Raw genomic sequence first — 112079 nt, 5'->3', positions numbered from 1 at the left:
AGCAAAGAGATTTAAAAGACGACCAATCAAAATATAGCATTCAAAATGTCATTATATTTATTTAAAAAAGAAATCTATACATGTATCCAATATCAACAGGCTTTAATTTAGAAAATATTAGGTCAATATCACTACTAGGTTGTCATTTTTGGTTGTTACATTTTGAATGGTGAACCTTATCCAGCCTTAGGTGTGCAATTCAATTGTGTTATTAACATTAAACAAATTAACATAATCTATATAATGAGAGGTTTTAATGTTAATAAAACATTTAGCAAACAACAAATATGAATTGCACACTCAAGGCTGAAATGACAGCACAATATAGACTGTGTGAAGGCTGAATTGTTTGCCGATATTGAATACTTAAGGTTAAGGAATTTAAAACAAACCCTCAATTTACAGAATTGACTAATGGCCAGTGTAACGTTCACCTTTAAAGACATGTTGGATTCGTTGGACATTGTAACCGTACAATGTTTGAAGTGCTGATAGAGTTGTGAATTCGTGAATATGCTTGCATTCATAACCCCACTACAGATGTATATATCACTCAGTACAAGCAGACATATTAAATATGATAAATATCCACAGTACACCTCTCTAAATGACTTATGCGTGCTTTGCTCGTCACCCGTTCCTGGAAACTTCTCTCTTCCAAACGCATTGAGTGACGTGTCAACTGATATGTAGCTAAATGTGGTGAAGGTAAATTCCATCATGTGCTCAGGGCTCGGCTGTAGAGGGCTCTATAGTTGTCATCGTGTGATTCTCAGCGTGTTTGAGGTCACGGTGCACTTTAGATCCATGTGCAGCACTACAGCCGGTTTCCCAGACTCTCAGGAGAGTGCCATTCATCATAAATAACTGTCTCTTTAAATCACATGAATTTGCCTGCTTTCGCTCTCTTGCGTTCTTCAGCTCGAAAGTGTTCTCCTACGTCCACTTAAAGACACGAGGGAGTCGCTCTGTGTGTTGCTAGCATGTTAAAATGCAGTATAGCTATATTCAAAGCTATTTCCTGCCTGTTTGCTCTGAGACAAATGACAGGAAGTTGTCCAGTGAGGGCAGTTTGGGTATTAGCAGCTATAGCTGACGGTTAGCCTTTAGCCTCTCATTTTCGTTGACGGCAGTAACCGCTTGAGTTTTTGGTCTTCAAATAGTCATTACAAAGCAAGGAAATGTTGTGAAAATGGGCTAGAGTTGAGGAAACCTCCTGTAATATTTCTGCATAAAATAAATGCTTAGATCTGAGAAAATGAGGAGTGGCTTTGACCAGATGCCGTCTGGAGTGAGATTGTGCCATTTCACAACACTGCGTCATTTGTTTTCCTTCTACAAGTGTGGGTAACATGCCCATGTTGATCAGAACTGTTTTTTGGCCTGTGGAGGCCACGTTTTTTTTGTCCGCTTGCTCCAGAGTCGGGCTGTTATTTCATTGAAATGATTACTGGAGTATTTTGATGAATACCGCATGGCAGAATTGGATTTGCCAGTCATCGAACAGTCTTCCTGTCGTCTTCTCTCTTCTTGTCTGACTGTGCTCAAAGTGACACAAAGATTTCGGAGACTTTTCCTCCTCCCCCAGCAGCAGTGAAAACACACATGTGTGCACTCAACACAAACACAGTGAGTGCACGTAGAATAGTGTGCTAATGATAGATCTGAGGCTCTGACAGATGTTTCTGCCTGTGAAAGAAAACATGATTTTTTTTTTCTATATCTGAGACATTAAGCAGATACTCACACACATGCATAATATTATCCAGAAGAGTTAAAGGGATAGTTCACCCAAAAATTTAAGAAAAATTTGTTCATCATTTACTCACTCTCATGTTGTTCCAAACCCATAAGACCTTTGTACATCTTTGAAAGAAAAATTAAGATGTTTTGTGAGAGATTTCTGTCCCTCCCAACCTATTCACCCAAAACTCTGATGCCTTAAAAATGTTCATGAAGAGATTTGTAAAAAAGTCCATATGACTCCAAGTCTACTGAAGAGAAATGATCACTTTACACTAGGCATGTGATGGTATCAAATTTTCATGTTGCGATAATTGCTGAAGCTTTTATCACGGTGTACGGTATTATCACGGTATAGCAATAAGTTGCAACAAAAATTAAACCTTTTTCTTATAATAAAAAGATCTGGACATTTAAATACAATAAAATTTCAAAACAGATTAAAGTGCAAAAGAACAGCTTGATGTAAGGGTGTTGAAATTAATAGTTTCTTCGATGCATCGCGATGCAGACGAGGACGATTCGGTATCGGTTCAGTAATAGACCATAACCGATTATAAAGTGATTCTTTTCTGACGTCATTTGTCGTGTATGTGCTTTGTCGCGGTAGCATACAATGGCAGAGGGAGGCGAGATGCGAGTGTGAGTAATTAAAATGTTAAAACTACTTTAAAAGCCGACATCTGGACACATTTCGACTTTTATGAACAACCTGGTAAGCATGACCTGGAGAACACATGCGCTGTGTGTAAATCAAAGCTATCTGATTTATCAAAACGATTTCATTTACACATAAATGTATCTCCGAAAAACGGAAATAAATCCGATCTTCAATTCCCGCACTATATGCAGATTTATTGGAGTTCACGTCACTGAAAACAACAGATATGAGCTGCATTTTATTGATCATCAGCTCATTTCAAAATCAAAGACCGCAATAGGAGAGCGCGTGGCAACAGCACTGGTAAGATCATTCAGTTTCTTTACTTTTAATGAATTTGATTGTATGTTGAGCACCTATGACTTTACTTTCAGTAGTTTGTGCGCTGGTTTGATGAAGAGATACGCAGCTGCTCGTTTTCGGCGATGTGTGCTTCAGTAGCGCTGTCATATTGGGCTATAACATGTCTTATAGCCCATAACATGGCTCACGCGTTAATGTTTTTTTTAGCATTGTTGCGAGTAGTAAAATTGACATATGTGGTTTCAACAACCAGATGCATTTAGACTTTAGTTTTGACTGTAATGCGGCCCAGACCACCTCCTGAAGTGGCTTTTAGTATTTTGTGTATTTGTTCTAAATGCTCCTGTTGTCTTCTGTGCCCAGACTTGAGTTTTGTTTGATACATTCAAGAAGCTTGTTTTTTTTGAGCAGGTAAAATTAAGGTTCAGTCCAAATAACTGACTGACAAAATATTAAGTTATACATGAGGATGCAGTGCATCGTCAATGCATTGTGATGCATCGTGATATCGAATTGAACCGAATCGAACCGTGAGACCAGTGTGGGTTCACACCCTTAGCTTGATGACGCCTTGATTTTGCGGAATCATGGGTGTCTTCACCTCTACAGCCGGTGGAATAGAATCCAACGGGACTCAGGCAAAAATCATAATCTTGGATGAGCTAATGTATTAAATATTTATTAACATTACTGTAGTATAAAGAAGGGTGGGGCTGAAAGCCGGTGGAGCAGAACGAGGCCGCTGGATCGATTGCTAATGGGAGACAAGCGTGGTGGTAACAGTGCTGTTTTATCATATTAGATACATTTGAGTGCTGAAAATTATGTTATAATGCTACTCTGTGCGTTCGCTCGGCGGCTACTTTGAGACACTTGTTGCACACTGCAGTGAGCTAGATCGATATTAGGCGCGGTAAATCAAGAAAACGAGATTGTGTTGAGCTTTACTGTATAACAATGATTCGTTTTCTGTTGATGAATGTATCCAAACAGTTGCTAACCTGGTAACAAAACACATAATATATTAAAGCGTCTTTGGTGTTTCCATGGTTTCTAAAAAATAAAACCGGAAATCTATGGTAACACGGGTATTACGTCATTGATAGGTGATGCACGAATACAGTCCGTGTCCTGGTTAAAATGGCTTATTTCTCTGGATGCATGAATTATGGAAAACATTATCTAGATTTTTTTAAGATTCTTTTTATTACTTTAATATGAAAGCTAAAATTGAAACCATTTACATTTTTACAAATTATTTAAAAATTATTTAACTGTCCACGTATGTGGACACCATGCAACAAAGGCGTAAAATGGGACAAAAAGCCACAGATGACAATATGGAATATTGTGCTTTTATTATGTCATTTTATGCTAGGCATAACAACTCAGATATTTAAAACATTAATATTTCAATATAACAACGATAAAACACATAGTGTAGGAACTATAATGCTAGTTACATATATGTGGAAACCTAATAGCAATATGGGCTGGGCTTTGCTGGCACACACTCCTCATCAGTGCGGTCACTGTCACACACACTGTCCTCTGGGATATTCTCTGTTATTCTGAACTGAGTGCTTGACCTGTGCTGTCCCTGTTTGGTAGGCAAAATGCAAATTTGTCTCGGCATGAATGTGTAAAGTTGCCATTTAATGCCATAATATGTCATTTTTAATGGTTATTTATGTTGATATATTTGTTAAATGTCTGTTTTATTACAATATAAGACAATTCAAAACATATTTGCAAAAACAGAACAGATATACTAGCAGGGTACAGAAATCAGACATACGTGGACAGTTAGTTTTTGGTGTATAAAAACGACATTTTACTCTAAATTTTAGTTTGTAAAATACTAACATATTCATCATACTTTACTGTACATACTAATGTTTTTTTTTTTTAAAGTTTTTCACAGATATGCCTGGGGCATTTGGCACATGGCCATCGCTGTCAGCCATCTTGGATTAATGATGCCATCAAGCAATTAATATTTGGGATACAAGACAGTAGCCACTGTTAAAATATTGCTGTCAATCTACTGACACTGCCCTCAAGTGGTTTGGAGAGAATTACCAAGATTAATGAACCCTAAATGGAGTTAAATTAACTGTGCCCAAATGTGGACACCATGCATGAAAGGGTTTTTTTGGAAATATTTGGGATAATGAAAGTACAAAATATAACATTGTTCTAGTGTTTTTTGGATATTTGAATGCGTTTAAAAGCAGAATATCTAAAGATCATAAAAAAGTAATGCTAATGAGCTTTTATTAACATAAAAATGCATAGCATACAGCATAATCTGTTTAATTGCTATAAACTAAAATGTTGTCACTATAATACAAATAAAACAAAATAAGGCAGCTTATTATTATGAAGCAGTTTTTTTTACCACCATAGAGAGAGAAAGAGAGACGTTGGCAAACGTGACGTGAACATTTACAATCTTAGTGTGTGGCATGAGTGAACAGAACTGTAAATAAATGAGACACTAATACGCATAACAGACTCTTCAGAATGTTTCCACGTTGCCCATTACTCAAGGCCTTGCTCTTCTAAACGACCATAAAACAACAACTGAACTGGAAAAATAAAATGTGCCACAACAGAAGGTTATGAAGACAGAGTGGACTCTAGATACATCTCGTAAATGTAACAAGGATCTGTCAGACTCAAGACGGCGCTATATATTGCTGTTCAACTTGCCAAATTAAGTGATAAACTAGCCTTCAAATGAATTTAATTTGCAAGTAGAAACAGATAATAGCAGAATATTTACAATTTTCAAAATGATGAAAATAAACTGTGACCAAATGTTAAGAGAAAGCAGATGTTTACAATGCTAGGAAGGGGCTGAAATTCCCTACTGGGTACACAAACGCAATCTAATAATGATGTTAGCGTCAAAAGTATCTGATGTGTTTAAAATGGAGTTTCAGATGAATGCCTAATGAATTACACTTTTTGAAAATATATGGTCCAGCGTGGATAATATATTTGCAAGCAAACAGTGTTATTGAAATGAATGAAGATGGTTTTTGTAGGTAGCTCGCAGAAGTGATGCTAATGGTTTTGTCAATCTGTTGATCTTTGTAATACAGTTGCCACGTTACTTTTGGAAGCATAAGGTGATCCCCAACATGGCTGGAGAATATAATTTTATTCAAAGTCTGTTTTCTGATATATGAGGTGGGCCAGGAGATTGTGTCGCATTTTTGTTTTGGAGATACTATTTGTACAAATTCTGAGCCAGGAGTTTGTGGGATTTGGAAGGGCCACGTTTTACACTTTTGCATCAGTTCCCTTTAGTATCAAAATCTAGGAAATGAAAGATGACATGATACATTCATCTACATCTCTTTAGTGGTTTTACCAAGTCACACATATTGGAGTTATTTGCCTGGCCTTACCATGCAACACAAAATACCAAATAATAATCCAAGATAATCCCAGCAAAGGAGTTCCCTTTCTTGCGATTGTCATAAAGCCATACGCTTTCAGTCTTTGAAGTTTCCTTTTCATTTGATTCATTCATTTGATAATGAGTCATTGTGCATGAGAACCGACTGCACTGCAGCAGCTGCAGGTAGTTTTATACCACCCCTTCATAAACAAATATTAAACAGCTACGATTCCCAAAGACATCTGTGTTCTTACCACATACGTTTCAAGTGCTGACATGACTAAAACCTTTATTAAGAATCAATAAAGAATGTAATTGCGTGAAATGCTTTAACGAAATCACCGTAGCAATCGCAAAATCTCAATGGGCTTCATTCGTGAAACGCGAGCAGAGCAAATATCTGTGCAAATCGTTTGCAAAACCATTGCAACGCAAATTACCACATTTAATTCAATTGGATTCGTGAATGTTTTACAAAGAGATTCGTTCTGCTTGTGTTTCATGGCCGAGGCCTAAAGGATTTCCTACCTCACACTAAAATGCAGAGATTTATACATTTTTTGATGTCAAGTTCCAAATTGCCATAACACATCTTGATTTCAACCTTGAAAATTATACACATCCGGAACTTATAACTTGAGCTAATATAATCAAACAATAAATAAATCTCTGTAAGCACAAAATAAGTGTGTTATAGTGTGCACTTATTGAAGTCTTGTGTTTGCCTTCGTTCGTCTTCAATTCCTTGTTCAAAACATACATCCTTCATTACTTACAGACTTGTAGCATTTGCCTAATTAAGCTGTCAGTCGATATTCACAGGCTCGCCCCAGAGCACGATTATATTCACTGTTTTTTAAGGAATTAGCACTGTTGGACATTTTGTTAATAGCCGACATCACAGAGACTGAAGGAAGTGATTGTTGTGGCAGCTTGGCGTTATGCGAGGTGAAGTCTGGTTATATATTGCCGTAGTGATTTCACCTGGCAGCTTCAGTACTCTCGGCCTGGTTGGACGTTGATTTAACTAGTTTTAATGGTCCAAGGACCATCTGGCTTCACCACAAGTTCACCCTGCATGTTGAAATTGGGTTGTGTGCCATTTAGAATTGAGACGTGCTACTTCAGTTCCTGAATTTGAATTGAGACAGAAAACAGGATGAAGAATTGTAATATGAATTTAAGAAAAATTACACTACACCATTTGACACTTTTTCGTCTGGTCAAACATCTGTAATATTACTAAATATTTAAAGGTGCACTATGTAACATTTTTTCAGTAAAATATCCAAAAACCACAAGGCCAGTGTTATATATTTTGTTCAGTTGAGTACTTGCAATATCCCAAATGTTCCCAACTATTTGTGAATCGTGAGAAATTGCTATTTTAACCAAGGAACTGGGACATGTGAGTCGCCTATCAATGGCGTCATATCTGCGTTACCCTCGGTTTCTGGTTTTATTTTGCAGAAACGCTTTACTCTCACTGCAGTGTGCTACAAGTGTCATAGCAGCCGCCGAGCGAAAGCACAGAGTAACGTCATAACATCATTAGCCACGTTTACATGCACTCTTTTTTGTCATTCCGATTAAAATACAACATTACTCTTGCTTGTACTGCTTAGTTATAAAGAAATCTGAAAGCAAATTGTGACACTGTTTCATTGAACAGTTTTGAACTTAATTAAAACACATATTTATAATCAAAGTCCATTCTATGTCAAATAATATAAGTAATTATTGACATTTATTGCATAAAGTCAAAATTAATTATATTTATTAAGTGTAATTGTTTTGAGTTGTTGTTTCAAAACACTATAAATGCATTAGAAAAACTGACTAATTAATATTTTGATTTTAATTTCTTTGAACCGCAATTAAAATTCTGGTTCAACATCCAGAGTGACATCAATTTCCAGAATAGAAAGAGAGACCATTTGTAAACTCTGTTCTTCCCAACCCTGATTGAAATGTAGAGGTTGTTTGGCTCATTAAAAGGCCTATTTCAATGAGAAAATATAATTGAAAATAATTAATTAAATTTTATCAAGTTGGTTATACTTTATTTTGATGGTCCACTTTAGACATTCTACTAACTGTAAATAACTTTGCAATTACATGCATCTCAGAGTATTAGTAGACAACTAATTACTAGTTAGGGTTAGGTGTTAGTGTTCAGGTTAGTAGAAGTTGACATGTACTTAGATTGTCAGTAGAATGATGGGGGAGCATTAAAATAGTGTGTTAGCAGATATTAAGCAGACAGTCTACTAATACTCTAATGAGAGTTAGTTGACATGTAGTTGCAAGGTTATTTATAGTTAGTGGAATGTCAGTTGGGGAGCATCACAATAAAGTGTTTGCAGATATTGAAGGGTTAATTCACCCAATCAGAGTTTATATCTAGAAAGATATCCTGGCTCTTCGAAGCCTTATAATGGGACCTTAGATTTTGAAGCCCAAAAAAGCGAATCCATCCTTCATAAAAGTAATCCATACGGCTCAAGGGTGTTAATATAGACCTTCGGAAGCAATGCGTTTTAAGAAAAATATCCATATTTATAACTTTATAAACGAATCATATCACTGGCATCCGGTAACAGCCATAAGAGAGTCTAGTTCCGGCGGAAGAGTGACCTTTGACCTGACGTATGATGTATTGACGATTTTTTTAAGAAAAATGCCCGATATAAGAGAAGAGGAGCTTGAGTTTTTTGCCGAGCCCTATTTGTTTGAAATGCGAGAGGCGTTTACTCTAACCTAAGCTTACGCTATTCCTACATCCTACGTTATGAGTCGGGTCAGAGGTCACTCTACTGCCGGAATTTAATTTGCGTATGGCCAATCAAGCCAGTGATTATAGATGATAAAGTTATAAATACAAAAACGCATTGCTTCGCTTCCGAAGACCTTTATTAACACCCTGGAGCCGTGTGGATTACTTTTATGATGGATAGATGCACTTTTTTGGGTTTCAAAATCTAAAGTACCATTCACTCTTATTATACTTCGAAGAGCCAGGATATTTTTTTTTTATATAACTCTGATTTTGTTTGGCTGAAAAAAGAAAGTCATATACAACTAGGATGGCTTGAGGGTAAGTAAATGATGGGATAATATTTGTATTTTTGGGTGAACTAACCCTTTAAGCAGACAGTCTACTACTATACAGTCAACTGGTTGCAATATTAATGCTGCATTCCGGGCAGGTTTTTGAGCCCGTAAATTATGACATCAAACAACGACTCACGACTTTGTAGCGTTCCAGGCAAAGTCACGCCAAACTGCCTGAGCGCAAGGAATTGTGGTAGCTAATGTTAGATGTAATTGTTTAGCATGGTGGACCGTACGGGGCTTATACTCATTTACACTCATTTCTATGGCCAAAGGTGCTTACTCCTTGCTTATTTGAGGGAAACAGAATCATGTGTGTATTATTTATCATTATTATATTATTATTCATTTGATTCCAACTTTATATTGTCCTAAAGTCTATTTCTCAACGTGCACGACTTTCATAAACACTGCATCCGTAGAGACTGCCATTGTTGTTTTGCGGGCTATGTGATGTCAGGCCGCGTAACGGAGTACATCGATCTAGTATGAGTTCACGGGTGGGAAGTCCCGGGTTTAACTGCCGTTCCAGTGCACTTTCACGGATAGAAGGTTGGAAAAATACGGGTTACGGGTTGCCTGGAATGCGGCATTAGTTCTAAAAAATGGACCATCGAAATAAACTGTTACCCACTAATTGTCAAATAATTTATTCATTTTGTTGCATTCCTTTAATTTTGATATTGCATTTCAGAACATGACGGTGTGTATTGTATTCTGCTTGGAGATCTGATCCAATACAGGTCATTGTGCAGGAAAGTAAGTGTATGTCAGTTTGCTATTTTCATATTCTGGCTGATCACAGGCTGCTGGCTCTGTCCTCCACGCCGTCATGCGCGGTTCTGTGATGTTTCAGACGCAGGAGAGATTTGTGGCTCATGAACGTCTCATCTGATTTGTGCTCTCACTCCAACGTGTATCAGGTTACTCTTTTCTTCTGGAGTATTTTTTTTAATAGCACAGCTGCTGAACTCTTCTCTGGACTGTTCAGACTGAACAGAGACCCCAAGCTCAGTGGGTCTGCTGCAGAAATTTATTAAAACTGCCCAAAGTTATGAGAATTATGTGAGGAGCTGGCTAGATCTAGATGTTACCACCTGTGAAGAGGGCTTTACTCATTTTTATTTTCTTTGTCAGTAGTTGTTCTGCTCCTGCAACACCTGTCAGGGATCATTAATCATTCAGATGCTTCCCACTGAGGTCATTTTTGATTATAATTCTCATGTGTGATCTTTTGTCCCAAGACCAACACTGAGGCCAGAAACACAACCATGATTTGGCAGCCGGGACATCACACATGAGCAAAATCATTACCTGGACGCAAGACCAAATACTTGTTAGTGTAATCTAGGGCTGCAACAACTAACCGATAAAATCGGTTATTATCGATAATAAAAATAATCAACAACAAAATTGATTATGGATTTGTCGCGTCTGCCAGTCACGTTGCTTTACAGTAGTAAACCCATTTCTATGGACAAAACGCATATGGAAATAGCGGAGGACACAGAATGAACTGCTCTGGGAAAGTTTCTTGGTCCAAACAAAAGCATAAGAGCATCTTGCCCTCTTGTGCTTTGACATGCATGCCTTTTTTAATGCCTTTGACACATCCTCAGCACATAACTTACATTTTATGGTTATATCCTTATAATGTTAGAAAGTCCCGCAAGTATTTCCATTTTGGATATTCTGACAACAAGCGTCTTACTAAACTTCACAGACATCAATGAATGTGCGCCAGTGGGCGCATGCGCATCAATCAGACGGAGCGCAGTAGAATAAGAGCGCAATAAAGCTGACTAAAATACACATTTGGCTATAAAACATGTGTAACACAACTTACAGTAGGAAAAGGAAAGGTACTATTGTTGGTATAGCCCAATAATGTAATATAATTAGCTACTATCAAAGTCCCTTTTGTATATTAATATATAAAGTCTTTGTTACTATGTGTGTGTTCACAACCCGTTCTCACTCCCAAGGAGTCAAAATCTGAAGCATGGTCAAGTGCCTTCCGCGTCACAATGAAGACGCTAAAGGTACCCCTAGGCGTCACTATATCGATGCGCTGGGTGCTCCATTGATTTCAATGAGAAACCTTTGGCAACATACACAGACGCGTTGGGCATGGGAACATTATCGTCATGATGAAATTATATATTGGGTTATGATTTTGCCATTTTGACATGTTGGAGTGTGATTCTCAATTTAATCAGCCAGCATAATTTCATTTACATTTATTTTATTTATGCTATTTAGACACGTTTGAACATGTAACCCAACCCCATCCCATCCCTAAACCTAGCTATTTGTGCATTATATGATACAAAACACAGGATATAACAGGCAGATACGACTACATGCACAATTTATTCAAAAAGAACAAATATTCCAAGTGTCCCGAGGCCAAACGAGTGATTTGTGTGAAGAAAATCCCCAAATTTCTAAAATTACCAGCCAAAGAAACGATACATCAAATTTCATAGTGAAATTGCATTGGCTCTCGTGTGTCTTGTGAGCGGCGGGATCATTTCAGCGATTAAAACATTAAGATCAACTCTGTTCTTTACATGAGGATATCGTATAACTTCAGAAGACTTGGAATGCAACATGAGTTAATACTTTTATACTTTTTTTGGTCAGTTTTTGCAATAAATACCTGTGACTGTTCTTTTATTTGCCTGTTACGTGTTTTATATTGTTTAAAAGTGGGTAGGTTTAGGGTAGGAGTTGGGTTAGTTGCTCCAAAATATAAAAGTAGCCTATAAATATTCATAAAATCATGTCTGCTTTTACAAATGCAAATAATTAAATGCATCTTGATCTGATGCATTGGGCAAACAACTGAAATCAATAGAGTACCCTGCGTCAATACAGCATCTTCATTGTGACGCGGAAGGCACTTGATCATGCTTCAGATTTTGACGCCTTGGGAGTGAGAACGGGTTGGTGTTCCTCATACCTTGTAGTTAATATTTTGTGCATTTGTTTTTGTTTATTATCATTTGGTAATTTTAATTTGAGCTTTAAAATAGTAAGCAATCAGTAGTTTTTTGGTTTAGAATAATAATGTTTGTATTTTAACCCTTTTTTTGATAATAATGTACAGCATAGCCTAGATGCATTCACTATATTTGTTTTCATAGGCTTTTTATTACACATTGTTTGGAGGACAGCATTGGGCAGGATGTGGACATTGACATTGTTTAAAAAATTTATTAAAATAAATGTTTAATATTTTTTCTAAATGCATGATAATTCTTAATTTGTCGTCCGATTAATCAAAAAAATATCAATAGATTATAGGTACTCTAACACAGTAATAGATTGGCATAAAAAAAAAAGCTAGAAATTACAATTGGTTGCTTGTTACAGAAATCACAGAATTGTGTAATGAGATTTTCTCTGTCCAAAAGTAGATCATCTCAAATACATAATAAAGGGAAATATGCAGTTCTGCTTGCAGATATAGTTTACTTGTCATTAATTGCCTTAGATCTGAGTTGTTTTTGTGTCTCCAACCTGGAAACTTTTGCAAAACCAGTGATTAATTCTGCCTCTAAGTAAAGCTTTATGTATGTAGTACCTTAGTAAAAGTAGTGTTTACAAAGTGTTTACAGGAAAAAAGTGCAAAATGATGCTGTGCAGCTTCCGAAAGTTGTGTAAAGTCAGCCAAGCTCTTGCAATATTTCTTGTTTGCAGTATGGATTATTGAGTGGACTGTGGGTGTGGCGTCTGAGATCATGCTTAAACACTCATGTGCTAAGGCCAAATGAGGTCATTGCACAATTCCTAGATATGACCATTGATAAGAACGACAGGAAGGTGTCCCTCCAAAAAACATTTCCAAAATGTTGCTCTTTGACACTGTTTTTAGTTTCTCAGAGAGTGTGATGCCAAGCGTATGTTTGGAAATCTAGGATCTACTGTGTGGAACAGCCAAAAATGCTTTCATTTCTATTGTTTTCCATGAAAAGTATCGTTTGTTAGATGACAAACAATCTTGTATACATTTTATGCAGCATTAGAAAAGTGGATTCTATTTTTAGTTGAAAGAACAAGAAATTAAATTAATTTGCTGTCTGTAATTTCTCCCATTCCTGCCCAGCTATTTGTTTATTTGTAAATCGAGAGAATTTGCCAGAAGCCTGAATATTGACATGTGGAATGCAGAACTATTGCTGCTCAGACTAACCATACAAACAGAACTGTGTGTGTTAAAGAGAGAGTGTTTGTTAGGGTAGAGGGTGTTCTCAAAATCTCAAAAGATTTGGAATAAAATTTGTTCCTGAACAGTACAATATTGTATGTCATATTATGATTAAAGCATAAATTAAAAACAAAGTGTGTTCTACAGGATAAAGAAAGTCATATAGGGTTGGAGCGACACAAAGGTGAATAAGTTACAAAACAGAATTTTCTAAGTTGACCAAATGTTCTGTTTTCCCAGGACATGTCCTGTTTTCAAGTCCTGTCCTGGCCCTAATATAACAATTTTCTATCCATTCAGAGGGGGCATACTTTAAAAGTATTGAAAATAATAAGGAATCTTTAAGTAAACTTCGAGTATCATTTGAGTATCTCATTGTCCTGGTTTTCGGTAATCAAAATATGGTCACCCTAGAATTTTCACTTTTGGGTGACCCATCACTTGGAGCACATGAAGCCCTTCCACCAAACTTTGGGTTGGCAGCCCAGATCTTTCACCGCATTTGTGATGATTGTTCAGTTATCGGTTTCCTCTCAGGGAGCACTATTAGAAAGCTGAAATCTATCAGGCCTTGAATTGAACTAAAACGAACTGGGTGAAACAAAAATATGTGGATAAATGTCAACACTGCAACAACGGTCCTTGCACCTCAGATTCAGTAAGTTTTGAAAACCGCATGTGAAGAAAGCTGTATTCTGCAAGGAATTTTATAAGTCCATAAACATGTAATGAAATTTGCTCTGGTCTAGGGAACATGGGCAGGAAAAGCAAAATTGAGTATTCTGTGGCAGACTGGAGTGCTTTAAAACAGCCCTGTTAGGAGGGGCTAACCAAAACCCCTCTGCTTTATTTTGTTCACTTTAAATTTGAGTGACAAGAAGTGACGGCTCTAAGCAAAGGCAGATGGAGACTGCCGTTGACTGGGCATGGCAAGGCCAACAGAGCACTGTGCTAGTGCCCCATTATGCTGATGTTATTAGCACAATTAGCAGCAGCTATAGTGCTAAACATTTTAATAATGGTAATATCAATGTCACCAATGTGATCTCATTGCTGTTTGGAGGTATTCGTACATAAAGTGTGATTCTAGCACTTGTGAAAAATGCTTGGATAGACACTTTAACATGCAATATTGGTCTATTCCTAAAATGGAAATGCTTTTGCATATGTTTAGAGATGTACATTTTTTTTATAAATCATTTCAGGTTTTAAGTTATTGAATGCACAGGAAGATTTTATTGTATTTATACAAAAATTTACAATCTTATTTATTCGGTGTATATTAAATCATAGCACAGTCTGAGTATTATACTTGGTCCAACACATTCTCATGGCAATTCGTAACTGTTTTACACTTTTGCCAATTGAATTCGTGCAATCTCATTTGTACGGTTTCATACAATCTGATTATGCCTTACTAATGGTCAGGTTTAGAGATGAGGTTGATCACACTTAATTGACACCTTGCAAAACAGTTCTGTTTTCTCATGAGATCTGGTTAGGGGTGAACCTTCATGCATTGTTTAGGTAAGAATCTCATATTGAGATTATTTACTTAAAAGGGTTTGTGTTTAAGATAGGCTACGCTCAAATGTAGATATTGTACATTTCAGTATCTGTCTAAATGTACAAAAATGTATGCGTACACTGTGAGTGTGTATACCTACAAATATGAATGAGATCACCTTTATATTGCATATTAGATAGATGTAGATAAATAGAGTTGTTGAGGTATGTGAGAACAAATTGCTGTGAAACTGCTTCTAGGTTGTTTTTGAAGCTTCAACAGGCTTTTTTAACAGACTCAGATGAGCTGATGTCTGTTTCAGGCAGCTGACATGTTTGACTAGGGTAAGCGTGATCTGTCTACTTGAGAATTTACAATGGGAACCCAAGACTAATGTTTTGATGGCTTGTATCTTTGAAAAGAACAGAGCATTTTTCCAAGCATTTTACCTCAATAAATACCTTCCAGAGATCATCTGGTGGAAACATGCAATGCAGTACTGAAGTCTATTCCAGCGCTGTCAGACACGGTTACTACAGGGACCTAACTGCTCTTTACGTCTGCACCTCTGATGTGGAGCGGAGGCCAGCGACTGAACTATATACTGAGGGGCCTTATCTCATGAGATGAGTCATTATGGTAACTCATCTTTTTAATGTGTCCCACGTACATGGAGGAATAATTCCGTAAAACAAGTTCCATTGATGGTGCAGGTGGTTTGTCTGTTTTGCTCAGTGGTGAATTTGGGGTTTTGACTCGTACACTGTGTAAACTTGTCACAGTCTTATTTAGTTATTGTCTCGTTTAGTTTTAGTCATAGTCTTATTGTCTGTTTTGTCTGAGTTCTAGTTCATTCATTAGCTGCCATAGTCCCTGGTTAGTGACACACCTGTTACCTGTTCTGTTGATTATCTTTCCTCTGTGTATTTAAGCCCTCAGTTCTCATCTGTTCATTGTCTTGTGATAAGGTTTCTAGATTGTGTTTGTAGATTTCTCGCCGTGTTTATTAAAGTCTTGTTTTATTGTTCATTCTGTGTCATGCATCACCTTTTGGATTACGCTACAGCCAACCCGCAAAAGAACACAAGACCACAGAAAGGATTATTTTTGGCGAACATTTTAAAAATGGATATATACCAGCAGTCTGAATGCTCTGTTTGGAGCAGCAGCATCGATCTCTCAAGGACCATACAGTTAACTTGTTGGATCTGACATGCCTAAAGCATTTTTCCAATGTAGTAAGCTGGGTTGCTGAGGATTTATTATATTATCAGCTGGGTGAGGAAGTTGGTCTTCAATCACTGCGTGTCTCATCCATTTCAAAGTGCTCAAAATCATCCCTGGATAAGCCTATTTCCAAGTTGGCCAGTCGTTGCTGGTTAAGCCCATCTCAAAGCTGTTGCTGGTTAAGCCCAGCGCAAGTCGTTGCTGGTTAAGCCCAGCGCAAGTCGTTGCTGGTTAAGCCCAACGCCAAGTTATTACTGGTTAAGCCCAGTGCCAAGTCGTTGCTGGTTAATCCCAGCACAAGTCGTTGCTGGTTAAGCCCAGTGGTAAGTAGTTGCTGGTTAAGCCCAGAGCAAGTCGTTGCTGGTTAAGCCAAGTGCCAAGTCGTTGCTGGTTAAGCCCAGAGCAAGTCGTTGCTGGTTAAGCCCAGAGCAAGTCGTTGCTGGTTAAGCCCAGCGCAAGTCGTTGCTGGTTAAGCCCAACGCCAAGTTATTACTGGTTAAGCCCAGTGCCAAGTCGTTGCTGGTTAAGCCCAGCACAAGTCGTTGCTGGTTAAGCCCAGTGGCAAGTAGTTGCTGGTTAAGCCCAGAGCAAGTCGTTGCTGGTTAAGCCCAGTGCCAAGTCGTTGCTGGTTAAGCCCAGAGCAAGTCGTTGCTGGTTAAGCCCAGAGCAAGTCGTTGCTGGTTAAGCCCAGCGCAAGTCGTTGCTGGTTAAGCCCAACGCCAAGTTATTACTGGTTAAGCCCATCTCCAAGTCGTTGCCGGTTAGACCCATCTCCAAGTCGTTGCTGGTTAAGCCCAGCGCCAAACCGTTGCTGGTTAAGCCCATCTCCAAGTCGTTGCTGGATAAGCCCATCTCCAAGTCGTTGCTGGATAAGCCCATCTCCAAGTCGTTGCTGGTTAAGCCCAGCGCCAAACCGTTGCTGGTTAAGCCCATCTCCAAGTCGTTGCTGGATAAGCCCATCTCCAAGTCGTTGCTGGATAAGCCCATCTCCAAGTCGTTGCTGGATAAGCCCATCTCCAAGTCGTTGCTGGATAAGCCCATCTCCAAGTCGTTGCTGGTTAAGCCCAGTGGCAAGTAGTTGCTGGTTAAGCCCAGAGCAAGTCGTTGCTGGCTAAGCCCAGTGCCAAGTCGTTGCTGGTTAAGCCCAGAGCAAGTCGTTGCTGGTTAAGCCCAGCGCAAGTCGTTGCTGGTTAAGCCCAGCGCAAGTCGTTGCTGGTTAAGCCCAACACCAAGTTATTACTGGTTAAGCCCAGTGCCAAGTCGTTGCTGGTTAAGCCCAGTGGCAAGTAGTTGCTGGATAAGCCCATCTCCAAGTTGTTGCTGGTTAAGCCCATCTCCAAGTCATTGCTGGATAAGCCCATCTCCAAGTTGTTGCTGGTTAAGCCCATCTCCAAGTCATTGCTGGATAAGCCCATCTCCAAGTTGTTGCTGGTTAAACCCAACGCCAAGTCGTTGCTGGTTTAGCCCTTTGTAGCTTCCGGTTATGCCGTCACATGTTACGTCATGATGCAACACCAATCAGGATTGGAATAGTTTAATTCATACTTCAGACGCGCTACGCTAAAGGAGCGTACCTAAAAAGCGTTCCAACGCACCCTTCTCAGTGAACAAGGGTTACATACGTAACCCGAGACGTTTTTGTTCTCATCCAATAGTGTCAGTGCAATCAAAGTAATAATGCAGTATTACTGAATATTAAGTATTTTAAAGCCCAACTAAGCAAGAAAAAGATGACAGTGGCAAGGAACCCAAACTCCATCAGGTGACAGAAATTGATAAATTAGAAATGGAGAAATTATAGCAAAGCTGATTTTTCAGCATCATTACCCCAGTCTTCAGTGTCACATGAACCTTCAGAATTCATTCTAATATGCTGATTTTCTGTTCAAGAAACATCTCTTTCATTATAAACACAGTTGATAATACTTGTGCTGCTTTAATATTTACACTATAGTTGTTGTGCATCTTAATACAAGTACAAAAAAAAAAAAAAAAATATTCGAAATGGATTTTTCTTTGTAATAAAATTATTTACTGTCAATTTTATCAATTCAATGCATCCTTGCTGAATGAAAGTTAATTTATTTAAACAAAAAAACATTTGAACTATAGTGCATAAATCAGTATTTATTTGCTCTGAAATGTCTTACCAAACAGCCCTTGTAACCAAGTAGATCCCAAATGATAAATGATAACAAAATAACATGTAGTCCCGGTTTCACAGATAGGTCTTAGACTAAGCCAGGATTAGGTCTTAGTTCAATTAGGGCATTTAAGTAGCTTTTATAAACGTACCCTGTTGTAAAAAACAAATACTGGTGTGCATATTGAGACAAAACAATGTCACTGACATATTTTAAGATATATCAGTGCAAGCTGCTTTCAGTTAAACTCTGGGACTAGCCTAAGCCTTGTCTGTGAAACCGGGGGGTAATTTACTAGAGGTTCTTTTCACCTTTTTTGGCACTGAAATTTTTATAAATATTTCTTGAACGGTGTCATATTATTCACAAAGAGCATTTATTCTGAGAACAGAGCGCTGTTTTGAATTATTTCTTGCCATCTAGAGAATGTTGCGTAGTACGTTGTATCCTTCACGCTTCATGTCTCGGTTCAGCTCCGTCTGCTCGTCTTCTTTCAGCATCAGATGGTTTTATTTGGAGAGGACCAGTCAGGCTAACTGGACAGATGTTGCCCCCCTCCCCCCTCAAATCTATACACTTCACATTATTACAAGCACTTACGTTCCCAGACGATGATTTACTGGCAAAAGACGATTCATGAAACATCCTGTCACTTAGAGCTGAAAAACACAAACAAACATGTCACCAGGGTTCCTTTTGTGTGAGAGTGGCTTGCGTGTAAATGAAACCGTTCCTGTAGTTCCGACAGAGCTGAAAGACGAAAGCTGGTGTGTATTTTGTGATCTGTACGTTTTCTGTGAAGGATGGGCCGCATTGATTCTGTTGTCTGAGGAAGGAAATCCTTTGAAGAGGTGCTGTAAAACCGCTCAAGGGCTTTTCAGTGCCTCACCCTTCTTATCTGTGCTGTCTCTTTAAAGAGATCATGGTGCAATTATGGCATTAGTAGGTAATTAGGATCATTTTGGCAGGTATGTGAAAGGAGCTGCTCAGTCCTCTAATGAAATGAGAGTGGCCAATGGAAATGTTTTAGCTCACGGTTGGCCAGATACATATATTGTGCCGCTCCTGTGAACTGGATTAAATAACACATTTTTCCTTTTGGTGTGATGGTATTAGAGTTGCTACTGTATTTGGTATAGATATATTTGGACTCCGATTGGATAAGCTGCATTTGAAGCTACACATTTAGAATTACGTTTATACATTTTGGCAGACATTTTTATCCAAAGGAAGTTAGTTCCCTGGGAATCAAACCCACGACTTTGGTGTTGTTTCTAGTGCCATTTCTGTTTTCATTTTAAAATGAAACACTATATTTATGCTTGCCAACCATAAACATTCTGCAGGTATAGGTTAATGAACTACATTACTTGGAGGAAGGATTGTTCATTATAATTATTACAATCATTTAAATTAATTGTGTATTGAACATTAAAGTGAACCGTATTGTTATTTCTATCATTACATAAAAGCAGTAAGACACTCAAAACCATGCATTAGTAATTCTACCATGGTTAAAAATGTGAGATATGGAAAAATGTACGAAGCAAAGGGTTAGGCTTAAAGGGTTAGTTCACCCAAAAATGAAAATTCTGTCATTAATTACTTACCCTCATGTCGTTCGACACCCGTAAGACCTCTGTTCATCTTCGGAACACAAATGAAGATATTTTAGTTGAAATCCGATCGCTCAGAAAGGCCTCCATTGGCACAATGCACGGTACACTCTCAAGACCCATAAAAGGTACTAAAGACGTCGTTACAAAGTCCATCTCACTACAGTGGTTCTACAAGAACTTTATAAAGCGACGAGAATAGTTTTTGTGCGCAAAAAAAAACAAAATAACGACTTATATAGTGATGACGATTTCAAAACAATGCATCATGAAGCTTCAAAGCGTTATGAATCAGCGAGTCGAATCATGATTCGGATCGCGTGTCAAACTGCTGAAATCAGTTGACTTTGTCGATTCAAACCGCTGAATCGACTCACTGATTCATAACGTTTCGAAGCTTCATGATGCCTTGTTTTGAAATCGGTCATCATGATATAAGTCGTTATTTAGGGTTTTTTTGCGCACAAAAACTATTCTCGTCACTTTATAAAGTTATTGTAGAACCACTGTAATGAGATGGACTTTGTAACAACGTCTTTAGTACCTTTTATGGGTCTTGAGAGTGTAAAGTGCATTGTGCCAATGGAGGCCTTTCTGAGCGATCGGATTTCAACTAAAATATCTTCATTTGTGTTCCGAAGATGAACGGAGGTCTTATGGGTGTCGAACGACATGAGGGTAAGTAATTAATGACATAATTTTCATTTTTGGGTGAACTAACCCTTTAACTGTTTCCTTTTAAGGGGTAATGACATGGATTTTTTGTATTATTTGAATATGCTCCTTGAGGTTCAATGTCAATAAAGCTTTTTTGCACACAGAAAAACAAATGTATATGTGAAAAAAAAAAAAGATTCTGATCCTCTGTCTGAAATGATCCGTTTAAAGGGATGGCTCCTTTAAGGCTTTTCAGTAAATGGCCACTGTTATCATTGGTTAAAGTCATTGCATAGAAAACAGTATCAACGCCCATTCACTATTGCACATGAGTAAGGGCCAGATTTACTAACAGCTTGCGCCAGCGCAAACCCTCTTTTGGCATTAAAAAATTACTGTCAGGATTTACTAAACACACGCAGTGAAAAATTCGTGCTGAAAAGGCGTGGACAGGGTTATTTTTGCGGCTGACCTTTTGCATTTGTAGGAGTTTCCCTTTCAGGCTCAAAATTCATGGGAGGAGAGTATTTAAATGAATCATGCAAGGTGATTTACAAAGGTTTGTGCTTGTCAGTTTACTGGTGTTTGCGCCATTATTTACCGCCCCAAAAAAACGCATCTTAAAACAGATGCTACCTGGTAGACAGCACTGGTCATTATGGAAATGATCTGGCTGCGTCTGTGTTCATTAATTTGCATATGGTCAGTAGATCACGCGCACTGCGCTTATATGGAATTGCGTTTTTCACTCTTATTTGCCCAGTTTAATAAATCTATCCCTAAGTGTTTTGAAAACATTATCCATAAAACCATCATTTACAGAAAAAGCATTATAAAATCATTTACTTACAGTTTTTGATGTAGCTGCTGTCAGATCCAATACAGCTGGCTGCTTCATTTGTCAACAAAAGTTTCTTTGTCAACTCTCCATCATACTGTTGATACAAAACAATCTTAAAGTCAAATTCTCTGAACAAACATATAGGGCCCTATCATATAGGGTGCAAACGCAACTGGCTTTTAAAGGGAATGGGAGATGAGACTCTGGCTGGTTCATTGCACGTAACGCCCAAAACACACCCATGACTCATTAAAGGCGGCATGAAATCAAATTTTACAATTCGTATTTTTATATTAATATTGTAGTGTTTACTATAACTGATTTATCTGTGTACTTCATTATTTTTTAAAAATTGATTTACCCTTATAATCTTTAATCAAATATGTTAACTTTCCCTCCCCCATCGAAATGACCTCTCTTCTCTCCCGGTCATGTGCTATGGCGCGAGGGCGGGGTTATCGCCCCGTCTCGTTTCGGCACCTCCTCTCAGAAACATGTCACTGATCGTGGTTAGGCGCATTTTTCTCGGTATACCCAATACCTTCTTCAAGAAGGACTTGAGGCAAAAAGAGAGAAATACATGAGAAATAAAAGCTTTTTTTTAATGTAAAAATTACTCAATATAGTCGGACGAACAGCTTATCGTGACGACTCGCACTGAGGAATGCAGCGTGTGAACGCGCTTACGGCGCGCCCCTTTATAAGGGAGAGCTGAGAAAAAAGCTTTACAGAAATAAAGCCATAAAAGGCTTAAAATAAGTCAAATCTGTAGCATAAACCAGCGAAAAGTGAGGAAATATGCTCAGTAACATTATGTAGAAAAGATTTAGAGAGAAAATACATTTATTTAAAAGATAGATCGATTTTTTTTCCCACAACTGCATGCAAACTTCAAATCTGCCTCCATTTTGTTAGCAACGCCCCACTTCCAACGATCCAATCAATTCCCGAAGGACGAAATCAAGCCTCGCCCTACATTTTTTCTAATTTCAGAAGCCGTTTCACTCGGATATACGTCACAATAAGGAGAAAAAGACGATCTCAACTTCCGTTTCATGCCGACTTTAAAGGAACTGCGTAATATTATTGCGCTGCTACACCCATGGTACATCAGCAAAGTTCCTTGATTATTACGCAGGAATGAGAGTATAGTTCCTAGCCATATCGTTCTAGAAAATCGCAACTTTTCCTTTTCCGTCGGTCTTAGTACACAATGTAACTACAGAAGACTTAAAAAGAAAAAATATCGAAAGTCTTCGGTCATTTTTGAGCGAGATGCTAACGGTCTAATTAGATTCAATGATCTATGCTAAGCTATTTTAAAAGTTCTACCGCCAGGTCCGGAGATCGACTGAATTGATTCGAAAACGGTAACACTCAACTGTTTAAAACCCTCTATGGTAAGCTATATGATTTCAATGAGGAAAAAATATGTGGTGTTTTTCCTGCTTAAAATAGGACACTATAACAATAGCAATACAAATTTTCATCAAGTTTGTTGCCTCAAGGCAACATTGTACCACAACAGACAAATTGAAACATTTGACATTTTCATGTAGAAAAAATAAATATATTTATTGAAAACATCAATTTCTTTAACCACACACCTGAACAAACACATTTATCCAGTTTATAATGTATTACAAATTTCATATTTAATAAAAAGTAACATTCAAATTCAGATGTTGCACTCAGGCAACATTGTACCATCGTGGAACACAAGTATTACCAAACTATCACATCAAGTTACCATATCCATCTTCATCCTCACCCTCAATCTCTCCCTGCCGGATTGTCTCTATGACCCTCATCTTCCTCATCACATGACACCTCATCCTCACCCTCATCAACTGGCAGTTGTGTTTTATGCCTTTTTTAAGTGCTATAGAAAATGTGCAGATCATAATTTGTGCAGTGAATTACTATTCTTATTTGTGCATTACAAAAGCATGCAAAACTGCAAATATATTTTGAGAATTCTAACTATTTTCCTTACAAATATACTATATTTGTATACAACCTAGTGTGTCTGGCATGGCCTTATGCGATTCCTTTATGGTACAATGTTGCCTTGAGGCAACACACAGTTTTTTTTTGTTATTTACTATAAAACATTTGATGATATATAATGTAAAGTTCTTGAAAATACTTCTTTACTTACCAGTGAAGGTGACTCATATTTTTGTGAGTGATTAACTTGACATAAATTAGTGAAAAATGTCCTTTTCATTGGAGAAAATATGGAGTCATGTGACCTGTGCACATGTGCTGAAACAGGACACAAAATGGACCCCTGTGGGTCATGTGACCAATTTTTTGCACTTGAATTGATTAGTATTTGAGTTGAATTGATTAGTATTTGAGTTCACTTTAATTGATTAGTATTTGAGTTCTTCTTCCCTGAGATAGGTTTGAACAATAAATTGGTGTTTCATTTTATTAAAAATAAACTAAAATAGACTATGTTGCCTGGAGGCAACACCGTACCATAGAGGGTTAACTCTAGGGAAGTTGGAAAATGAGCCTATTTTCAAAAAAAGTGGAGTGTTCATTTAAGAGACTAGTTACAACCCTTTTGGACCATGCGCCTGGCATGGCGACCGTTTTTTTCCGTTGTTAAACTAGCAAAAGTGTATTCGGACATGACCTTAGTGCATCTGCGCAATGCGCTTCAGACAATGCATTCAGATCGTTAAAATAGGGCCCATAATCCTCCAACGTGATCCATGACACCATTCAAAATATACCATCCACTTGTTCTTAAAGCATATCCTTCTGAAGTTTTTACAGAAATTAGCAAATGAGCTGTTGAAACATGATGTGTCAAAGCGAGCGTTCCTTTATGCTTCCATTTACTCTTCCATTTGTCCTGTTGTCTGCAGACTCAAGAGCATGGAGTTCTTCAGAAACTTAACGGGTCTGTATACTGTTATCCAGTGTAGACAGCGTCAGTGATTATAATAGATTCTATTTCCTTTTTCCTCACATCCAGTTTCAGCTGTTAAGCTACTGAACGCCAGTGGGCGGGGCCTGTGTTGAGACGATGTATAACTATCCATTGATGTCTTGCTCTGAAGGCAGTCATATGCAAATATATTTGCCTGTTTGATGTCACAAATCCCACAACATCCAAACGAGCCGTTTTTGGAGCTTGATTAAATAATGTGGAGGATGTTTTAAGCTATGAAACTTGCAGGACGTTTAAAGACCTCTGTCAAAAGCATCAGATATGTCATGATTTGATTCTGACGAAAGATTGCAGAAAACGTGATGCAGTTAGTTTATTAGTTTTTCAGCAAAAGCAGTTGTTGTAGTTGTTCCCAGTGGCTCCTCAATTCTCACCCCATCATTTCTATGCAGAGATTAAATGTCAGACAGATCTTCGCATCTCTGTACTTATCGTGTCTCCCTGACACCTCAAACAAATGCAAATCTCTTCAAACCTTTCAGCGGACGACATACTAGGTATGCTGGCAGATGATTGTTGAAGATCTGTTAATATGAATTATGCTGCCTATAAAACATGTCAGGAAGACACACAATACCAAAAGCTGTACTTATTAAACTTTTTTTCAGTAGGATGCATTAACTTGATCAAAAGCGATAATAAAGACATCAATTATAACGTTACAAAAGATTTCTATTTCAAATCTTTTGAACTTTCTATTAATCAAAAATCATGAAAAAAACTAGTTTTTACCAAAAATGACTTTTCAATATTGATAATAATAAGAAATGTTTCTTGAGCTCCAAATAAGCGTATTAGAAGGATTTCTGAAGGATCATGTGACACTGAAGACTGGAGTAATGATGCTGCCATCACAGGAATACATTGTGTTATTGAGCAAATAAATGCAGATTTGGCGAGCATAATATACCTCTTTGAATAATATTCTCATATCTCACAGACCCAACAAAGTATATATGACTTTCAAGTCCATAAGTACAAACTTCAGTTCCCAGGAGTACTTGAAGGCAGTAGAAGTATTTCACATCAGAGAAAAAAAGAAAAAAAAAACTCATTGTGAAAGATTCAAATTGGAAGACAAGATATTTACATTTTTTAGGTTTCAGCTTATGATTCTTATCGCAGGTCTGATGTCATGTCACAATAATGCATTTCAGCAGTAATACTTGAAGGACATGTTTAGAAACTCTTGGTTCAGTCTCTTGGTCAACTTTGCCCCCACAAGTGGTTTTGGTTTGAATTTGGATCTTATATAAGACATTTTAAAGCGGTTGATGTAATTTGGCACACACGCTCGTCTTTGAATTCATCAAATGCAGCTCCAATCAGTCCTGCGCCCAGGACTGTTGACACTAGCAGGAAATCAAAGTCCAGCGCGGCAGTCCTGCGCTGCCCGAACCATGTGCTTGTGCATGAGGCAGCCTCACGGGGAAGATTAATTAGTGTACACAAACGTGTGTGGATGTTTATACACCAGAGTGTGTTCTGAGATGTTAACATATCAGTCAGCTCTTGCTCTCCTTCACTGCCAACCACATGGCCAGACACATGTACACATACACGCACAGACATGTATATACTCACGCATGTATGTATGTGTATGCTCACAAACAGAGCCACGCAACTTAATGTGGCCTTCTGTGCGCATATTAACGCACAATAACAGCTAACCACCCGAAAACACAGACATAAAGCACATAGATGAATGCACACGCAGTCCAAGCTAGCCATACTGAATTATAAACAGGTGTCTTCATAGTTTGCATTCTTCCCAAACACAAAAGTGGTTTGACCTGAGCAGTTTTGAGTGTGCAGCGAGCCCTATCAAACCAGGGTCCCAGTGTAATTCTGTATTTATAAACACGAGTGCACTTGGGTTTGTGTGACACACACCGTGTGCTGCAGACTACCACAGGCATAGCCGAAATATTGAAACCATATTTTCACCCCTTTTCCTGGCACTTATTTTGAAGGGAAGCCTGTCGTACATCACGGGAACACTTTGATGGGGGTCTCTGAAATGCCTCAAACTGATCCCTCCTAAAACTGATGTGCGGTGGGATTGAGTTTTGCTCCTAAGTGCTGGAATAACAGCAAGCTTGCGTGGTTGAAAAATTGAATGGAAAGTGAGTTCAGAAGCCATTCATTACGATTTAACAGGATATTACTTGTTGTTTAACATTTTAGTTACTTAGGAGGTCGCTCTTGTAATGGTTTAAAACTACTCTTAACTATTGCACGTTGTGATGTGGTGTTTTCTTTTGCTAGAAATGAGTGTTGATGAAGGGTCAGGGATAGTATCCGTCCTCTTCAGAAACAGAGGATTTGTCCGGCATCCGTAGTCATTAGTCATAATTAGCCCTGGTTATTTTTCCACTGCAATTGAACGATTAAACTTGAAATTGCTTTAAAGAGAGCTGGGAATTAAAATAGGCTAAATAATAGCATTAACTTTCAATGAATGGAAAGCTTTCTCACACAGTCTGTGCACAGTTTAGCAACACATGCCACGTGAAACTAATTTACGTTTCTTCATACAAAACAACAACAACAACAACAACTAGTTGTTATAGATTTTTGTATACATTTTTTTGTATGAAGAAACGTGAATGCTGTTTGGCTGTTGCCATGATGCTAGCATATTGTGGGTGGTTGCCAGGCTGTTGCTATGCGGTTTCTAAGGTGTTCGTAGTGTTTTTGTAGCTTGTTACTACTTTTGAAGTCTGAATTCAAAACTCAAATGCTTCTTGTTCACTTCTATGATTCATATTTTGTTAACCGAAATCACTTTTTAAAGTGGATATCAGTGCCCTAAATGCATGACCATACTCAATTAACCCTTAAATGCATACCTCGGGTCTTTAGTGACCCGGGACGTCATTCACTAGCCTAATCCTCATAAAAAAAATTTAAGTTAGAGATCAACCTTCTTAATATTCCTTAATCAATTCATTAAAAACCATATAACAAGAAAAACATAATACAATTATAAATATTATATATATAATTATATATATTGTATAGGGTCGCTAAGGACCCAAGGTGTGTAACAGTGTAAGTATATTTTTTTCTGTACAAGTGCTGAATAAGTGCAATTCACTTGTATTCCTCAAGGTGGCAATGTCTGATACACAATGATGAAGTGACATTTCAGGCAGAAAACAAAAGAACAGGAATCATCAGCAAAACTTGAAATGGCTCAGCGATTTACAGCAGAGCAAGTAGCCTACTGACCGCAATCAAATATTAGTGTGTCTGTCACTTGATGGTGGATCTGGTGAAGAAGCTGTCAGCGATCAAAAAAAATTGATTTTGAAGATGAAAATGATAGTTTTGAGAATATGTTTGAGATTGCAAATAGGAGCCAGATGCTGAATGTACTGGGAAATGAGCTCTGATGAGGACCGTGATGATGGTATAAAACATATGCTCAAACTGAACCCTTCCAAGCTCCAAAAGGTAACAAAATATGCTTTATTTTATTCTTCTGTAATTGTTACTCTAATATCAGGGGAGTTTTAATTTAGCGCGACATGTATAGATCCATCCGTTAGATATACAGTAGCCTAGATCCGGCTTGCTAAAGACCCGAATATGTAATAATGATTGGCAAAACATTCATGCATTTTAGGGTTAAAATGCGGTACAGATTTTATTAAATTACTTAAAGTATTTAGGATATTTTTATTGTCTTGTTTCACAGATTACTTTGTTAGTTGTTTTGTTGTTGGAAAAAGGAGTCTCTAGATTTTGTAGATGCAAATTTTATTAATGATTAATACGAAGGACTTGCTGTTAAAGGTGCACTATGTAACATTTTTTTCAGTAAAATATCCCAAAACCACAAGGCCAGGTTTATATATTTTGTTAAGTTGAGTATGTACAATATCCCAAATGTTTCCAGCTATTTATAAATCGTGAGAAATTGCTATTTTAACCAAGGAACCGGGACGTGTGAGGGAGTCGCCTATCAATGGTGCCATATCTGCGTTACCCTCGGTTTCTGGTTTTATTTTGCAGAAACGCTTCACTCTCACTGCAGTGTGCAACAAGTGTCATAGCAGCCACAGAGCGAACGCACAGAGTAACGTCATAACATCATTTTCAACACACTCAGATGTATCTAATATGATAAACAGAGCAGCGTTACCTCAAACTCATGACCGGAAAGCGGAAATGGCGCCGGCGACTCTGTCATAATAACAGTCCCGCTGGCAGTCCCGAGGCATGTGTTGCGTTCATCTTATTAACAATCGCTCCAGTGGCCTTGCTCAGCACGACAACACTCAGTCCTGCTCTGCTTCATACTACAGTAACGTTAATAATCGCATCCATGAACATGATTTCTGCCCGAGTCATATCCCGATTCTTTTCCACCGGCTGTGAGGTGAAGACCACATGTTTCAGGATTCTGCGCTCAAACTCGCCGTCATCAAACTACGCCTTAGTTTTGAATAAGTGACCTCTAGCGGACGGAAAAGTTACATAGTGCACCTTTAAGAAGAATGTTTTTATAAGACAATAATACACACTTGTCGCCACCTACTGACGTAACAATGTAATGTATGAAGTATCACTGAACGAATCGGTGAACTAATCTCAAAAAAAATTTGGGGTGAATGGATTCAAAGATTTTGTTGGATGAATCCAAATCCCATTTGAAAGTCCAATTCATTAGTGAATTCAGACGTTTGTATGTAAAAGTTTTTCATTTTTTGTAAAGTAGGGAGCTTTGGTTGTAAACACTCCATAGTTTTTTTATGCCTGCAATGTATTACTTTCATTTAATTATAATTGTATAATTAGATAATATTCGTTTGTAATTATTTTCTTAAGTATTGCTGCTGTTAAAACTGTATATCTACATTGTCATTGTCAAGATTTTCGATAGATGTCACTAACTTTTATAGAAAATATACTCACTAAATTAATCTTTTCGTTAAGTTAAGCTGTCATATTATCGGTATAATCGAAATCTACATCGCTAAATTACTTTGCACCGCTCTTTTGGCACTAAAAAACAACTTAATCATTTGCTCTGAAGTGTTCAAGTGTATATTTCTTTTGTTTAGGTGTAACATGAGCCCACTTGACTTCTCCACTGTCCTTTTGATATGAACGCTGAAGAATGCATCCCATGTAATTAATGTAATTGCATCCCATGTAATGGGATTCTGTGAGGGGATTGCATGCAATTAGAATTGATTACATGGTGAGGAATGTGAACAGTATGTACATGTGGCGTATGATTATAAAAGCAATCTGGCCTTTTTTAAATTCATTTTAAGAAATACATTTCTTTAAATATTGGCCACATATGAGAGGGGTCCAAACGACTGATGCTACATTGCAAAATCAAAATATAATTTAAATTAGAAAAATCTAAATTGTTCAAAAGGGGTCTCAAACTTTTGTATGTATAAGAGCCCATAGACATGGATTTAGAGATATTTTCCTGGTATGGAAGTGCTTTGATCTTCTGTTTTCTTTTTTGGAATTTGCGTGTACATGTCCTGATAGTTGCTGTAGGTAATCACGTGTCATAAATGGAAATAAGCTGGCTCAGAAATGAGCCGTAGCGCTCTGGTGCAGTCCAGCTTGTTATGGGAGTCTTATGTCTGTGATCAGATAGCTACCCTGACAATATCCAGACCCCTTTCTGTTTCCATTACATTGGGAGAGGGGGGATCCGGCACTTTAGTTCTACTCATTGGGTTCAGCGTTTGCTGAACTGGCTACAAAAGTTCAGACAGTCGACTCCAAGAAAGTTCAAAGGCACCAATTTTTTAAATACATCTGTGCGTTCATACTCAGAGTTGTTGCACTACATTAGCTAAAGTTATTGAAGAGCTTCTTGGCGCCTGTTTCACATTGCACATGAAAGCAGTGTATGTGGGGCATATTTATTTTGGCACCCATATTAACAAACTACAGTATTCACACAGTGCTGTGTAGCAGAAGTGCACAGGGTAGGTGTGAGTAGCGAGTCACTAACTTTCATAAATATCTGGAAAAAATAACGTAAATAACACATCAAATGGACCTTCCTTAAAACTCTCCTTCGGATTCACAACTGATTCATAAACCTCAGATTTCATACTTAAATGATTGTATGTTAAAGTGCCCCATTATGTTTTTTTCGAATATTACCTTTCATGTAGTGTGTGATATAGCTGTTTGTGTGCATACGTTTTAAAGATCAAAGTGCATGATGAAGTGAATGGAGTTATTGTTTTCTAAAAGAAAGAATTGATTCTGAACTGTCGAAATGAGTCGTCAGCAATCCCAGTCTGACTTCCTGTTACATACCTATGTAACAAAACAATGTAACAAATTTGCATGATGCCAGCCTATGGTCTTCATTGGCTGCCTGTGAGCAATGTCTACTTTGATTCAAAGACTTTATGACCAGGCATAACATTATGACCACCTTCCTAATATTGTGTTGGTCCCCCTTTTGCTGCCAAAACAGCCCTGACCTGCCGAGGCATGGACTCCACTAGACCACTAAAAGGTGCGCTGTGGTATCTGGCACCAAGATGTTTGCACCAGTCCTGTAAGTTGCGAGGTGGGGACTCACATCCCACAGATGCTTGATCGGATTGAGATCTGGGGAATTTGGAGGCCAAGTCAACACCTCAAACTCATTGTTGTGCTCCTCAAACCATTCCTGAACCATTTCTGCTTTGTGGCAGAGCTCATTATCCTGCTGACAGAGGCCACAGCCATCAGGGAATACCGTTTCCATGAAAGGGTGTACATGGTCTGCAACAATGCTTAGGTAGGTTGTACTATCAAAGTAACATCCACATGAATGGCAGGACACAAGGTTTCCCAACAGAACATTGCCCAAAGCATCACACTGCCTCCGCCGGCTTGCCTTCTTCCCATAGTGCATCCTGGTGCCATGTGTTCACTTGCTGCCTAATATTTCCCACCCACTAACAGGTGCCGTGATGAAGAGATAATCAGTGTTATTCACTTCAACTGGTCATAATGTTATACCTAATCGGTGTATAGAGGAAGACAGTGCACTCAGATTACTTGTGAATGGGAGAAAGTGCAACGCCCAATATGGCGAATAAGCCCTGCCTTCTAACTGAAAGAGCCAATCGTTGATTAGTAAAGTAATCGCGTCACTGCAGCTGCCGTTACTGTGCGTTTACACCGCCGCCGGCGAGAGCATCAAACTTCACTCTGGCCGCCCTGCCTTCGACGCGGTAGAAAGATTCGTGGACGCCCTGACGTTGATCGAATGCTTAAACTTTATTTAAAGGGGCTGCAAAGCAAACAATAATGTTGTTCTGCATTTGTTCTGACTGACCATAGGTAGGGTATACCCGTATAAGTTAACCTCATGAAATCATTTAAATGTGAAAGTAAAAAAAAAAAAAAGTCTGATCGATGGAAAACGTAACAATTATAGTTGTATGTTTGCTAACAAAATAAACCATTTAAAAGCCATTTGTGTGGTGTGGCTTTTGTGTTCATGGTGCTAGTCTAATTTCAACATGCAGTTTATAGGAGATGTTTGCTAGCATTGATCTATAACATTAACATTCATTTGTGAGCAGCCTACATTACAATAACTGTCCTGGGTGAAGTGCAGCATTTAATGCAATTGGTTGAATCGGTGTTGTTTTGAGCAAATTAATTGCATTCCCGCTGAAAAACAAGCGTTCTATAGCGAAAATGTTGCCTGTGTCACGCGCCTTCTTATCAAACCCGCCACAGCAATGATCAACCTCTCTTCCATTTAGCTTGGGAACTAATGTGGTGGGAACCAAAGTTTACAGGACTTGTTCTCTGGGATCCTCTCAAGCGGAGCACTTCTACATTCCGATTGGTTGCCGCCCGTTGCCGCCGAACCACGTCATAGCTCATTACCATAAAGTTGAGCTGATTTCAACTCTCCTCAACGGCCAAATCGTCCAAGACGATCGCGCCACTCTTGCCGGAGCTCACCGCCGTCTCCCATTGAAAATGAATGACTTCCGGCCACTTTAACGCTCTTGCCGGCGGCGGTGTGAACGCACAGTTAGAAGGTCCGGTTGCTTTGTCCAGGCAGTTTTTTTGTCATGATTCGAGCATTTAGAAACAAAATTTATGAGACAGTTGTTGTCAGATTTCACTGGTGATTTCAAATATGAAATTTAATCGTAAGCTTGGCAAACAGTTTTGGAGAATTTGATGTTTCCCCATTCAAAGAGATAGGAGCTGCATTTGCATGCCCGAGAGGCGTTTCAAAGATGGCCACTGAGTGAAATGACTTGCCTTAAAGAGACTTTGCTTTGATCCACCCTCAAACACTGTAGTTTGTAGCTGAGACTGGAAGAGTTTGGTTCGTGTTGTCGACATGTTGTGAAGGCGCTGTTTTCTGCACTTCTAAATGGATGAGAACTGGGCTTGAATTGATACTATAAAACAGATGCCAATTTTACTGTTCGTAGCACTGAGGAAGCCTCCGGAGCTGAAATTCAGATATGGTAATAGGTGGTTTTTTTTTCGACTGTAAGAGGTAGACCAATCACAACATACTGGGCCGTCTGACCAATCAGAGCAGAGTAGGCTCTTGACTGAGACTTCAAACAAGCGGTTTCAGACGTGTTTAGCTGTATACGTAAAAATTGTGTATCGCATCTGCGTTTCGTCCAGACGGATCCGGTGTTTTGGGAGCCTGAAACCGCTATTTTTTGAAACTGGGTTCCTGAGTGGATAAATCTGAAAATGACATCCTTGTGTCTTCGTATATTTTGTGAAACGATGATGTCATCACCCCACATGTCGTGCATTCTCCAAGTCTTCTTCTCCGTTTTTAGTGCATCTCTGTGGCAGAATTGCAGGGCCACATACTGGTCTGGCATGTATACTACATAGTTTTGAGTCGGTTTCAGTGTTTTCGTTTGTACGCAGATATTTCTTGAGATTATGAAGAAGAAAGAAAAAAGATCGGATAGGGAAAGCTCTGGCTTCATGTGGATGTGGCCTCAGACTCTTTCAGAAATGTGGTGATGTATGTATATTATGAGAAAGGTGTATTTTGACCTTGGAGGCATGTAAACCTATTGCAGGAGACCAAAACAAAATTAAGCACCTTTAAAATAGCACAATAGGGACACTTTAATTCATCATATCCCAATCATTTGTAAATAGGTTGCACATCCATGCTCACTCACAATTAGCATTATTTCCATCCATTAATTACAACTGTGTGAATTACATGTACAAACTGCTTGAGTCAGGTTTTAGTTGAATAACATATTGAGCATTTAAGATTCAAAACACGTCTCTATCAGATGTTGTCTTGGGAGTTTGGCTATTTGTGTGAGTAATATCATTTAAAAAAAACATTTAAGCATGTTATTCTATATTACTGATGTATTCGTATTGTAATTTAGTGATAAAACAATATGAATGAATTACTGGTGGCAAGCTAACCTGTGAGAGAAACTTCACCATCGTCCAAAGTCAACAAACATTATTTTCCAGTCCTTCCAAGGAGGCTTTGGCCTTTGACATTTGTCATCATTTAATTTTATCACTGATAACTGAAAGGATGAGAGAGCCAGAGACAGTGAGGGATAAAGAAAGAGCAAAAGAGCTGTTCTCTCTGGAAATACTTGAGTTCTCTGTTGTTCTTCGTCCATCCAGAGCTCTAGGGAGTGTTTGGCTCAGGATGCTGCTCACACACTAATTACCTTATTACTGTAGCTCAACAATATGGAACTGATCAAACTAGCTGCTTTTAGGAAAACTAGCTGTTCTATCAATGAGATTTACTCTTTACAGAAAACTACTGCACAGTAGTAACTGTGAGAACTGTAAAATGATATGTCTGTCTGTCGTTCTCTCAATCGTTCCGTCGCTCTATGTCTGTCTACTATCATTCCTATATTCATTGTTCTATCTATCTTATTTACCTTATTTATTTCTTGTATACAGAACTGCATGACGGATTAATTGTTTTGTATTCGCTTTGGATTTTCAAGGAAGGTGTACATTTTCAAAACTTCAAAAACGGATCACACTTGTAACACAGCTAGTCATTCTTTTAAAACCCTGATCCCATGCTTTCATTACAGTTATACACTTTTTCAGTCCACATAATCAGTGTTTCAAACACAAGATTATTGTAATATGTAATGAGAACATTTGGTTCAATCACCGAAACGCACTAGTATGATCTTCTTTCAATTTAGTACTTTTAACAATCATTTCATTCAACAGCAAATAATACAAGATTCATGTTTCAAATCTCCCTCGTTGCTGAAATAATTACAGTAAAACAGGCTACAGATGCCACATTAGAAAATACACTTACATTACCTAACTTATAGAATTGAATCCATAATGTTTGTAATATTATCTATCTAGAGTGTTATCAAAAGTACTAGATCAGAGTTTGCTGACATTACAGTAAATGTTTTCACTGCAGGACCCTATTTTACCGATCTGAGGTCTGAAGCGCATGGCGCAGGTGCACTTAGGACTTGTCCGAATCCAATTTTGCTAGTTTAGCGACAGAAAAAACGGTCGGCACGCCAGGCGCATGGTCCAAAAGTGTTGTCTCTTCAGGAGTCATGCGTTTAGGGTGTAGCGTGCAATAAACCGATCAGAGTCTCATCTCCCATTCCCTTTAAAAGCCATTTGCACTTGCACCATGGCGGATTCACTATTTCCATGGCGGAATTTGCAAGCAGAAAGACTGAACACTTCTCCTTTTATTTTTAATATTTAAAAATGTTTGTGTGCTGCTTTGTGTCCCTGTGTAAAAAGCAGAGTGTACACGTGTTGTGCACCCGCCTATAGGCGCATGTTACTAATGCGCCCTTTAAATAACACAAAAAAATGCTACAATTGTTGGTCAATGGCACAGTCATTTTCATTTGCCTCAGAATAGCAACGTGCTAACAATCCGCCTGAACACACCTCATTTTCAGACCAGCACGCCCATGGGCGAACAGATGGGCGCGAGTGCATTTGCTGTTAAAACAACGTGGCGCTGAACGTGAAAATGATAACTGCGTCGGACTGAAACTATCAAAAAACACTTGCTTCACGCCTGGCATTGCATTGTGCCATGGTAATATGTTTATAGTATCACATGGTTTTCCCCCTGCCTTGTACTTTATCCTGCTTTGTGATCACAAATTGCTATTGTCTCTGTAAAAAGCTGCATTTAACTTATTTACCTTTTGTATACAGAACTGCACGAAGAACAACAAACTTCATGCTCATGTGATATTGCTTGATAATATTTCAAAAATTTCCAAACGCATGCGTTTACAAGTTATCAATGCACATTCAGCGTGGTTCATGCTGGTTCTCTACCTGAGTGTAGTGAGGAGGGAAATTGTGGGTTACCTGAGGAACAAAATCACATCTGGATCTGTTTGCTCCTCTGCCCTGACAGCACAGTCCTGCATGTTTTCCATCCACCTGTCTTTGATATACTGCACCGGTTTAATAACCTTGGTGGTGCTAAAGGCTGCACAACAAGCAGAACTCCCACAATACTCCATAGACATGGCAGGGTGGTTCAATGTATAGTTAATGTGTATGTGTATATGTATATGTATATCTATATATGACATTATGTCCACTGAGTGACAGGTTATCTCTTCATCACGGCATCTGTTATTATTATTAGGCAGCAAGTGAACATTTTGTCCTCAAAGTTGATGTGTTAGAAGAAGCAGGAAAAATGGGCAAGCGTAAGGATTTGAACGAGTTTGACAAGGGCCAAATTGTGATGGCTAGGCGACTGGGTCAGAGCATCTCCAAAACTATATCTCTTGTGGGGTGTCCCACAAGTCCGATCCAAGGAGGCCCCACCTCGCAACTTGCAGGTCTTAAAGGATATGCTGCTAACATCTTGGTGCCAGACACCACAGCACAGCTTCAGGGGTCTAGCATTTTTCAGCCTGGACAAAGCTAATGCGCATACACAGTCCTAAAAGCGCATCTCAGAACACTGACTGTTTCTATAGCAACCGGAACTTCTAACGGCAGCTGCAGTGACGCGATTACTATACTAATCAACGATTGGCTCTTTCATTTAGAAGGCAGGCCTTATTCGCCATATTGGGCTTTGCACTTTCTCCCATTCATAAGTAATCGGAGTGCACTGTCCTCCTATATACAATGATTAGGCATAACATTATGACCAGTTGAAGTGAATAACACTGATTATCTCTTCATCACGGCACCTGTTAGTGGGTGGGATATATTAGGTAGCAAGTGAACACATGGCCCCAGGATGCACTATGGGAAGAAGGCAAGCCAGTCGAGGCAGTGTGATGTTCTGTTGGAAAACCTTGGGTCCTGCCATCCATGTGGATGTTACTTTGACATGTACCACCTACCTAAGCATTGTTGCAGACCAAGTACAACCTTTCATGGAAACGGTATTCCCTGGTGGCTGTGGCCTCTGTCAGCAGGATAATGCGCCCTGCCACAAAGCAAAAATGCACAATAACGAGTTTGAGGTGTTGACTTGGCCTCCAAATTCCCCAGATCTCAATCCGATTGAGCATCTGTGGAATGTGCTGAACAAACAAGTCCGATCCATGGAGGCCCCACCTCGCGACTTAAATGATATGCTGCTAACATCTTGGTGCCAGATACCACAGCACACATGCAGGGGTCTAGTGGAGTCCATGCCTCGACAGGTCAGGGCTGTTTTGGCAGCCAAAGGGGGACCAACACAATATTTGGAAGGTGGTCATAACGTTAAGTCTATATATATGAATATGAAGTGCTGTATAAAGGCCTTTTAACTCTAGTAAATAAGTCCACATAACTGCATTTGTTTGATGTCTGAAAGCCTGCTAAGTAAGAGTGATAAAATGTCTGTCATTGGTGTTTCACTGCTTGTTTGAATTAAACATAATCTTGACCTCATTATGGTAATATTTTAACGAGTCTGTAATTGGAGCATTTCCCTGCTGCTTTAAAGTGCTGATTTAAAAGACCAGCTTTTATAGTTTTGTACCCAGGGAAGCTGTGTGTTGGATCTTTTTACGAGACTTTGTACGACCGATATGTGATTAGAATATTTACGTAGGGTATTTAGGAAACGACACTTTGCCATTAGTGGTGATGATTTAAATTGTGATGAAAGCTATAAAGATGACATTAAACTGAAGTTTAGCAGACACGCCAGTGTCCATTACCATTACCATGCTGACTGATTTTCTGCATGTTGTTTGCGTTCTTGTGATTTTGTTTTGCTTTTCTCTGAGGATTCACATCTACACAACAATTCTGATGAGAGGAACATAACTTCTGCCCATGTTGCAGTCAAAGAATATAATAAATGTAATCTCTGAACAGATTTAATAGCAACTGGGTGTTTTTAATGCCAAGACTACCTTATGATGTTAGCCGTTTGTACCTATGCCCAGAAAGAATCTGAAGACCTTCTTTACATTTTCTGTGCTGATGTTGGTGGGAAATCTGTGGAAAGGATTTAAACACAGTAAAATGTGTTCCTCGAAACTGCTCTAGTTGGTTATTGAATGCAATTAGCCAATATATTTAATAGACAGAAAGGATGTAGGAACTTTGTGAATGAAGGAACTTTGAAAATGCTTCTTAAAATGAAATAGTTGATTCAGCATTGAAATTGACCAAAGGCATGGGTACCAACATAAAATAATGGATTCGCTTTTCTTATAAATGACCCTTAGCACAAAATCTCTCATCACTGACATGATGGGGCTCCCAGTGTGCCTCTCTTGGTTTCATCTGCTTCTTTTTAAACACAGGAAATGAAGTCAAAGGTTACTGAAATGTTTGTGTTTATTTTTGCCGTACTTAACAGATAGAATTTCCAAACATAAGCCAACGGCTTTAAATAAGCATAAAAAAAAGAAGAAGAAATATCATGTCTATCTGGCAGATTTAAAATCTAAATATGATGCATTTGTTTTTTATTTCCTTTAATCTGCTCTGTTTGCACGTTATGTTTCGTTATGCCCTGCCCATCAAAAGAGCAAGTTTTCCCAAATACATCAAGTGTTCACACTTGGCATGTTTGGTTGGATTAAAAATGCGTTAAAATGCCAATCTGAGCGCTAAACGGACCAGGACTAAATGCACACCTGCAAACTTGTCGCTTTTCGGCGACAATCGCCGTTTTCTTGGTCAATTGGGTCATTTCAGGGTCATTTATGTGAATCGCGTAGAACCGGAAAGGGTTTTGTTTTTGGGGTGAGCGCAAAGGTGCGCGCGGCAAAAATGACGTCATTGCAACAGCGCGCGCGCCTCTGCATCTGAAGATGCACGACTTTGAGCCGAATCTGCCCGAGCAGAAGGATATTAGTACATCTCATCACACAAGCAACCAGTTTGCGCATCTAAATCAGTGGTATGATCTGGTTCTAAAACAGTAGCGTCAAGTAAATGCCTCGTTCGTTTGGGGAGAGGCGCACGCAGTCAGCGGAGGCTCGCACTGCGGTGCCAGGCGAAAGAATAAACAAGGCTTTATGCAGTCATTCATGGGGTCTGTTCCATTCGACCGTGAGTGGACTGCAAAGTGGACTTCAGAGGGTAACGTTATTCCGCCATCTCAAGTGTGATTCCAATCCAAAGGGAGCGAACATGTTCAGTTTGAAGGGTACTGCGAAACGGCGTAGGGAAGAAGGGAACATCGATACATCACTTCACAGGAAGTGGAGAGTGAAAAACACCCAACTGTCATTGCGCATCGGCATCGCATCACCTGTCTGTACGATGGAGCAGAGCCGTTGAAAGACTTTTTAAACAGCTGTGCAATGGAGGAGTTTATAGCATTTGAATAGTCATAGTTATTATACAAACTAGAGTATTTATGAATGGTTATGGCAATTCGCATATTATATTTTATGAATATGTAAACAAATTAAAAGTGTTGAGAAGCAGCTGAGGACTGTCTTTTTAATATATATATATATATATATATATATATATATATATATATATATATATATATATATTTACTTTATTTACCTCAGGAATGTTTACTACGTAGCTGGGCTTGGGAAAGAAAGTGCATGAGATGAGACCACAAAGATCATTGATTAAGAATAGCCTATTTATACATAGTTAACCGAATCAAAATGTATATTCATATTGAATGACAGGTGCAGCTTCAAATGTGTTCATAGTCAATACAACTTATATGTAAACTAATAAAACTAATGTTTTGATAATATTTTTTATATACATAGCCTACTGTCTGTTTTGTAAATGTGTATACTAATTATATGGTTTTAAATTTGAAAGTAAAATAAATTACAATATTAATTTGTTATATCATAATCTGCGCGACCCCGTCGTTGCCTTTCTTTGATGACGTTGCAGGGCTTTCCAAATGAGTGATTATTGTCAGCGAAGTCCACTTCAACTGATATACCGTGCTCAGGGAGTAGGGAGCAGTGAACAGTGCGTAGGGACCCTGTCGAATGGAACGCACCCATGATGTGGGTAAGAAGTTAGACAGAAGACCTTTTACAGTAACGTTACACAATAGCTGATGCGAGAGTATGCCGCGTTCCAGGCAACCCGTAACCCGTGTTTTTCCAACCTTCTACCCGTGAAAGTGCACTGGAACGGCAGTCAAACCCGTGACTTCCCACCCGTGAACTCGTACTAGATCGATGTACTCCCAGTTACGAGTTTTGACGTCTCATAGCCCGCGAAGCAACAATGGCAGCCCCGTACAGATGCGGTGTTAATGAAACAAATATACAAATAACGTAAAATAAAAGGTATAACAGCATTTCTTGCCGTCTGCGCTGTTTTTCTGCTCCGTTTCCCTCAAATAAGCAAGGAGTAAGCACCTTTGGCGATAGAAATGATTGTAAATGAGCCTACACCCCGTACGGTCCGCCACGCTTTGTTTACATCAAACTACCACACAATTCCTTGCGCTCAGGCAGTTTGGCGTGACTTTGCCTGGAACACTACAAAGTCGTGAGTCGTGGTTTGAAGTTGTAATTTACGGGCTCAAAAACCTGCCTGGAACGCAGCATAAGTGTAACAAAGCAATTTAGCGTCACAACACTTCCTTGAGTTCCAGGCGTTTCCGTGTCGGAATAAAATCATTTTTAAAATATTAAAAAGGTGTCATTCTCTTTAAGTCACGCTCAGAAATGTGTCATTTGCATTTTAAAATCACACAAAAAAAATCGAGCCGGGGGCACGCACACAGGAGAAGCAGCAACGACTAACGTTACAGCAGGATGTAACTAACTCATGGTATAACAGTTAACTTAACGTTACTTGCTTAGCGGCTTGTCATGCGCGAGTTTTACAACATTTGTGTGCGTTTACTCATGGTTTGAGGATATAATTTGGTTTATGGACTATTATATGTGATTTAATGTTAGCAGTAGCAAGCATAACGGTTTTGCACGTCAGACTAGTGCGTGTTTACATAGAAAAACAATGGAATAGTAGCGCATTTGAATGCACGAGGCGATAGGAACAACACAAAGACATTTGAAGCAGTTTTACTCACCGCCTGCTCCCAAAAAACGAGTCACGACCGTGAACTCACGCCGGGACTGCTCCATCTTTCAGCATTAGACCAGCTACAAATTCGGCGTCGAACTGGGCCTTGTTTATAAAACAATCGTCGCCGAAATGCAGGGAACAAACAAAACACTTGCACAACTCCGTTGCTGCTCCAGAAAAACAAACTCCATCCGCTGTCCCATTAACGCTGGGTTCTTTGGAAATAGGGTTGTCTTGCCTTGACAACCAAAAACACACCTCGACTCTTTGGTGACATTGTTGATGTCGTGAAGTCCTGTGACTGCAGCGCAGCCGAGCAAAGCGCTTTGATGGGCGTACAGACCCATACTCGAAATAACTTCCAACTTAATTTTTGAAACTTTGTCCATGTTTAGCATGGGAATCCAAGTCTTTAACAGTGTAAAAAAACTCAGCATGCATGAAACAGCAACACCCAACCCAATTTTGTTTTATTTTAAAGAATTTATATCTCAAATTTGGTTGACACACCCACAAGTAGCTAAACTAACACTGATGAATAAACAGTATAAGGTAAGGTGTCATAAATTCCCAGTGTGTTTGTGGACTATTTTGTTATTTCCTGTCTTGTGCCATGTGTTGTAGTCCTTTGTAGTTTTTACCATGATTAGTTTTCGCCAGGTGTTGCCTATTAGCCACTCCCCCTTGTAATCTTGTTATCCTTGTTTCCCTTTGTGTATATATACCTCTGTGCTTCTGTTTTTGTCGGTTGGTCGTTGTGCTCCTATATGTGTGTTCATGTTGTTGCGGTTCTGCCTGTTTTTGAATACCCTTGTTCTTGGATTTACTTTTGATGTTGTTTTGTTATTAAATCGTTCTTGCTGCACTTGGATTCTCACTCTGCTTCATCCCTGCTCACACATTTTAAATAACAGTTCCAAACTAGTTTTTGTTAATACAATGAAGTCATCAAAAATATAGAAAATAGCACAGTGAAAATGGTGATATTTTGGGTTAAGGTTATGGAAGCAACTGTTACCATGGTAAATACACAATACTAATATGAACCGTTAAACATATGGACACTGATCCTGATTAATTAATGCATCTTACCTGCATGCAAATCCTTCCCAGCAAACACAAAACATACCAGTTACTTAATTTATTGGTACTTTTTGGTACTTTCATGGCTTACTAATTGTCAATGTCTTGCGACCCACCGGCTGAGAAACACCACAATAGTCCAAGGGTATTTTTACATTTTAAAGAACAAATGTAAAATGGTTATTATGATTTAAAACAATGTGAGTATCAATGTTACAGCTTTGTCTGGCTTTTTCCCAGCCAGGTCTTTAGACAAACTCTACAACTTTGCCGACTGCGCGGGACTGCACCTAATCTTTGGGCTGAATGCCTTGCACAGAAACCCTGACAACTCATGGAACGCCTCCAGTGCTCTGAATCTGCTCAAATACAGCGCCGGCAAAAAATACAACATCTCCTGGGAGCTCGGAAATGGTGAGTCCTCTCTGCTGCAGATTCAAAAAGGATCTTTAGAGTTAACTTTAACATGCTGTCATTCTGTCACATGGAATGACATGCATCATTCATCTACAGAAGAAAAAAGAACGCATCCATCTAGCAGTGATTATTGTGAGAGTGTGTAACTAAAAGGTTGCAGGTTCGAACCTTGCAAGTTGGAATTCTTGAACAAGACACCTCAAAACACCCTGTGGTGAAAATCAAGTGTGTAATGTTGTTTAAATGTCTATGTGGTTATTTTTAATATGCTTTAGGGAAAACCATGTGCAAATTCAGTAAACTGCATTGCTGAGTATTTTCTCCTTATAGTGTACCAAAGATAGTCTCAAAAAAAAGTTTGTTTCCTACCGTCACAAACATGTAACCAATCCCGTCAACAGTGTTGGGGGTAACGAGTTACAAAATAACGGATTACAGTAACGATATTACTTTTTTGGGTAACGAAGAAAAGTAACGCATTACACTAAAAATATTGGTAACTACACTACTTTACTAGACTATAGGAACGCGCTTTCCTGCGTTACTCAAGCCGTGTTTGCCTGTGTGTAAAGATCTGATATGTTTAAGTGCTGCGTGCACCGTTGCCATAGAGCAGTGTTTCCCAATCGAGGTGCCGTCTGACAAGAGCAAGGGTGCCGTGTAAAACTCCTTCAAATTCTCTCTTTGTAAACTTTGTTCAATTCATGCGAGTGCTGCCGTATGTTTGAATAAGACCACTCATTTTCGCGTCATCACAAATGAGAAGTCACGCGCGCTGTGAGAAGATTTTGTGTCTGTGCACTCATCCGAAAGCGCGCACACGTCTCACAGTGCGCAAATATTGAGTTATCTTTCAAGTTTTGCTCTTGAACGGACAAACTCACACAAAAACTATGTCAACATGCCCATCTTGATGAGTATCCTAGCAGACATAGTCTGTATATGCCTTAAAACGACGCATATCCGAGCATTAGGTCCAGGATTAGGTCTTAAAGGGGCAGTAGGATTAGGTCTTAAAGGGGCAGTAGCCTTTACTGCTGTCTGTTTAATGTCAAACAACAAAAGACAAGGACATCACTCACTGCTCTTGATTGAATAGATTTTGTAAATTTAATAGGATTAATCTTTAATTTATACGGTCAAATATGCAATGTTATTTTACATTTGATCAATTTCTGTACCTGAAAACTAATGTTAGACGTACCTGAAAAACCTGAAAAGGATTGTTTATTTTATTAGTGTCTTTGCTCAATAGTATTTATTTGTGCTGCTGCTTGTATTTAAATCATTTGTTCTTATTATTTTCTTTATCTTTATTTGACAGTAGTCCTTTTTGTTTGTTTGGGGAAACACTGCATAGAGCCATATTTGTCCATATATCTACACGGTAAATTAAGAAATGGGAAAGTAAAGTAATAAGTAGTGAAGTTACTTTTCAAATACAGTAACTAGTAAAGTAATCTCATTACAATTTACAGATGTAAATAGTAACTAATTACTTTTTTTGAGTAACTACCCCAACACTGCCCGTCAACATGCGGGACAGGGCTTTCCTCCACTGGCTTTCTATGATGTTCAAATGATGCTGATTTTTAGAAGGCAGCTGTCTGACTCTGAGATGGAGAACGGGAACATTGTTTATGTAACATTAGCAACACATTATTAGCTGTTTGATTACATAGTCAAGCCAAAGGCTAGTCATATAAATTACTGTTAACCGACATTGTAGAGTGTGATACATAAAATGCATTACCATTCTGATACATCGACTTGTACGAGCCTGTATAATTCACTCTTCCGCTTCTTCTTCTGAATCAGTTTCTGCTTTAAACATATATGACTGAATTAAACCAGTATTTCCACTTGCCACTGTGTAGCAACACATATAGCCTACTAAATGAAGTTGTAGAGTTACTTTCAAACAATTTTAAGGCATGAACACATTTCCACTGGAAAAAATTTTTTTTTATGTAATTTTGATTATCAAAGATGAGTTTAAATGGATACATTTATGGAGTGCAGGAGGGACTTTTAACTCAAGTTAAAATTTGACTTAAAATTTTCTCTTCTGTAAGTCGCGTTGGGTAATGCATTTAGGTCAATTTTATTCTAAACGTAGTTTCTAAGACTGCAGCCCTATTTGAATGGGTGTATCTCTATTTATTTCTTAAAGTCTCCATGTAGTCAGTCATTTTAGCCCTGATGCTGAAAACTCATCTTTGATCACCAAAATTACAAATTTTAAAAGTTTTTCCTGTGGAAAATGTTTTATTAATGGATGCATTAAACCATGAATATGCAAATTAGCCCTGCCTCCACTCAAACAGCTAATAATGTGTTGCTAATGTTACACAAACCATGTTCCTGTTCTGCCTTTTATCCAAGCGCTTTGAACATCATACGTGAGTATGTAGGGTACGCTGTTTTATCATATTAGATACATTTGAGTGTGTTATAATTGGTTATAATGTGTTATGTTTTAATGAGTTATGTTATAATGCTACATTGTGCGTTCGCTCGGCGGCTACTATTAGACCTTTGTTGCACACTGCAGTAAGCTAGATCGATATTAGGCATGGTAAAACATGGTACTCGCGATAAATCACCAAAACGAGATTTAAACAATGTGTTGAGCTACAGTATATATCAATGATTAGTTTTCTGTCGATGAATGTATCCAAACAGTTGCTCACCTGCTAACAAAACACATAATATATTAAAGCGTCTTTGGTGTTTCCATGGTTTCTACAAAACAAAACGGGAAACGAGGGTAAAGGTCCTTTCACACTGGACGCAATTTTGACGTGCGAATAATTGCCGCAATGGTTTTATTTTTTGATCAGCTGTTTGTGTAATGAGTGCTTCCACACCGAACGCGAATGTGCTGCGGCGAAAAAACAATGTTTATTTTTTATGGAAAGTGAATGTGTTTCCATCTAGAACGACTGTGGCACTTAAATGTTTACATTCTTTGTGACTCAACTGGAAATGCCGATCGATTGGTTCCTGAAGTGTGTGTTTGTCTCATCAGATGATTGTCCCACAGACATTTGAAGTAATTGCGGAACAGGCCATGATAAAGTTTTAGCTCCTGTACAAGATTAGCATACTCCCCTTCAGACTCTCTGTTCTTTAAGACTGGGTGCACCCATAACCTTCTTCTCTGTCTTTTAAAGAAAATGAAAAGCTTGTCTCAGCTGTCGCCGCGAATGTTTTGGAATGTTGGAGCTCTGAAACGTCACAGACGTCGCAAACTCGCGTCGCGGCTGATGTGAATGGTTTTGACGCGAACTATTCGCACACAAAATATTAGTTTTTCCGCTTTGCTTTTTCGTTACACGTCCGGTGTGAAAGGGCCTTAACGTGGGTATGATGTCATGGATAGGTGACGCACGGACATGGTCCGTGTCCTGGTTAAAATTGCTTATTTATCTGTATTAAAACATTCTTGGAAACATTTGGGATAATATAAGTAGCCTACACAAGTCAACAAAATATATAACATTGTTCTAGTGGTTTTTGGATATTTTAATTCAAAAATCTTACATATTGCGCCTTTACCCATTTTGCTTAGATAATTATTTATGCTGTAAACATTAAACATGATTGCATTAAGAAGAGATATTAAATCTGAATTTAATTTGCTAATACAAGTCCATAAGGACCTTAGTCTGTCCTTATAGTCCTTACACTCTCGCGAAGTGATCGCACAAAAATGTTTGAGACAATTTTTAAAAAAAGGCCCATAAATCTATACTCCACAAGTATCTTCTCATTTTCTGCTGTCTTCTCATTGACCACCACCCACTTGAGACACTTGAAGTGCTTGATGTACAGCGCCATACAGGCTGGAACAGTGTCAGCTGGATAAACAGAGAATATTTTATAGAAGCAGTCTTTACCGGTACAATATTGTGCAGTCTGGAAAAATTACTGGCAAGGCCAATTCAAGAAGCTCTGGTCGTTATTACATTACCCCACCTCTTCATATGAAACTAATCCCATTCGAATAGGCTTATGTCAGGAGACAAATTCACCAAGCAGAATCCAAAAGGACACCTGGTGACTTTGTAATCTGCTCTAAGCACTCATTCATCCTTTGTCCTATGCCAGACATGCTGCAAATTGCCCCATTCATGATGCCTTTGTATCAAATGTCTCTCTATAAACATCAAAACAACACACTTTTGACTTGATAATGGGTTCCTATAATTTAAATTGTATTATATATATAATACAATTATATATAATTTATACACACACATATATATAAATGTATGTGTGTGTGTATATATATATTTATATATATATATAGACAGCATGTGCAGCTTGTAGTATTGCACACTTAGTGTTTTCCATACTAAACACTAAACCTATAAAAATGCCAGAGACCGATTTATGAATGCACAGAAACCATATATTGTTTGTTTATTGGCTACGATTTGCTTGTGTCAAAAACGTTACTAGCTGTTTGCATAGAAAAACTGCAGGCGTGCTGCTTTTGCTCTGAGCTTGTCATGAGACCAAAGGAAGCAGGACGCTCAAAGAGAGCAATCTGTCTGCTCATACTGAATGTAAAATTCATGCAAAAATTTATTAATTAATATTTGTCATGTAATACTGAATAAGAGTCTGGATTAGAGTTGAATCTTTCCATTTAACAAATTCTAATAAAAGCATGTTATTACTGGAACAGCCATTTGGATGTTTGTCTTTCTGTCTTCAACTGTAACAATAACCACGTCCGAAGAAAAGCTGTTAGCGATAACTTGCTAAATCAGATTTTGCAAAGCTGTTAATTCAAAAACAAACACTTTCAAGCGAACTAAGAGTCCAAATGAAACAATGGGAAATATTTTTCAGCTGTGGGTGGATGTTTATTGAGTGGGTCGTGCCAGGGTGACACAAAGTGATGCATGGGCACTGTGAGGATTTATTTCATGACTGTGTTATTTGTGCCTTTTCCAAATGATAGGATCTGGACAATATTTTAATGGATAATAATAATGTCTCATATTTTCCACTGGCCTCGGTCTGGCCCGGTACTGTATTGACACAACAGCTCAGCATTTCTGTGTTTCTCTCCCTACACAAACACACACTCACACAGGCTGTGATGTTTATAAAGTTCGCCACTTGACTTCTGTAAAGTCCTCGCTGTGATTTCAAGTGTGCGCCTCCCACAAGTGTTGCCTTGTTTAAATAGTTTACAAAGTGCTGACCGCAATATAGGTCGTAATTCAAAGGCAGTTTGCGATTGGGTGTCAGCTTGCATAAAAAGTCTTAAAGGGATAGTTCACCCGAAAATGCATTTTGTACTTGCCACAATTGTCAAGCTCCAAAGAAGAAACTCCAAATGCATACACTATCTTTCAAAGGTTTGGGGGTCAGTAAGATATTTTTTTTAACACTTTAGTTTAGTGTCCAGTTCTCACTATTAGCATCCATATAGTCTCAGACGTTACACCCACAGACCGCTGGCTGAACATCTGATGCATATGGCACACTTTTCTGGAAACACTTCAGGAGTTTCAATGTCGTCATCTGATTGATTGAATTCTACAGGATTTGCGCAAGACGTGTGTGTTGCGTTCTTTAACTGTCCGCCTGGAAACAAAAACCAAATGGCAAACTCCCGTGTGGAAGAAGAACACTGTCATGTTTACAACTGTGACAGTGATCGCTTACCATGATCAACTAAACGCTGGAAGTTTGCGGCTCTATTGTTGCAGTAAACTTGCACAATGGATAATAATTTTAATTAATCATTTGAAATAAAAATTGTTATAATTTATAGATGCATGCCGCTCTGTTATTGCAGGGACATCTACTTTACATTTTCACGCCCATCAACATGATGCGAAACAAAAGGAACTGGGATTGGTTGCGTTATTTGTCAGTCGAACGTCCTCTTGGGCAGTCCTTGGCCAGGGAAAGTTGCGATAGAGTCCAGACCTTCTGCCCTCAGTCTGAAGATCTGGCTACATGAGACAAGCATCCACATTACTAGGATATTAGTATTTATAACGCACATAATAATGCCTTATTCTGCATGAACATATTCTACATCCTTGATCCTACCCAATACCTAAACCTAACAACTGCCTTAATAACTATTAATAAGCAGTAATTTGGAGTTTATTGAGGCAAAAGCCATAGTTAATAGTGAGAATTGGACCATAATCTAAAGTGTGACCAAATATATATAGATTTCTATCAAGCAAGGATAAATTAAATTCATCAAAAGTGATGTTTCCACTAAAATATGTTTTCAACATTGATATTGTTAAATGTTTCTTGAGCAGCAAATCAGTATATTAGAATGATTTCTGAAGGATCATGTGACACTGAAGACTGGAGTAATGGCTGCTGAAAATTCAGCTTTACCAACAAAGGAATAAATTACATTTTAAAATATAGTAAAATAGAAAATGTATCAAGTAAAGGCAGTCTTGGTGAAAAGAGACGTTCAAAACCATTATTAAAAACCCCAAACCCCAAATTTTTGAACAAATTCCCTTTTGAATTCATCCTTGATTATGCTGTAAAAGCAGTAAAGCAGAGTCTCATCATGTATTTTCTTCTTTTATTTCCCCACACAGAGCCCAACAGTTACCGCACAATGGTTGCTCGTTCAGTCAACAGCTCTCGTCTGGCTCAGGATTACACTCTTCTGAGGACGTTACTGCAGTCTGTGCGTTTCTACAGCCGAGCTAACCTCTATGGGCCCAACATCGGCCGTCCTCGTAAAAACGCAATTCTATTACTAGATGGGTGAGTGTCTCTGTCATTTGTTCAGAAATAGTATAGCCTCCCTGCATGCACTTATTTGTATGTTTGACATATGTGAAGAGTGATAAGTTATAAACCAAATCTGGAGGAATCTGAAGGAAATTACACAGGTTGTGCGGATAGGATATTTTGGCTGTTTTTGTAATGTTTAACGCTTTTCAATTGACACTGAAAGCTTGAGTAATGGCTTCTGAACATTCAGTTTGCCATCACAGGAATAAATTACATTTTTTAATAGTAAACAGTTATTATAAAATGTGTTCAAATCTGTTCCGGCAGCAGAACTGTGCAGCTCCACAGGTTTTAGGGACATTATATTTTGGCTGTTTTGATGATGCTGTCAGATACCAATAATAGTATTGTACTAAACTTTGTTTAACACATTTGACAAAAAAAATAGCTGCCTTACATTTTTAAGTACAATCAACTTGGATGGAAAAGATTAGTTCACCCAAAAATGAAATTTCTGTCATTAATGACTCGCCCTCATTTTGTTCCAAACCCATCAGACTTTTGTTCATCTCCGGAACACAGATTAAGGTATTTTTGATGAAATCCGAGAGCTTTCTGACCCCACACAACGACCACTTTCAAGGCCCAGAAAGGTAGTAAAACATCATTAAAATAGTCCATGTGACTACAGGGGTTCAATCTTAATGTTATGAAGTGACGAGAATACGTTTTGTGCGCAAAAGAACAAAAATAACTACTTTATTCAACAATGTCTTCTCTTCCCTGTCACTCTCTTATGGTACAAGTTGTTGGGCTATTCACGGTGCAGCGCTTAAGTTCTACAGCAGAACGGCAGCTCAATATTGGCTGAGCACCACATGCATGCGTTGTGGTGCTTACGTGAATCACATAGGAGAGTGTCACAGAGAAGAAGAGATTGTTGAATAAAGTCGTTATTTTTGTTTGTTTTTTGCACACAAAAAGTATTCTTGTCACTTCATAACATCAAAGTTGTACCACTGCAATCACATGGACTATTTTAATGATGTTTTTTCTACCTTTCTGGGCCTTGAAAGTGGTCGTTGTGTGGGGTCAGAAAGCTCTCGGATTTCATCAAAAATATCTTAATCTGTGTTCCGAAGATGAACGAGTATCTACGGGTTTGGAACGACACGAGGGTGTGAAATTAATGACAGAATTTTCATTTTTGGGTGAACTAACCCTTTAAACTTGACTCAAAAAAAAATTTTGAATCTTGTATAACTTATAAAAAAAAGTTGACAATTGCTTAATTTATTTGGATGAGTTAAAGCAATGTAATAACATGTGTTGTCATAACTTACTGATCATATACATATTTTTTACAGTGCATATTTCTGAATATGAAATTTAGAGTATTGCTTTTAGTCATTTTCTAGCTTTGAAGCTTTTAGTAGATGTATGCATTTACACTCTCTCGTCAAAATCATTTTCATCAAGGATGCATTAAATTGATCAAAAGTGACAGTAAAAACATGTAACATAGATTTATATTTCTAATTACAGTTTTTTCCAACTGCTTACAAATGTTTTCAAAACCATGTCTCCTTTTTTCAAAACTCTACACACAATTCCCATGCAAAACTGCACAAACAAAATGCAAAATGCCTCACATCTCCTTCAAAATGTAATACTTTATTCAAAATGCCATAAATGCATGTCAGAATGAAGCATTTGTTGGTCACATGATCAACAAGTGTTACCCTAATCTCATCAGAGATGGCTCTCCTTCCTTCTCTTCTTTGCCCTCGCCCTCTTCTTCCTCTTCCTCCAACTCCTCCTCCTCTTCCAACTCTTCGTCTTTGAATGTGTCGTCGTTGTTGTCCCCTGCCTCTCCCTCCTACTCCTCTTGCTCTCTCTCTCTCCATTGTTAGCATTCCATTGTTCAAAACAGGTAATCTGACCTTTGACCTATTTATAGGCCTATTCTACAGTAAAGCAGTGATTGGTTAGTGATCAGTTAAGCAATAAGTGTTTGCACATGTGAGGAGTGTGCGTGTGATCTGGTAAATAAGTGTAGCATTTTGATTGGTTGTGTTTGGAAAAGGAAAGCAAGTCACTTCCTGTTAGATTTGGGTGTTTTAGGTAGAGAATTGTGTGTAGCGTTTTGAAAAAAAGTGTCAAAGGCTGAGAAATAGCTTATGGTTTTGGAGATTTGGTGTGTAGTTTTGCACTTTGAGTGAGGGGTTTCAAAAATCATGTGACATGAACAGATTTTGTGTGTTATTTTGTACTTTCTATTCATCAAAAAATCCTGAATTTTTTTTTTTATCACAAAATATTATAAAGATTTCTGCAGGATCATGTGACACTGAAGACTAGAGTAATGATGCTGAAAATTCGGATTAGCCATCACAGGAATAAATTACATTCTAAAATGTGATGTAACTAAAAGTTAGTGATTCTGTCAAGATATGCATTTTAACTGTAGATTAGCAGCAGTGTGAGAACTACTAATGGGAGTCTCTGTTTTGATTGGCTTTGATTGTCACATCATGTGGCGTTTTGCGCTTTCAGTGTAGAAAGGCGTTGTGATTGTTCACGCATGGTGTTGGCAGAAGGGCTTATCGGATGTGTGACTCGTTGTAATGGCTCGTATAAGAGATCTCCAAAGCACATTGTTTAAGAGAACGCGGTACTGTCCGCCTGCCTGGAGAAGCACATAGCTGAGTCGTGTTTACGTTGCTCCATGTGGATTGTTAGTCCAGGGGCCTGTAGCACCATTGAAACCCATCGTCAGATAAATAAAGTGTCACTCTATTAATGGCGTGACAGTGCAATGTTCCACCTGCATGTTACTCGTTCCTCCCACTCTCTCCTGCAAGAGCGCAGAGGCTTCAGTATTGCAGCTCTCAATTTTGAGTGCAACATAGTAACAGATTTGAACTCCAGTAAGACATTATAAAATAAATAACTTGCAGTCAGTAAATCAAGAATCATTCAGATTGATTCAGTGAGTCTTTCTGAATGATTCATCCGAGTCATTTGTGTGTGAATTACAGTGCTGAAGAATAAGGAAACTGCTGACAGAAATGAACATCATGAAAAGCATTAGGTCCCAGTGTTATTTTTTTCAATGCATTCTTTCTATAAAGGACAAATAATTAATGGAAAACCCACATGACTGAATTATGTCTCAATCATTCAGCGTGTGGTTTTAAAAGAGGATTTGAGCAACACTGCCAACCGTATACTTCTAAACACATATATTTTTATGACAGAGGCTTATTAAAGCAGTGCCAGTGTTGATGTGCTTAGTATTAAGACCACATTTTTCTAATTCTGTTCTTGTAATGACATCTGAGATAAATACCTCTGGGTTTCATTTGGGAGTATTCATTTAACATTGTTTGTGCTTTTGTGCCTTTCATCAAAAACTGGTTTCGTAGAATAATGGCTTTTGTGAGTGGATACTAATTGGTTATAATTCCTGTGTGACAGAGCCAGACATAAATCTATCAATGCCTGACCAGAGCTTCCTCGTTCTTTCAACCAGCGGACCCTGTCTACACACACACACACACACACACACACACACACACACACTGGTTTCTATGTTTTATGGGGACTTTCCATAGACATAATGATTTTTATACTGTACAAACTGTATTCTATCCTCGAACCCTAAACCTACCCATCATAGAAAACGTTCTGCATTTTGACTTTTAAAAAAAACATAATTTAGTTTGATTTATAATCCATTTTTTCTCATGGGGATCAAAAATGTCACCACAAGGACAAGGATTTCAGATATTGCCATCCTTGTGGGGACATTTTGTCCCCTTAAAGTAGGGTTTACCAGGAGCACACACACACACACACACACACACACACACACACACACACTCACACACACCTGTCTAAAAGTCTTTGAAACACAATAAGTAACTTGGAATGCAACATTTCAGAGAAGATTTACATTTTCTTACCACATTGGCAATCATCTTGGATAATAGTGTTGTTGTTGTTGTTGTTGTTTTTCCGCAGTAAGCAGCTGGTAGCAATAGTATTATAAGACTTTGTATATATTTAAATATATCATTTGAAGTAATATAATAATAGTAATAATATTTTATATTACATTTTATTATATATATATGTATATATATAATCAGATAGATTCAAAGAGAAGATTCTTATATATGCAATTTATATTTGAGATATACATATGTATCAAATGTACCATTTATTATTTTTATTACTTTTTTTAATAAGGAAAAATAATGACTGATTGCTATGGAAGCCCATTTCTTCACCAGTTAAAAAAAATAATAAGGTAATTGCAATTGCGTTTATTCTGCCTTTGCTTGCAATTCAAGTGTTTCATTAAGCGTACTTATCTTTAGTAAGCTTGAGCTGTTTTTACTTATATCTCCTTCTATATTGTGTAGAATGAATAATTGCAAAATTTCAATGTTAGCTAAAATTATGGCATTATAACAATCTAACAATGTATTGTGATATTAGATTTTGGTTATGTTGCCCTCCCCTAACTAAAAGTCTTGCTTCTCAACTAAATAATTTTTCAAGGAGGAAAACCTGGGCCCACGAGGAGGCCTGTAATTCTCAGCACTTGAGCAATCTGGCATCATTTTTGCATAAATTTCTCTGCTCTGTGTGATTTGTACTGTGCAGTGTAGGTGCGCCCCATTACTTTCTGCCACAAGCCGCCTTGTGTTTTCCTGCGGGGGCATTTGAGCAGTCATAACTTTGGCAGGCTGAAATGAAACTTGGTATTACAACCACAATTGCTTTGTCGAAGGTCTTCCTCAGAACGAGACGCCACCCCTTGCTGCTACCAGTCTCGTTCACATGGAAATGATAAATGCAGTTTAAACTCAGCAGACAGACAGAGGGAAAGAGAGGGAGACGAGAGGGGAATTATGGGACGGCATGGAGTTTTGGAAGGGTGGTCGCTATTTTTCTGTGCAGAACTTTGCTTTGTCGTCACACGAATAACTGTTTAGAAACTTCGCTCCTTATAAGGAGTTTTGCTCCCCCGTTTGATTAAGATTACTCAGCTCCCTGGTAAACTATCCTCTCTGCACAAATTTACTCACAGCGTGAGAGATCAGTGTCACCAGCGGAATAAACACACACCTTCTGTGTGTTTGGCCATCAGTTCTTTTTTGGGAGAGTCATTTTTCCAGTGCAATAATAACCTTCCCCATTGACTTGAACAATACTGAATTTTCCTCTCTTTTGCAGGTTTATGAAAAACGGTGGTTCTGTGGTTGACGCAGTAACGTGGCAACAGTAGGTATTTTACCTTTTTTAAATTATAACCTTTTATTATTCTCCATTGTTTATGGAAACATTGAGATCATCTCTCTAAAGATGTAATACAGCTTTGCAGTGGTATGAAAACAAAACAGAATGCTAATGCAAAAGTGTCAGTAGTTCTCAATTGGTGGGTCATGGCCCATAAATGAGTCGCAGGTCTGTTCTGATACTGCAGGGGAAAAACAATGAAAATATTGAAAAAAAAGCACATTAAGTTGTGTGTGTGTGTGTGTGCACCAGAAGCGTGAACATGAAGCATCCAGCATTCTAGCCTTTGATTTTTCGGTTAACTATTTGTATCTGGGCATTTAAGATGTACTTATTCTATATGGTATTTTAAGTGTGAACACACTCGCACTATTTAAACTACAAATCCTCATAGAAAAGTAGTATGCGAATCGCACCTATATGAGAAGAGGAAAGAAAAGTAAACCAACTTATAGACCATACCAACTTTAAAAAAAGAACATTTATACATTTACAAAACTATTTACAAATTGTTGGGCAGTATTCATACATTTTAAATGTTTTATTTTAAGGACATTGTTATTATTACTTTTTAACAATAAACAATTTTGGTACTGATTCTGGGTCCTGAAGCAACCAGTTTATAACCACTAGGCCCATCATCATTTTTGAAATTTAATTAAATTTAAATTTCAGAATAATAATTTGTTATGCACAATAGTTTTTAATAGTAGTAGGTCAGTATATCGGCCAAGGCATTTTTAACTAGCACCTCTCTTAATTGACCAGTGGGTAACATTAACCCTAACCCTTAAAGGGATAGTTCACCCAAAAAGGAAAATTCTGTTATTAATTACTCACCCTCATGACGTTCCAAACCCGTAAGACCTTCGTTCATCTTCGGAACACAAATAAAGATCTTTTTGAGGAAATCTGAGAGCTCTCAGGTCACTCCATAGACAGCTATTTAATGAACACTTTCAAGGTCCAGAAAGGCAGTAAAAACAGTTTGTGGTTCAACCTTAATTTTATGAAGCAACGAGAAAACTTTTTGTGTCCAAAAACAAACCAAAATGGCAACTTTATTCAACAATTTCTTCTCGTCTGTGTCAGTCTGCTATGCAGTTTAAGTTGGTCAGCTCCTGCGTCAGCATCACACGCATGCGCCGTGGTGCTCACGTGAACAGCATCAGCCAATGGTAAGCCGGCGTTCTAGCGTAGCGAAGACGTAACTCGGAAGCGCTGCACTGTATTTACTACGTCAACAGCGATGAGAAGAAATCATTGAATAAAGTCATTATTTTTGTTTGTTTTTTTGCTCAAAAAGTTTTCTTGTCGCTTCATAAAATTAAGGTTGAACCACTGGAGTCACATGGACTATTTTAACAATGTTTTTACTGCCTTTCTGGACCTGAAAGTGTTCATTAAATAGCTGTCTATGGAGGGGCCTGAGAGCTCTCGGATTTCATAAAAAATATCTTAATTTGTGTTCCGAAGAAGAGGAACGAAGGTCTTATGGGTTTGGAACTAGGATTAATGTTACCCACTGGTCAATTAAGAGAGAGGTGCTAGTTAAACCAGTGTCATTTTCAAAATCAACTGCCTTGTCAATGGATAATCTATTCGCAGATATTTCGTCATGAGCATTTTACACAATATTCACTAAAAACATTCAATATGAGTATGTAATTTGCTTTCATTGAAATTGTACTACATGTAATATATCTGTCATTGGCTACCTTGCTCTCTAGGCAATAGCAATACAAATAGTCTGTCCTGCTCTGTTGTTAATCAAGCTGTTCCCCACCTCCGCCTTAATTTCTAACACCTGTGAGGTGGGATAATGTGCTGGAAGGTAAATTTACACTCCCAGCAAACACATGCAGGCCTCTAATTGAGGCTTTTTTCCTAATCTGGTTAAGTACCATTACTAAGAAGCATCGTAAAAGACGTCAACAGTTGGTGTATGTAGTACTTCACACTTTGGGTAGAGCAATTAAAATTCTTTTCATATTTTCAACAACATCATTCTATTCTGTAACTATCCATACAGTGTTTCTGTTTCCCATAGCATCACATCAAAAGTTTGGAAACATTACGTTTTTTTGTTTGTTTTTGAAAGTAGTATCTTAATCTCACAAAGTTTGCATTAATTTGATCAAAATGAAATAAATGACAGTAAAGTACAGATTAAAATACAGTAATACTGTGAAATATTATTACAATGTAAATTAAGGTTTATGTTGTAATATATTTAAAAATGTAATTTATTCCTGTGATATAAAGCTTATTTTTCAGCATCATTACTCCAGTGTAATATGATCCTTCAGAAATCATTATAATATGCTGGTTTGTTGCTAAAGAAACATTTCATTTTATTATTAATGTTAAACAGTTGTGCTGCTTAATATTTTTGTGGAAACTGTGGGGTTTTTTTTGGATTCTTTGATGAGTAGAAAGTTCAAAAGAACAGCATTTATTATAAATAGAACTTTATTGTAATGTTTATTAATTTCATAAATTGCCGACTTTTTATCAATTCAATGTGCCTTTGCTAAATAAAAGTATTGATTTCTCTTATTTTTCTTTTTTCTTTTAAAAAAACAACAACCTTGATAATAAAAAGAAGGGATGTTAGAATGATTAGAAAACATAAAATAACAAATAAAAAATTAATGTTGCCAAACTTTTGACTGGTAGTGTCTACATACAGCTCTGGACTTAACTTAAACTTAAGAGACCACTTAACATTGATTTCTCAATTAAACAATGAACCATTTTTATTTAAACCAAGATACATTTTTTCAGGATTTTTTATTGAATAAAAAAAATCAAAGAATAACATTTTTTGGATATAGAAATATTTTGTAACATTATAAATGTCACTTTTTATCAGTTTAATGCATCCTTGCTGAATAAAAGTATGAATTATTTAGTACTATTTTGAACAGTAGTGTATATATGTATAAATATAACCACTTCACATTTGTACACAGTATATGAGTAATATGGTGGTTGTTAATAAGTGCGATCAGTTACGCTTCACCGGCGACAGAACAGTAAAGAGTCTTTTAGGGATTAGAGCAGCTGTGTTCCTGAGGCGAAAGGATAATCACCTGTAGTGTATTCATCTCTAAACAACTGCTCATTTCAAAACCCTTTATCCTCTTAACTTCTTATGGAGGTGAGGACTGTGTTTTCAACTTTGAGAGTGTATTTAGCTGTTGTGCCTGTCCATCAGACGGTGATGGAAGTTTTCTGATTGTGGAGTGTAACTGGGCAGCTTTTGTCTGACTTTTATTTTAAACCTCTTGTTTTATGTTGTTGTCATGTCTTTGTTCTTTAGCCCAATCCTGATTGAATCCAGGTGTGTCCTTATTAGTTCTAGAGTATTCATGCTGCCTTTAGTCAAATATGGGATTTTGCATGATGGCTGCGTCTGAAAGTTTAGGCTGCTGACTTGCTGACTCACTGTTCTATCAGGCAATGACTTTGCAGGCAGCTTTTGCGCACAAAACTGAATTCAGACATAGTTCTGAGGCAGTGTAACAGTTTAATTATCTACAGCAAAATAGAGAGAGCTTTGGTGATAACTAAGCAAATATTTGATTACTACAGCTAGGGATGGGTGATATGACCAAAATTTGATTTCACAATAGGAGTCATTTTATTTAACAATAACAATATATATATTTAAATATATATAATGATATATGTTTGCTTTAAAGAAGGTTTTTTTGATATCAAAACTTTTGAAATGTTATAATTATTGTCATCAATTTAATATCACACACACACAAAAAAAAACTAGCCTAAGCACAAAAAAAACCTCAAGTAAACAGTCAGCGACAAAATAATAACAAAATAAACTTGTTATAAGCAATAGGAAAACAAACTACAACAGAACAAAGACACAAATCAAATAGATTTGAGCACTTCAAATACTACATAAATTGTATTAAGTAATCAAAAGTATAAAAATAACACTGCATACACTCAAAAAGAAAAAAGGTTCTATATGGCACCAAAAATGGTTCTTGGCTCGTAATCATAGGGGAACCTTTTTTAGTGCTATATAGCACCAATTTTGGTGCTTCAGTGGTTCTTCAGAGGTGCTATATAGCACCTTAGTCAAAGAACCTCTGAAGAACCACTGAAGAACCACTGAAGCACCAAAATTGGTGCTATATAGCACTAAAAAAGGTTCCCCTATGATTACGAGCCAAGAACCATTTTTGGTGCCATATAGAACCTTTTTTTCTTCACTGTGTAAATTAAATATACATTTATTCTCATTAAAGTTACAAAAGGGTTTCAGTCAAGAACAGTCACTATATATATATATATATATATATATATATATATATATATATATATATATATATATATATATATATATATATATATATATATATATATAGTGAAAACAATTTCACTAGATGATTTGAATAGCTCTGTTTGTAAAGAATTAATCATTCTAGAATGATTGTGGTGATTTTGTAGGGTAGTGCATCTGCATAGGAAAAATAATAAACAAATAACTAGCATTGATAAATACAATAGAACAAAGATACAAGATAATTAATCAGTGCTTTATCATTTTCAGGTATATCTAACATTCAGGTAGAGACATAATCAAATGCAAAATAACACTGCATAGTCATCACTGTATAAATTAAATATAATTAATAAAATTAATTAATTGATACAATGTATCTTTATTAGTGCTTCAAAAGTGGTTATTATATTAGGCTGCTGTCACTTTAAGATGAATGCATGGAGCCAATATAATGATACACATCTGTTTTCTTTCTCAATTGTTTACAAAACAATAGCCCTATTCGGACGGTAATTGTTTCTTACGTAGAAGTCCGTAAAAATACATTTGCATGCCACCTCAGTGATAAAACTTGTGCATTCGGATCCTGCGCACCTGGGAACGCGCTGCTCACGTGGTCAATAACATAATTGTTTGCTGTAGATAAAATGTCATATGCTTGGTATGATAAGAATAAATGCATATTTAATTTAATAATAGGAAAATATCAATTATTATTTAATTATTTTAATCGGTTTTAAAATAGGAAGACATAGATGCACATTATATTTATAGTATGTCTTGTATTTTATCTAAATAAAGGATGTAATTTTATTCTACATGGAAATGAGCAAAAATAAGTTAATACAGCCTCTTATTTACATGAGGTACACATAATGCTGCTTGCTTATTTTAACATAATTGCTGCCGTAATAACGGCCCATTTCAAATGTTTACATGCTTTCCTTCTTTTTATTTTTTGAGCCGTGATGAAATATATTGCTCTTGTAAATACTTGCCAGCATTTCAATAATAAAAGTCTAGATCTTTAAAATGCATCCAAATTACAGCGAAGCGCAAACGTACGGTGCTCTGCAGTGGTCAAAAAGGATATAAACAGTGAATTTTGAAGTGATATATTCTTGAAAACTCAGATGTGGATTCGGACGGCAATAAAATCACAGACTAGCCCCTGTCAATGATGAAAATACCCTACGACCCCACGAAAAACAATTACCGTCTGAATAATGACTGCGTAAGGATATTCGCTGTTCTTTTGACTTAATTTTGCGTGCACGTGTCTGTTCAAGATAAAAAAAAAATAAGAAAGGGAACTGAATTCAGTTTTCAGTTGCCGGCTCAGTGCGTGAGTTCCAATCTTCTTGTGCTTGATGTTTAAACTGACAGGACTTATGCATATGCAAATGATAAACTTTCACACTATGATGGTTAAACTTTGCAATTAATCCACGAAGCATGCTTTTGTATGCAGTTGGCCCATACGGATAACAGATCAACTACTTGATCCTTATAGGCGACTTGACATCTATGTGACTGTGGCGGATGTGTACATTGCGATATCGATGCGAAAACGATATATATCGTGCAGCCCAAGCGCAAATATTGAGAAATATGCAAAATATGAGTGCTCTTTTGCTGCTTATTGGACTTCAAGTTTAAATCCACGTGTTTTTAAGCTGCAATGCTTAAAAACACTTTCAAATGATAAGCTTTTATGACGCCGCAGCACAGCAATGTCACATGAGCATAACTGAAAGAGAGGATAGTCCAAAATCTCTACCATTTGACAAATTTCTACTGGTTAATCGTGTCTACAGGTATATTCGTCACTCCTAAATACTAATTTCTTGCTAGAAATTACTTCAGAAGTAGAAAACGTAGATCAAAAACTTAATTTTACACACAAACTGACCACCAACGGCAACTTTCAGATCTTTTTTTGGGGGGCTCATATGTCACTGATATTCCACAATCCTGTGTGTTCTATTCTAAGGCGAAGGATACATCTATGCTGCCTTCACAAATCAACCATTAAGGTATTTCAGGAGACAGGAAGTGACTTGATGCCTTCCTACCTTGGAATGCATCTTCCGAAGGCAGCATTTTTAAGCTTGCAGACGCAGCCAATATTTATAAAATAAACTCTAAAACCGACCTAATGCTTGGAAGATGATGTGTATAGAAACAAAATGGCAATGCTACGGTTAGCTTGGCAGGTGTTCATTGACAACACAGCTGTTATCTGGCAACCAAACCGAGGACGATAAATGATGTGGTGATGCAATGCTGCCATTTGTTTCGTATGATTATCAGTCACCATGTGTGATGCACCTGTCAGGTTTTGCACCAAACAGGATTTTGAATCGTGTGATGTTAGAGCGTTAACTGATTTATGTGTTGTATTTGCGTAAAAACAAATGTTTATCATTAACTATATGCGCCGCTTCCTGGGTTCTGCCATGCTTGCATGATGTCATTCATCTGCATCTCGACAAAATCGGGACAAAAAATTATTTTGCTTGTAAAGTTAAAGTTGCAACAAATAACTAAAGTATTTTCTTAGGAAATATATGTGTAATTAATTGTAACATTTTCTTTACAAATGTAATGTGAACAGCTCTTGTAGTGATGGAATTATACATTTTTAATGGTTTGCTGTATATTTACACAATATACTCCAATGTGTTTTGCCCTGGTTATTTAAGAATAACTTCTGTAATTTTCTTTACAAAACTGCATACAATAGTAAATAAAATGTACTGTATTGTAATGAAAAAATATAGAATACAATTTTTAAGATGGCCATTGTTTATGGTCTTAATTAATTTTAATATATTGTGCTAGGACCTAAATCTGAACTGATCTTGCTTGTCTGGGTAGGAGTGCAGTGCGGAGCTCAAGTCTGACCCAAGCAGTCACTTCCGACTGCTGGAGACAGACAAGGCGAGTTCCAGGTCAGCAAGTTTTTTTTTTCTCTGTGATATCATGAGAAATCACAGATGCTGTGTCCAGAGAGCTTCTGCGAAATATGCAGGGCAAATCTCATTCTTGTTGAGTTTTACTTCAGATTGGCTGTCGCTTTATAACCTCTCATTCAGAAAGCGCTTGACTTGCTCAACACTGCATTGCAATATGGCAACCCTTTAATAATCAGAAACAAGCTCATTAGCGAATGGGCGCTGTCTTTTATCTCCCAGCACAATGACAGCTGGGTGTGCTTTCAATGACTTTAATTAGTTCCATGCTGAGTGGCTTTGAATTATTCAGTAATGAGAAACTCCAAGTGTTTTATCAAGTGCATGCAATAGCTGCGGTCATTAAAAGTTATAAGGGCATAAACAAGTTAGCATTTCTCCCTCAATTAGACAGCCCCCCTGCGTCTGTGGAGAGAGGGTGGGCTAAAGTTAAACAGACTCATTAATCTAGAGGTCAACCCTGATTAAAGGAAACGGAAGTAGGAAAGGGTGTCAGAGAGGAGAATTTTATTTATAAAAAAAACACCATCTACTTAGTCAAACTCAAGCCATATGCGCTCACATATTCTGATGTGCAATTATCATTTTACAGTAAAGAAGGATTCCAGGACAGGTAGGGGTGGGTGATATACCGGTAGACACGTTTAACCGGTTGAGATTTTGTCTCTATCGTGGTTACGCGCTCGTGATGTTGCTGTGCTGCATGGTCATGAAAGCTTATTGTTTACATGTGTTTTTAGCAACACGTTCTCACTCCCAACTTTTTACATACTGACCCTTCGGCGTCACTTTTTAACGCACAGAGTACCCCTTTAGCATCGTTTTACGACGTGCAGGGTACTCCATTGATGTCATTGAGAAATCTTTGGCGTCATACATATGGGAATTGGGAATGGGAATGTTATCGTCATGATGAAATTATATAATGGGTTATGATTTTGCCATTATGATTTGTTTTATTATATAATATAAAATACAGGATATTACGGGCAGATATGACTGCAGACACAAAATATTCAAAAGGTACACATATTCCAAGTGTTCTGAGGCCAAACGATTGATTTGTGTGAAGAAAAGACCCAAAGCGATCAGTTTTTGTGTGTGTGTGTGTGTGTGTGTGTGTGTCGTGAGGAAGAGTGACGCCCCAGTCAGACGAGTTGCTTCATTGCAGTTTGGTACGGCAGAAACATCACGTCCCGGTGTATACAGTGAACGCATGCTGAAATTATTGTTGCGTGGCTACATAAAAGTTTAAGCATATGTGATGCATTGCCGCGGTTGGTCTGACTGGTGTGTGAGACAGACGAGGGTGTGTGTGTGTGTGTGTGAGAAGGTGTTCTTTTTTTTAGGCTCTAAAAAAATGTATCTCTTGCAATTGAACGTGAATAACTACTTAAAAACATCAAAGCTAAACATCATATTTAGTCAAACCGCATCACGACATCGCTACAAATACAGTGTGGGATTAAAATCAGCGAACATCAATGTATAGGCTTAGGCTACGTTACCATTGAAGTCGTACTGCTGTGGAATGCCAGGTCTACTTTGCAGTAGACACATTGCACCTTGTTCTCTTCTTTTTGAGAGTAATGATCCCAAACTTTAGACATTCTCTGCCGTTTGTGGACATCTTTATTCTCCGCCATCACGCCAACTAAATTCAAAATGTATCACGCGCTATGGTGTGCTTCCTGAACATTGAACAGCGGTCCGTGTGAATCAGATCCCTGCGTGTATAGTGCGTGTCATAGGAATTTAAACGAGGCTTTGAGGCAGAATTTTTCCCTCTAGGAATTTTTGTAATCGAGTTAATCGAGTAACTCGATGAATCGTTTCAGCCCTAATGCACACATAAAAAAATTGCCCCCTTAAGAAACGTTACATCAGCTTTGATAGTAACATTGCATTGGTTCTCGTGTGTCTCGTGACCAATTGCGTCATGCTAAAGAATTGGGTGTATCTTTTGAATGAGATATGACTGCATGTGTTCACAGAGCGGCGGGATCATTTCAGCGATTACAACATTAAGATCAACTCTGTTCTTCACATAAAGATATCGTATGGCTTCAGAAGACTTGGAATGCAACATGAGTTAATACCTTTATACAGTTTTTGGTCAGTTTTTACAAAAAAAAATACCTGTCACTGTACTTTTATTTGCCTGTTACATGTTTTATATTGTTTAGAACTAGGTAGGTTTAGGGCAGGAGTGGGGTTACTTTCTCCAAAATATAAAAGTAGCCTATAAATATTCATGTATAAAATCATGTCTACTTTTACAAATGAAAAGAATTAAATGCGCTGATCTGACGCATTGGGCAAACAACTGAAATTAATGGAGTACCCTGCGCATTGACAAATTAAGGGATATAGCGATAATCTCTCACTGCTCTTGACTGAATCACTTTTGTAACACTGTGAATAATATGCAGTGTTTTTTATACATTTTGATTACTTAGATTTTCTTATTTCTAGTGCTTGAAGTTTTTCAGGTTGGTCTAGCCTAATGTATTTAATTTGTTCTGTTGTAGTTTGTTCCCTTTCAGTCTTTCACGTTCTATGTACGTCGAAACTGACCAACGAATTGGGGATTGCTTTGAGAGACCAATCTAATTTGAGTATAAACTAAACGAGCCAGTGGACATTGGCATGCGCTTCACACATCTCACACTCCGCCCCGCCGTGTGTGTATAAATAAGGAAGGAGTTCCCTTAGAACAAGTGTCCAGGCATGCTGTGTTTTTCACGGATGCCTCTGCCACCGGCTGGGGTGCCATGTACAACGGGCATGCAGTCTCAGGTCAGGTTGTGGACAGGACCTCAACTGCATTGGCATGTCAACTGCGTCCAGTTGCTAACAGTACGTCTTGCGCTGGGCCATTTCAAAATGCTGTTACATGGCAAGCACGTACTGATCCGTACGAACAACGCTGCGACTGTTGCGTACATCAACCAAAAAGGTGATCTACACTCCCGCCACATGATGTAATTCGCCCGCTATCTCCTCCTATGGAGTCAGAAGCATTTGAGGTTGCTTCGTGCCATTCACATCCCAGGCATGCTCAATCATGGCGACTCTATCCCCAGGGGGTCCAACTGATATGGAGACACTTCAGTGCCGCACAAGTCACATTGCCAGTTGTTTTACTCCCTGCCCTAGAGGACCCTCAGCATGGACGCACTGGCAAACAGCTGGCCCCAGGCTCCCAGTGAGACATCTTGCACAGACACTGTGCAAAGCCAGGGAGGATGAGGAGCAGGTCTTGCTAGTTGCTTAATGAACTGTGTTCGTTCATATGCCTCATGTTCGAGGAGAACTGGCCCACCAACTGAGCCTGGGTTCTCCCAAGCTTTTTTTCTCTAATGGAGTTTGTGTTCCTTGCCACTGTCGGCTTGCTTAGTGGGGACATTTAAATTTCAACTCATGCTCCTCACGACAGCCCCTCCCAGGCCCATTCCTCTGAGGAAGGACCTGCTTTCTCAGAGACGGGCACCCTATGGCACCTGTGTCCAGACCGCTGGAATATCCATGTCTGGTCCCTGGACAGGACACAGAGGTTCTAGGTAGTCTACCCCAAGCAGTGGTAGACATCATCACTTCCACTTGAGCTCCCTCTACGAGGCACCTCTATGTATTGAAGTGGAACCTGTTCATTGAGTGGTGGTCTTCCCATTGGGAAGACCCCCGAAGATGTCCGGTCGGAGTCCTGCTTTCTTTCCTGCAAAATGGGCTGTCTCCCTCCACCCTCAAAGTGTATGTTGCCGCAATCGCCGCACATCATGAAGCAGTCCAAGGTGAGTCCATAGGGAAGCACGACCTGATCATCAAGTTCCTTAGAGGTGTGAGAAGGTTGAACCCTCCTCCTCCTACCTCGATACCCTCTGCCCGGCACTGCAGAGACCTGCCTTTGAACCTTTGCAATCAGTCGGGTTACAAATTCTGAGACAGTACTCCTAGTTGCATTGGCTTCCATCAAGAGGATTGGGGACCTGCAAGCATTTTCAGTCGACTAATCATGCCTAGAATTTGGCCGGGCCAACTCTCACGTTGTCCTGAGACCCCGGCCTATATACGTGTCCAAGGTTCCTACCACTCCTTTCAGGGACCAGGTCATGAACCTGCAAGCGTTGCCATTGGAGGGGACAGACCCAGCCCTGGCTTTTCTCTGTCCCGTCTGGCATCATCCCGTGTACTCGCCCCGAGTGGCCAAAAGCACGAAGGACTCGCTCTAAGTGTCGGCTTGCAACGCCTACGTGTGTCTTATGCTCCAGTAGAGTTCCCCAGAAATACTAACCCTGTTGAGTTCCTCCGTCACCCCCGGCAGTCAGACGCGGTGGAGCGTTTTAATTAATTAAATTTGTAATTAAATTTCAATAGTATCAACAATTTTGATATCATAACCCATTCAAAGCAAAAATAACTATATCGTGAAAAATGAAATAAAATAATTGTGATCATTTATATTGTGAAATAAGATTTTGGTCATATAGCCCACCCCTAATCCCAGAAATAATTAGTTATGTGAACAGCTCTTTAGTGGTGGAATTATCCCTGTATAATAGTTTGCTGTATAATTACACAATACATTCCAATTTTTCCTGCCCGGATTGATTGGTTGATTGATTGATTAGTTGGTTGATAGATTTTTATTGCATTTTTTTTATTTTTTATTAGTTGTTGTGTAATTTATTTATTTATTGATATATTTCTACTAAGGAATTTTAGGAGGAACAAACGAAACAAAGTTGATATGAAAAAAAACCATACGAATTTAATTAAGTTTCCTGAGCTATGAAAGAAAATCCTCTGAGCAATAAAACCGTCCTCTAATGTATTCTTTATCTGTTACATTAGGAGTTCCTGTTTTCCTTGAAACAGATGCATTTTTCTTTCAACCATCTTCCAGACGTCTCATCTGCTTTGAATGCTAAATTCAGAAGTCTTTTTGTTGAGAAGCGGCTAATGTACCTTACAAGTGGAATTTAAAACACCACAACTGGAGACACATTAACTAAATATAATACTAGGGAGGTTGAGAGTTGCTCGTTGCTGTTTGAGATCCAAAGATAATGAAGATTTGTTGCCTCTAGAGTTGTGCAGCTTTAATCCCATAGAGACCATAAATTTTGAAGGTCAGTGTCCACAGAGAACCACTATTCCTTCAGATACGTCAAGTTCTTAGGACGTATTGCTTGACAATCGTGCAGTTCATTGAGGCCCTCTTTCCACACCCTCCTCCAGATGGCCGGCCCACAGCTACTTCATCCCGAACTCCTCTCTCACTTGCTCGCTCGCTCGCTCACTCATTCTCTCTCTCTCTCTCTCTCTCTCTCTCTCTCTCTCTCTCTCTCTCTCTCTCTCTCTCTCTCTCTCTCTCTCTCTCTCTCTCACACTCACTCGCTCGCTGCTGCGGCTCTTTGACCAGAAAGAGCTCTGTGTCTTGTCACCGCTGTCTTCTTTTACATCTTAATATAATTAATGGGATAAATCTGTTTGCTATTTTTTGTGTAAACTTGCAGACTGGCCTTTAATGCCTTTAATTCATATTTTGAACTTTGCTCACTGAAGTGGGAAAATGTGGATTGTGTTATTTCCTATTGTAATGATTTTTTTATGATTTTTTTATTTAAATATTTAGTTATTATGAAATTGAAATAATTGTTAGTTAGAAATGTAGTAGTTTTTGAATATATATATATATATTAGTGCTGGGCATCGATAAATTTTTTTACTAATTAATCGCAATTTTTCTGCAATTAATCACGATTAATTGCAAGTTTTTAATATTTTAAGTTTTTAATATTTTGATATTGTAATAATTTCAGTTACTCTCCAAATTAATGTATAAACAATTTAAAGACAGCATATTTTAAATATGTTATTATTTAAATATGTTATTATATATGTATTGTCATGTTTTTATTAATGAAGGCCTGTATCACATTAATGACGTTACATTACAGTATAACTAAAAGTTCCCAATTTCAACATTTATTAGGCTTTAAAAAAAACTACTTTTAATTTAAGTGAACTTAAAACAATCTTTACATAAACCCAAAATAATAAATGTTATATTTACCCATGGCCTTCCCTGTTAGACATATACAGAAATGTAATAGTTATCAAACACCTTTCTTAACTGCATAAATAATAAATGAAATATAGATTAATCATCATTAAAGCTACAATTTTCTCTGTTCCCGTTGTTCTTTGATGAACATTAATGACAGGCATCATCAGTGCCACTGTCACTTTAAGAACAGCCACTGCCGAGAATGACGCGGATCTAATGCGCTGTCCCGCGCATCTCATTTCCTCACAACTCTTTAAGTTCATTTAAGAAGTTATTTAACTAATTTAAGACTCCTAATATGAGAATACTCAAAATCCTCTGTGTTGTAGTTATTGTTTGTTCAAGAGCAAAAGAGAACTCGATGTGAGCAGGAGACTGACGCGAGTCTGTCTATGCGTCGAGTGTGTGTGTGTGTGTGTGTGTGTGTGTGTCAGAGTGTCCCTTGATTAGCTGACATGAAAAAAACACACACACACACACACACACACACAGAGAGAGACAGGACATTGGCATACAGCGCGTTCTCATGTGTCTTGACGCGCTTGGAAGCATTTACATGAAAAGGAGCGTGATCATGATGTAATGCCAAGCAAAAATGGATATAAAAACGGACGCTGCGTTATTTGCGTTAAATATTTTTAACGCGTTGATTTGCCCAGCCCTAATATATATACATACATATATATATATATATATATATGGGCCGGGACTTTAACGCGTTAATTAAGATTAATTAATTACGGGGCTTTAACGCGTTAATTAAGATTAATTACGCAAAAAATAAATAACATAATTTTAACCACACTTATTTTTGCATCGCGGAACGTTTTTCAATGAATGAGTTTCGACGGACCGATTATACTGGAGCACCAACTAGCGTTCTTGACTTCTGACAACAACAAACCACAGTGAACATGAACGAAGAAGCTGACGAGACTGCTTTGCTTGGCCCGTGGATGGGAAATTTAGTTTTAAAAAACGAAAGGATGGAAGCGTCGACAAGAGCATGGTTGTGTGCAAGCTATGCAACAAGGAATTTGCGTATCACCGCAGCACATCGAGCCTCAAATATCACCTCAACGCAAAACACAGGAGTTAGCGTGGACGTTAGCCCGACTCTGAGTAAAGTTACAAGGACCTAAATATGCTATTGCTACACTTAATGGCAAACATTGCACTGGTCTGCTGGACTGAAATAAATAAACAATATTTCGTTGATTAAGCTTATGTATTCAGTCATTATTCAATGGTATACTAAAAATCCATGTGAAAAAAATTACTTCTCACTGTTCTCAGGTCAAATATTTAAATGCAATTAAAATGCGATTAATTTCGATTAATTAATTACAAAGCCTCTAATTAATTAGATTATTTTTTTTAATCGAGTCCCGGCCCTAATATATATATATATATATATATATATATATATATATATATATATATATATATATATATATATATATATATATATATATATATATATATATATACACCCTTTTGAATTCTATGGTTTTATGTATCAGTATCAGTAATCATCTGGGGCCTCATTTATAAACGTTGCGTACGCACAAAAGAAGGTGTACGCCGCTCTCTACGCAATAATTGGTATTTATAAAAAGCAAACTTGACGGGAAAATGTGCGGTCCTTCACGCAAGCTCTGACCCAGGCGTACGCACAAAAACGGGTGAAATGAGAAAAGGCGACACCGTCGGCAGATGGAAGAAACACGTGAAAGTGTGTGAAACTGTAGACCGTTGTGTAAAAGAAATGGCTATGCCTCTCATAAATAACATTAAGACTTCACAAAGCAAGTCTTACAATGAACAGCCTACACGAACACCCGTTTGATCGATCTGCAGTGTAAAACAAACAAAATCAAACGAAAATTGCAACATAAATGCAAATTAACACATATTTGCAAAAAGAAAAGTGAAATATGTTCTGCAATAATATTGGCATGTTATGCATTGCAATTCATCCTCATAAATATGGTAAACAACGAAATAGCTAATGTACAAAACTGATATTCTCGTCAAGTGTCCGTCTGGCGGAGCAGATAGATGCAATTAGACAGATAGATAGATAATTAGGGAGATATATAGATAAATAGATAGATGTATTAATTGTCCACTGGGGAAAGTTGTTTTCATAGTAAAATTTCTTCATCAGCTACGTTCATGGTATTCATGCATATGCCTTTAGTTTTATTTTTGATAAAATGACGTATGTCTCAACCATTCAGAAAGCTGCAAGACATTACATTTGCACGGAACTATTTCCCATTTCCACGTAGATTATAACCGACATCTGTAGCTTGTCAGATTCAATTAAATGGATGGAAATAAAATGCCCATCTCAATGTGTAATGACGCACAATGGCTTGTGCTCTAGAAGATGTGGCGAATGGAAGGATTCGGAGTGAACGCATCTTCAGACAGCAAGAGGACACACTCTGGCGATGGAGCGCTAGACGCTTTTTTTGCCTCGACTTTGATGTCCGACCATTTCTTTTTTATTTCGGCGATAGTCCGAGGTTGTGAGGCTACAGCATTTACGGCGTCTGCAACCTTTTGCCACTCAAGTGTCTTTTTGGCATTAGTAATGCCCACACTGTGCCCTCCAAACAACACTTTTCTTCTCTTTTCAACCTCGCCAACGATAACTTCTACCTCACATTGAGTGAAGTTACTTTTTTTTTTATTTCCTCTCTGTGTTTGCCATGATTTCGCAACCTATGAATATTAACTTGTGGGCGTTTCACTATTTATGGGCAACTATGGGCGTGACATGAAGCCGCAAAAGCTGCGCTACATTTAGAATTGATTGTGATTTATTAAGGGAAAACTGCGTAGGATGTGCGTGCGCACGGTTTTATAAATCCGAATATTTCTGTGCGTACGCACGTCCTATGTTTCATCCGTACGCCAATTCTGACGCAAATCCTACGCAAAGTTTTATAAATGAGGCCCCTGGTCCTTAGCAGGTCATACAATTGGGTAAATACAACCTCAGATGAACAGCAACACATGACATATTACACAGTGTCATTATTTATTTAACAAAAATAAAGCCAAAATGGAGAAGCCATGTGTACTAAGAAAAAACTAAGTACACCCTTATTGCTTCCACAATTAAGAAGCAGCTAAGCTCTGCTAATCAAATGTCTTAATTGATCATCAGCAACTGTGGCCAACTCAATAAAAGCAGAATTTGTGTTGGTTTGGAGCGTTCAGGCTTGTGTTAAAACAATGCCAGGGAAGAAAGACATCAGCAATGATTTTAGAGAAGCAATTGTTGCTGCCCATCAATCTGAGAAAGGGTTACAATGCCATTTCCAAACAATTTGAAGTCAATCCTTCTAAAGTGAGGACGATTATTCACAAGTGGACGTCCCAGCAAATTCACCCAAGGGTCAGACCGTGCACCTGCAAAAAATCAATAACTACACCTCAGACTCTACAGGCCTCAGCTAACATGTTAAATCTTAAAGTTCACAATTAGAAAAAGATTGGACAAGTGTGGCTTGTTTGGAAGGATTGTCAGGAAAAAGCCTTTTCTCTCTAAAAAGAACATGGCAGCACGGCTTAGGTTTGCAAAATTGCATCTAAACAAAGCTCAAGACTTCTGGAACAATGTCCTCTGGACAGACGAGACCAAAGTGATGTTTGGCCACAATGCACAGTCCCACATTTGGTGAAAACCAAACACAGCAAATCAGCACAAACACCCCATACCAACTGCCAAACACTGTGGTGGTTTATTTTGCAGCCACAGGACCAGGGCACCTTGCAGTCATTGAGTCGACCATGAACTCCTCTGCGCACCAAAGTATTCTAGAATCAAATTTGAGGACGTCTGTGTGACAGCTAAAGCTTGGACAATATTGGGTTGTGAAACAGGACAATGATCCTAAGCACACCAGAAAATCTACAACAGAATGGCTGAAAAAGAGAAGAATCAAGGTGTTGCAGTGGCCCAGTCAAAGTCCAGACCTAAACCCGATAATAGTCATACAGAAAACGGTTAATTCAAGTTATTGCTGCTAAAGGTGGTTTAACAAGCTATTAAATCATAGGGTGTACTTAGTTTGTCACACATGGCTTCTCGATTTTGGCTTTATTTTTGGTAACTAAATAATGACAGTGAAATGTGTTGTTCATCTGAGGTTGTATTTACCTAATCTTAAAACCTGCCTAGGACCAGATGATTTTTAATTATGTCCTGATACGTAAAACCATAGAATGTAAAGGGTGTACTACTGTATATATTTATATATATTATAATTTATAAGTCATATTTCACAATATTATCAAATTAATGCAGCCTTGTTGAGCATATGAGACTTTCAAAAATACTAAAACATACTCTCCCAACCTTTTGAACAATTGATATTAATATATACATACATTTTTTTGCAGTTACTACATTGATAGGCGGGTGACCAAAGTGGAAGACTTTATGAAGACGAGACTTCTGGACACCCTGTCTGAGCAGATTACCAAGGTGTTAAAGGTAAGATTTACAGCCAGCCTAGATATCTTTTGTTTTTGAACGTGTAGGTCAGAGATGTACTAATATATGTGTTGAGGTTGTTGTTGTGAGAGTGTGTAAGTCCCTCCAGTGCTCATTAACTGTGTTTATCTCAAGGGCCCCGGGTTTATCCTCAGCTGCACCATCCAAACAAGCTGTCGTCGGTCTGATAGGTGGCCTAGTGTTAAGGGAGCGTGGGTCAGGGCACAGTAAGGAAGGAAAGCGTTTGATTGGGTTTACAATTTACAAGTTCCCCCTCAGCCCTCATGATGTCTCAGCTGCTCTGGGAACAGTCCCCTTTTGGTCTAATAAGCAGTACCAGGTTTCACAACATTTAAGACTTCCCTCAGGAGGCCCAATCTATAAATACATAGCTCTCCTGTTTTATGCATCTCAAACTCACACATCTGGTCCAGTGTTCGCCTGAAAGTGAAAGAGGGGGAAAACTGGCCTTCCTCACAAATATCAAACAAAAGACGCCAAAGTTTTGTTCACTCCCAAACCCAGTGGGACAGTGATTAGAGCCCATTACATGTGTGATGTCAGATGAACAAGTGCTTATTCCGCTTCTAAACTTCAGACCCAAAGGTCCGTTTATATAAAATAAGTAATAAAAGATGGAATTCACATCCCGTTTTTTTCTTGAGTAGATCTGCAGGTGTTTGGCGGCACATGTACCCTCCTGCTGTTCGTGACAGTTTATGGATTTATTTTGAAAGACGATTTATGCTTTAGTGTTGATTCTCTGGCTGTCACTCGCTACAGCAGGTCCTGAGGTTCACAGTGTGTCTGAATCACAAGTGGAGAGAACGAGGAGAGCTTTTCTTTGGCTTATTATGGAATATGCCTAATACCCAACATGTGTTATATTATAACCAGACTCTGACCCTGCAGCTGGACGGCAGTCGGTCTTGTGTATTATATTGCAGAGTTGGGATCCGATCTCAAATCATGCCCACAAACTGTTCATGGACAGACTGATTCATATTGAACACAAAAACTGGAGTCAAGATTCTGGTTTTTATCAGTCAGCTGCATGGAGGGAAAAAAAACGACTTTCATGACATTTCTTATTACATTGCAGTAGCATTGTTTGTATGTATTAGATACTACCATTCAAAACATTTGGGTACATAAGATTTTTTTTTATATATTTTTGGAAAGATGTCTTTTATGGTCGTCAAGGCTGCATTTATTTATTTAGTTTTGTATATTATGTTAATTAATATACAAAACATATATATATATATATATATATATATATATATATATATATATATATATATATATTAATTTATATAAGTTATATGAACTTATATATGAATATACTTAATTATATATACTTAATTCATTTAATAATATACTTGTATATAAGTATAGTACACGCTTTGACAATTTTTTTTTTAGTTTTACGGATCAGGACAATAAAAATAGAGTAAAACCAGTAATATTGTGAAATATTATTACAATTTAAAATAACTGTTTTCTATTTTAATATTGGCAGCCATTACTCTAGTCTTCAGAAATCATTCTAATATGCTGATTTGGTGTGCAATAAACATTTATTTTTAATGTTGTTATTTTTTTTTGTGGAAGCAGTGCTCTGAAAGTTTAAAATAATGCCAGTTAATCTGAAATGTAAATCTTTTGTAGCATTATACATATTTTTACTGTCATTTTTGATCCGTTTTTAATGGATCCTTACTGACTAAACGTATTATATATATATTTATTTATTTATTTTTATTTTTTATCTTACTGACCCTCAAAAATTCAAACAGTAATGCATTTTATATTTGGATATTTTCTATGTATTTTGATTTCACATTCCACATTTATGTTCTGTGGATATTTTAATATCTCAGAATACATGCATGACATTCAGAGATATTTATAAAACAAATCTGTTTGGTCATTGTAAATATTAGTCAGATGGTCTCATCTTGTTTAAGTGGACCAGACAGTTCAATATTTGACTATATGGAAGAATCAAACCTGAACAGCTGTCCATCGCTCAATGATTGATAGCTTGTCTCACCTGATAAAGATTTGTCGATGTCTGTCTTTCAGATTGTTCAGACTCATGCTCCTGAGAAGCGTGTGTGGCTGGGTGGAGTTGGTCCTGCTTGGGCGGGGGGCACCAATAATTTGTCAGACACATTTGCTGCTGGTTTTCTGTAAGTAAAGCATGTAGTCTGTAGGTGCTCTAACTAACAGTTACTTTTATGATAATTTAATTAAGTTATTTTTTTTCTCTGATTAATCATTGTGATTTACTTTTTCAATTCATGTTTTTTTTATTATTATTTGTTAGTAATTTGCCATAATATCTCCATATAAAAATATAATTATTGGCATTACATATAGAATTTAAATTCATTAGGATAGAGTTAGACTAAATTTATAAGTCCAGAAACAAAGATGCATGATCTGTATCTGTCTGTAAAGTATTAATCGCTTAATTGCTGTTAAAGGCACAGTATGTAAGTTTTGCCACTAGAGGTTGCTTATTCAAAAAAAGGGGTAGAATCACAGGAGTTCTATCATACACCCAGCACAATGCGGCGCCAGGCGCGACACAAGTGTTTTATGCTTTAGTGTCTGTCTGACGCAGTTATAATTTTCACGCCCAGCACCACGTTGTTTAAATAGCAAAAGCATTTGCACCCATTTGTGCACCCATGGGTGTGCTGGTCTGAAAACGAGGTGTGTTCAGGCACATTGTTGGCGCATTGCTATTTTGAGGCAACTGACTGCGCAATTGACCAACAAAAACCTGGTCTAAAGGCAATTAAAGAGTGCGTTAGTAATATGCACCTATAGGCGTGGGCACAACAGGTGTACACTGCTTATTACACACACACAGAGACGCACAGCAGCACACAAACATTTTTAAATATGAAAATTAAAAAAATTTAAATTAAAATTAAAGAATTAAAATGTTAAAGATTATTATTGTGTACATAAAATGCCTACATGTCATAGTGGACAGTCATTGCATGTATCAGAATTAGCCTACCTATTTGCAGTAATGACGAGCAGATACATTTCCTTGCTAGAGAAGCGTTTTTCCGCTTGCAAATTCCGTCATGTAAATAGCAAATCCACCATGGCGCAAGCGCAACTGGCTTTAAAATGGAATGGGAGATGAGACTCTGATTGGTTTATTGCACGTTACTCCCAAAATGCACCCATTACTCGTTTAGACAACCCTTTTAGACCATGTGCCAGGCACGCTGACCATTTTTCCCGTCGTTAAACTAGCAAAGGTGGATTCGGACACGCCCACGCCAAGTGCACTTGAGCCGTGCGCTTTAGACCATACGCTTACATCGTTAAAATAGGGCCCGTAGTCTTGACTCTTCAACTCCACAGCTGATGGAAAGGAATCCGATGGAAAATAGAGTGTAAATTATTTTATTTATTAAAATTATTAAATGGATGCTGCCTTAATGGATAATACACCCTCCCTACACCTACCCCTAACCCTACCCAATAAATGCTATTATTAAACATTTCTTTTATTTCCACTTTTAGAACATTTGCTTAATTTTTACTGAAAGTAAATGCCTTTCCAATGTGATGTGTGACGGGAAAAGGGAGAAGAGCGAGCTCGGCAAAAGGCAAATTTGAACCTGGGTCGATTGCGTCAACCTAGATTATTGGGCCCTACGCTCTACTGACTACACCACTGAAGATGTTGAAAAATCTGTGTTTTTTTTATTTGTTTGGCCCAACCAGGCATTGTTAGGCGCAGCTAATGCCAAAAGCACTTGCCAACAAGGCACACTATTTGCACTTGGTGTAAATAGACACTCCGTTTATTTTTTTGCTGTTAGAGGTCGCCTATTCAAAACAAAGGTGTAGCTTGATGTGAAGGATTTTTGCTTGATGCGCAAGATTGATCGCTGATTCATGGGAGATGTCCGGTGCGTCCCCATTCGAATACTATCCGTCCTAAATAGTATTCGAAAATAGAATTAGTACGTCCCAAATCATACTATGTTGAAATGGAGTATTCCAAAGAGGGTCTACTATTTCCGTTCAGAATTCGAATTGCAGAGAGACACTCTAACGGCTAATACTTCAGGATGGACGAGGATTCGCTTAGAACTACAAACGTGGATAAATGTGTTAAAAAACTACAAACATGACGGATGTGCGATTCCAACGGTTAAGTAGAGAGGTTTAGATAAAGAGGGTTAAGTGATTAATAATCAGAATCTAACTTGACGAAAATAAATGTATTCAATGTTATCGACATTATATTTCACCTGCAGCAGCATTGTGAACTTTTGTAATGATACGTGTGGCCAATAACTTTTAAATGCATCCTTATATTTAAATTGCAAACGCATGAGGAGAGTCTCTGCATGAAAGACCCACGACGAGCAGATCAACGTGCTACTACATTTTTGTCCAATACGGTAGAGTTAAATTAAATTGAATGTGGAGGATTTGAACTGTGAGGTGCAAGATGATTGACAGGGCAGTTTAAACGGTGACAGGATGCGCGTAACTAAGCAACAGAGCTGTCCATTAAAATGACGAAGTAGTATGTCTCAAATCTTACATACTCTTCTGCTATACACTCAAAATTACATACTTTTTCTTCACAAAAAGAGTACATACTTTAGGTCGTAGCATAAGTAGACGAATTGGGACGCAGCAGTCATCTTCACCTCATAGCCGGTGGAAAAGAATCGGGACGGGACTCAGTTGAGTGTTGTGGGAGCTGAATGAGGCCGCTGGAGCGATTGCTAATAAGAGACGAGCGCGACACATGGCTCGACAGAAGCGGAAATTGTATTGTCTCATCCGTCGCTTCCGCTTCTTCCGGTCAAGCGTATGTGGGGTAACAGCACTGTTTTATCATATTAGATACATTTGAGTGTTTTGAAAATTATGTTATAACATTACTCTGTGCGTTCGCTCTGCGGCTGCATTGAGACACTTGTTGCACTTGTTGCAGTGAGCTTGATCGATATTAGAATATCATATTAATAAATGCTGGATGGCTTGTGTTGCTGAATGGCATGCAATTCATTTTAAAACATATTGTATGACGGAGAAAATGTTGTATTACTGTAAAATAATCAGTTGTCTAATAAAACATATAATTTATTAAAGCATCTTTGGTGTTTCCATGGTTTCTACAAAATAAACCGGAAATCGAGGGTAATGTGGGTATGATGTCACTGATAGGTCAGTGTCCTGCTTAAAATAGCTTATTTCTCTGGATGTAAACATTCTGGAAACATTTGGGATAATTTAAGTACACAAGTCAACAAGATATATAACACTGTTCTGTTTTTTTTTAATATATTTTAGAATTAGGTGTTTGGCGCCATAAAATAAATATTATATTTAATTTAAAGTGTTTTTTATCACTGTTTGTAAACTACATTGGCACAATAATAAGAGAGGAACCAGACAAAAGTTCTTTGAGAGCAAATGCAAAGTTTCTCATGCGAACGCTACGCAAAACTTTTCTGAAAGAACGCAAAAGCATTTCATTTTTTTTCCCCCATTTACTTTTTCCATCACCATGTAGGGGCTCCAAGCTTTAGTAATCTAGATTTGGTCATCTGAAATGTGTATCTGGATCAGGGTGATCCAATTTTGCTTTGAAAAACGGGCACAAAAGTATGATGGATTACCTGATCCTGGTTAGCGTAACATGGAATTTCCAAATCCAGATCATTCAGATCTAGATTAAACTTTGTGAACAACTGAGCCCTGGTGTCTCCAGTGCATTGAAATGTATAAATGCCATTGACTAATATTGACTAGTGTCAGTAATATACTTCTTTTCAATGGACCTTGACTCCGTGCCAATTCCTCCTTTTGTTTTTCATGTTTTGTAAACAGAATCTACGCACCCAGAAAATAACTTTCATGTATAAAATGTCACAGAACTTTTTCATATCTTTTATCAGTTGCATTCCTAAAGTTCTGATATTTAAACTGCATTTTTGCTTGAACTCTGTTTTTGCTTTAGGTGGCTCAACACTCTTGGTATCGCTGCAGCTCATGGAATCGACGTTGTACTCCGACATTCTTTTTTTGATTATGGATACAATCACCTGGTCGACCAGAACTTCAACCCTTTACCTGTAAGTTTTAACACATAAACAGAAACCAAATCAAAAGCAGTCCAAGTTGTTTAACACATAACTTGCAGACGGATCTGAGTCATATACCACACGCACTAAAGGTTACTCAAATTAACACCATACGCAGTGATCTGTGTGGTATGCTCGTTACGGTATTGTAAAACCACCTAAAACGCTTTCGTAAAAATGACCTGGGCGTCGTTTTTTTCCACATGAAGTGTTTTGAAAATAGTCTTAGACAGAGTCCGTCTTTAGCATGTGGCTCAAGCACCTTATGGCTTTTCCCGTGGGACCTATTAGCCAAGATGAAAGGTGTTTAGTGGTGTTGAATACTAGGCAGCTGAGGCGAACTGCACTGAAATTCAAGCCCGAGACAGTGTCACCTGTCTCCCACCCCCTCTACATGTGTGCCCCACTGTGTGGAACAGCCAGATGCTGACAGCCCTGCAACCTGAGACAAGGGCACTCCACAGGTAGCCACACCCTCCAGACCGCTGCCAACTTCATCCTGAATTATGTAGACCTCACTCTTTCACAGTGTCCGCAGGTCAGACCCCTGGAGCCGGGACAAACAGATGAGTTCAGTTAAATTTCAGTTTGATTTGAGAACCTGTAGGAAAGGCCAAGACTGTAGACTGAGACTGTATAGAAGACATGTTTAAAACTTTTCAGCTTTTGTTACGACCAATGCTGGGTGTAATGCATTATTATTAATTACTGTAATTTAATTACTAATTCCTTGGACACTAGTTAGTTTTGATGTAATTGCTTTAAATACTTTATACTACAATTCTATACAATAGTGGGTTTAACATTAAAATGTAACGTCTAATGTTAAAATTTATGTTTTTAGCCAGTTCAAGAATAATCTATGCATTTTTATTATATTTATTTGAATGAATTAAAAGAGCAGTTTCATGTCTATCCTAGTATTGTTCAACTGGTTGAGGTTAATATGGGATTTAGAAAGTAATTAGTAATAAGCAGTGCAATATTTTTTAGAGATAATAATTAGTAAAGTAATCTAATTACACTATTAAAGATGTAGTTACTAGCTAGTAATTATTTAAATTATTTACTTTTTTAGAGTAACTTACCCAACACTGGGTACGACTTATATTATGAGATCTGATTCTAAACTAAATTTCCATTTTTATATTTAATTTCATATCTGATCATTTATTTTATTTTAAATTGACAAAATAATTGTAACAGTATTTTACTATAACAGATCATGTATTATTCAAGGATATTATTGCTAACTAAAAGTTAAACCCTAAAAATCTTTTTCATTAATGGAAATAAAATAAATATTAAATGAAATAAAATATTTTATTTCATCTAGTTGCCAAGGCAACATTTCCCATTTTTGTTTAAAGTTGAAGTACTAAATTAACAAAACTACAAACCAAATCTAAAACTTAATAAATAAATAAAAACTATGTACACACATAAAAAAAACTAAAATAATAAAAATGACAAAAAACAACTAAATTACTAAAACTTTAACTGAAATGAAAAACGAAAATATAAAAATAAAATCTAATTCAAAATAGTAACAAAAACAATAATAGTATATCAATCATACTAAATAAATAATTAATGAATAAATAAATTATGAAAGTATGCATTTTTGTTTTATTTGGAAAGGCAACCGACATTAAACCAATTAATAGTTTTTTTTATGTTACAATGTTACATTAAGTTTAAAAAAAACTAAATTTAATCAAATAATAAATATATAAGAATAAATATATAAATATATTAAACAAAACCTGAGAGATTTATTATACTGATTATATATATATATATATATATATATATATATATATATATATATATATATATATATATATATATATATATATATATATATATATATATATATATATATATATATATATATATATATATATATATATATATATATAAAATAAATCTCTCAGGTTTTGTTTGTCATATGAATATATTACATTATATTAAATTATATTAATATTAAATATCTACTTCTCTGGGACACCAACACAAAAAAATGTATAGTCAATCTCAACACAACATCAAATGGAAATTCAACACTATGTGACTAGTAATTAAATATAAGTAATGAACCTTTTTGACAGGATCCTCCTTTTACAATGGTTTCATAGATACAAATAAACAGCTTTAATCTGCTTCCACCCTTAACATTGAAACAGTTCCACTGTATTAATAATGATTATTATTATAATGTTATTAAAACAGTCCCACTGTGTTAATAATGATTTTAGCTTAACATGCAGCTTACCTTCAGGTTCCTGCTGTTCATGCAATCCTCACTGACTCCAGATGCTGATATAGACACATTATCTGCTCGTGGCCCTCAGTTCTTTTACAGCCCACCAGCAGTGGAAAGTCAGACCTGTCGACCTGCTCAGGATAACATGTGTTTCCGTGCAAGTAATAAAACCAAAGGAAGACATAATGAGGACATTTTTTGAAAAATACAGCGAGGGTAGAAATTCTTGATTTTACAACGCTTCACTGAAGGGCCTGTGAGACTGAATTTCTCGGTGCCAGAATCTCACCAGGAGTATGTTCTTCCAGGACGAGCCAGGATGAGCATCTTTCCATAAAATGCACTTTGAGCTGCGCTTTCGTCAAGCACTCCTCACAACTTTCGAAACGGTCATCTTTTTTTCCCCCTGCTTCTCGTTCAATATCTCTAGTTATTCCAAGGACCAATCGCCCCCTGCTGGGATCGCAATGCTTTAAACATAGCTGGATGTCTGTGGGAACTGCCAGAAGCCCCACAGCGAGAATTCGCAACAGCCGTAACCTGTCGAGCCTGCGTGGAAAATTTACGGTCCAACCTTTTCTCTTTAATCCCTTACTGAGTCATGTCTCCGTTTCTTTCCCTTCACACCTCAACAGAAGATCTCATCCCCTCTTCTTGCTTTGCTGCTTTAGAAAAATAGATGTCGAATAATAATGTCTTCTGTTATTAATTCCCATTCAACCATTTAATCCTTTAGAATATTAAAGGGTTAGCGCACCCTAAAATTAAAATTAGTTGACTAATTGCTCACTATGGTGTTGTACTAATGCAGTATGCTTTTCTTTCTTTTTTGGAGCACAAAAGGAGAAATTTTGAAAAATGTCACGCTCGCGCTCGTCCATATAATGGAAGTGAATAGCGACCAGCATTATGCTTTATAAAAAGACGCAAAAGTATCACTGGATGATCCCATGATACATGTGTCGTATATATCCCACGAGTTCTGGGAGTATATGTTAGGGTTCGGTAAAAAAAAATAAACCACAATTTTATGTATTATTTAATAGAAATCCTGACCAATAATCTGTACAATAATGTTTGTTTGTTTATTTATGTATTTGTTTATTTATTTATTGTTGTTTTAATTATTTATTTATTTTAGTTGTTTTATTATGTAGTTATTTGTTTATTTATTTTAGTCGTTTTAGTTATGTAGTTATTTGTTTAATTATTTTAGTTGTTTTAGTTATGTGGTTATTTGTTTATTTACATATTTTAGTTGTTTTAGTTATGTGGTTATTTGTTCAATTATTTTAGTTGTTTTAGTTATGTGGTTATTTATTTATTTACATATTTTAGTTGTTTTAGTTATGTGGTTATTTGTTTATTTACATATTTTAGTTGTTTTAGTTATGTGGTTATTTGTTCAATTATTTTAGTTGTTTTAGTTATGTGGTTATTTATTTATTTACATATTTTAGTTGTTTTAGTTATGTGGTTATTTGTTTAATTATTTTAGTTGTTTTGGTTATGTGGTTATTTACATATTTTAGTTGTTTTAGTTATGTGGTTATTTATTTATTTAAATATTTTAGTTGTTTTAGTTATGTGGTTATTTGTTTATTTACATATTTTTGTTGTTTTAGTTATGTAGTTATTTGTTTGTTTATTTTAGTTGTTTTAATTATGTGGTTATTTATTTATTTATTTATTTACATATTTTAGTTGTTTTAGTTATGTGGTTATTTATTTATTTACATATTTTAGTTGTTTTAGTTATGTGGTTATTTATTTATTTACATATTTTAGTTGTTTTAGTTATTTAGTTATTTGTTTATTTATTTTAGTTGTTTTAGTTGTGTGGTTATTTATTTATTTACATATTTTAGTTGTTTTAGTTATGTAGTTAGTTAGTTATTGCTATTATTAGTTTTTTCATCTGCTGGGTAAAACCAATAGTACACCTCTCTTCAATACTCTGCACAATAATATTATTATTAATATTCATATCAATATTGCAAATATTGCTTTCATTCTATTATTTATATTTTTTATTTTGTTTCTATTTTTTTTATCTGCCAGGTGGAAGCAGTAGCACACCTATTATTTTCATATTATTAATTATTGAAGCGAGATGTACTATTTCTTTCATTCAACACTGAAAAGCTTCCCCAGACATATCTCAGATCAGAATAACAGAGAAACTTGGAAGTGGGCTGTTTTGACTCTGGTTAATAGGCAATCACCTAGCCAACCACCCAAACCCCCCTAGCAACCACTCAGAACACCCACTGCGCCCAATAGCAACATGCCCAGTAATATTCCAACATCAGAATATCACATTGGGGTGGGCTTGACTTGGGGCCATGGCAAACTCAAGTATCCTGGCAAACTCAAGTTTTGCACTGGCAAGCACCACTCACATTTCCTCCATAAAAATGTACCCTTATAGTTATTTTTGCAATTCCGTTTAGTGTCTGTGGTTAGCGGTGCAAAAATTGCATACTTCACCTTTAAGTATTATTGAAATTTTAGGTTCGTATTGCTCCCAGTTGTTTATTATGTGGTTAAAATTGCTTCGTTTTTGTTGCACACTCTCATGTTAAATTAATATGTGTCAGTCTGGCATTACAGAACATGGCATTTGCTTATATCCTGTTGGTTTTACAGACAAGTAGTTGGTCGTATCCTTTAATCTTTCAGGTCTTTAGTGGTTTGACTTTAATGTATTTATTATTAAAGTGGTTTTTATGTTATTTAGTCATTATAGCAGCTGCACTTTCTCAGTTTTACTGGTTGGGCTGAGAAATGCTGGTAATATCCGCCAACACACAGTAAGTGAACTGAAAGTTGGTGAGGTAGGCATTCTTGAGGTTTGTCATCATTAAGGCCCCGATTTACTCACGGCAAAGTTCTTCATTCTTTCGTTCTTCGCTTAGGGCTAAAACAAAGTTTCGAAATATGTCAGCTTCGATATACTGTTATCGAACATCCTGACACCCCCCACTCTGCTGAGAGTGACGTTTAGATGCTTACAGTATGTAAATATGTGCTGCGCTCTTTCCTCTCAATAAAAAAAACACAACAAAATTGAGAAAACTGCAAGCATTTTTTTATTTAAAGGTCCCATGGCATGGCATTTTTCTATTATTTTATAATGTTTCCTGAGGTGTACTTATATTGTTAGTATGATTTTTACATCAGAAAATGTCATAATTTAGAAATAAAAGGCATTTTTTCAATACTGATGTTTGCCCTGTGGCTGAATGCCCTGTTTCAAGAGGCATGTCTGCTGTGAGACTTCAGTAAAAACGCCCACTGTTGTGATTGGCTGACATCTTTGCATTTGAAATGAGCGGAGGGGGCGTGGTTTAACGAGGTCTACGAGGCACGAGCTGCTGCCAGAGAGACAGATGGACCGGAGTTCACTTCTTATCAGTTCTGTCAGTCTCAGTTCAGTGAACTGTCGTAGTTACAGCATATACTTCAGGTTATTAGTCTATTTCTAGTCGGAGGGACTGTCACTCATGTCAGAAAGTTAGTAACTTTAGTAAATTATGGATCAGCGCTGACTGGAGACGCCAACCGTTTAGAACGATTCAGTCCGATTTGGTGAACTGATTCGGTTCACTAAAAAGAACCGGTTCAAAAGAAAGATAGTTCGCGAACCGGACATCACTAATGTACCAGAGATGGAGCTCAGCGATTGCAAACAAAGTTATTTATAGTAACTACTGAGTTATGAGAGCGCTGTCAGTCAGCGCGAGTTTATTGTGTTTGTATCTGAGAGTTCTGAATAAACACGAGTCCCAGTCACACCGAGTCCGTCTTCATCATTATTACCAACTTTGTAACACATGCAAAGTAGCATTACAGCTGTCGAGATGAACGAGTTACGAGTAAGTGTTGATTATAGCATTATTTTTAGATATGTTCCTATCATATGAAAAGCGTCAGTGACGCGCATTGAGTACACAGCGCAAACAAAGACACAACAGCAGTAATCGAATGTAATCCAGTTTATTGTGGGGCTAGGCTGCCTAGCCCGGATGCGCTCACGCTTACCCCCCTTCTGCTTAATCTCGCGCCGCGTAAGGTGCCTCCGCTGTGGGCCAGATGCAGTACTGGGGTCCAGGATGTTTAAGGCCGACCGGTCAGTGCAGCCCGAGCTTCGGCGTGTGTGAGGTTTATCTCTAAAGATGTTACTCTGCTGATGTTGAGCAGAAACTCATGACTGTATGCACATTTTAGAACAGATAGACGCGACGAGGACGTACAAAAACACTGACTCACAAGATAGAAAACACGAAAACACCGTTCTGTCTGGAGAGAGAGAAGCCGCAGTGTGTGCACGAATAATAAATAATTAGCTACACATCAGAAATCACTGATCACAGATCAGAAGGAACTTAAAAAAGACTTCTGTTTTTATTTGTACATCCAAACACTGAGAAACTGCCAGCATTCACTCGTTCACAACCCATGATCTCTCGAGCGCTTGCATGGGCGTGCCAGATTCTCTGGGCGGAGGAAAGGGAGGTAACCGTTCCTGCTTGGACGTCAAACCAGGAGACTTCAGGATTGGCTCGTCTGGCCTGTCATTTTCTCAAAGGCAGAGAAAGACAGCCAGAACTCGGTTTTACACCGATCAACATTTCTATCCACTTGGGGACAATATTCAGGCTAGGGGAACTCATATTAATGTTGAAAAACCTCATAAAATGAAAATTTCATGCCGTGGGACCTTTAATAAAAGCATAAGAAAAACATCTGATTATAGCAGCGTGGATATAATTGCACGAGCTCTGCAATTTGGCACTCTTGTAAAGTCATGTCACGTTTATTTATGTAGCACTTCATACAATAGATAGCTTAAAATTAAGCAGTTTGACCGTATTAAACATGAAAAACAGTGTCTGTGTCTCGTTTAATCAGAAGTACAACTTCATTTTCTACTATATAGCAGCTCTCCAGTGTGTTCATGTTTTCACTCGCGGACATCTGACCTCAACGGACTGAACCAGAAAAGATGTCCATGTGAAAGAAGGTAGAGCCTCCGCGCACGCCTACCTATTACATAATCGACACAGACCAATGGTAGTACAAAGGTGTTTACTGCACGGAGCAAACTTTTCCGGAAAGTTTGAAGTTCGTTTTGGCTTGATTTAGTTCGAAATGGTTTTGACTGTTTGGCTAGTGCTCCTGCGTAACCTTTTGATAGCCTAAAAATACACATAAAATTTTTCATGGACCTTTCCATGGTGCCATGATAGTCTATGAGGACATTTGCGTATCTCAAAGAACATGGCCGCCATCGCCCATTGAAATTTGAGCTGCTAAATTTGAGCCTGAGAAGTTTCGAGCCAGCACTTTTCATGAGAGTCACCTCCTTAGACTCCTAAATCCTTGCAGAGGATATCAAACATGTCATGTTTCGCCTTATGGTTTGTGTAACGGTATGAGTCCAATCAAGGCGAAACCACCGCAGGAAATTCGAAATCATAGGTCGATAGCTAAACAATATAATGCCCAAATGTCAAAATTTTGATAGGAAATTGCAAAGAATTCCAATCAATGTTGCCCATTGGTCATTTTTATGGTCTCATAAATATAAGTGTCTATAACTTCAAAACGAAATTAGATATTTACACCAAATTTGACACATATGTATGGGTACACTTTGAGGACACCTAAAAAAAAAAAGAGGTGGTGCCATAACTGTCAAAAACCTTAAAAAACATAGTTTTCCTTGTATTGGCTGCAAATGGTCTTTTCCATCTATGATCTTGCTTGCTAAATAAAACATAATATCTTTTTATGCATGTCCTTAAAGGCTTTGAACCCTTATAATTTCTGCTCGCAGCTATGTTCATTTATTTATTTTTTCTTGTTATATTGTTTATAATGAATTCATTGAGGAATACTAAGAAGGTTGATGTCTAACTTTAAAAAATGAACGAAGAGGAGTGTAGTGAATGACGTCCCAGGTCCCTAAAGACACAAGGTATGCGTGTAAGGGCTAAGCAAGCAAAAAGGCAACAGTGGCAAGGAACCCAAACTCCATCGTTGACAGAAAGGGTGAAAAAATGTTGGGAGAAACCAGACTCAGTGGAGGGGCCAATGTGGTTTAATTTCAGGCTGCATCACAAGTCAGATTGTGGATTGACATCATTCATTTCAAATACATTTTTGAAACGGAAATGCATTTAAATTCGACTCTTATAGAAGTTTCACTCCATCTCATCACAATGCAATCATCCTTCTTTAACTACTTGAGATTTATGTTTTTAAGTCTCTAAAACAGGTTTTTTTGTTTGTGTGTGTAAAATTGCAGAGGAAAGAGACCCACCCATCCCTGAGTCTCTTTTTCCCACTGCCTATAGCAGATGCTGCACAATGTACACTGCCGGAGCAAATTAAGTTAAAGTTTCCCTGGAAAAGAAGCCTTTAAATGCTGCCATATGCAGGATTGCATGGGAACTTCCTGATGCACACATGCTGCTTTGAACCAGCTCAATTAGGTGTTGAATTTAGGAACTGATGAGAGGTATTAGGAGAGACCTATTGTAGTCATGCATGTGAAATTCAGGTAGCCCGTGCAATAAGGTATGTTATCACATAGGAAACAGTTCTCTGGTTACACTTGCCCAGTTATTGTACTTTGTACAATATATGCTCTTCTGTGTGCATTAAATGTGAGGTGATTATAGTTTTACTGGATCACAGAAGGATAAATGTGCTGATATTGTGCAAAATACTGACTTTTAGAACAGCATGATAACATTGTGCATGAACTGATTTGCCGTTGTGAGCCCAATCCATGAATATAGACACATTCATTTACACATTTAGTTATTTTAATAATGTCAATAGTTGACAAGCATGATATAAAGCAGGTGTTCTTTTTCAGTTTTGGTTGTTTTGTAAATGTCTGTAAGAGCATGACCTGAAAATTTGCTGTGTTCCCCCAGTTGGCGAAAAGCAAAAACTATAGTGTGTATCACTCAATTCTACACGGCATTTCATTCTTTATGGTCAAGAGAAGACTTTTTTGCTTTGTTTTTTCTCAGTTTTAACAGGAAAGGCTTCCAAAGAAAGACTATGCTTATATTTCTCCATTCAAGCATCCAAGAAAACGTCTCTCTCAATAAAAGACTGAAGCACATGTGCATTTTTTTCTATCTCTGAAAAAAAATGAAGAGTCGTTCTTACTAAAGTGAAGGCAGATATGAGAAACTTGCGTTACGCCTATACAAATCCCTCTTTTTTTCACTTTTCAAATTCAGTTTACTAGAGAGCTTTCTCTTTAAAAGTTCTAAAATTAAAACTCCTTTGAAAGATGGAAGGATGCTGGAGTTCATTGGAGTTCTGCTGGCGAAGAAATGCCACATCTGTCTAGTGTATTTAACCAGAATCATCTTTCATGAATCATGTTTCTTGGGCAGAGGTGCACCACGCTAACATGACTCCGTGGCAGGACGGCTTGACCTAACATGCATGTTGACATGGCCAAGTTCCAGTAAAAATGCCTCAGTGATGCTTTTGTAACATGTGTTTTGTGTGTTGGTATTGTAGGATTACTGGTTATCTCTGCTCTTTAAACGTCTGGTGGGCCCCAGGGTGCTTGCGGTGCACGTCGCAGGGCTCCAGAGAAAACCACGACCTGGACGGGTGATCCGAGACAAACTCCGCATCTATGCGCACTGCACCAGCTTTCACAAGTAGGTTCATTCAAATCCAAATGTATAAATTCTGTAAAAAAAAAAAAAACTAATAAGCTGCCTTGATATCTTGAAAAACAAAATATTGCACAAAATTTTAGGGTTGTCAAATGTCTTATATATAAAATGAATTGCAATTGTTGCAATTAAAATGTGTATTTATGCACTGCCATTCAAAAGTTTACATTTGTAAAGACTTTTTAAAGTTTTTGAAAGAAGTCTCTTATGCTCACCAAAGGCTGCATTTATTTAATCAACAATACAAAAAATACAGTAAAATATTGTGAAATTATTGCAAATAATAAATAGAATTGCAAATAAGAAATAACTGTTTTCCATTGTAATATAAATTAGAATGTAATTTATTCCTATCCCAAAAAATGTATTAACTACTTTAGTTAACATGAACTAACTAAGAATGAACAATACTTATACAGCATTTATTAATCTAGGTTTCAACATTTACTAATACATTATTCAAATCAAAAGTTGTATTTGTTAACATTAGTTGATGCATTGTGAACTTACATGAACAAACAATGAACAGCTGGACATTAACAAATATTAATAAATCATGTAACAAATGTACTGCTTATTGTTATTTAATACATTGACTAATGTTAACAAATGAGACCTTATTGTAAGTGTTACCAAGAAACATGTATCGATTGTGCTGCTTATAATTTTTGTGGAAACCATGATCTTACTTTTAAACGGAATGTGCACGTCCTTGAGAACCATAAAAAAAATATATCCCAGACTTCATTTAATATGGATTCTATTCAATTAGAGATAAACATGGTTTGTGCCAACCGCTGCGTTTTATGTGGTGTAATAATGGATGCAGTGAGCATGAAACCACTGTAATTCAATTTTGTACAATCAACAGTTTTGGCACTGTGGTGGGATGCCACTTGATTTCCCATTGTAAAATTTGGCTCCAGAACCAATGTTTTATAAGTCAGCATAATGGTGATGTTGGGAATGCGCTTATGTATTTTGGAGCATTACTGTATATACAACGAATACAACATTAACAAGAGTGTATGTGCGTAAATTGTCATATTTGACCTGTAGCATTATCCCCACACAGACTCCCGTCATCTGAGTACATAGCCAATGTGAGGATTTTAGGGCTTACCTGCTCATTCTCAAACACATAAATTACTGAGTCCAGACAGCCACTCTTTCAGAGTGAGAGCCCATAAAATTTAACAAGTATCAATTGTCAAGTGTGCGGAGTCTCTTTCTACAGCGCGAGAGGCGCTGAAAGACACCAGAGGCTCAGGCAGGTGAGGGGAGGAGAGGTGCGGGACAATAGGAAGGTCTGTACCCGGGCCAGATAAAAAGTGCCATCGTTCCCTTTGATGATTATCTATTACGCCCAGAATGATGTGAGCAGGACCTGCCAGCTTTTCACCAGCAGTGTAGGTTTACGGTCTACAGATCACCGTGTCTCAGCTCAGTTACAGCTCTGTGTCAGTGCTAGTACAGGCCCCTGGCTTCAGGATTCCTCCAGGACAGACGCTTTTGCTGAAACCGTGTAAGGAAAACAGTGTTGGGGAAGCTACTTTGAAATATGCTACTCATAATTTGAAGTACAGTCAACAAAAACATGGGAGCTTTTTAATGGCAGTGTATGTTTTTAAAATAAACTTCTTTTAGAATGTTTGGGGTAAGTGAGATGTTTTTAAAGAAGTCTCTTACACGCTAAAAAAAATGGTGCTATATGGCACTAAATGTGATTCTTTGGCTCGTAATCATAGGGGAACCACTTTAAGTGCTGTATAACACCAAATCTTGGTGCTTCAGTGGTTCTTCAGCGGTTCTTTGGGATGACTGAGGTGCTATATAGCACAGCTACCATATACAGAACCTGTTAAGATATGGTGATATATTCCACCAAAAGTGGTTCCCTAATGATTACGAGCCAAGAAACACTTTTAGTGCCATATAGCAGCCATATAACAAAACACAGAACAATGTCTAAAAGCTGATGTGTGACAGGGTGTACAGCAAACAAGCTAAAAAACACAGAACCAAAAACACAGAAGGTTTTATAAGCTGTCAACCCAAAAAAACGAGCATTTAAGGACACAAAAGTGGAAACAGGCAATCGAGACAGAGCACGACATGTTATATTACACTGAGAACTACTCCCACTAGAGGGGAACATAATCAGCGACAGGAAATATAATATATAAAACTGACATTTTGATATTTGACTTAACAGTGACAAAATGTTTACTGCACACATAGGCATACTGAGACATACTGAGTGTCAGGATCCCAAAATGTACCCATTCTTCTTGTTGAAGCTTCACGTCTTATTGCCTGTATCCACTTTTGTCTCCTTAAATGCTCGTTTTTGGGGGTTGACAGCTTATAATAACTTAGTTCTGTTTTTTTTTAGCTTGTTTGCTGTACACCTTGTCACACAGCAGAACCTGTTTCTGTTTTTTGTTACAAATCAGAAATGACCAGGAGGAAGCCTCACGCAATGCAAAGTCAATGGAGAGCGTTGGATTTTTGGTGTGGGCGTGGCCTAAATGTGCTCTGTCTCTGTGACCCTGTCGCCGGTTCACCACTGTTCCTTTCTTGGACCACTTTTGATAGATACTGACCACTGCAGACCGGGAACACCCCACAAGAGCTGCAGTTTTGGAGATGCTCTGACCCAGTCGTCTAGCCATCACAATTTGGCCCTGGTCAAATTCGCTCACATCCTTACGCTTGCCCATTTTTCCTGCTTCTAACACATCAACTTTGAAGACAAAATGTTCACTTGATGCCTGAAATATCCCACTCACTAACAGGTGCAGTGAAGAAGAGATAATCTGTGTTATTCACTTCACCTGTCATAATGTTATGCCTGATCTGTGTATATAGATAGATATAGGCTATGTCCGAAACCTGGAAAATGCTGCCTTCAGAGGACACATTTGAAGGCAGGAAGGCACCAAGGCACGTCTGCATCTAATGTTAGCTTCACTTCTTTTCTCCTGAGCGACCTTCATCTGATCGATTTTTGAAGGCAGCATATTTGTATCCTTTGCTGCCTTTGATATCCCACAATCATGTTCGTTCCATTCTGTGACAGTTGAGCTGGAAAAGTTGCGTTTGCTGGTCAGTTTGTGTGTAAATTTAAGTTTTTTACCAACATTTTCTACTTCTGATGTCATTTCTAGCGAGAAATTACTAATGTAGTAATTCAATATTTGTTTAGTTCTCACCAAAGCTCTCTCTATTTTGCTGTAGATCATTAAACGGTTACACTGGCTAAGAAGTCTGTCCGAAATTAGCTTTGTGAGGTGCCTTCATGCACAAACGCTACCTTACAAGCCATTGTCTGATAAGGCAGTGGGGCCTAGGTTTTCGGACGCAGCCATAGAATCAGAGCAGTATTTATCTGGCACAATAACAGAGGATCTCAATTTATATCACAACATTAAACTCAACAGATTCATTTGAACTAAAAACCCAACTAATAAAAACTCATTCAGCTAAATATTTTTGCTGCATAAAAGACCACATTAGAAGCTTGAATACATTTTTGAATCACTAAAATGATTCATTGAATCACTAAAATGATTCATTGAATCACTAAAAGGAGTTGACTCACTAAAGTGAGAGAGATTTTACAATCATTGTTTCTTTTTGCTTGGCAGTAAGTTAGTTGGCGGTATAGCAACTCCCCAACTCTGCAGTTTAGGAATTGATTTGTAATTGCATAATTAGATTAAAGCTCTGACATCAAATATGTATTTATAGCATGTCTGATCTTCTTAATGTCCTTAATTTTTAGTTTCAGGTTTTAGGCTCTACGTCTGAAACTTGGAGATATTTGAAAGTAGACTGACATAATCTGGTTACAAAACTCAGCCAATTTCTGACCCTCGTTGGCGTGGAGATGACAGAGTTTTGGGCTGCATTCAAAATCTCATCACAGTGTGTTTTATCCATCAAACCGAAACCACCACAAACCGAACAAGTAATCTCTATAAATGCCATGAAATCCAAAGCAGCTGGTCAACAGCTAAAACCTATTCACTAAATGCATTGCTTTTGTTTTGCCTGTCCAGTGGCACAGTGATGTCCTTTGACTTCTTATCACTGACAGACAGGTGATTTCATGAAATGAAAATGTTTTTGTTAAAATGACACTATTAAATGTCAACAACGTTATTATCGAAGTGGAAGCAAAACCGAACGACATTCCGAAGTCAGACATTCGGGTCTCATTCCTCCAGCCTCTTTCAAGTTTTTTATTCTATTAGTGGTTAAAATGTCCGGTCAGACAAGTCATGGATATGCTTTCAGTATCTTCACTAATCCATCACAACACCCTTATACAAAACAGGCCTGCTTTTCTGTGCTTTGAGTGGTTTCTCCGGTCCACATTTCCCCAGGACCAGTCGCTAACATCAAACAAAGGATTCCATGTTTACGTTCCCCATGCGAATGCTGGAGAGGCACATTGTTTCAACGTCTTGGACAATGTTTATCATTTTTCGATCTGTTCGTCTGATCTAATGCGCCCTTCTGGAAAATATCTACCCAAGTTACCAAAGTCTATTAAAACTGAGACACCACACATGTATCACATGACATGAGAGATGTTTTCATTACACAGTCTCGGGTTTGTCTCTTTCCTGAATTTTTCCCCTTGAACTCTATTCACTGTGCGCCAAGGTGTAAAGATGCACATGGCCCGGGTTGCTCGTGATTGGTGAGATTACTAACAGGCTTGTCTGACAAAAGCCAAGCTGTGACCGGTGCAGTCGGCCCTTTACAACATGTGGTATTCATGCACTACAGCTATGTTTTCCTTGCCTTTACGTTAGAATCCTTATTGAGTTTTATCATGTTTGCCTAATCATGTTGCCAGATACTTATCTTCGGTTAATATTCCCTAAAGCCTGCTCTTCAGCGGTATTACCCTGAAAACAAGGACCAGAATGCTGGAGTCTCTGAAACATAAGCACGGTCGTCCAACACATATAAAGCTTTTGTTACCCCTGTGAATTTGGGAGGGGAGCTAATGCTTTTACAGTTGTTATATGAAAACAATCAGCTCTTTTACATGACGTAGTCCTGGGGCCTCCCTTGCTTATATACAGTACTTTATAAATTGGTTATTGTGTACTGAAATTAAATCACAGATGGTTTTGGATTCTTATAAAAAATAACACATTGTCTCTTGTAAATGGAATTCTGGGAACAAACTCAATGTTTCTGTCAGTATCACAGATTATCATGAGCAATGTATGTTGAATTTCAGATGATAAATTAGGAGAGTTAGATACATTTTTGTTACAATATCTGTCCATGTTTTTTCAGATGTGTTGTTTTTTCCCAAAAAGATGGCAATATTTGAAATCCTTGTCCTTATGGGGACATTTTTGGGGTTTAAAATGTCAAAATGCAGAAAGTTTTCTGTGATGGCTAAGAGGATAGAATATACAGTTTGTACCTTATAAAAATCATTAAGCCTATGGAGAGTCCCCACCCATAAAACATGAAAACTGGTAAACTCTACATTATGTCCCCACATAGATGGCAATATCGGAAATCCTTGTCCTTGCGGGGACATTTTTTGGTCTAGTTTATAAATCATACTAAATGTATGTAAAAAATTATGCTTTTTGAAAATGTAAAATGCAGAAAGTTTTCTGTGATGGCTAGGTTTAGGTGGAGGGTTAGTGTAGTAAGGGGATAGAATATACAGTACAGGATAAAAACCATTATGCCTATAGAAAGTCGTCTTAAACATGAAAACACAACGTGTGTGCGTGTGCGTGTGTGTGTTTCTAGGGTACTCCATTATCAGTATTGAAGTTTTGTGGCTTTTAGTCTTTGTTGTTCTGTAAAGCCAGCTACACTATACTATAAAAGTTTTAAAATGATTATTTGATAAGTTTAATTGAATTTAATTGCAAAAGAAATCTTATTTAACATTGTAAATGCCCTATACTGTCACTTTTTAATCAATTTAATGTGTCCTTGCTAAATAAAAGTATTAATTTCTTTTAAATAAATAACTTCTCCTACCTTTTGAACGGTAGTGTATATGCTAGTGTACATCAGAGCAAAGTCAAATGTAAGCATAGCTTAAAGTGTTTATCTGATCAATATTGACTTTTTAAAATGTATTTGATGAAATGCTATTAGTTAATTGATCTAAGTTGAGTTGCTGTATCATACTTTTTTAATGGAATCTTCTCTTTCCTGCAGTCATGATTATGTCAGAGGGTCCATAACCATCTACATCATCAACCTGCATCGATCACGGAAGAAAATCAAGCTGGCCGGGACTTTACGAAATAAAACTGTTCACCAGTACCTGTTACAGCCCTTTGGCACAGATGGACTTCACTCCACGTAAGTCAGTTATCATCTGTGACAGCAATCCCCCGACAGAAAGGAATGTTGTATATAATATGTGTGTGAATGAAAAAAAATAAAATATATGTATATATACCATATATTGCCAAACATTTTGGGACGCCTGTCTTTACATGCATACATGCACATTAACTTTCATGACATCCCATTCTTAATCCGTAGGGTTTAATATGGAGTTGGCCCACCCTTTGCAGCCATAACAGCTTTAACTCTTCTGGGAAGGCTTTCCACAAGGTTTAGGAGTGTGTTTATGGGAATTTTTGACCATTCTTCTAGAAGCGCATTTGTGAGCATGCTCTTGAGTCCAGTGGCGGTGTGCTTTACACCACTGCATCCGACGCTTTGCATTGCACTTGGTGATGTAAGGCTTGGATGCAGCTGCTCGGCCATGGAAACCCATTCTATGAAGCTCTCAATGCACTGTTCTTGAGCTAATCTGAAGCCCACATGAAGTTTGTAGGTCTGTAGCTATTGACTCTGCAGAAAGTTGGCGACTTCTGCGCACTGTGCGCCTAAGCATGCGCTGACCCCGCTCTGTGATTTTACATGGCCTACCACTTCGTGGCTGAAATGCTGTTGTCCCCAATTACTTCCACTTTGTTATAATACCACTAACAGTTGACCGTAGAGTATTTAGTAGTGAGGAATTTTCACGAATTTCACTTGTGGCAACCTATCACGGTACCACGCTTGAATTCACTGAGCTCCTGAGAGCGACCCGTTCTTTCACAAATGTTTGTAGAGGCGCCTGCATGCCTGGTGCGTGATTTTATACACCTGTGGCCATGGAAATGATTGGAACACCTGAATTCAATCATTTGGAGGGGGTGTCACAATACTTTTGGCAATATAGGGGGTGTGTCACCTAAAGGATTTTTAGGAACACCTGTTCAATTTCTCATTAATGCAATCATCTAATCAACCAATCACATTGCAGTTGCTTCAATGTATTTAGGGTTGTGGTACTGGTCTAGATAATCTCCTGAACTCCAAACTGAATGTCAGAATGGGAAAGAAGGGTGATTTAAGCAATTTTGAGCGTGGCATGGTTGTTGGTGCCAGACGGGCCGGTCTAAGTATTGCACAATCTGCTCAGTTACTGGGATTTTCACACACAGCCATTTCTAGGGTTTACAAAGAATGGTGTGAAAAGGGAAAAACATCAAGTATGCGGCAGTCCTGTGGGCGAAAATGCCTTGTTGATGCTAGAGGTCAGAGGAGAATGGGCCGACTGATTCAAGCTGATAGAAGAGCAACTTTGAAATAACCCTTCGTTACAACCGAGGTATGCAGCAAAGCATTTGTGAAGCCACAACACGCACAACCTTGAGGCGGATGGGCTACAACAGCAGAAGACCCCACCGGGTACCACTCATCTCCACTACAAATAGGAAAAAGAGGCTACAATTTGCACAAGCTCACCAAAATTGGACAGTTGATGACTGGAAAAATGTTGCCTGGTCTGATGAGTCAAGATTCAGATGGTAGAGTCAGAATTTGGCGTAAACAGAATGAGAACATGGATCCATCATGCCTTGTTACCACTGTGCAGGCTGGTGGTGGTGGTGTAATGGTGTGGGGGATGTTTTCTTGGCACACTTTAGGCCCCTTAGTGCCAATTGGGCATCGTTTAAATGCCACGGCCTACCTGAGCATTGTTTCTGACCATGTCCATCCCTTTATGACCACCATGTACCCATCCTCTGATGGCTACTTCCAGCAGGATAATGCACTATGTCACAAAGCTCGAATCATTTCAAATTGGTTTCTTGAACATGACAATGAGTTCACTGTACTAAAATGGCCCCCACAGTCACCAGATCTCAACCCAATAGAGCATCTTTGGGATGTGGTGGAACGGGAGCTTCGTGCCCTGGATGTGCATCCCACAAATCTCCATCAACTGCAAGATGCTATCCTATCAATATGGGCCAACATTTCTAAAGAATGCTTTCAGCACCTTGTTGAATCAATGCCACGTAGAATTAAGGCAGCTCTGAAGGCGAAAGGGGGTCAAACACAGTATTAGTATGGTGTTCCTTATAATCCTTTAGGTGAGTGTATACATTTGGATTCTAAATTATTTTGCCTTTCTGACAGGTTGTAGGTTCTATGTTGTTATATTTTAAATTAAGTTTAATAATATAATAAAATATTATAAATACAATTGAGTTCTATTTTATATTATATGTTTATACTATGGTTAGGTTAGTACCAGTGAAATGAGATTTCCTATTGGTCTTAATGTTATATTATTACTATTTATTGCAGATCTCTGACGTCCGTTTATTTAATATAATATAATATAATATATAGTTGTATTAAATTATTTTATATTTTATTAATTTGTATTACCTTGTGTTATAGCCTATTATATATACTTAGATACTAGTTATTGCAGACGCAGCTCTCTGACCTCAGCTTATTTAAGAATGTTGTTTATGCTTCTGTTCTCGGTTTACTATAATAATCAATGAGTGTTGTTACTTTACTAAACATTAGCTCAGACGGAACAGAGATAAATCTGGTGCTCTATAACTGTCTACACACGCAGCTGAGCTAACTGTTTTCTGACTAAATATTCAACTCTTCCACAAATGGAGATCCCGTTTCGCAGACACTAACCTAATCATGGAAAGGGCAAAAGAGAGACCTGGGTCATAAAAACACGGTCTGTTCATCCCCTCAAACTCTTAAATGGGATATGAGGATTATCTTGTTGGCGAAGCCAAAGCACAGCTGAAACAAACGGGACTACATCCTATCCTGACCCGTTTTCTTTTGAATTCATCTGGTTGAAGCTCGTCTGAATGTGTTTTCAGTTAATGTGTCCCTGTTCAATGTTTTCTATCACATAAATGCTTCTTATGCAGTGGCAAGTAGATTAGCTCAGCAAATGAATTCGAAATATGAATTTATTTTGGTCTTGACAATGTCTTTTTCAACCAACAAGACATTAGTCATGAATGAGAAACTTCACAAATGTCCTCACTGGTCACAAACACTCCATTTCACTCTGATATTCACAGATTTTTGGTATTTTTACTGCTTCGGCTGTTAAGAAACACATCATATTTTTCACTCAAGCTGACAAAAACACCATAGAGTATTCTGTTTTGAGTTTTCTGCTAGAAATAATTTTGAAGCCAAGAACAAAACATCAAAACGTCCATTAAACATAGACAATCCAATTGAATTAGCGTAATAACATTGTCTTGGTTTATTGAAGCTCAATTCGAACTGAGTGTAGTGAAATGCAACTTCCTTCGGGGCAGATGTTGGCAATAGTTTTGTCAGCAGCTTTCAGCTTGAATTTCAACCAGTTTTTCCTCTCCTGTCGTTTTTTTTTTTTTCTTCTTGTTTTCTTTTGAGGAATTGTGGGATCCAGAAGGCCACCTCTGTCTGAGCTAAACGTCTATTATTGGGAGTTAAGCATGATACTTTGAAAACATGATCATGGTGTTGATCAGTGAAACACAACCTCGGTGAATAAGTCTACACTTAAATCCCTTCATCCCACAACAGGAGGAAAAGTTTAAATGAAGGATAGAAAGGAATATTCGGAAGAGGCAGAGAGTAATTACCAGTTATATCACACTGAGCAATATATCATTGATCAGTATAAAAACAAACCTATAACCACGTGTGTTTTGATAGACCCATTCCCACGGTTAATAATCAAACCATCCACTTGCCATGCTTGATAATATTTTTCACAGCGAAATGTTTCTTTCTGATTCCTATGAAACTTAAATTTAAAGCATTTTTCCATCTGCTCTCTACATACTGTACTTAATATGCATTTTACTAATTTCAGCTGTTGTTGGATGGCATTAGGTTAATTAGTCTAGTACATTGTGTCTGGGTAGTGAGAAGTAGTAAAACATGCACAGCATTTGAAATGGCCTCAGCTCCATATGGGCTGAATCAGTGTGTTCCAGAGCAAATATAGTGAGTATACAGGCAGACTATAAAGTTACTCATGACACATTCCAATGCTTTAATCCTCTGTAACGCATATGCAGGGAAATTAACTGCTCATTTTGTGGGGTCACACTTAAACACTCTCAGACAGAGTTTCGCTTTTCAAGGATAAAATTTTCCCCACAGTGTTTGGTGGATCTGTCATTGTCTGTTTTGCATCATATTCTGTAATTCAAAATGAAAATAAAGAGAGAAAGGGGTATTCAAAGAGCTATGTAAATAAGAGACTGCAGCTCTCATTTGAAATATAAATGAAATATTCCACTAATAACAATTTCTGCTATTATAATTTCTGTGTAAATGCATTATATATATGGGGGAGGGGGAGGGGGTCTCTACACCTACATTTTTACACATTTCAATTAATAGTAAAATTCCATCAAATTTAATTTAATAATCAAAAATCAACAACAAAAAAAAAAACATTGTGTTAAGCTTAATAGAACAAGGGAATGGACTATTTCGTTTATGTGATTCATATTCATAAATTAAAAAATGTGTTTATGTTTTGTATAAGATTTATACAAAATGTTTTATTGAGCTCTATAGTTTTTTTTATTCTTAATTCATAATATGTAAGGATTATTCAGTTTAATTTGATGGAATTTTACTATTAATTTACATGCATAAATCTTGGGAAAAGGCTTCATTTTTTTGAGTGTGGCACCTCACGATTCGATGTGATGATAAAACAAATTAATCTGAATCAACTTTATTGGCCAGGTATGCAAAACATACAAGGAATTTGTCACTGGTATAACACATCTGTATACACTCACCTAAAGGATTATTAGGAACACCTGTTCAATTTCTCATTAATGCAATTATCTAATCAACCAATCACATGGCAGTTGCTTCAATGCATTTAGGGGTGTGGTCCTTGTCAAGACAATCTCCTGAACTCCAAACTGAATGTCAGAATGGGAAAGAAAGGTGATTTAAGCAATTTTGAGCGTGGCATGGTTGTTGGTGCCAGACGGGCCCGTCTGAGTATTGCACAATCTGCTCAGTTAAGGCTTGTACACACCGGGACGAATATCGCACACGCTTTTCGCCAGCGTTTTTCGTGATGTTTTTCGGTGCGTCTTGAGTGTTCACACCCAAGCGATTTTCACTGGCGATGCGCCGAGTGAACGTGCACATTCAGTAGATGCGCTCCCGGTACACAAGGTGGTGCTGCGGCACTTTACGCTTCTGACACTCGCTTGTCACACAGAAGAAGAAGAGAGACAGTATTTACGTGTTTGCCAAAACCACAGATATATTATGTCTATGGCCAAAACCATTCACACACTTTTTGCTAACTGGCAAGCAGCATTAGCAGCTAATCTTCTTCTTTGTCTACTTACTACTTCTTTGTCGCATCAATGTGTGCTCGGCAAGACCGATTTTGTGCTTGAGCGCCACCAAGTCATGTTTTACTGTCACTTCAGCAGCTCCAGGCACGTGAACAAAAGCGCTGATCTCATTGGTCGGACAGTTTTTAACGCGCCGCGTCAAAATAAAAAAACAAACCCGAGGCGGTTTTTTTTTAATGACACTTTTACGCCTGCCGTTTTGCGCGTCGGTGTGCACACTCACATTGGCGCCCATTGTTTAGTCACGAGGCGTTAAACGTCGGCGATAAACGCGCGCGAAAATCGTCCCGGTGTGAACAGGCCTTTACTGGGATTTTCACGCACAACCATTTCTAGGGGATTTCTGTGGTATCTGGCACCAAGATGTTAGCAGCAAATCCTTTAAGTCCTGTAAGTTGCGAGGAGGGGCCTCCATGGATTGGACTTGTTTTTTCAGCACATCCCACAGATGCTTGATTGGATTGAGATCTGGGGAATTTGGAGGCCTTGTCAACACCTCAAACTCGTTGTTGTGCTCCTCAAAACCATTCTTGAACCATTTCTGCTTTGTGGCAGGGCGCATTATCCTGCTAAACGAGGCCACAGCCACCAGGAAATTCCGTTTCCATGAAAGGGTGTACATGGTCTGCAGCAGTGCTTAGGTAGGTGGTACGTTTCAAAGTAACATCCACATGGATGGCAGGACCCAAGGTTTCCCAGCAGAACATTGCCCAAAGCATCACACTGCCTCCGCCGGCTTGCCACTATCTTCCCATAGTGCGTCCTGGTGCCATGTGTTCCCCAAGTAAGCGACACACACGCACCCAGCCAAAACATGATTCATCAGATCAGGCCACCTTCTTCCATCGCCCCGTGGTCCAGTTCTGATGCTCACATGCCCACTGTTGGCGCTCTCGGCGGTGGACAGGGGTCAGCATGGGCACCCTGACTGGTCCGCGGCTATGCAGCCCCATACGCAATAAACTGCTATGCACGGTGTATTCGGACACCTTTCTATCAGAACCAGCATGAACTTCTTGAGCAATTTGAGCTACAGTAGCTCGTCTGTTTGATCGGACCACACGGGCAAGCCTTCGCTCTCGCCCATGACCCTGTTACCGGTTCTCCACTGTTCCTTCCTTGGAGCACTTTTGATAGATACTGACCACTGCAGACCGGGAACACCCCACAAGAGCTGCAGTTTTGGAGATGCTCTGACCCAGTCGTCTAGCCATCACAATTTGGCCCTTGTCAAACTCACTCAAATCCTTACACTTGCCTATTTTTCCTGCTTCTAACACATCAACTTTGAGGACAAAATATTCACTTGCTAATATATCCCACCCATTAACTGGTGCCGTGATGGAGAGATAATCAGTGTTATTCACTTCACCTGTCGTAATGTTATGCCTGATCAGTGTTTAGCTTTAAAACATAGGCCTACAACCAGTTCTGGGTGTAATGCATTACTAAGTAATCAATTACTGTAATTTAATTACTTTTCCCTTGAAAAGAGTAAGGGATTTTATTTTATTATACAGTTACAGTTACCTCTTATGTAATTGCATTAAAACTGTAGACTGTAGAGCAAGTCTACATAAAACAATAGTGCGTTTAACATCAAAATGTAACATCTAGGGCGTGATCTACTGACAACAAGAACACAGACGTAACCGGATCATTTCCATAATGACCATCACAATCTACCAGTTAGCGCCTGGTTTAAGACATGCTTTTTTGGGTCGGTAAATAATGGCGCAAACACCAGTAAATTGACGAGCACAAACCTTAGTAAATCACCTTGCATGATTCATTTAAATACTCTCCTCCTATACATTTTGCGTCTGAAAGGGAAACTCCTACAAATGCATATGCAATAAGGTCAGCCGCAAAAATAACCCTGTCCATGCCTTTTCAGAGTTAATTTGACATAATCCTGACAGTAGTTTTTTAATGCCAAAGAGGGTTTGTGCTGGTTCAAGCTGTTAGTAAATCTGTCCCTTAATGTTAAAATGTAACCTTCTCTCTTTGGTGAGTTCAAGAAAAATGTATGCAATTTTATATTGTTTATTGGAAAGAATTAAAAGAGCAGTTTCATGTCTTTCCTTGTATTGTTCAATGGTTGAGGTTGATAAGTATATCAGTAATTAGTAATAAGTAGTGCAATACGTTTTAGACAGGGTAATTATTACAATAATCTATTTACACGGTTTTAGAGTAATTTACCCACACTGCCTACAAGCAAAGAGTAAAGAGGAACAAATGAACATACTATTACAAGCAATAAACAAAGAGTGCTTTCAGTATCTGAATATTTTGCAGTAATGGGCAGTGAACAATTTTTGTCCTTCTCAGCTTTGCTGTTGTTTGATTGTTAGGCCTACTGATGACATCATAGGCAACTGGATATTTAATAGGCCACATTCACACTAATCATGTACAGCTCTATTTTCACAAATCAGATGTTTTTCCTGTCTGTCTAATCCAGGGGTGGCCAACGTCGGCCCTGGAGGGCCACAGTCCTGCTGAGATTTGCTCCAACCCTAATCAAACACGCCTGAACAAGCCAATCAAGGTCTGGAGGATTACTAGAAAGCTACAGGCAGGCGAGTTTTAATCAGTGTTGGAGCAAAACTGTGGCTCTCCAGGACTGACGTTGCCTATCCCTGGTCTAATCCATTAAGCATTTTGAGATGCAAGAGAATTGAACTGCTTACACAGGGTCACACACAGCCGCTTTCCGTCAGCGCTCTTCACAAAGCGCACATGAGCATTTGAAAGCAGCCGTCTGTCAGTAAGTGATTTTCGTGTATTGAATAGTAGGTCTAGACCTACTGGATCCAAAAGGCATAAGCGCATTCATAGCATTTTGAGGGGGAAACGCTGAAATACTTTCTGGCGAGACCGCACGTTGTAAGCGCAACGTGAAGGAAAGAGTGTTTCTCAAGCCCACAACTGCCCTTGTAATTCTCTTTTCAAACTTTTTAAAAGATTATGGAAAATTTGAGGGGGTTTTGTGTGTGTTTGTGTTCTTCAACCTGAATGCACACAGACTCATGGGGACCTGTGTCACCGTGGGGACCTAAACTGAGGTCCCCATGAGTACACGTAAGGGATAATCCACGGCTAGCCATACATTAAAGGATTTTAATGCACAACGTAGAGGCCCGAAGCGGAGACGCGAAGCGGAGCCGTTGCCTCTAGGTTGTGCATTAAAATCCTTTAATGCATGGCTAGCCGTGGATTATCCAGCTTATACCTTGGTTATTTGCCAAGTTAAAAACAAGTAAAAGCTGTAACTGATGTTTACAGTGTAATTTTTTAACAGACGGGTTAAAATGACGGTTATTTAAGTTATGGCTCGTTAGTTCTAGCACTCCATCAGCCATCAGATTGTTTTTATTTGAACGAATTATCACATTTATTTAAATTCATTATTAAAAGAGAGAGACAGAGAACTGAAAGAAAAAGATCAGAGAGAGAGAGAGAGAGAGAGATGCGTGTGCGAGTTACCTGACCGAACCGAGCGTTTGCTTAAGCATATAGCTATATGCTAACTTAATGATTCTTTAATGGATTTATTAAAATTATTTATGAATGACAGGCAACACTGACAGTGACAAGGCAATCTTTATTTATTTAAATTAATTATGTAAAGTGTGAAATAAAACCAGCGTCTCTAACCACAGTTTAGGCTACTATAAATATAAAGACACAATACATTTATTGAAATGCATTCAATAAAATATAAAAAATCAAACAGTTGGAAATTTTGTTTGGGGATTATATTGCGGGGATGTTATTTTTTCTAATGTGAAGGTTAATACCTGCTCTGAGACACATCAAACTTGCAAAACTGCACTCAAAAAAATTATTTATGATGCTGTTCACTTTATTTAAGCAATTCATCTTGATTTAACATCATTATATTAGGTTTCTGGTTCAAATGTAATTGATTCATGTTAAACTGACTTAAAACCGTTACTCTTTGACATAACTTGATGTTTTCATTTTGAAATAACATGTTTCAATCAAGTAACCCAAAGAAATAAGACTTTCACTTCCCATCATGCTTTGCAAAGGGGCTGAATTTGGAGAGTAATATAGTAAATAAAGTGCAATTTGATGCATTTTTAACAAGATGAGAAAATTGTGAGACTTTTTAATACTGAATGTTTTATGTTGTTATTTAAAAGTTTGTGTTATGTTAGTGTTTTTGGAGGTTACCATTGTGGTGAAGTGTAGAGCATGTGCTTGCATGGGGTGAGGACCTACTGATAACTATTAAAATTTATCTAATAATACAAATCTACTCTGGGCATGCCATGGATGTAACAAACCCGTCTGCTGGCAAGCCAATAAAATCTTGTAAAAGGTTTTGTAAATACACTCAAAAGCTATTCTTTTTAATTCATGTAATTAAATCATGGAAAGGATTTCCATGTGATTAAATGGCTTTCTTTCAGCATTAAGCACTTTTGTTAGGCTAACTTAAATAAATTAGTTGATACAAAACATTGCAAATTAGTTGGGCTGACACTATTAAATTAAGCTGTGCCTAACCATAGTAAATAAGTTGAATCAACCTTAATAAATTAAGTTGACCCAACGTAAGTACATTATATTGGAATAACAGAATTGCATAATGCTGAAATAAAGCAAGTTAATCATGTGGAAATACTTTCCATGATTTTTTATGTTATTTTTTTGAGTGTGTATTCGCGTCCAGCGGTAGACTGAACAGAGGCATGAAACTCCCGCAATGTCTCGTTTAAAAGAGATGCAGAGTAGGTCTTGACATTACAATTGTTTTGTCTTTGACGCAAAAAGTCACTGCCCATTTGTCTTTTTCGCATTGACCTCATCTTTGTCGTCTTCTATCTTATCTAGCTCTGTCGGTGTTAATTCTTTGTGCCGCTTTTTGTCATTCAACGTCTTCTCCAAGTCTTCTATTTCATCTTGTGCCTGGGCCCATTTCTCCTTGTGCCTGGGCCGTATTCACCATACAAATTAAACGATATGCAAAAATCATCTATTTAGCCTACTTGTATAAACGTTTTAATATATGTCTCTCACTCTGTTTGCAAGCGTAACTGTTTTACTACCAATGTTTATAGTGGCGGATTAATTTTGAACTCTAATCAAACTGACTGGAACTACCTGAGCATTAAACGGTTCTACTGCACACCTTCCAGCCAATCAGAATCGAGTATTTAAACAGACCACGGTATAAAAGCTTATAAATCATACAGGATGAGTTTTTTGAAAATATAAAAATGCAGAAAGTTTTGTGTGATGGGTAGGGTTAGTGTAAGGGGATCGAATATACAATTTGTGCAGTATAAAGATCATTACGTCTATGGAGAGTCCCCACAAAGATAGCGAACCAGACGCGTGTGTGGAATTGGAAGCAAGCAGAATATGGCTGTTCTAGAGTGCACACAGTGCCATCGCGCATGCGGGTAAAAACTGTTGCAGAGAGAATTCGCCTTTTTCACATTTCCGGGTTTTGTGTAAATTTACTTCCAGTGACGTCTAAGCGCAAGTGTTGTTGTAAGAGAATACATTAAATACATTTTCCGTGTTCCCATTTGCTCAAATAGCAAAAGAAAAACTCCACAATAGTGTTTTCACAACTTTTAAAAGAGGAAAAACGGCAGTCGGAAGAGAGAAAGATGTCAATTTGACCGTCACTCCCACAGCCACTATATTAAAAACACCCTCATGGCAGCGTTAACTAGTTTTTTGTAATTTGATGCAAAGGTAATATAATACAAAGTGTAGTGTAATACAATTTTTTAAAAATTTAAATATAAAAAAACTTTTGTACATAGAGACAATTCTGTAGGTAACCTAGTTAGCTGCCTTTTTAAAAGCCTTAAATGCTGTTTAATGTACAAGTTTATCTGAACGTTTGTCTTTTGAGTCTGAGATTCAACAGTGTTGAGAACTTAGACCTGAAACTTCTCAAACCAGAGCTACTGTGCAATCATGGCAGATGTGTGTGATCTCTCAATGCCTTGAAGGGTTTGTCTTTGCAGTTCTTTTCATTTCTCAAACACATACCTACATCTGTAGCCAGAGGCCGTTAGAGCTCCAGAACTATCTGGAGACGTTAATATAATTTGCTTTCTCTCCATGGAAATGCGGACCTTCTTCTGCAGAAGCCCTGAGCAAAAACACCGCTCACTGTGTTCTAACATACTTCTGTCTGCTTTGAACTCCTGAGCATACATTCTTCCCGGGGGAAAGTTGATTGTGAAGATCAACAATCCCTCCTCACCGTCGCGTCTGATGCTTGCCGTCACACTGCTGTGCTTCAGAAGGGTTTCAAGCCCAAAGCAAACTCAGTGATCAGTTCAGTGTGTGGCATTGTAAGATGAGGTGATAGAATGGATCATCCAGATGTCTGCTGAACTGGTCAGGAAGGCTCTTTTCTTGGCAAATATGTGAAGGGTCTTCCGGGTGTTTCTCCAAACCATCAACAAATTTTGAAAAATGCTTCAAAGGGATTTGCGTCATTTCCAGTTTTTCATAAGAGCATTTAAACATTTACGCTTTAAACTTCCATCTATTAGGAAACGATATTAATGTTATTATACTCAGTGTAATACTGATTATATTGAACATCTTTCATGTGAGATGTGTTTTTGTGGACCGATGACAATGGAATATTTTTTTTTCTTAGTTGTTGTAGTTAATGTTAAGAAATATGAATGAATCACTAATAATAGTAGGCCTACACTTACTATTTTGTAGTATACTGTGCACATTATCCAAATACCCACCTACTACATTGCATGTTGCACAGAATATGATATGCCACAATGCAATGCAGCCTTCCATTTCCCATAATATAGACACTGGAGTTGATGAATGATATAATAGTTACAGTTATTTTGCATTAATTGTGTAAAAGGTCTTAACTTTTGACTGTTGGGTTTCAGAAGCTAATATGTTCATTTTATTCAGCACACATTAAATTGATCAAAAGTGACTGTACAGACATTTATAATGTTACAAAAACACTCATTTAAATAAATGCTTTTCTTTTAAACTTTCTATTAATCAAAGAATCTTGAAAAGTAATGGTTTCCACTAAAATATTAAATGTGCACTATATGTAACTTGTAGCCCTCTAGCGGTTAAAGAACAAAACTCCATTCATTTTGCGGAAGGACATTGTTTTGATTGTGCATCGGCTCTGCATGCTGTGCGGATGAATATGACCCTTCACAATAGATAATGCTTTACAACGAACTCTATAGAGACCTATGGCGATTTATCTGTTCATCAAAATACCTTACTCACCTGTTGAGTAATAAAAACGTTGCTTACAACATTTCAAATCCCTCTGTTCTCTCCATCTCGATAAGCCAAGCCAATGTTGATTATCATTTTATTACAAACTCTGTCACGTTCACTTTTTGCTAGCAGACCCTCCTCTGTTCAAGTGATTCCCCGGATGTTTGAGATTTATAGCGGCTCCATGTCATCCTTTCTCGCTTGTTGTAACCAAGAGGGTAATCCAGCCCCCGGAAAGCGTACCTTCCATAGGGGCAGCCATTGCTAACCAAGCCATCACCTGCTGTTAGCATTCCATTGACTCCCATTCATTTTGGCCTCACTTTGACAGTGAATATCTTTACATCTGAGGCGTTTAAAGACTCCATTCGTCCATTGTTTATTTCTAAACAAACACGACAATGTATAAAAGGCTCCATTACCTTGTATCTTACACTATCGCCCCGTTGAAGCTGTTTTTGTAAAATATAGGCTAACGATTGCGTTATAACCATGCGACTGTGTCGCGTTGTCGAGCAAATTAGAGATGTTGCAGATCCTGCTTCATTCATCAAAAGTTGCTACTGCTCACCCTCTCTGTCTCTGCAAGATTCGGTGATTCAGATTTCACTTTGCACAACTACTAGAAGACTTAGAACTGTCAGACAGGCTGATCACGTCACATCTACGTCGTCAAGCTCAGTCTGAGGCTGCGCAGAACACTCAGCCATCAGGAAGTGAGTGCTTCTATCTGACTTCAGTTTTCTCTGTTGAAGTCTATGGGGTCGCTCTGTCCATTTCTTTTACTGTCTATGGTTGTAACATTTCCATACATGCATCAAAGTAGCCGAAGCAACTTTTCCTTTTTACGGATATGACTTAACACGCATGGGTGAGTGACATAGGCTATGTACGCAATGTCCCGCGAAAACCATCCCGACAGTTCTTAAATATAAACACTTATAATAGGCTTACCATAGTGAATCAGAGTAAGACGAAAACACACTTTGGAAGAAGGATTGATTGTGTTTTGATATACTTGAGCACAACGGTTTTCAGCAATAATAACAATAAGAAATGTTAGAATGATTTCTGAAGGATCATATGACACTGAAGACTGGAGTAATGGCTGCTGAAAATTCAGCTTTATATCACAGGGATAAATTTCATTTAAAAAAAATTAGATAGAAAACAGTTATTTTAAAAATGTAATAGTATTTCACAATATTAAAGGATTAGCTCACTTTTAAATAAACTTTTGCTGATAATTTACTCACCCCCATGTCATCCAAGATGTCCATGTCTTTCTTTCTTCAGTCGAAAAGAAATTAAGGTTTTTGATGAAAACATTCCAGGATTTTTCTCCATATAATGGACTTCAATGGGCACCAAACGGTTCAAGGTCCAAATGACAGTTTCAGTGCAGCTTCAAAGGGCTTTAAACGATACCAGACGATGAATAAGGGTCTTATCTAGCGAAACAATCGGTCATTTAAAAAAAAAAAAAAAACAGTTTACGTTTTATAAGCACAAATGCTCGCCTTGCTCTGTTCTGTGATGCGCGTTTGTGACGTCACGTAATACAAAATTAGGTTAAAAAGGTCGTAGGCGGAAATACAGAGTCAGTGTTTACAAATGTGTGGAAGGAAGACCATATACACATTCAAATGTCTTTGTGTCAGTTTATCGTTTAAAATGCCCATTTCAGCTGCACTGAAACTGTCATTTGGAACTTGAACCGTTTGATGCCCATTGAAGTTCATTATATGGTGAAAAATCCTGGAATGTTTTCATCAAAAACCATAATTTATTTTCGACTGAAGAAAGAAAGACATTGACATCTTGGATGACATGGGGGTGAGTAAATTATCAGCAAAGGTTTATTTAAAAGTGAACTAATCCTTTAATGTTTGTACTGTATTTTTGTTTAAATAAATGCAGATTTGGTGAGCAAAAGAGGCTTTCATAAACTTTTTGAACGGTAGTTAATAGCATCCGGCAGTTTGAAGTGCACTCATACTGGGGATTTGTGTTTTCTACAAGGTTGATAATGCAGCTGTAGCGCCCTCTAGTGCACCATCAGCGATATTACCATTTTTGGAGACACCCTTTACTCTTGATATAACTGGGTCCTAAAACAAGCTGTTTTTGTCTAAAGTTAAACTTAGACTGATGTTTGATTTAAAGCCTTTTTTATATAACCTCTCAGGATTAAGGCTTCTTATTGAGTGTCTGCAGCTCTCACATTGATATATTGATATAAAACAGGTGGCAATCCTCCCATCTGCAGCATCCTAACACACTTCCCTTTGCTCTGCAGGTCTGTGCAGCTGAACGGAGAGCACTTGCGTATGGTGGACAATGAGACGTTCCCTGAGCTGAAGCCACGGACGCTCAGGGCAGGAAGAACGATAGCCATGCCTCCTGTTTCCATCGGCTTCTATGTCATCAAGAATATTAACGCTTACGCCTGCCGCAGATAACACACACTGACCGACCTCAGACGATCTTCTGCTCAATGCACCAGCCCCTCGTGGCTGTCTTCTCCGTTTATAAGCCCACGGAGAAGTGGGAAAGACCCCTTCGTTCAAGCAAGGGTTGCACTGAATGCGTCCAAAAACATTTCTCCTCTCTTTTTTTCCCCACAAGAGCAGCTTGACTTGTGGAAAGTGAATGTATTTTGGTTCCCCTTTTGTGTTTTTCTTGCTTTTGGTTGCAGGAGCCTATAATGAAGCCTCTGTCTCACAGTTCTTCTCACTGTAGCAGTGCCACTGAGAGCTTTGTGATCTGATGTTGAAGACCATCGTAACCTACAAACCCAGTGCTATGCAGTAGGCCCAGGCTGAATCACACTTTTGTTCACATTTTCTGCTGTAATTTTGGGGGGGAAATCTGCACTCTTAAAAATAAAGGTTCCATGATGTGCTCCGATTATGCTATTTTAAAGATTCCTACAATAGGATATGCATCCAAGGTCAAAAAAACACTTGAATTTTCTCATAATATACACTGCAGCATCACCTACTATCTCACAGTGTCTAAAACAGTTCGACCAAGGATTCAGTCTCTCTAAACTGAGAGCCTACTCTGCTCTGATTGGTCAGATGTTGAGCCCAATCTGTTTGGTCTACCACTTATAGGTGATACGAATCATCATCGTATCATCACGGTGATACGAACAGAAACAATGGCGTCTGTTTTGCCGTATCAATTCGAACCTGAGTTCTCATCCTTTAGAAGTGCAAAATTTGCTTTAGCAGCGCAGAAAACAGCGCCTTCACAACATGTCGAAAACACGGGCGAATAAAAGTAGACATTGAAGAACATTGGCTGGCAGTTTACACACAGCTGTATTAAACACTACATGAAAGATAATATCCGGAAAAGCATAGTAGGGGCACTTTAACATCCATGGAATCTTTCCGTTCCTCAAAAGGTTCTTTTTAAAATGTAAGAAAAGTGTTCACTGAAAGTTTCTTTGAGAATGGATCTTTTATGGCATCGCTGCAAACCCCCCTTTGGAACCTTGATTTTTAAGAGTGTGTGGAATGGATTTAAACATGGTGAAATGTGTTTAACAGAACCGACAATACTACACTCTTATTGGTCGCTGGAAACATTATCAGATTAGCCCAAATATTTGAATGATGAAAATGCACAGGGCGAAAGATGTATATGACAGCCGTTCCGATTCCCCAGAGTTCTGTGGGTGCAGATTCTGTGTGGGCCTGTCTGTCATCTTAATGTGATTTAGCCGAGTAGGACGTGTTCCTGGATCAACATCCTTGTTGGTTGTTAAACAACATTCCAGTCTGTCAACCAATCAGATTTTAGGGATAGATTTAAGCGGCCTGAACAAATGTCGTTTTCTAACAATTATTTCACTTGGATATTAGGAGGGGATTATGCTTAGGGTTGCAAGTAGGACTGCAGTTGCTCGCAGGAAAGGTTGTTCCAGGACCAACAAAGGAGGTTAATCCTGCTAAATCACATTCTACAAATAACAGTCTGATCTGAATTACATCTATCTTGTGTACTTTTTGATTCTGGGGTCTAAAGCCAAAAGGGCAAATCTCGATTTGTAATCTTTGTTCTTCATCACAGGACAGTAACTTTTCTATAAAACATTGACCCATGCCCTGACTAATATCTTGCAGTCTTGTTTTGTTTCGTTTTTAAGTTGCTGCTTTATAAATTCAAACTGTATGACGATTAAGGTACTATGGGAAGATACAGATATTTACTAAAACATCGCTAAATTTGAAGGGAATCACATACACAAAATCAATAACCCATCTTTATGCATTTCAGTTCTCTGAGAAATACTGCTCTATATTTATAATGTTTACAAGTTTACAAGACTTCCCATTGTAGCTCAGACTCTTTTGAAGCCTGAAAGGAAAGAGTAGGTACCAGTTTGCTTTATTAATAACTGTGTATTATACAGTTTGTTGAGGAGCTCAGGAAATTAGCTCAATTCTTGTCCATTAGTGTCATGTATACTATAACATTGTGAACCTGAGCTTACAGATTTGGTTTGCTATATTAAACACTACCTTATTCCGTGTTGATACAGGGGCCCTAAAAAGTGTTGGACAGTTAAATCAAACTTAAAAATGTA

At 37.9% G+C, this 112079-nt stretch overlaps 1 protein-coding gene across 1 annotated transcript; it reads left to right on the top strand.

Annotated features, from left to right (window-relative positions):
* Positions 1–39852: 39852 nt before the first annotated feature.
* Positions 39853–111602, top strand: LOC307141787 (inactive heparanase-2-like; the record flags this gene model as incomplete). Its single annotated transcript, XM_079842241.1, has 10 exons — positions 39853–39874; positions 42230–42403; positions 49009–49180; positions 54398–54445; positions 72246–72339; positions 74428–74534; positions 78359–78473; positions 88303–88448; positions 94683–94829; positions 109779–111602. The coding sequence occupies 10 exons, from the start codon at positions 39853–39855 to the stop codon at positions 109939–109941; spliced, it is 1188 nt and encodes a 395-aa protein (XP_079698367.1). The 3' UTR covers positions 109942–111602.
* Positions 111603–112079: the final 477 nt, after the last annotated feature.

The sequence above is a fragment of the Gobio gobio genome, assembly GCF_949357685.1.
Source record: "Gobio gobio genome assembly, chromosome: 18".
Taxonomy (NCBI): domain Eukaryota; kingdom Metazoa; phylum Chordata; class Actinopteri; order Cypriniformes; family Gobionidae; genus Gobio; species Gobio gobio.
This window is presented reverse-complemented; position numbering and strand designations above follow the sequence as displayed.